At 39.6% G+C, this 101136-nt stretch overlaps 12 protein-coding genes across 19 annotated transcripts; 2 read left to right on the forward strand and 10 right to left on the reverse strand.

The window, feature by feature from the left end:
• Positions 1–8414: 8414 nt before the first annotated feature.
• car15 (carbonic anhydrase 15) lies at positions 8415–11579 on the reverse strand. Its single transcript, XM_056404396.1, has 8 exons — positions 11354–11579; positions 11191–11220; positions 10250–10426; positions 10017–10162; positions 9821–9913; positions 9669–9735; positions 9419–9579; positions 8415–9327 (listed from the first exon to the last, which is right to left on the reverse strand). Exons 1-8 carry the CDS (start codon positions 11475–11477, stop codon positions 9103–9105), a joined length of 1023 nt encoding a protein of 340 aa, XP_056260371.1. The 5' UTR covers positions 11478–11579; the 3' UTR covers positions 8415–9102.
• A 942-nt stretch (positions 11580–12521) lies between these two features.
• dgcr2 (DiGeorge syndrome critical region gene 2) lies at positions 12522–29180 on the reverse strand. 2 transcript variants are annotated; one of them, XM_056404392.1, is made up of 11 exons: positions 28687–29180; positions 22828–22860; positions 20536–20658; positions 17873–17959; positions 17538–17748; positions 16800–16876; positions 16515–16697; positions 16175–16378; positions 15616–15768; positions 15160–15396; positions 12522–15075 (listed from the first exon to the last, which is right to left on the reverse strand). In XM_056404392.1, the coding sequence occupies exons 1-11, from the start codon at positions 28766–28768 to the stop codon at positions 14846–14848; spliced, it is 1620 nt and encodes a 539-aa protein (XP_056260367.1). In that variant the 5' UTR covers positions 28769–29180; the 3' UTR covers positions 12522–14845. The 2 variants fall into 2 exon arrangements, with proteins under 2 accessions (XP_056260367.1, XP_056260368.1); XM_056404393.1 differs by lacking the exon at positions 22828–22860 and having other exon boundaries at positions 28687–29178.
• Positions 29181–30703: 1523 nt separating this feature from the next.
• On the reverse strand, positions 30704–35301 carry ess2 (ess-2 splicing factor homolog). Its single transcript, XM_056404395.1, has 10 exons — positions 34944–35301; positions 34166–34334; positions 33941–34024; positions 33512–33681; positions 33033–33150; positions 32800–32933; positions 32524–32626; positions 32301–32410; positions 32081–32196; positions 30704–31857 (listed from the first exon to the last, which is right to left on the reverse strand). Exons 1-10 carry the CDS (start codon positions 35088–35090, stop codon positions 31578–31580), a joined length of 1431 nt encoding a protein of 476 aa, XP_056260370.1. The 5' UTR covers positions 35091–35301; the 3' UTR covers positions 30704–31577.
• Positions 35302–36749: 1448 nt separating this feature from the next.
• Positions 36750–38887, reverse strand: LOC130186995 (homeobox protein goosecoid-2). The gene is made up of 3 exons (XM_056404401.1): positions 38103–38887; positions 37771–38006; positions 36750–36827 (listed from the first exon to the last, which is right to left on the reverse strand). Exons 1-3 carry the CDS (start codon positions 38332–38334, stop codon positions 36750–36752), a joined length of 546 nt encoding a protein of 181 aa, XP_056260376.1. The 5' UTR covers positions 38335–38887.
• LOC130186993 (uncharacterized) lies at positions 37891–44236 on the forward strand. Of its 3 annotated transcripts, XM_056404397.1 has the most exons (3): positions 37891–38031; positions 41154–41356; positions 42934–44236. In XM_056404397.1, the coding sequence occupies exons 2-3, from the start codon at positions 41215–41217 to the stop codon at positions 43644–43646; spliced, it is 855 nt and encodes a 284-aa protein (XP_056260372.1). In that variant the 5' UTR covers positions 37891–38031; positions 41154–41214; the 3' UTR covers positions 43647–44236. The 3 variants fall into 3 exon arrangements, with proteins under 3 accessions (XP_056260372.1, XP_056260373.1, XP_056260374.1); XM_056404398.1 differs by lacking the exon at positions 37891–38031 and having other exon boundaries at positions 41068–41356; XM_056404399.1 differs by lacking the exon at positions 37891–38031 and having other exon boundaries at positions 41261–41496.
• Positions 43655–47605, reverse strand: rnf185 (ring finger protein 185). Its single transcript, XM_056404400.1, has 6 exons — positions 47024–47605; positions 46017–46035; positions 45805–45917; positions 45568–45622; positions 45033–45150; positions 43655–44941 (listed from the first exon to the last, which is right to left on the reverse strand). Exons 1-6 carry the CDS (start codon positions 47200–47202, stop codon positions 44844–44846), a joined length of 582 nt encoding a protein of 193 aa, XP_056260375.1. The 5' UTR covers positions 47203–47605; the 3' UTR covers positions 43655–44843.
• A 488-nt stretch (positions 47606–48093) lies between these two features.
• On the reverse strand, positions 48094–49922 carry LOC130186562 (chemerin-like receptor 1). Its single transcript, XM_056403763.1, has 2 exons — positions 49854–49922; positions 48094–49742 (listed from the first exon to the last, which is right to left on the reverse strand). The coding sequence occupies exon 2, from the start codon at positions 49726–49728 to the stop codon at positions 48718–48720; it is 1011 nt and encodes a 336-aa protein (XP_056259738.1). The 5' UTR covers positions 49729–49742; positions 49854–49922; the 3' UTR covers positions 48094–48717.
• A 2234-nt stretch (positions 49923–52156) lies between these two features.
• LOC130186611 (iron-sulfur cluster assembly scaffold protein IscU-like) lies at positions 52157–55435 on the forward strand. Its single transcript, XM_056403827.1, has 5 exons — positions 52157–52315; positions 53984–54097; positions 54408–54518; positions 54655–54733; positions 54830–55435. Exons 1-5 carry the CDS (start codon positions 52214–52216, stop codon positions 54919–54921), a joined length of 498 nt encoding a protein of 165 aa, XP_056259802.1. The 5' UTR covers positions 52157–52213; the 3' UTR covers positions 54922–55435.
• A 263-nt stretch (positions 55436–55698) lies between these two features.
• tmem119b (transmembrane protein 119b) lies at positions 55699–59961 on the reverse strand. The gene is made up of 2 exons (XM_056403826.1): positions 58510–59961; positions 55699–56981 (listed from the first exon to the last, which is right to left on the reverse strand). The coding sequence occupies exon 2, from the start codon at positions 56963–56965 to the stop codon at positions 56084–56086; it is 882 nt and encodes a 293-aa protein (XP_056259801.1). The 5' UTR covers positions 56966–56981; positions 58510–59961; the 3' UTR covers positions 55699–56083.
• Positions 59962–60095: 134 nt separating this feature from the next.
• selplg (selectin P ligand) lies at positions 60096–63568 on the reverse strand. Of its 3 annotated transcripts, none has more exons than XM_056403823.1 (3): positions 63130–63568; positions 62758–62832; positions 60096–62226 (listed from the first exon to the last, which is right to left on the reverse strand). In XM_056403823.1, the coding sequence occupies exon 3, from the start codon at positions 62209–62211 to the stop codon at positions 60817–60819; it is 1395 nt and encodes a 464-aa protein (XP_056259798.1). In that variant the 5' UTR covers positions 62212–62226; positions 62758–62832; positions 63130–63568; the 3' UTR covers positions 60096–60816. The 3 variants fall into 3 exon arrangements, with proteins under 3 accessions (XP_056259798.1, XP_056259796.1, XP_056259797.1); XM_056403821.1 differs by having other exon boundaries at positions 62758–62877; XM_056403822.1 differs by having other exon boundaries at positions 62758–62908.
• An 882-nt stretch (positions 63569–64450) lies between these two features.
• On the reverse strand, positions 64451–79071 carry LOC130186854 (coronin-1C-A-like). 2 transcript variants are annotated; one of them, XM_056404158.1, is made up of 11 exons: positions 77354–79071; positions 71658–71857; positions 69444–69566; positions 68982–69111; positions 68581–68762; positions 68333–68452; positions 67751–67855; positions 66802–66947; positions 66364–66421; positions 65970–66221; positions 64451–65429 (listed from the first exon to the last, which is right to left on the reverse strand). In XM_056404158.1, the coding sequence occupies exons 1-11, from the start codon at positions 79068–79070 to the stop codon at positions 65310–65312; spliced, it is 3153 nt and encodes a 1050-aa protein (XP_056260133.1). In that variant the 5' UTR covers position 79071; the 3' UTR covers positions 64451–65309. The 2 variants fall into 2 exon arrangements, with proteins under 2 accessions (XP_056260133.1, XP_056260134.1); XM_056404159.1 differs by lacking the exon at positions 77354–79071 and adding an exon at positions 74682–74970.
• Positions 79072–82815: 3744 nt separating this feature from the next.
• On the reverse strand, positions 82816–100542 carry ssh1b (slingshot protein phosphatase 1b). Of its 2 annotated transcripts, XM_056404000.1 has the most exons (15): positions 100147–100542; positions 98820–98857; positions 94766–94866; positions 93393–93457; positions 93134–93255; positions 92980–93048; positions 92484–92549; positions 91127–91321; positions 90756–90849; positions 90369–90497; positions 90122–90168; positions 89489–89635; positions 88743–88943; positions 87907–88549; positions 82816–87743 (listed from the first exon to the last, which is right to left on the reverse strand). In XM_056404000.1, exons 1-15 carry the CDS (start codon positions 100225–100227, stop codon positions 87099–87101), a joined length of 2643 nt encoding a protein of 880 aa, XP_056259975.1. In that variant the 5' UTR covers positions 100228–100542; the 3' UTR covers positions 82816–87098. The 2 variants fall into 2 exon arrangements, with proteins under 2 accessions (XP_056259975.1, XP_056259974.1); XM_056403999.1 differs by lacking the exons at positions 98820–98857; positions 100147–100542 and adding an exon at positions 96582–97214.
• Between the last annotated feature and the right edge of the window lie 594 nt (positions 100543–101136).

Raw genomic sequence — 101136 nt, forward strand, 5'->3', positions numbered from 1 at the left:
AACAACATAGTATAGTATGGCAAAAAACCATCAGAAAACGTCATAGTATGGTAAGGTATGAAGATGTCATGGTATAATAAAGCTCTAAAAGTGAAAAAAACAACATAGTATAGTATGGCAAAGAACAGGAAAAAACGACAAAATATAATAAAGCACAAAACCATCAGAAAACGTCATAGTATGGTAAGTTATGAAGACGTCAAAGTATAATGAGGCCCTAAAAGCAAAAAACACGATATAGTATAGTATGGCAAAAAAATTGAAAAAAATTACAAAATATAATAAAGTATTAAACCATCAGAAAACGTTATAGTATGACAAGATATGAAGACGTCATGGTATAATAAAGCTCTAAAAGTGAAAAAAACAACATAGTATAGTATGGCAAAAAAATTGAAAAAATGACAAAATATAATAAAGCATAAATCCATCAAAAACGTTATATTATGACAGGATATGAAGATGTCATGGTATAATAAAGCTCTAAAAGTGAAAAAAACAACATAGTATATTATGGCAAAAAATTTGAAAAAAACGACATAGTATAGTATGGCAAAAAATTTTAAAAATGACAAAATATAATAAAGCATTAAACCATTAGAAAACGTCATAGTATGGCAAGGTATGAAGATGTCATGGTATAATAAAGCTCTAAAAGTGAAAAAAACAACATAGTATAGTATGGCAAAAAACGTGAAAAAAACGACATAGTATAGTATGGCAAAAAAATTGAAAAAATGACAAAATATAATAAAGTATTAAACCATCAGAAAACGTTATAGTATGACAAGATATGAAGACGTCATGGTATAATAAAGCTCTAAAAGTGAAAAAAACAACATAGTATAGTATGGCAAAAAACGTGAAAAAAACGACATAGTATAGTATGGCAAAAAAATTGAAAAAATGACAAAATATAATAAAGTATTAAATCATCAGAAAACGTTATATTATGACAGGATATGAAGATGTCATGGTATAATAAAGCTCTAAAAGTGAAAAAAACAACATAGTATATTATGGCAAAAAATTTGAAAAAAACGACATAGTATAGTATGGCAAAAAATTGTAAAAATGACAAAATATAATAAAGCATTAAACCATTAGAAAACGTCATAGTATAGCAAGGTATGAAGACGTCATGGTATAATAAGGCCCTAAAAGCAAAAAACACGACAAAGTATAGTATGGCAAAGAACAGGAAAAAACGACAAAATATAATAAAGCACAAAACCATCAGAAAACGTCATAGTATGGCAAGGTATGAAGATGTCATGGTATAATAAAGCTCTAAAAGTGAAAAAAACAACATAGTATAGTATGGCAAAAAACGTGAAAAAAACGACATAGTATAGTATGGCAAAAAAATTGAAAAAATGACAAAATATAATAAAGTATTAAACCATCAGATAACATTATATTATGACAAGATATGAAGACGTCATGGTATAATAAAGCTCTAAAAGTGAAAAAAACAACATAGTATAGTATGGCAAAAAACTTGAAAAAAACGACATAGTATAGTATGGCAAAAAAATTGAAAAAATGACAAAATATAATAAAGCACAAAACCGTTATAAAAAGTCATAGTATAGCAAGGTATGAAGACGTCATGGTATAATAAGGCTCAAAAAGCAAAAACCACGACATAGTATAGTATGGCAAAAAAATTGAAAAAATGACAAAATATAATAAAGTATTAAATCATCAGAAAACGTATTAGTATGGCAAGGTATGAAGATGTCATGGTATAATAAAGCTCTAAAAGTGAAAAAAACAACATAGTATAGTATGGCAAAAAACGGGGAAAAAACGACATAGTATAGTATGGAAAAAAATTGAAAAAATGACAAAATATAATAAAGTATTAAACCATCAGATAACATTATAGTATGACAAGATATGAAGACGTCATGGTATAATAAAGCTCTAAAAGTGAAATAAACAACATAGTATAGTATGGCAAAAAAATTGAAAAAATGACAAAATATAATAAAGCATTAAACCATTAGAAAACGTCATAGTATGGCAAGGTATGAAGACGTCATAGTATAATGAGGCCCTAAAAACACGACATAGTATAGTATGGCAAAAAAATTGAAAAAATTACAAAATATAATAAAGTATTAAACCATCAGAAAACGTTATAGTATGACAAGATATGAAGACGTCATGGTATAATAAAGCTCTAAAAGTGAAAAAAACAACATAGTATAGTACGGCAAAAAATTTGAAAAAAACGACATAGTATAGTATGGCAAAAAATTGTAAAAATGACAAAATATAATAAAGCATTAAACCATTAGAAAACGTCATAGTATGGCAAGGTATGAAGATGTCATGGTATAATAAAGCTCTAAAAGTGAAAAAAACAACATAGTATAGTATGGCAAAAAACGTGAAAAAAACGACATAGTATAGTATGGCAAAAAAATTGAAAAAATGACAAAATATAATAAAGTATTAAATCATCAGAAAACGTTATATTATGACAAGATATGAAGACGTCATGGTATAATAAAGCTCTAAAAGTGAAAAAAACAACATAGTATAGTATGGCAAAAAATTTGAAAAAAACGACATAGTATAGTATGGCAAAAAATTGTAAAAATGACAAAATATAATAAAGCATTAAACCATTAGAAAACGTCATAGTATAGCAAGGTATGAAGACGTCATGGTATAATAAGGCCCTAAAAGCAAAAAACACGACAAAGTATAGTATGGCAAAGAACAGGAAGAAACGACAAAATATAATAAAGCACAAAACCATCAGAAAACGTCATAGTATGGTAAGTTATGAAGACGTCATAGTATAATGAGGCCCTAAAAGCAAAAAACACGATATAGTATAGTATGGCAAAAAAATTGAAAAAATTACAAAATATAATAAAGTATTAAACCATCAGAAAACGTTATAGTATGACAAGATATGAAGACGTCATGGTATAATAAAGCTCTAAAAGTGAAAAAAACAACATAGTATAGTATGGCAAAAAAATTGAAAAAATGACAAAATATAATAAAGCATAAATCCATCAAAAACGTCATTGTATGGCAAGGTATGAAGATGTCATGGTATAATAAAGCTCTAAAAGTGAAAAAAACAACATAGTATAGTATGGCAAAAAATTGAAAAAATGACAAAATATAATAAAGGATTAAACCATCAGATAACATTATAGTATGACAAGATATGAAGACGTCATGGTATAATAAAGCTCTAAAATTGAAAAAAAACGACATAGTATAGTATGGCAAAAAACGGGAAAAAAATGAAATTGTATAGTATGGCAAAAAATTGTAAAAATGACAAAATATAATAAAGCATTAAACCATTAGAAAACGTCATAGTATGGCAAGGTATGAAGACGTCATAGTATAATGAGGCCCTAAAAACACGACATAGTATAGTATGGCAAAAAAATTGAAAAAATTACAAAATATAATAAAGTATTAAACCATCAGAAAACGTTATAGTATGACAAGATATGAAGACGTCATGGTATAATAAAGCTCTAAAAGTGAAAAAAACAACATAGTATAGTACGGCAAAAAATTGAAAAAAACGACATAGTATAGTATGGCAAAAAAATTGTAAAAATGACAAAATATAATAAAGCATTAAACCATTAGAAAACGTCATAGTATGGCAAGGTATGAAGATGTCATGGTATAATAAAGCTATAAAAGTGAAAAAAACAACATAGTATAGTATGGCAAAAAACGTGAAAAAAACGACATAGTATAGTATGGCAAAAAAATTGAAAAAATGACAAAATATAATAAAGTATTAAATCATCAGAAAACGTTATATTATGACAAGATATGAAGACGTCATGGTATAATAAAGCTCTAAAAGTGAAAAAAACAACATAGTATAGTATGGCAAAAAATTTGAAAAAAACGACATAGTATAATATGGCAAAAAATTGTAAAAATGACAAAATATAATAAAGCATTAAACCATTAGAAAACGTCATAGTATAGCAAGGTATGAAGACGTCATGGTATAATAAGGCCCTAAAAGCAAAAAACACGACAAAGTATAGTATGGCAAAAAACAGGAAAAAACAACATAGTATAGTATGGCAAAAAACCATCAGAAAACGTCATAGTATGGTAAGGTATGAAGATGTCATGGTATAATAAAGCTCTAAAAGTGAAAAAAACAACATAGTATAGTATGGCAAAGAACAGGAAAAAACGACAAAATATAATAAAGCACAAAACCATCAGAAAACGTCATAGTATGGTAAGTTATGAAGACGTCAAAGTATAATGAGGCCCTAAAAGCAAAAAACACGATATAGTATAGTATGGCAAAAAAATTGAAAAAAATTACAAAATATAATAAAGTATTAAACCATCAGAAAACGTTATAGTATGACAAGATATGAAGACGTCATGGTATAATAAAGCTCTAAAAGTGAAAAAAACAACATAGTATAGTATGGCAAAAAAATTGAAAAAATGACAAAATATAATAAAGCATAAATCCATCAAAAACGTCATAGTATGGCAAGGTATGAAGACGTCATAGTATAATGAGGCCCTAAAAGCAAAAAACACGACATAGTATAGTATGGCAAAAAAATTGAAAAAATTACAAAATATAATAAAGTATTAAACCATCAGAAAACGTTATAGTATGACAAGATATGAAGACGTCATGGTATAATAAAGCTCTAAAAGTGAAAAAAACAACATAGTATAGTACGGCAAAAAATTTGAAAAAAACGACATAGTATAGTATGGCAAAAAATTGTAAAAATGACAAAATATAATAAAGCATTAAACCATTAGAAAACGTCATAGTATGGCAAGGTATGAAGATGTCATGGTATAATAAAGCTCTAAAAGTGAAAAAAACAACATAGTATAGTATGGCAAAAAACGTGAAAAAACGACATAGTATAGTATGGCAAAAAATTGAAAAAATGACAAAATATAATAAAGTATTAAATCATCAGAAAACGTTATATTATGACAAGATATGAAGACGTCATGGTATAATAAAGCTCTAAAAGTGAAAAAAACAACATAGTATAGTATGGCAAAAAATTTGAAAAAAACGACATAGTATAGTATGGCAAAAAATTGTAAAAATGACAAAATATAATAAAGCATTAAACCATTAGAAAACGTCATAGTATAGCAAGGTATGAAGACGTCATGGTATAATAAGGCCCTAAAAGCAAAAAACACGACAAAGTATAGTATGGCAAAGAACAGGAAAAAACGACAAAATATAATAAAGCACAAAACCATCAGAAAACGTCATAGTATGGTAAGTTATGAAGACGTCAAAGTATAATGAGGCCCTAAAAGCAAAAAACACGATATAGTATAGTATGGCAAAAAATTGAAAAAAATTACAAAATATAATAAAGTATTAAACCATCAGAAAACGTTATAGTATGACAAGATATGAAGACGTCATGGTATAATAAAGCTCTAAAAGTGAAAAAAACAACATAGTATAGTATGGCAAAAAATTGAAAAAATGACAAAATATAATAAAGCATAAATCCATCAAAAACGTCATTGTATGGCAAGGTATGAAGATGTCATGGTATAATAAAGCTCTAAAAGTGAAAAAAACAACATAGTATAGTATGGCAAAAAATTGAAAAAATGACAAAATATAATAAAGGATTAAACCATCAGATAACATTATAGTATGACAAGATATGAAGACGTCATGGTATAATAAAGCTCTAAAATTGAAAAAAAACGACATAGTATAGTATGGCAAAAAACGGGAAAAAAATGAAATTGTATAGTATGGCAAAAAATTGTAAAAATGACAAAATATAATAAAGCATTAAACCATTAGAAAACGTCATAGTATGGCAAGGTATGAAGACGTCATAGTATAATAAGGCCCTAAAAGCAAAAACACGACATAGTATAGTATGGCAAAGAACGGGAAAAAACAACATAGTATAGTATGGCAAAAAACGTGAAAAAATTACAAAGTACAATAAAGCATAAAACCATCATAAAAATTTCATAGTATTGCAAGGTACGAAGACGTCATGGTGTAATAAGGCCCTAAAAGTAAAAAATACAACATAGTATAGTGTGGCAAAATGAAATGAAAAACAACAAAGTATAATAAGGAATAAAAACATCAATAAAATGTCATGAAAAAACGATGTAATACAATAAGGCATAAAAACATAAAAAAACGTCATAGTATATTAAGCTATAAAGACGTCATAGTACAGAAAGGCCTTAAAAGAGAAAAAAACGACAATATAGTTTGGCAAAAAAAGTGAAAAAACGACATATTATAACAAGGAATAAAAACATCAAAAAACTTCATTTATAGTAAGGTATGTAGAAATCATGTAGAAAGGCCTTAAAAGAGAAAAAAACAGCATTGTTTTCTATGGCAAAAAATTTTTAAAAAACCACATAGTACAATAAGGCATATTATAGTAAGGCATAAATAAGTCATAGCATAGTAAGGCAGAAAATGTCATGAAAACAAAATAGTATAATAAGGTATATAATGTGTTTAAAACATCATACTATAGTAAGGTATATAATGTGTTTAAAACATCATACTATAGTAAGGTATGTCATAAAAACGAAATAGTATAGTAAGGCATAAAAATGTCATATTATAGAAAGGCATAAAATGTCATAAAAACTTCACAGTATAGTAAGGCATAAAATATGACAAAAACGTTATAATATAGTAAGGCATAAAAACGTCATAGTAGTGTGAAAGAGTTCACTCAAATATTGGTAAATATTGGTAGGGACATCTCCCTACCGTCGATCTGAAAACGTACGAACTTGGTGAATTCAGATGCTGTTGTGTTTGGTTGCAATCAAACTCTGCAGCCTGACATCACATTCGCCCAACCCTGGACTCAGATTGACACAGAAAGAGAAAAGGCTTACAGTGTGGTCACTCTCTCTCATTCTGTGTGCGTGTGCGTGTGTGTGTGTGTGTGTGTGTGTGTGTGTGTGTGTGTATGTGTGTGCGTGTTTGTGTGTGTGCTTCCCCGAGGCCGTGACAGGAGGAGGATGGTGTGACCACAAGCAGAGAGGATGGGATGGGAGAGTGTGCTTAGACAGCATGGGTGCCCAATTCACACTCGTCTCCATCTGCTGAGTGATATCGAACGCACCAACAGAAGAGCACACGGCTCCACACCGAGTGATCTGATTGGTCAAACATTATCAGTCCAACTGTGCTCTCTTGTTTTGTTGGTCATCTTTCCAACTCCTTTTGTAATCACAGATCTACTTATTTTTATAGATTTATGTGGTTTTATTTATCATTTTTATTTTATAATTATTATTTTATTCATTATTGTATTATTTCTATTATGGTTATTTATGATTCATGTAGATTCATTCATTAGATTCATGTAGATTTCTTACATGGTACACATTACATCTATGACTCAATATAACTTTGATTTTGATAAAGCGTTCACAGATTTTCCATTCAACACCTTTGTGAGCCGGCAGGGTTGTGTTATTTAAACTTTTCATGTTGGCACACTGTAGCCACAGATTTACAACTCACTCAAGCCTCTTTGCATAATTGCCATTGCCTCACAGAACTGGAAACAAGAGACAAAGCAGAATTCTTATAACTATTCAACAACAAAAAGGAAACAGATTAATGTATGTTTATTGTTTAAATACAGGGAATCTTTCAGATTCAGTTTCAGTAGAAATATTCTGATTCAGCAGAAAGAAAAGTGAAATTGTGGTCACTGACATTTAACTGTGACATTTTATCTTGCAAGTGTCATTCAGTCATTCAGAGTTGTCCATTTGCCTACCTGAAGCCCTTATCTGCATTATTCCTGGCAAATATGCAAAATAAATGCACACAGAAAAGTTTGCATGTTAGGTACCCTTCATTGCAGTACACTTTATTTTAGGTCCAATCTTAATGGACTCTGTGCTCTTCAATAGTGGAGATTTGGCTTGGAAAAGCACAGGTGTTAATAATGATGACTTTGTTCTGTCAGGGAGCCATGTCTATGAGCCAGCATGCAAGGCAATAGGACCCTGGAACAGGTAAAGCTGAATGGATTTTCAACCCTTATTAATATTATTAATATTATTAATTACACCTGTGGTTTTCCTATCAGGACATATCAAAATGTCTACCATGAAAAGGTCTATTGAAGCAGTATAAAAAGACCAGGCTCATGTGCAGGCTTGTTTGGGGTTACAGCTGTACAGATAACATTCAGTAGGTGAGTTGCTGCGCCCACATACTGTTTGTTTTCAAATAAAACTCTGAAATTTGTATTGTGATAATACTTGATGTGAACAAGAACTAAAGCTACTAAAACAGACTGCCTTCCCCTCTGTTTTTAGCCATGCTAGCAGTGTGGCTAAAAACACAAACAACACAAAAAAAACCATTTCATCCAGCGCCATCATCAGGTCAAAATTTTTATTTTGTCCAGTACTTCATTTTATGATAAAATACTTGTAAAATACACAATATTCCAATCAATCTCAACTGTACTTTGTGTTTATTGCTAATTAGCAAATGTTAGCATGCTAATACTCTAAACTAACACAGTGAACAAGTGACAACATAGCATTTAGCCTTCTAGCATGGCTATATCCTCTTTGTCTGTGTTCTCAAGTTTTGACTAAATTTATCTTTTGTCTTTAACTATTATCAAGTTTTAACAATCTAACAATCTCAGACCCAAAGTCTAAAGAATACTAATGAAAACTACCTTATATGTTAGGATTGTACCTTTTCAAAAACAAGCTACTGTACAATGCCTACAGTCATAAATGCACACATGCTACCAGTGCTCCATTCACCACTGTTAGTAATGCACTAATGGAGTTAAATAATCCTGCAGAGACAGCAGGGCACAATCAGGAAAAAATTAGTAACACTTCAACACATTACAGTACTCTTTTTCACAGTTTGTTTTTTTATATGTATTAGTTGCTGGAGCATCTCTACGGATGTGACAACTCTACACTTTAACTCAGATTCAAATCAGAAACCTCTGTGACCACAGAAAAAACATGAATTAATCCTTGTTCGCCGTTGTTGTGTTTCATGTTTCATGATTTGGACTTGACGCAGCACTAGAGTCCAGAGATGAAGCCTCCCAGTAAAATGATTTGAAGCAGCTGCACTGACACAGATAACCTGAAGGGACGACTGGCCGTCCCTGTGAGGAGTTTGGCATCTTTGGATGCAGAGATGATGCGGCTGAAGGTAGGGTGGATGTGCCTGAAGTTGTTCTGCAGAGGTGTCACCTGCTCTGCATCCTCCTCTGTGGAGAAGATCTGTGAGGTAAACTGAGCCAGCTGTGGGGAAAATATAAAAATAATATTGATTTACAGCACCCATGAATTATTTTCATGGAAAGTATCATTTGAAATGACTTTAGAGACATACTTGAGACCATGAGATGTAGATGGGGACTTCATACAGAGTCCATACAACCACTTGGGAACAAGGAGGGGTGGTGAGGCTGCCGTAATAACGGTAATACTGACTCATGTTGTGCTTCGGCAGAAGGCTCATCAGTGGGAATGGCTTGATTTTAGTAGTTTGGCCTTGGGAAGGATACACAGCAGTAATTAGAACATTTACAAACAACACAAACAACATGTAGAAATTATTTTTTTTGTGTGTTTCCACAAACCTTTGTAAGCTACAGAGGACAATTTTTGTGATACATGTCCAAAGTGCACATTGTCTGCATACACAACCTGCAAGGAGGGACAAACTCAGGACTTATTTATATGAAAATAACTACAAATGCTCAAATATATAAAACAAATTTGACAAACTGACATCAATGAAGAATCCAAGGACAGCAAGTCCAGTTGGATCATCCAAGGCGGCTGTCAAATTCGGATAGATGGACTTCATGTTGACTATATGCATCTGGAAATAGACAAAAAAGTACAGAGACATCAAGGGCACTGCCCCAGTCTGCTGCATCGCAGGGTTTGTGACAGTGTAGAGCTGTCTACTGACCATACTGTACCTCCATTGGGTATCTGCGTCTCTCCACTGTGTGCTCTGAGCCGTTGGTGGCTGGGCCTCCCCAGTGGAAGTGCACCTGGATGGTGTGGTACACATCTGGAAGACCTCCACCGCTCACTGACATGCCACTGCCGACCTGCAGCACAACTGTGAGCAACCAGAGAGAAATAATCACCAACACAAATTCACAAAAGAGACAACACACGTTAGGGACAGTATCTGCAGTATATTCACCGGAGTGTCCGTCATTTTTCAGCGTCCATTGGCCTGTTTGGATCACATCGAAGCCCTCCAGATGTACAGACCCCAGAGAGTGATTTCTGGTCATCTGGTGGTCGAGGTTGATGGGAGAGTGGTGCTCTTCAAGTAAGGGGTGACATGATGGGAATGTGTCTCCCCATGAATAAGGATCTGAGGATGGAAAACAAACCACATGAGCACCACATGCAAAACTTAAAAATGAGGTTGACCTTGGAAACAGTAGCTGTTAAAACAGTCTCTCTATGAGGTCCATTTAGTGGCTGTTTCAGAGCTTTTGATCATAACAAGTCATCTTCACATTGCACAGTTGTCATGAAATTGTACACTAGATGTTCAGATGTTCTGTTTTTGTCATTTTCCTTCTTGTTGTGTCAAAACTCAGTCAACAACATCTGCTGAGGAAGATTGTGTGATAGGACCAAAAGTTCAAGCAGCAACTAAATGTAGCAACAAACGGACCTTGTGGTGAGATCTGTTTTTTCAAAGAGAACTGCTCTGCCACTTAAATTAACCTTTTTTTCCTGGCTTTTTACTTTTTTCTTTTTTCTTGTGAAGCACTCAATAGTTTAACCTCATGAAGTCTGTAGCAGATATTCAAATCAATCAAACTGAAAGGTTTAGAGGAGAAAATCACTCTTTTAACCATCTGCTCACAGTTCATGAAACTTCTGTCCATGGGTTGCAAGAAGACACTGATTCATTTATTACAAACCAAAAACAGTTCAGCTTGTTTAAAAACAACAGAAAAAATTCATTGAATAAAATAATTGTTTATTTCAGTTGAATAATGTCTAATGTCTTCTATTAGCCAGTTAATTATTCACCAACAAGTGGGCACATATATATATCTTACAATGACCATACTCTTGAAGTGTTTGTCTGTTTTATTAACAATTAATTCATATGTTACTTACCACATTGTGGCTCATTGTAACAGTAATCTTCTGGAATATAAAAAAAGAGAAAGAGTAAAGAAACATAATTTTTCTTCACTCTAATTTAATTAGCTTGAATTTAATAGAAATTACATATAAAAAGTGTTGTTTTTGTCATATGAGAGAAAAGCAGGAGCCTCACCTGATGCAGCGTATGAAACAACAATCATGAGGAGAGCAGCAGTCCAAATCATCGTAGGATCCCGCAGCCTGATGAAGCAGACAGGTGTCGGTATCTGAGGTAGACTGAAAACCAGTGCAGACATCCCACTTAAGTAGGAACGGAGGTGAAAGCTGAGTTTTATTTTCTCCTGGTCAGATCAGTGAACTGTGTCATTACCAGTCTGGTGGTCTTTTCTGATCAACAGGCTCATTGATGCAAAGACAGCTTCACCCCTCCCCTCCCTCCCCCCTCGCTGCTGCCGGCATTGATGCCCAGTGACTAGTAACAAGACACATTCATCTCATGGGAAAGCCAGAGGATGTGTAGCTCACTGAATTAGAAAGGAACAGATTATATATGGTTTGGCACCAGCGATAACGGTAAAGATGTGGAAAATCCATCCTATCATTTTGTGAGAGATAACGTTTTCATGGGATTTTTTAGGTTTTCCTTTCAGTTCCCATTATTGTCCACCACAGCGATATATTAAAGCACCGTTATTCTAAATGTAGATGTACTGCATCAGTGTAGATTAATTGTTTGGCACATTAAAAATTATGATATTGAACTAATGATGTAGCACATGATATAGTGGTTAAGATGCCAGTTGATGCGCTCAACTTGACATATATATAAAACTCTGATATCTCCTTTTTCAAGTGTGAAACGTTTTAAAATGATTTTAAACTTCTCCACTGTCTCATAAATTCAATCAACGTCTTCAGTGAGCAGCTCAGCTTTAAGTGTTACTTCTCTCCCATCCAGGAATAGATTGTGATTCTGTCACTACTCTGGCCTGTGTGAACAAAGCCTCTTTTCTTCAGCGACAATGCTTTCCAGCAGGGTATCACTATCTCTGCTCCGCCTGCTGCCTTATGAGTCACTGTGAGGTGTGCTATATCCGCTTTCTTTAAATTATCTGAATCTTTGGATTGCTGTGGATTTGATTTATCCAGCAACCTCCATCTCACTGTTTGGAGGGGGGGGGGGTTTCCCTGCATCCCACCTTAATCCTCTTTGACATTTGGTCACTGCTGGCAGAGGAATTTCTTCAGCAAGTCAAAAGGACTCACAGAGCAGCTAAATGTCGTGATTGATCAGGTTCAACATAAAGTTCAGTGTGTGTTCATACCCACTGACGCATGAGTCGTCCTTCATGGTGCAATTTATTTGGCATTTGATTAGATGTACATCTACCTCAGAAAAACACAAGCCCCCCCCTCCCCCTGCAAATGAAGCATTTTGTAAAATTGGCTATGAAATAAAAGACATTTGTTGTATTATACATAAAACATTTCAAATCCATTAAAATTAGTTCTCACACCACCATAGTCTTGAACAGAAACTACAGTGTAAATGCAGCTGGTCGAGTCATGGGCAGGTTTTCGATGCATATGGAGATATTAAACTATATGCAGGAGTCTTTGAGCCGACTGTACAGGACACACTGTAGAGCTAAAACTTTCCATCAAACAAAAACAAACAAAAAAACAAATCTCTCAGCATGCCAGAAGATAAAAACATGCACTGCAGGTCCAAAAAACAGGTTGAAAAATAAAACCAAACAAACTTGATGAAAAAAATAAAATAAAAATAAATCTAAACCAGTAAACCATCTCCTATACACACATGCACATTACTTTTTCTACAATTTATAAGATTTTGTTTGTTGGATAATCCACTGTGGATTGTCAATATGCCAAAAAAAAAGGAGAAAATAAGCTTCAGCACAAAAAAATTATATTTTATACATATAGTACATTCAAACATGAGACGCACACGTGCACAGTCATTCAGACACATTTACAGCTGTTTTTCTAGAGGCAGATCAAAAGCGGTTTGAATGCTGGTGGTTGTGGGTCGACTGACTGACTTCCTCAGGCTTATAAAATTCATCCATGAGTGAAACGATTGTCGTCATAACACGGGTCTTACTCATTCCAAATATACAGTTTAAACTTTTCTTTTATTACAATTTTTTTTTTCTTTTGTGATCCCACTGAGAAACAAGAACAATAACAGACCCATCAACACCATAACAGAAAAGATTCATATCTGAAGTCAGTGACATCATCTTCATCAGTAGCTGAAAACAACCTCAATAACTGGGACAACAGATGTAGTGCATGAAGAATCGCACAAACACACACATCAGGGATGGAGGGGCAGCATCCAAACGTGACAACTGACAAACTTTCCTAAAAAACAAAAAAAAAAAACAAAAAAAAAAAAAACCAAAAACCAAACAAAACCTGATTTAATCGAGGGATGAGCGTGCAAGCTTTGAGTCACTAAACTGGTTCAGTTAGCAAATACACAACTACCCTGTTATAAAGTAACAACACTGGGACCATCTGCATGATTACATGATTTCATGATTCAAGATTTTAAATAAATGTATTTTTTTCAAATTTAATGACGGGATATCGTCCCTAATCTTCACACATACACTTGAAAAGCTTCATTGCTTTCGCTCGCTGATCAGTCGGGCGTTCGGGCTGCATCTATCCCACAATAAAACATTCGAGATTACAGCCTGCAGTCATAAATTATCAACAAAAAAGAACACAATACCAAACTCAGTATTTATCAGTACCACAACATTCGTTGATACATAATGCCTTGTGTCAGCATTATCTAATAAAAACCCTATAGGAGGAAACTAACTGTACCTTCTTGCAAGGTTAAACCTCTTAACTACAAAACATCTTTTGCTGCAAATATGCGCTATAAACCTGGAAGACAGCTTCATGATCAGACTAGTAAGAAAGTGAAGGGACAGAAGGTTTTTATGAGCAAGTACAAATCGAGATCTGGGACATGCCGGGACAGATGAAAACATTATTTGTAGCCTGGAGACCGACAGATCATTACAGATACGTCCATTTAAACGACAGTATGATGCAAACAAAAACGCACAAGGGACAAAAGCTGGCTTCACTGTCCGTCTGTCATTATTTGCCTTGTGCTGGACCAAAACACACAAGTATTACAAATTGGACTGGCACAGACCTGAGGGGGTTATTTACATCAGGGCTTCTCGACCAATCAGGCCAAATCTGAGATGTTTCAAAAACTTTGCTCAGTCAATGCTAAAAGTAAAAGTGCAGCTTCCCCAGCCTGAATGTAGTGTTTTTCTTCTCTGTACAGAAACAGTCCCTCTGCTCCCTCAGATGCCAGTGTCTTAAAACACCAAAAAAAAAAAAAAGCACTCAGGAGTCCAACTGAGCGCTGGACTCAGGAGTCTTCAGAAAGAGGGCATCTATTCGTTACTGCGACACCTCAAAGAAATCAGGCTGCTCCACCTTCTGATATGTCTGTATAAACTTTAACTCTCCTCTCTGCAGTCAGCATTTTAGATAAATGACACAACAGTGTGCTGCGTCTTCTCCCGGTGCAGCAACGCACTCATGACCTTCCTCCACTAGCAGGTAATGTCCTGGTGCAGGTCCCTGCTGTCCATCCACAGTCCTATACCACGGTGCTGAGGGAGGCGCAGTCAGCAGGCATGGAAGCGGGGGTGTGGCCATCTGTCGGAGTGTCAGGCCCCACCAGGAGGGTGCTGCTATCTATGGAGTCCTCCCTCTCCTGAGTGGACGGCGCCGAGCCTGGCATGGGACCAGAAGCGTTGGGAATATCGGCCTGGAGACCGTCTCCCATGGTGTTCATCTGGCTCGGCACCATGGAGACCCCGCTGTGTCCTGAAGGTAACGACAAGAGGAAATGAAAACTCTTTTCTGTACATGATGAGATTCATAAATAACTAGACAAGGATCTGTGCCTACCGAGGTCCACGTAGAGGAGGCTGTCTGGGTTGATGGAGGCCTCATACGGAGGAGGGGGGTCATCTGGGTGCTGGATGTCTGGGTATTTGTAGGCTGCGTATGGCGGAGGAGGCTCTTGGAAATGAAAAGCACCTCCCTCTCCATCATCAGACAGATGCAGGGGAGTGAGGCCGGTGCCAAAGGCATCCGGGCCATAGTCAAAGCCTGGGACTCGTCTTCCAAGGTTAAAGTGGTGCACTGAGCAAATAAAAACAGACAGATACAGAGGCCAATGTGAAATCACTGCAACAATATACAATAATCAGCCACAGCATATGAAGTTAATATAAAATAAAAACTTGCGCTGCAGTTAAATCAACTGAAACTAATTATAATGAGAAAACCTCATTACATAACCAAATTATTATCAACCAGAGAGCTGTGTGTGTGTGAATGTCCAACAGGCTTAGTGCTCACAGTTTCCTCCAATTAGTGTTTCAATGCGTTCACGTCTCCGCTGACGGAGTCTGTGCACCATGAAGAGCAGCAGAGAGAGGATGAGGAAGGATGAGATACAGCTGACGATCAGTCTCATCCCACTGGCCATCGAGTCAAACAGACTGTTTCCATCTGAGGGCGAAGAGGAAAGACAACAAAATAAGAGCATTACTTTCTGCACTCTTCTTCACTGGCACACTCCTCATTATGACAAATTTCTCTCTCTGAGAGAATTCTGCATTGTTTATGTGGGAAGTTATTTTTTAATCATTCAATTTATGCTGTACAGTGTAAAAGATATCCTGTGGCTGAGTGTAAAATTGCCACAAGCTGCAGTATCAAATACTGTGGATATGTGAGGAGCTCCACCTTGTGGGGCTGTGAGCAGTGACTGTTACATCGAAAAATGTTAATGTAAAGCTCCAAGAATGAAGTCTATTTACCCACTACCACAGACGGTGACTGACTGAATGGGAAAATATTCTGCTGGAGTGAAATACCACTGTAATCAGTGAGCTGTATCAGGAGGGGGCAGTACCTGGGTCCAGGCAGGTGAACTTGCAGCACTCTTTGGGATCCTTGCGGAAGTGCTGGCAGCCCTGCGGTCGCTCACACAGTGCGGCCACACACATCTCAGGCTCGCCGTCATGACACGTGCAGCTCAGACACGGATCATCCCCCTTAGGGGTGAAGTAGTAGCCCTCGTTTACGACATTGTCTTTTATATCCACACATGTTTGTCCTGTCAGATAAACATAGAAAGTGAAAATGAAGAAAAAAAACAACAAAAAAACAAACAAAAAACGCTACGACTGAAATAAAGAAAATATTGTTGTTATTTTGACACATCTGGGGGAAAGAAAACAATGGACACATACTCCTCTTGCAGAGAAAGGGGAACTTTTTGTAGCAGTTCTCAGCGTGCCAACTGTGCAGGCCTCGTTCATTCATGCTTTTAATCTGAAAACGCTGCAGCTGGGCACAGAAGACATTGTCCTGGGTGGGAGACGCCTCCCCAAAATTGGTGAGACCCTCAGGTGGCAGAAACACCTGCATTGACCCTGTTGAAAAAACATATCAGCAATTTAATAATAATATAATATCATTAATAATATTATTACATAATATAATATTTGCTTCCTACAAAACCAAATCTTTAATACCTTTGTATGCGACCTCCCAGCGGCCCTCCAGAGAGTGGTTCTGATTGGTGATCACATACTGGTAGCCCACCCAGAACCTTAAAAACAAACAATAAGAGTTTAAACTTACTGTGTCAAATGGTCTATTTCAGGGTTTGTGCGTAGGCCAGTTTAAGATGATTAAACTACCACTATCGGCCACTAGATGGCCTACAACAATAACAGAACGACTTCTGCTTGAACAGGCTGATACATTTGACTATATAGTTTATATCACAGGAAGAAAAAAGTTTAACAAGAGCAAAGCAGTTTAATAAGTTAGAAAAGTAGACTTGCAATTTAAAGGTTTTGATCTCAAGTTGTAGAATTCTCTCTCTTAAGTGAAAGAAAGCGTGACAGTAGAGATTTCAAGCATGCATGTTCAGGCAGCTATTTACTGTGTAAATAAAGGCCGCATGGAAAAAGGCACAGGGAGAGGAGACTGCAGAGGCTGGGCAGAGCTGTGCACATGGGCAGAAATATCTATCTCTATCTAATATACGTGTTTGGCTTTGCAGCAGAGTATAGTATAGTATAATATAGTGACTTAATGTCATCACAAGAAACCAATTATCACATACTATTAACTGGTAAAAGTCTGTAGGAAGTCACAAAAATCTGACTAAACAGTAATAACATCTGAGCTTCAGTCGTTTTTCGTGGCCGAATTTAGACTAATGCCACATTTTTCAGACAATAACACAGTTGGTAAAAACTCACTTGCACTGGTCTCTGCGCTCACAGACTTTATCGTCAAAGTCCACCTCGATCTTCAGTATGAACTGCAGCTCCTCGTTGGTCACAAACGTAGCCAATGAGCCGTTGACTTTCTGACAGGTATCCACAGCCTGCCAGTAGTTCTCGTTCCTCAGGTACACTTTGTAACAGCTGGCCGTCTTCTCGTAGTGGTGCCACCCACTGGGGCACTTCTCTGTGGACGGCGAAGAAACGTAAGCGTTGTGGTTGGTAAAAGCTGTCTACACAATCATAGCGCAGATTCAACAACGATACACTCAACTACAATAAAGTGGGGGAGAGTAAAGTGATATGCTTACTGTTGAAGCGCACAGGCTGAGCCACACCAATGACGTCTTCTACCTGGTCATATCCGTTGCCAAAACGAAACCTCTCCTCCTTTATAGCTGCAAGAAAATTACTGAAGGTCAAAAAATGTGGTTGAGGTTTTTCCTACTATTATAAAAAGTTCTCAGGAACTCAGGAGATTTTTTTAAGAGATTTGTTCATGTTGTGCAACCTGTTAAAAGCTTGTAATATAATGAGCCACTGTCAGACTGCTCCTGTGTTCAAAGGCAACAATAAACCTTTTTCATTTGTCTGAGAGCCTGATACATAAATAGATAAACCCATAACGTGTCAGTGCTGCTTGTTTCTGCACCACCTCTGCCTGGTATTCCCTCATTCAAAATTATGTTGGAGGAAAGGCCCTTTTGTGTTTCATGTATTCATGAATGCCGAAAGACTGTAAGGACATGTCTTTCCCTCGCTTATTCTGCAGTAATATGTGTTTCTGATCAACATTTCCTGTGTTGAGGTTCAATACTTATAAAAAGGAATTTAGAAATATTGAGAAACATGCATAATTCAGAAAAAATCAAGGAAGTAGATATACATTTTGAGGAAGATAAAAGCAGAATCAAAGCCTTGCAGACTGTGCAGATTGTTCATATAATAAGGAGTTTACAGTGGTTTGGATCTGGAGTGAGGGGAGAATCCCAGCATTGTCTACATACAGCACAATATAGACTTGACTGATGTCAAGATTAATCTCCTGCTAATATTCCACTCAAGTACTTTGGATGTTGCTACATTTTATACAGGAAAATGTGTTAAGGAAGTAGATGTGCTGGAAATAATAATAATAATAATAATAATAATAATAATAATAATAATAATGATTAAAAGATACTAATGGCAATCAACAACACTAACAGACAAACTTTAGTTCACCTATAATCCTTCACTAGTTGTTCGTACATTACAGCATTGAAAACAAAAATCTTCCAGAGGCAAAAAGAACAGAAGCAGGATGTTATTAACGATTATTCAGGAGCTGAAAAATAAATTACAGAAACCACTCAAAATAAATTGAACGTTGTGTTCGTCTGTTGCACTTAATTCAATAAAAAATTATAACTGTTGAGAAAGCAGGCAAAAAGCAGGAATTACAGTTTATGAAACTAACAATACTTTATACTGAAGAAGGAGCCTCAGTTCTCAAATTAATACAAACTGAATTGAAACCGAGAATCAATTAAAAAACATAAATTGTGAAATTTACGGCATTCATTTCATCTGTCTGTAGTTTGCAGTGTGACTTACTTTAGTGCAGCCTGCAATGTGTTTTTTTTTTGTTGCCAATTACATATTTTATAATACCATTTCCTCTTTTCAGTTTTCTACCATGTATTGACATTACAAGGTTGAACAGTTTCTTCTGGTATTTGTTTGGCTGGAATTGGTGTGAAAGATTGCTGCACCTTGCCATGTTATTCAACAAAGAGCTAATCCCAAACAAGAACATTGATTTCCATGCGTGCTGTTGATTTAGCAGACAATAGCCCCTCACTGAGGCATGTGTAAACATTGTGTGGGTTTTTCTTGCTTTTCTCTTTGAAACCACAGTCACCCAACACAGGCAAAATATGAGGTTCAGCTGCAAGCTTTTTCAGTGAATAATAATTAACATTTTCTTCTGAACATACAGAATATATTGTATATGGATTTGTGGTATGCAACTGTTTTACTTGTGAATAAACAATGAAAACAAGAGGAAGGTTCTGCTTCCGCATTCAGCGCTGTTGGTGATGCTTTAACAAACAATTTCTGCTTTTATTTCCTGCTCTATAAATGAGTCCAGTGCAAATTCTCACTCAGTATACAGTGTTGTTGGCAGGCTTACAGCTTTAACTCAAAGCAGACACAACTACTGCTGTATGGAGGTCACATGCTGGACTCAATCCATTCAATAATTCCCATTATGCGGTCAGAGATCTGGGGATAAGGTCTCTCTGGATTTAAGAGGGGAAAACAATAGGATTTCGGTCAAAGGCTTAGCACTGCAACATCTATGCCGAGCTCAAGAGATCAACACAACAGTAAACAAAAACAGAGACACAGACACATGTGCAGCCACTCAGAACTCTGCCTTCTTCTGCCATGTGACGCTGTCAGTGCAGAGCGGCTAATCTAGCATTGTGATTCACTGTGGGGGGATTAGGGAGGACTTTTTTCATACCTGCAGACTTAAAAACCAAGTCTGAACCACTTGGTAAAAGCAAATCAACTGGATTGAACTGTGTTTGGAGGTTTTATTGTGCTATTCACACATACAGACACACACACACTTTAAATCTGGCAGTTGAATTGTATTTGCACTCACACTATTGGTTTTAAATGTGATGTGGTATAATGAAATGGACAAGAATGTCTGTACCCACTCACTGCTTTTAACAGCACTATAGGCTTCTGTTCCTATGTGGTCAACATGCATCACTGAACACCTCTGAATACTGCTTGATTAGATCCCAGTGCATCCTTAAGGCACTGTGGGTACATTCACACCTGTATACGGAGCTGTGATCCAATCGTCCAAGTGTGAAAAGCTTCCTGGGTGTTGCTATTCTTTCCAGAAATCAATCATGTTATGGATGTTAGGTAACAGAGTGGGTTTAAAAGGGCTTAAGTGAGCTATACTCACGGGGACAGTCCATCTCGTCACTCTTGTCCTCACATGCTGTCCAGCCGTCACACTGCCAGGACATTGGGATACATTGCATCTTTCCACTGCGGCAGGCAAACTGCCCAGGGCTGCAGCGCTGCTCTGAAATACAACAAGAGAGTTCGCGTGGTCAAACCTGCACGTGACTAAGACCTTTTTTCAAACGAGAGAAAACCATTTTAAGTCAGAGTCCAGCAGAGGACTGAATGGGGGCACTTGAGTTTCCCTGGCAGTTGATAAAATAAAAGAATGTATAAGGGGGATAGAGTGAATAAATTAATAGATTGTTCTTCCTTATAGTGACCAAGTGCAAATTGAGGAAATCACAGTCAAAGAGGAGCAGTACTACCATTGCAGCCAGTGAAACCAACTGAATCTGGACACTTCAGTATATACAGTAAAACACATTCAAGTGAATGGGAACGTGTGTCCAAACTTTTGACTGGTACATTATATAAATGTACACACTCCCTTTCAGTCTGTTAGCTCCCCCAACAATTTAATATCCTGAGACAGCAACGAAAGAAAGAAAATTGTTGGTAGAAATTAGAAAGGGGATCCTGTAAAAAAGAAAATCCACAGCATACACATTACATTCATACAACTTAGAAATGTGAATCCACCAAAAGAACATTGTTCTGTCTTGTCTGCAAGTTTAATCACGCCTCAGTAAATTATATTAAACAAAATCAGACCAGGAAGAATAAAACAACAGAGGTTTTGTAAGCATGTCTTTAAATAACAGTTCAGTTATGACGGCAACTGGAAAGAGTCTTTGACTGAGAGCAGACGCATACTTAACAACATCATAGGCTTTTTGTCTGTTTATATCTGTCAGCAACACAGTTCGTGCCACTTGGGACTCCATGCCATATGTGATTAACATGAGAGATGCCTCTGCATCAGAGCTGCCTGTGTTCAGCCTATATCATGTGATGAGTGACCCAGTCTATAGCAAACAATCTAAGCAATGTTATTGATCATGGAATAGGAAAATGAACTCATTACCATGTTGTAACAGAGATTAATGCAAACACTATGCTTACTTCTAACATAATATTACAGTCTCAATCGATGATGCAACTCACATCAGAAACGTCATTCTCACAACTCTAAATGTAGTTATCAGAACAGTTCATCATTCCCCCACACACATTAGCATTTCTCATTGTATTTCTACAAATTTCCTTTGTATCCACATATACTTCACTACTAAAGATGTTTTCTCATTGTGTTGATGCATTTTTCATTTGACTGACAACTCATGAAAACAGTTCATACACTCATCAGATCTCTCACTCACTTTGATACAGTCCTGCATTAAATTAGTGGTGTTTTCCATCAAATCACTTTTAACTTTCTTCAAATATGTAAGCCATATATATATATATATATATATGGCTACACACACACACACACACACACACACACACACACACACACACACACACACACACACACACACTATGTGGTATCAATTACTGTACTATAATTGGTGCTCAGTTATACCAATTACAGTATAGTATTGGAATTTACGGATAGTGTTTTTACAACTGCTTTCACTCATTTTTTCCTAAACTCTACACAGAAATCTAAAAATTACACACATGAAATGGTAAGTGCCACATATGTGGGCTGTAATATGAAACACTGCATTGAAAATATCATACAGTAGAAACATCTAAAAATGTTTTTTGGTTATAGCATGTTCTAAATCTAAAGCTCTTCTGCCTTCCATAGGGCTTGTACATACATGTCCGTTCTGCTCTAAAGTTACAGTGCAGTAATCCGTGGAGAGGGGTTGAAAGGTAAACAGTACAGTAAACACCACTGCAATGTTGAAACAGAATAGTTCTTTTGTATGTATATAGTTTTTGCAGTTCTCTTCTTCTAAAGTCAGTCAGGTTTATATCAAAATATCACATATATTTTGTGTGTAAATCCTGAAGCAATGTTAGTGTTATGAGAAACGTATGAACTGTTTTAAGAACTGCATTAAGAGTTTATAAGAATGACGTTCCTGATGAGTGGACTGCATCAAAACTGTAAGAGATCATCAGTCGGAGTCTGATCTAAAAACCACAAAGAACTCTTATTCCATTGAAAACTACTTCTAAATGCAAGACAATAAGACGATAAAACAATCACAGGTGTTTTCAGGAGAAGAGCTTTGAGGACAAAAAGAAAAAGTTTTAACTGAAGGAGCTGCTGATATATTCCAACAACAAAGATCAGACAGCCACTACACTAGAAGACATACTGCTTGCTTACCTGACAATAATCTTGCCAGAGCTAGCCGCGGACCTGAAACAAATAGAAACAATAGAGTGACTATCCTGTATGTCAGTGTCTTGACTTAAAGGAATTTTTAAATTGCACTTTACCAAAGCCAGTGTGGTTTAAAAAAAAAAGGACAATGTTCATCCTGTTTGTGCTGCTCATTATGTTTCGTCTATAAGGAAATCTCGTATCTTTTCTCTTAACAATTCTCTGGTATTCGTCAGTGACCAGTGATGTCCCCAGTTGCTTGCCCAGTAGTGGGTACATTAGGCCATCTGTTGTTGGATACAGGTGGTTTTGTGTACCTGGACCACCCACTCACTTAGCAAATATGGCTACACTATTTTTACTTAGAAAAAAGCTCTGAGCTATTTCAAGACTGTGACTGTTGTTTCATCTGTGTACCGACCACCTTAGCTGATGGTGAACAAGAGATTTTCAGCTTTGATGATCCTAAAGAGCAAGGTCACAACCTCCACTGGGCTTTAAAACTGCTCTGTATTTATACTAGAGTTCTGACTACTGCACAAATAAGCCTAAAATTAAAAAAAAAAAGTAAATGCACTAAAAAAAGTGAACCTACCCTTCATGGCCAACCTTAATTCAAATCTTTTTCACTCTGCCACAGCGTGTTTTAAAAGCCCTCCAACACAGCAGACGTCACCCTGTCTTAGTTAAAGCTAAGTCGATTGAGACGCATTAAAGATCGCTCTCTGTCTCCTGGGACTGAATGTGTGTCAGGTTGATGGATAACATTAGAGACCATGAATCCCAAATACATTAGAGAAGATTTGTGAATGATGTTAATAGTTTATGTCTATATTTAGTCAGAAAAAGAATGTATGATATGTGACTAAACTAAGTGAAAAATGATTATGGCTTTCAAAGACTATAAGTCAATCTTCTTTTAAATGCTTCGTGAGATATTGTATTTGTGAGATTATATCACCACCATCACCTTCATCAATTTCCTACAGAGCACCTTAACCAGGGAGAGATGTTAGCATTTTCCTTCCCAGCCAAGAACTTTTAAATGTATCTTTTTTTCTATATATTGTTATAAGACTTGTTGCTTTGCTATGTTAGCCTACTGAGAAACTAACTGGCAAACAGAAGCCAAATCTAGCTGCTAACCGCTTATTTAAAACGTTAAAAAAGATAACCGCTGTTAAGCCCTTTCTCTGTGTGGTCAGGACTAGAAAATACATGCGTCATGATTTCTGATGCATCTGAGCGCCGCTTGAATAAAGACTTGTTGCATGCACACATTTGTATTCATGCTCTTTGTGCTTCTTCTGATAACTGCTGCTGCTGGAAAATCCACAAGAGGAGAATTTATGCAGATACCAGCAGCCTACTGCTTTAGGTTATCAGATATTTATATAGCTGAAGGCACAGCTTGGGCATGTACAATAACCACTATGTTGAAGTGCACTTCCCTTGCCATTATCTGGACATCCTGCTGATTAGGATGGAGTGCCCAACCAGCTTTGATTAATATGGATGCCTGAAAGCTCATATTTCTCTCCAATTTTACACACGTTTGATGGTGGTTAATATTTTGTTTTTGACCAGTGAAAATTAACCACCACAAATCTAATGCAAGGTAAAGGGCATGCTTGATATGCATGCACACATACTGTATCATAGCAAAGATTATTGCTGTATATGCTCTAAAGCATCTGCCTGAGAATCACAGCATTAATGACTGATAAATGAGATGGGTTGGGATAATGAGGAGCAAGCAGGATATACTCCTCTCTTATTGAGGCTATTTCTTTGGCTGTTGTGATGTCAAGTCCACAATTGAGTGAACTGGCTACCCTGGAGAAAAGTGAGCCTCTGCATCTCTTACATAACCAACAGAAAAATACAATAAAGACAATGAGACTGCCCCAACTCAGTCCTACTGATGTATAACGGCACAGTGAACTGGCCTTGTGCACACACTGTATCATCTCCAGCCACTGATGATTCACATCAGCTCTGAGGCTCGCTGTTAAAAGCAGTGAGTGGGTACAGGCATTCAAGTCCATTTCATTATACCAACTCACATTTAAAACCAATATATTCTCTCTGCTCTGTGTGGATAAAGGCAGCGCAGGTCAAATTCCTTTAAAAACCAAGCCGTTTAAATTGCGAAACAAGAAAGATGTTATTGACCAAGAAGTTAACTGCATATTTTTGTTTTTCCTGTGTTAAAACTTTTCATGGTAGAACTGATGTGACACAGTCAATACTTAAAATGGTAAACAGAGCTGCTCTTAAGTACAGAGCTGTACCACTTTTATGGTTCAGCATATTAGAAGAAAAAAAGTTAATACTGGTAATTTACAAATTAATTTAAACATGTAGTGTGTTCCAGGGGCAATAACCATGATCTTCACTGTCCTAGATCATAAAATATCTCAAATCTATCTGCAGGGGGTCGGTGGGATATCAGGTACAAGACTCTAGGCTTTGAAATGCATTGTCACTGGGTGAAATCTGTCTGCCCCATGGCATTGGCAGAGTCCTCTCTTGACATTTTCCTCAACATTTTCACGTCCTCCACATGCACTTTCCACTGCTCGACAATACAGGACAACAGCAGGAGCAAGATGTAGCAGAAACATTTCAGTTGTAAAAGCAGAAGGTCAGGGCTGTGTGACATACTCCGGCAGCAGGAAATAATCTGTGTTCTTGTTACTTCCAATTGCTGATAGAGGTCGATAAAACTAACAAACAAAAAAAACAACTCAAGGTACTGTGCTTGGCAGTATATCAACTTTACAACTTTTAATTAAAACAAGTGTTAAATATTTAGTTTTTGATATTAAGAATACTTATTTTTGTTAACTCACATTTTCTCCTATTTCAAACAATTAAGCCACACAAAGACAAGCGTTATATCAGATAAGGAAGACTTAAAGGCTCTTCAGACAACTGCTCACTAGGTTGTGTTTAGCTAAACTACTGCTTACAATTCAAAAAGAGATACTGTGTCTTTATAAAGACTACATAAGATACATAAGATAGGCATAAATGACCAAGGTTAGACACCATAATCTACCTTTATATTCAGGTCAAATGTATCACTTACCATGACATCAACAATTAACCAGCTAAACATTAACTTAAGTAGTCTTTCAAAAATCACTTTAATCAGCATAAGAATTTGTGGCCGTCTTCTCCATTTGGGTCACTGCAGGTTGTTAACTGTAACTTCAGTCTCGTCAGTGGAGTATCAGGTGAACAAAAACATCTGTTGTTGGCACATGATGCCTGACAAAAGATAAGCTACGGCCAACTTTTTTTGTGCAGAACAAACAGTGATAAACCAGCTGCCAGTGTAACACAGACAGGTTGCTCAGCCCCACTGACCATAAACAAAGTTCAGTTGATTTGTTGCTCAAATTGATGATATGGGAAGATTTCAGTCTTTGTTGATTTTGGGCATGTTCACACTATGTGCTAACTTTGTCTGGATCTGTGATTTTCTTTTTCTTTTTTTTAAAAAAATATGTTTGCCATGGTTGGCTGTGTTGAGTCTCTACAAACTTATTTACAATCTGCATTGATGTAGTTCATTGTAACCCAGGCTGCAAGAGCAGCCTATCCACCTGAATTTTAGGCCAACAATCCCCCTGACATCTGTGTCTTTGTATCATGAGAGTAAACTGAAGCAACCACCGGACATACTCATGCGCTACCCACAAAGACAACTACCCTGTCATGTATATATGATCATATCTGTTTCGGTTTTCACATTTGTCTTATACTTTTTCATATTGTGCAGTTATGCGTATCACACATACATACATACATGGGCAATCTGTGGGTCACAATACTTGCATAACAAGCTGACTTGGTCATTGAAATGGTTCTGATCATATATTAAATTAAAAGCACATTCAGCATTTGTCATTCTCCCTAGGATGTAGAGAACTACAAAAATTTCTATATTTTAATGTTGCCACACTCACAAGCACTGGTTGTATAAGACTGAAGGCTTATTACAAATTTTTAAAAGTCATTTAGAAATTTGACAATTATACACACTGTCGAGCAACTCAAGTATAACTGAATAAAGCTAGCCTGCTTCTAAAACCTGCTGTGGAAACCAGGTAAATCAAGTGCAGACTGGTGGGTCGTGAGTGCCTCCAGACTCAGAGACGGTCTGAAGTCTGATTCTGTAAAAAACTGTAAGATGGCTCAAGCAAACCTGCATGATAGGATCAGTGTTTTAATGCTCACAGCTGCTCAAACATTTTTATTGAATTATGTTTAAAAAAAAAAGCAGGATTATTCTTTTGGTGAATGTCCTACCCATTTGGGCATCAAGATTTGGAAAACCAGCACTTTATGTGCACCAGCATGCTCTACAAACACACACTCTCCCTGAAAAAACATGTGCAAGAAAACAGGTAGTCCGCTGCAGGATCTCCGGCATGAAGGCCACAGCATCACCCAAACAAGCAGTGATTTCAAAACGCACTAAGAAGCCCAGCCAACACAGACAGCACCCTTCACTTTCAGATTAGTCACTCAAGTTCTATAAACAAAAAGGTCTTGTGTTCACTCTTGAACGTTAGCGCAAACACTGAATTTGCCTTTGACAAAAATGAATAATTACAGTTGAAAGCACTCAAATGAACCACAAAGAGCCTCCTAATATGGACTTAATGTACGCCCAGAAACCAAACCCCTACAAAAATAAAAAATAAGGGGCATGCAGTGGTAGTGAGTGTAATGCATTTTCTTGGCAAGCGGTTGCTCCTTTAGATTGAGCCAAACAATACATTTATCCATGAGTTGAACTGATAACAGTTCATCTAATCTACACAGGATCACAAGACTAGACCTAGAGACCACAAGATGCATTTGTCCCCTTGTTGCTTAAATGTATCTGGACGCTATTCAAGTGTCTGCATTCAAAGCAAAACAACTGAGACAAGTGACCTAAAAATCATTTGATTGTAGTAGCAGTATTGTATTCGTAGTTTGATTATTTTAACAGATATGTGCACTATTTGTTTACTTATTAGGGATTTTCTGTTGTTCTAATAAGGCATCTGTCGTGTTTCAAGTATCATTGCACTTGTGACATATTTTTATCCTGAGATACAAAAAAAAAAATAATAATCTCGATTTATCAGTTTAGAAGTTACATAAACATAGTCCAAAAAATCCTCAGACAGTGTCATGACAGTAACATTATTGTGTAGTTTATCAGTTTGATGTGTTTAACTGTGTAGCTACAGGTTGAGTAAAAGACAGCCAGTGTTAGTGATGCAGGAGCCGAGTCTCTGACATGCATTTCAAATTACAGATTCACGGCTGAAGCAGTGACTAACCAAGGGATGTAGTGGAGAGTAAACAGACCTTTTTGGAGAATATACCCCACCTTTTATAAGTCGGAATAAGTATTTCAGCATAATTCCCCAATACAGCTGTATTAAGAAGTGTCCAAGCTATCCAATTATTTAAGAGAAGCAACGGTCTGTATTTGGAAAAACATGAATGGCGTTGAGAGATTTTTCTGAAAATGAAGTGTCTGTGTGGACTGTGCAGTTAAATCGTAAAGTGTTTGTTGAATAAAGATTGCCAACTGGTGGTTTTAGTTGGCCTATTTTTATTACAACGTACTGCTTCAGCGCCGACTAGCAAGGCGGTCGTCCACACTTCCCGGCGCCGGCAGCAGTAGCACAGCAGCGGTTGTAAAACCATCAGAGTACGTGGTTTATAAAGGAGGCCTCACCGCCTGACCCGCTGCTCTGTGCTTCCAGCTGTAATCTCTGTTTCTCCCACTTCCCTGACCAGCCCGCGGTAATGTAAGCAAAGGAAAAAACACAACTTGGATTTATTTACCTGTCCGGGGTGGGTCCGTTAACGTGAGGACGAAGAGAAGAGAGAAGAGGACGAAACTGCTGCTGTCAGCCTTAGGCAACATTTATCCTCCATTCATAGTAACTCCTCTATCCAGAAATTTAAAAAATATACCGAGGATCTGCACCGCCGCCGCCGCCGCCCTCTTTAGACTTATAACGTTAAACGCTTTACACAGTTTACACCCATTTCTTATGCATTCAAAACGGCAGCTAACGGAGAAAAAAAACAAAAGTGAAACATAGTCGCGTCGCACAGGGAAACAGATTGTGGTTAATCTGGCCGAGCAGCTAACGTTAGCTAACTGGCTCTACAGTTAACGTCGTCCGTCCGTCCGTCCTCTCCCCCCGCTGCTCGCTGTGGAGCGGCGCGGATCCAAGATGGCTGCGGCCTTTCATCACAACAATCCCAAACATGCAGCACACAGGCTATCAGCTGGAGGAGCTGCCAGGGGCGGAGTTAGTCAGATTAAACCCCGGGTGACACATGATTACCAATGTGTATGTGTACCCGATGAGATTATTATGTGATAAATCCAACACAAGATATTGTCACTGGTTGTACGTAGCGGATACACGCTGATGGCTGACGCAGTTTATTATTTTCGTGACCCTATGTCATTCATCACTCAAAAACCAAGACAACTTGAAGCAGTCATCAAACTAGATTCAGCCTTTTCCATTTGGGATAATTGAGAAAACTTTTTAATAAAAAGGCATAAATGTGCATTTCTACTAATAGGCCACTATATAATTAGCTCTATATTTATGTCTTTTCTTCCCTTTTTGAGACAGTCTGACCTGTTTGACCTTGTGAGACTGCCCATGGGTCAAACTCTCAGACTGCAATTATCATAATGGGTGAGTCAGTGAGGAAACTTTACAGCCTGCTTTTCTAATCATACTGGAAAAGACATATAAATGTCTTCAACAGCAGATTTTGGGACTAAAAGTACAACAACAATGTGCACATGATTTCTGTGCAGTGTCCCAATTCATACAACCACTGGGCCTCATCCCCCACTTGTATAAATCCAACAAATGCAGTTTATGACTTCTATTACAGTCTAACGCAGCAGCATTTAAACCTTCCTCATTGGCTCACTAATTCACCGCAAATATATTGGCATCATATCCAGGGTGCGTCAGCTGCTGTGACAAGTCCACAGGCTGACAGCTCTTGTGTAAACATATTAATGGAGAAACGTTTCACAATAATGATACACATATTCATCCCCACCATTTGTCAATAATCTGACAGTGCTGTTAAATTTTCATTCTTACACAGCTTTGAAACTGGCTTTGAGTCTTTTAAAAGGATGAGTTTTTTTCTGCCTTAAAACAATTCTCATATGCCAATATGGACAACATCTATAGTCCTTGTGTACAAAAAGTACACTCTAAAGTTCAGCTGAAGTTAATATAAAGCTTTAGCTGTCTGAGTGCAGCTCGGCAAGGAAACACCATCTGGGGAAACACAGAGAGGGAATTTAGTGCTAAAAAGCCTGTACTGTCAGATGATACCCACTTGACTCAGACTGCTGAAGCCTCATATTAGCCTCCGCTGAGGTTTGAAATACATTTTTTCACAGGAGCACTGTACAGTTTATCCGCCAACTCTTACACTGGTGTTGCACGAAGCTTCATTGTCATAATTTGACCAGTAATTCTTTCACTGTACATATGCGCTTAAAAGTTCTGTTTTAAGACTGACTTAACAAGCGATGTGACTTCACCACACAACAGAGAAACCTCATTTGATAAAAAAGATTTGACCTTTTGGAGTTAGGGTACCCTGTAACCTCTAATGTTCCAAAAAACAGATCGAGTACATGTTGGGGTATTTCTGGCTGTATCTCAAACACAGAGCAGTATGACTTTACAGTATGACTTTACATTTGAAGCTTGCGTGAGAAAAAGAAGAGAGGTATAAAGTTATTATTCACAGTTCTGTTCCACCACCAGCAGGAGGTGGAACAGAACTATTGACGAGGATGTCATCAGGTGAAACATTTATTATATTCTTTTGCAGACAATTCTTAGTCAAATGTCCAATTTAATTATAGATATTAACAAAAAGATTGTAAAGTTTTATAATGCTAACCAGGCTTTGCCTGTAAATTTTTCAACTTTAAATTAAAAAGATGTAGGTCATCCCCTCTCTCTCTCTCACTAGCTTTCCTGTCTCTCACTGTGACTATCGCAAATAAAGACAAATATGCCCCAAAAAATAACATGAAGGGGTAAAAAGACACATTCATCATTTACACTGATAATCAGTGAGCTGTCTAACTGAAGCCCTTTCTAACTGTCTAACTTTTTTTTTTTTTTTTTCTTATTTCTAACACCAACACAAAAATTTTACGATGGGGAAACCGGTTTTAATGTAACAAAACATGTACTTCTAAGCAATTTCTATGATGCAGAGACACACTGAAATGTCATGGTTACATGTATGAATTAAAATGTAATTTGTATGTGTAATCCTCTGTGACAATTACTGGGTTATAATCATATTAAAAATCAGTTAAGCATGGGTATGTGGCAAGGATAGCAGGGGTTTAACTGGAAACAACTGTATGTAAATCTATGAAACCTTGCATTAAAACAAAATATAAAAAATAAGAAACAAATAATTACATAGAATTTGGACACTATATTTCACCGGGATCTACATTAACCCATCTGCGCAAAATAGTAACAAACAAACCCTCAAATATTCTTCAGTCCACTGTACATTTCTTTATCCAGTCATCCAGCTGAAAGTTGTGCTCTTTAATCTGAGAAAACAGGGTCTGGAGAATTTATAGTGAAGTTATCCACGTTATGATGAGTCTATTTTGTACAATCCCAGCAGAGCGCAGCTTCTCTTGCTTAGAAAAAGTCTGAGGCTTTCCGTCTCTTGGGAAGTTGCAGCAGATTGTCCGTGAGTGACGTAAGGTCCTGAGAGCTTGGGGTCTTGGCTTTGTTTGGTGTTGGTGTTCCTGACGGAGTGGATGGGCCACCGAAGGGAGACTTGCAGCCGACGACTCTGTGTGAGGGAGATGGGGTGTAACTTGCTCTTAGTGCTTTGTCCGTGTATTTGCTAGATGTCCGATTTACAAGCCTCTGCAGGGCTGGGGTGAGGGCTGGGCTCAGGCCTTTAGGCGTAAGACTGCAAGACAAAGGATGAGGTGCTCAGTTAGTTTGTGACTGTAATAATTTCTTCAAGATTGCACTAACAAATACAGTGGAAGACTAGTGGTGTTAAATACGTTGTTTAAAATTTAAGCTGGACTTTCCCTCTTGATAGAAAGGAGTCTGACAGATGCAGTGAAGCGTTGTTACCTGAAGAAGCAGATAAAATAAAGAGTGTACAAAGTCAAAAATGTGTTTACCTTGCAAGGTTCTCTGTGACCTTTCGCAATGCCTCCTGTTTCTTTGCACGGTTTTTAGCTGCAGCTTCATTGGCCATCTTTAAACCCAGCCTCTCTCGTCGTCCCGGTTCTGGAATCTTTTTGAAACAATATGAAGTGTCAATATTTTACAACTTAGCAAATAATAAAATACAAAAATGCGATTAACAAAGCCTTGCAGCTACCAGTTTATGTTCAGTACCTTAAATGATGGACCGTGATTCCTCTCAACATATGGGGTGTCTGATCCATCCAGACGAAATGGTGTACTCTCGATCTCACCCCAGGTCATCAGAGGTGACTCAGCTACACCTGAGGGAACAAAAACAGCTTTCAGAAATCTACGCCACGTTGAATCAGCCATTCAAGGCAACATTTATTGTCATCTGTCATCTATTTGGAGGAGGATTGTAAAACCAACTTACCAGGTGCAGGGGAAGGTGTTCTTTCAAAACCATATCCATTCACTGTCGGGGATTCATGGGGGATGAGCTCTTTCCCATCGGGGCCGACTTTACCCTGTTTGAACTGGACAAATCAAAAAAAAAAAAAAAAAAAAAGGTTATACATCAGCTGTATCATTCATTCATTTATTCAACTAAAGAACAGACTGCCATGCTGAAACACTTCAATCAAGAGTATGGAGCACATTCAGGCGAAAACAAAATTACCCTAATGCAACATCATGCCTTATTTATTACCTGTGCATTTAGAGCTGCAGCCTGTTGAATCTGGCTTTTGTTTAGAGCTTTGCTGAATGGGTCCCCAACAAAGCGTGTATTCTTGTGAACCACCTCCCTTGGCTTCTTAAAGAGAGCATCATCGTCTTTAACACCTTAATTGGAGAAATGTGAAAAGCACATTACATTCAATTTTTTTTCACAGCTAAATGTGATCAATATTGAGGATTCATGTTTTTAAAAAATTATCTTACCCTCTGGATAATACATCAAGGCATTCTTCGCTTTGTATTCCCATGTCTCCAATCCAGCTTTGACACATTCAAGTGCTGCCTTCTCCATCGATGGTAAAGCTAGGTTCTCCTCATGGCGCTGAAAAATATCAGTGTTTATGAATGTTTTCACTGTAGTCTTGGGGTGTGCAAAATAATCATCTGTCTGACAGTGATCAACTGCGACTGAAAACTAAGCCATGAAATCTTCATACCCGTCAGGGATGCAGTTTTCATGCAGGAACAAGCTACAAACTTTTCAGAGCCACATTTGAGGTTTTTGGGTGGTGATTGTTTGATTAAAGTATTTCAGTAATAAGCTACTCAATAATTTCTGCTAATCAACAATTTGGTCACAGACAATTTACTCAAAATCAGTCTATGATCAGAACACTTGTAATGTAAGTAATCATATTTCATATGCTTTGAATTCAAGTAAAACCTAAACTGCACATGCGTACCTGTTTGAATTCAGCCTCAGCCTCATATAACCAGGCATGCCTCAGTTTCTCCTTGTCTTTTGCCAGATCCATTATCTGTTCAAATGATGCATTATCCTCACTGGTATTTTTAGCAAGGAAACGATCCAGAGAGGGCAGCTCTTTCTCCTCCTTGTCATCATCTTTGCTCTCTATAAATAAAATATCGATAGATACAGGGTTAAATTACTGTTCCTTCTCTAAGTCCATTTGTAACAGTATAACTGCCAAATATGTCCACTGATAGGACCAAATGAAGAAGACAATTATACACAGCATGGGAAATGATTTATGTAAGATGGAAAAAAGGGAGTTTAAAGTGGGATACAGATCTGTGGGTTCATGTAAACACAAAGCTCAGAACAGTCTCTTAAATTATCTGCACTTCAAATTAAAAAATGAAATACTTACCTGTATCTAAACATTTATTGCCATGAGTAGAGGAGGGAGATCCCGTGCGGCCCACTGGTGTCTCAAAGCTAGCTGGAGTAACATCTTACACACGAAGAGGACAAAAGGAAAAAATTGTCATTTTCATGGAGCAGCAAAACAAACAAAAGCTATTCTTTCTCTCTCTAAGAAAGGGAGAAAAACATTGAAATACAGGGTCTAAATTCACTTTCTCATAATACTCACAGGGTGCAGAAGATCGTGGGGTAGATTTTGTCAATGATGATCCATATCGGATGGATATCTCTCTCATTCGCTCCAGGTCTCCAGTTTCCTCTGCTTCCAGGTAATCCTTCTGCGCTTGTAATTTTGTCACATCTGGGAAGAAATCCCTCTGTATGATCTTCTCTAAACTCTGTTGGAAGTACACAGGCAAGTACATTTGACTTTGAAAAACAGAGGATAATGACATACTACACAACAACAACAACAACATTTATAGAACTGACCTGTATTTCTCTCACTTTCACTCTGATATACAGAAATTTCTTATTTCTTACTAGTGCTAAAAACAAAACAGGATGGTAAGGCTGCACTATCATTTCAATAAACAATTCATCTGCTGATTATGATGATTACGATTAATCTTTCAGTCTGTGAAATGTCAGAATAGACATAAAGATGCCCACATCCCAATAAAACGTCATATAATTGCACTTTGTACTGACCAACAGTTCAAAACTTAGAGACAATTAATTAACAATGATATAAAAAGAGAAAAAGCTACACAATTCATCACATATGAAAAGCTGTTACCAGGGTGCTTTGCCTTTTTTGTTTAGCAATTTATCAAACTGAGTATTAGATTATCAATACTCTTGCCTGTTTTTTCTGTAAGCCCACTTGATTATGAATTAAACCAATACCTCCATAACAAACTTCCCAATAATATCAAACCATAAAATACCACAATATCACAGTATTGACACATAAAACGACATATAGTTGTCTATAGCTTAACTACCTCAATGTATTCCTCTTCATCCAGGACCTTTCTGTTCAGTGCCCCGTGCTCTGTCTCCTCGGGTTGCTGCCGGAGAGCCACTGTTGTTACCGTTGAAGGAACGAGGGTCCCGGACAGCGCTTTCCTCACGCTAGCGCTGCCCTCCATTGTGTATCGGCTAACGGCGATCGTTCAACCACAAACGTCGACTGGATGGAAACGCAAGGTGGCTGTTCTACTTGAAGAGCACCATTTAAATAATGTAAATAGTATCGTAGACACCACAGATAGGAATAGCTGCGAACGAGACCAGCTGTAACGCGTTAGCTAAGTTTTGGGTAACACAGCGCTGCAGCGTACGAACGACGTATTTCCGTACAGTCTGAGATGTTACGTCACAGGAAGTTTATGGACGCTCAGGAAACTTCCAGCATTTGTGTTTATAAGCTTCACTTGATACGTAAAAACAGTTTGTTGTCATTTCTCATTTTGAAAATTGGAATATAGTGCTTAATTCAACATACCAAAAGAGTGCCGCAGGAATTAGACCTACACCCCCGAAATTAGTTAGCATTTTAGCACTTCCGGGTGTTTTTTAATGGGCTTTTGGAGTGGTGACTAAAATAAGGTTTGTGGTGAACACGTTATTAGTTTTTTCTTTACGACTGGTGGTTGTATTTAGACTTCAAAAATTATTAAAGTGGTGGTTCATTAGTGAAGATTAGTGAAGAAGGTGATGCTAACTTCCAAGTTGGCCTTCAAATATCTGTCATCCCTGCAGCACACTATTGTAACTCTTGTTATAACTTAAAGATAAGATATTATGTTTTGTGATCAGTGTAATTAATATCTGTTTGTAGAATGTGTATCAGTGTTGTTAGGTAAGATCTACTTGCTTGACAAAAACATGCATCGGAAATTACAGCCCCCCAAAAATGTCTTGTTATATTTAACGTGACAGATATAATGAATTTATAGGCTACCAATTGTACCGTGATTACAATTGCTTGGTAAGACAACAAAAATTACGTCATTGCTGATTAGTCCACTGTCACCATTACTTAACATGCTGAATGTGCAGGAAAGGTTCTTCAGAGGAGAGGAGTCACTCTGACTTCTGTTATCGCCCCACCTACAGAATAAATGCTATATACAATATTGTAATGCCTGAGCCACAGGGGGGTTCCTGATACCCAAACTGCTGGTTAGTGAATTGACTGATTGATATGGAGATCTCAGTTGTTGGACAATTTCCACATATTCTTTCCTGAACACAGACCTGAAGCTGAAAAAACAGAGTAAAATATTTCAATTATAATTTGAAGTGTTCACTGCGTGTCATGTGTTAAATTGGTATGATGCTTTATTGATGAATTGCAATTGCAATGATGGATTGTGTAAAAATGAAGTTCCTCCATCTATGTCAAAAGAACTTTATTTGTTATCAAGGGCACTTTTTCCACAATTGGTGCAAACTAGAACAATCCATTTACAAATTCAAGGTTTACATTTCAGGATTAGTGTTAGTATATGCTGCCAGTACTTCTATCATACTCAACCAACCAGCTTCACAAATAGGTTACAAAACTGTCTACAGTCACATGATTTGACTGACACAAAAAGCTCCATGTCTGTTTATTTTGTGGAAAAACAAAGATTTTGTCTGGCTATTATATTTGATAACAATAGCAAGCAAAATTCCTTGCATGTGACTCTCCCACACACACACACACACACACACACACACACACACACACACAAACACACACACACACACACACACACACTTCCTTTTCAGTGCTGTCTTCCATATATCCAGTACAAAATTTAGTTTTCTGTGTTTCCCACACCAAATGATAGTCTTTTCTGGCGTCTCCACTTTGCTCTTCGGTTTTTAAACCAAACCTAGCAGAAAAGGTAGTTGTAATTTATTTTTTCAGTTTTTCACATACTGTACTTACAATATTTGGCAACTTATTCACCATTATCAAACATAATAACCAACACAGACATTTAATAAAAACAGCAAATTGGCAAAATACAGTGCTATTATATCCTTTTTAAAATACAGTATTTAAAATTTCATACATTTGTTACTCCTCATTCACATTCAGCAGTTTGTAGCTTATTAAACCTTATTTTACTGTGTAAACAGTGCTATTGTTTATTGATTATTGAGTCATTCCGTGTCAATTCAGCACATCAGCACTATCTTAGATTTGGCTCAAAGCCAAAACTAAGGCCTGTAAATGATCCTACTTAGGTACCCCACATACTATCTTGGCCCTATCAAACTAACCAAAATATGCTACCACATCTTGTTTTCATCATAATATCTTCATGTCGATTGTAGATAGAGACCTCAAAAATTGGAACAAAATTAATAAAAGATTGTATTTGCAGAAAAAATAATGATCAATATCATATCGGTGCAAAAATATGGGTTTGTAGTACCCTAAATCTCACTCTCATTGACGAATTTTGCACTTTTTTCTCAATCTAGGGCCTTATAAAGATAAAATGACATGCAGTACATGCTTTCAAATGTTTTGGAATACAAAAACATGTTTGTCTTCCATGCTACAAAGTTTGGTGAGGCTGGGAGCAAAACCTGTCAAGATATTAATGCCCAAACATGGCTTGCCAGAGTTTATACAAAATAATAAAATAATATCAAGGCCTGGAAAAATTTAAAAACATAGAATTTGAACAGAAACATTTTACAGGCCTTGGTTTTGGGACCTATTCATGATATAGAAAAGGTTTGAACAAAATCTGAGACAGTGCCACAACAACCTTATCTTTGACATGGAATGACCTGAAAGGCTGAATGTGACAGAACTCTTACCTCTACTCTTTCTTCTCTTAAGTGAGTGTGCTGTGCCAATTTCTCCCTTGTGTTCACATCTGGATACTGGTTCTGCAGGAACAGCTCCTCCAGTGCGTCCAGCTGCTCCTCTGTGAAGATAGTGCGGTGACGTCTGGTCCGCCTCTGCACCTGACCGGGTGACTGCTCCTCTCTGTGAGCCTCTCCCAGCCTACATGAGTTTGAGAGCATCGCTGGGGGCCATCCATACTGACAGGCTGCAGGGGGGAAGTCTGATTTGAGGTTAGGGAGAATAAGTGATACTGATGACAAAACCAACAGCGCTGCCAACAGAGCTGACTGTTTGGTCTTACCTTCATGAATGAAGTCAGCTCTGAATATGTCTCCACAGTGGGAGCAGTAGCAGCAGCATACACAGGCATGATGAACAGTCTCTGTCTGGTCTCCAACAGGACTCTTCTCTTGTAGTCCAGCACCACTTGTCTCACATGTCCGTCTGTCTCCATTACTGTTTGGATATTTGCTCAATATGTTTTCAATAGTGAAAGGAAACTTTTGTCTCTCCATCCTTATCAGTCCATCCATCTCCAAAGAAATTCCAATAAAACACAAGGAACGATGATCACGGGATATTGACACACAGCACTTTTCGATTGCTCAGGCTCAGCTGCTCTTCTACTTCTCCTCTCTCTACAACAGTGTGTCAGACCCTTATAGTGAAATTGGGAGGCAAAAAAATAGTAAAACTATAATCCCCCCTATGGACCAGACACATAAAACGGTTGAAACTTAATTCCTAGCTAATCTGGGCAGTTTTGTGAAGAGGTTAGGGAGGACGGCAGATTCAGTTAATCTTGCCTCATTCCTTTCTCCAAAAGAAATCAGATTTCACTGCATAAAATGAGAAGTGGAGAGCTCCTAAGATCCTTATTGTTGAGGTTTTAGAGAAAAGGGGATTGCTTGGTATTAGAAACCTGGATTTAAAGATGAACGTTTTTGGTGTGGCCAAAGACTTGTGTATGCTGAACTTGAGGATTAGCTCCTAAATTTATTTCATAATGTCAGTTTCCTATTTAGCTTTATCAGCAAATGATCTTGTGCAAATTTGTAGACATGTTTGGTAAATTACACAAGTTGAGGCTCCACTGACAACAATAACAACGCATACTAATTACACCCAATAATTAGGGAGTTGCAGATGAATGAATGACTCATTTTTCCAGTGGTGTGTGTGGTGACACTAATAGATTTGTATGTACTACTCAATACAGATGCGCACAAACGGCAAGGGTAAATCCAGAAAAGAGAAGGCGTCCCTCCATGTGATTTGTATTCACAATCATGCATCGTGTGTATTATCTGTACGGTGCAGTCTTTTCAGTCAGACTTCTCTGACAATGTGCACAGCTGAGGTAAAGCTATTACAGGTTAAATTCATCCCCCCCCAACAAATCCTGTGATTTCATACAAGGCAATACACGAATTAATGGATTTCTACAATCTGTCTTAAGCTCCTCTTATAAGGGCTTTTGAAAACAGATAACAATAAACACCATCCCATCCTTTTCACCTGGGTTTAATAGCGTCTAGATTGTTGACATATAGTTTGAGGAGCATGTGAGATCATTATCTGCAGTTATTGTGGTTCTCAAAAGAAGGAATTGTGCCACATCCACGTTGGTTCAAACAGTTCAAAATTCATTACTGGGGATTAGAATGATAAAGGTTCATTTTGTTGTTGTAAAAGCAATATTTGGTACAAGAAGTAAAGCAAAGGAAAGCACCGGCGCCCCATGGTTGTTACAGTTTTCTGGATTTTTGAGGAGCTGCTTGGGCTGCTCTCTTCAATTAATTTGGTTTTCACCCGCAAACATTATCAACAGTAGTGGTGCACCAGAAATGGTTCTACTCATCACCACATGATTTTATGATGTCCACGACCATACTTCAAAAACAACACGCTGAAGTGATATAAAAATGAAACTTACAATACTTGGCAACTGATTTAATTTACTCTCTCACAGAAACAAAAGTCGGCCAAACACCAGTTCAGATATACCGACACAAAAGCATGATCCACACCAGGCCGAGGCTGAAAAAGAAATTGCAATTACGTTTCTGTCTCATTGTGTTGTGATGCTGAGTGTTGAAGACAGTCATCTCTGGAGAATATGACATGGTTATCGTGCAGAATTGTTCTGATAGTGCTGCCGTGTGAGATTCTTTTCAGTATAATTATCAGTAACTAACATGCCCAATAGGTTATGTTTTGATATCAGATATATCAGCAACTCAAATAGCAGGTCAGTGGAATATATGAATAATAAAGTACACAAATCAAATCAGCATAATTCAAATAGTAGACACAGGATTATAAAATGTAACCAGACACTGACGATTTGGTAAATGAGCAGAGAACTCTGGCATGAGGCATGAGGCTATTCACATGTAAAAACGCTCAGTGTCTCTGCTTACTGCTGGACCAGAGCCCAAAACCTCCTGGGAAATTGGAGATTGCAGCGGTGTGACCAGGAAATGCAATGAATCAACCTTCCTCTATGGGGTTTTCAGACTTATGCAGGGAAACACAGTAGTAACTGTTGAAGGTTCAGAAAACACTTGTCAGATAGTAAAACCCTGGGGAGTGGAGAGGAATTGACAAAACAATTCTGTGGTTTCAGCAACTACACAAACACAAACATGTTTCTCTTCTTTCCTAATATCTTTTCCATGAAATCTTAAATTGAGCTCTGGATCTGTCTTGCTTCAACATCACCCTGCAGGTTTTCTGAACTGAGGTGGTATGAACTCACTGTAACCATATGTTTTTTTTATTTATATGGGTTTATGTTACTGAAATTGAACTATAGTATTCTCAGGAGTAAGGAGAAAGACAAATCACTCGCATGTGCCAATACATATTGACTCAATCCACTTTTCTACGCCCTGTTTTTTCAACAGCTTTTGTTACAGTTAAATATAATAATCAATCATTTATATTACACTAAAAAATGCTGGGTTGTTTAAAACACATTGTTGGGTTGCTCATGCTGGGTCAATGGTGTTTGGTTCATCCACAGCTGACCAGATGGTTGGGTTTGATCCCGCTGCTATTCATTTTCCCACTCGTTCAATGTAGAACTGTCTTCTTTCATTCTCAGAGTGTATTTGTTCTTGGTTTACATTTTAATTTTTTCTCATTTATAGATTTTGTTTTACACTCAGTTTGTTATTGTTATTGTGTGTTTTAATAACAATGTCAACATTAAGGTAATATTAACAATAATAAAAGTATTAGTCCAAACCACTATTTCAGAATAACTTTTACATTTAGATTACATCTAAATCTAGAATTGAATAATGACAAAATATGAATTGTAATTTCTTTTTTTCTCCCACTGTAGAGCACAGCGGTAATGGAGGCCAGTACACATGTCGTGCGCCCCCCTGTGACAAAAGACTACAATGGTACCGGTGAACGGCAGAGCGACACAGCGCGGCAGACAGCTCGCCACTCGCGATAACTCGCGTTGCGTTGAAGCAGCAGCTGGGCGGAAAAGGCGGGAGAAGACTGCCGCTTCCGCGTCCGCGCAGCACAGACACAACGGTAGGGCAAAATGGACGATAAGTTAATATTGGCCGTATTTAATTTCCCAGAGCTGTACAATGTCACTTTGCCGAATTACCGCTGCACGGAAAGTCGGGCAACTGCCTGGAGAAACATCAGCCTCCTACTGGGTCTCCCATGTGAGTATTGGGTTGTTTTATTTGTTAATCATAACTTTACTGTCAGTTATTATTTGCTCATCTGATATTGGCGTGGACGACCAAACATAAATAAATTAGAAAACACATGTGTAACTAGCAGATAGGGGTGTTTCACGTGTCTCTTCCGGGCAGTTTGTAGTTTTTTTAAATATTTTTTTTTTAATCCGCGCGAGTGCAGCCCGGTGGTGTGACTGCAACCGCGCGTACCGTGCTAGCGGTAGCAGCCGCAGCTCGCACGCCTAGGCCGCGCTGCACCGTACGGCATGGTCCAGCTCTGCTACTCCATACTACTGCGCCGCCAGCCGCGTGTCCAACACGGCACGGCGGAGGAGCAAATATGCTCAGAGCGCCGCGGAATCGCTGTTTACCCAGCCGCGTGCCTTCGTCACGCTCGTTAACACGGCGAAGTCCATACAAACTGAAAGCTTCTCGAAGTCTCGTGGAAGCGGCAGCGACACCACGGCGTGTTGGATAAAATGTGTCAGAGCCAGGACACGGAGGCCGTTAGTCTGAAATGTAATTAGGTGCACGAACCCAGGTCAATGATGGAGCCGCATAAAACACGGCTGAACTAACCGTGACCTTCAGACACGGCGAATCACCACCAATATAAAGAAAAATAAGCAGAATTTCAGCCCACGTTCAGCCTATCTCTGTGTAACTTTATAGTCTCATATTGAAGCCTTTTTTACTTGGAAAAAAAAGTTTTGCTATATTTTAATACCCCCTTATAGTTTACACTGGAAATACATCAGGCTTTTCACTCCCTGCCCATTTTATTAGGTACATGTACTATTTAATGTAACAAAGATTATATTTCAGTTTTTGTTAAAACTTTCCAAGAGGTGTTATTTCAACTGTATAAATTCACCAAGTGTATTGTTTGCAGTCTAAAACCAAATAAACATATAGTGTAATCAACACTAGAGCTGAAATGAGAAGTTGATGAATTTGTGGATAGAAAATTAATTAGCAGTTATTTAGATGAGCAGTTAATCATTTTAAATAAGTCATTTTCAAGACAAAACCTAAAACATTCCTCTGTTCCAATGTCTTAGTTTTGAGGTTTTTCTGTATTTTTTTTCCAACTTATTGTAAAGTAAGTAGAATATAGTTGAGTTTTGGACCATCAAAACAAGCAATCTGAAGATGTCACCTTGGACTTAAGGTGATGTGATTTCATTTGGCTTTTGTTGACAGTTTGATTATATTTTATACAGGAAGCCATTAATCCATTAAGGGAGGGAGAGAAAATAATTGAACCAATAATTAACATAATCGTAAACTGCATCTATGATCGACACTTGAGTTCAGGTTGCTTTGTCTTTGTTAATATAATTTTTCTTCATTCCTTGCTAATAATCAGGAATATCATGTGATTTCTTGCTTCTTACACTCTGATATTTTACTTTCTAGCTGAGGAGTGTAAAAGAAAATGGAAGAACATGAGAGACCGGTACTTGAAGGAAGTCCGAATGGAGATCAAAAGCAAGAAGCAAGGGGAGATCGTACAGAGTAGATGGAAATACAGACAACTTATGAATTTTATCGCACCCTTCACTGGATCAAGAAGTGGGGTGGCAGACATCTGCAGCAACAATGATGAAGACCACGACAATCCTGACAATGAATCTGGCAGTGCGGAGGGAGAAACTGCATCATCTGAGGCAGTCAAAACGCCACAGTCCATCATGAAAGCCCCTGTAAGTCAACCCGACCTCAAACCTCAAGTAGCATTTGTGACACAGCTTCCTTCGATGTCTCAAGACACACAGATGGCGCAGCTGGCTGTTATGGCCAAGCTACCATCAAGCCCACAGATCACCCCTGTCAGCAAAACTGGACGGAAACGGCGCCTGCTGCAAGAGTCACTTTCCCCACCTTCTTCTCAAAGTACAACATCCCCTACAAAATGGCTGGTCAAAGACAATGGCACCTCATTTCCCTCCAGGCCACGGGATGAAGATGAACTGTTTCTGCTGAGCTTTGTCCCCGCTCTGAAACGACTTGCTCCACAGAAAAGGTGCGAGACAAAAATAAAGATCCAGCAGATCATGTATGAAGCAGAGTTCAACGTTGCACAGTCAGAATCCCAAGAGAAACAGACAGAGCCAGAAACACAGGACTAAGCCAAACAGACTTTTTTTGTACTTTATTCTCTTTTCTATAAATCTCTTCCATAAAATGGCCAAAATATCTATTTTTCTTCTTTTTTTTTTTTTTACAGCACAAAGTGGTTGAAGTACATCCTTTTTTCATGTGAAATAATTAAGAATCAAAAACAACAAAACTATTTCTCAACAGATCTCAGTATTGTGCAAGTCATTTAAATTTTTCACACCACTTTGGTTTGGTGTGTCTTTATTTGCATATTAATTGGACAAGTAAGGCCTATGCGAGAATGAAGCCATAATAGATTTACAGCTTTATAGGAAAACAAACAGATGATGATTAACATCTTTACTTACATAACTTTACCATCAATAGAGTGAATTCACATTTAGAGAAATGGTTTCATGTTTATCAACCAATCTCCATTTTAACTCTGTAATACAGTATTTTACATTTAAGTACAGCGACATATGATAAACTGAACAAAATAAGATGTTGCAATTTGAAGAGGAACACTGTTTCATAAATTAATCTTTCAGCTGCTTATACAATATGCATCAATACAGTTCTTTTAAAAATATTTTTAAAATAAAGAGACAATGTCTGACATTGTTTTGATTCCACAAAGCATGTGAACAATTTTGGTGAATTTTGATGAGTTGTGAAATTTGTAAGCTCAGGTAGAGCTAGATAAAAACAAAGAGCAACATTGTCAGTACATTAGTGAACAGAGAGACAACATGCAGGAAGCACATGCTCGTATTCAGTGTGTAACTCAGTAGGATTCTTTGCAACAATTTAAAGATGCCTGTTTCATGGAAGGTATTTGACATGTCACAGTAGGAAAATCACAGGTGTAGATCATAAAATTAACTTAAATAATTGGTTTATACAACAGAGTCAGTAATATTATTAGTCCTGTACTTTTGCTACTAAGACAAGTCAAAATATCTGGTGTGACAAAGACCTAATGACAATGGAAACCAAGATTAAGTGTTAGGTTAAAGCTACTTTTCTTACATTACATCTTTATTTTATATCAAAGCTGCTTCATTCAAATCTCACATGGCTTGGTAAAAATAACAAACAAAAAAAAAACAAGAAACCAAAACATGTATGGAGGCAAAATCACATTGTCACAAACACATTGTGTGTCAGTGTCTCATCTTTGCTGAATCTTTTGGCTTAACCCAAGTTGTTGTCTTTCAATACATTTATGCAATCAGCAGCCAAAACATAATCACCAGAGCGACAAACAGGAAGAGTCGAGACAGAAACTGTTCATCCATGTGCTGTGGCGTCCCAGGGGCGGCTGTTTGGGAAATTGTTTAACAGAGGTTATTTGATATGTTGTTGATAAAAGATACAGAGTGGTCAAGGTGAAATGTGTTAAACATATGTACCTGGTGGAGGTCTTCCATCATTGATGTTAAAAGCTGTAGCAAAAATGCCAAATGGAAAGGCACCAATTCCAAATGACATTTGGAAACCCCCATCTCCAAAGCCAAATCCTTGAAATCCCTGTAAAACATGAACATTTGTGCACTTTCTTTTAATGTTTAACCACATCTTCACAATATCTGAGGTACAGTTTAACATACAGTTAGTCAGACGTGACGCAACAGGCAGTGCAATCTGAGGTGATTCTCAAGAGACACCTCTGCAACTCAGAGCTTAGCATCTAATAGATCCCAGTGGGAAATATCCTTTTGTTAATGAATAAAACACAGGGTTTGCACCACAGCACCTGCATCATTCTATGTAATGTTTCATCATGAATGCATAATGTTACCTAACAGCTGACATTGCACTGAGAAAATACATACAGCTGCCTAACATGTTTGGAATCAAGAAAACTAAACGTACTGATCTGGCACAAAATCATGAAATCATATACTTTGTTATTACCATGGATGTATACTTGTGCATAGTACTTACGCCACGGTTTTCTGGTTCAGGCCTTTGCCCTTGTGGTCGAGGGGGTGTTCTTTCTCTATAAAACAAAGCCACAGTTAGTAAAAGCCAGTATAAACACAGTTTAAAAATGCTGTTAAAGATGTGACTCTAAATTAGGACATATTTACCACTGTAGTATTATGGGGAAGAGGATTGAGATTACATAGTATGTGAAGTTTAGAGTCAGCCTGAAGTTTAATACCAAACAGAACTACCAACCTGGGGTCCTGTTGACCTGTGCTTCCCCGCCCATATAAGGGGATAACTTTGTCTCGACTAATGCCAGCTTTACACACTGGACATACTTGTCTGTTGGGTCTGGTCTCCAACCACTGCATCAAGACAAAGAAATATTAAGATGCTACCTACTCCAGTTATAAAGCATTAATAAAAATACCCTGTTATTAATTGGATTAAAGGGTTCATCTTACCTGATGCAAACAAGGCCAACTGATTAAGAGGAGATGCAAAGGAAGATGAGAGTTGACATGTTGGGACAGAGAAGAGATTTGATTAGTGAAATATTACATATGTCCTAAAATACCTTACTGTGCTAAGAATATAGCATTTACTAAAAATGACATCCACATCTGAAGTGAAAAGATGAGGGTGGGCTCAGCTACTAGAGGCAGGGAAAATGGAAGAAAATGGCATCCAGCTTTGGGATTGCTTTCTCTTTCAAAATGAGTAAACAAACAGTCACCATTGAAACCAGAACAGAAACTCAAGACCTGACCTGAAAGGTTGGCCAGAGTTATATTTAAAGAGGTGGATCTAGCTGCATAGACTGGAAACTTTCCATGAACCAAACCAAGGTGATAACATCAAAACCTGTTTGCGTACACATGGACTATGTTACATTGGTAGCCCTATGATTGTATTTAGACTATTTAAGACATTAATCCCACAATATTACTCTTCCCCAAATAAAATCATAGAAAGCCGGACAAACTGATATAATTCCTGTAATAACAAGTAATGTTTTATTCTAAATAAGTGCTGATATGTTTATGTATTGTATTGTCAACCAAAATTTGGTATTTCTCCACCCAAGTAGTGCAAATATGCATCTCTGTAAATGCCTCAGTCTTAATGTAAGTCTGCTTTTCAGTCAGGTCTCTGAACAGAGCCCAATTTACCTTTACACGTTTGCTGTTAGAATAAAGATAACACGCAAATTTCAAAACTTGGCCTGATATCAGCAGCCAACTCATGATGGTTGTTGGTGTCAAATGTTTTTCACAACTGATACTGGCCAGCACGATGTGTGCCTATAAACTGGTGTACTTCTTGTTTATTAAAATGAACTCACTCATTAACCACAAACAGTCTCACTAAAGCTGGGCATCTGGACTCCCTCTCAGCCGCCGTTGGCCTTAATACCCTGACTGTGGGTTATAATGCATAACTTAGACACGAGTCACAGACATCAACATACCAGAAGAGGTGTCCACACAGGCTGATCACTGCATCCTTGGCGGTGTCCAAACATATGTTACACTCGAAGGTACTGTCCTGGTTGCCGCTATCGGCCGCAGTCGAGCTGCTGGACCCGGGACTGGGGTTTTCAGTGGCCGCAGTAGAGCCAGGGGCTGGAGGGGGGGCAGCGGTGGCCATTTAAAGATGGATCCGAAAACAAGGAGGGACAGGTGGGGGAAACTCCGCCGGCACCCAGAGCTTCAAAAGAGGCACATGGGGAGGCCCAGTGGTTGGGATTTGTTTCTTACGAATGTGAGAAGACGAGAGAGAGAACTTGAAGCGAATAATCCTTCAAAAGAGGAGTGAAATCAGACAAACCCCATCGGCTGCTAGCGCGTTACGGAGATGCTAACTTTAGCAAGCGAAGAAGACTGAAACCAAATACACATCAGCGAAAAGAAAGTCGTTTGTACAAATTGTCGCTCAACACTTGGTTTTCTAGCTGAAGATAGTAACTTGTTTTGAGGAGTTAGGAAAATATCTGTACAGCTCGTTGCATCACACATCCGTAGCACAAACCGGTAGTAGTTCCCGAGGTGAGGGCAGGGGGCGTGGCTAAAGTTATGGGATTTTGTTGCCCTCCGTTTTGCCTGTCAGGAGCACACAGTAAAAAGCTCCACAAATCATTTAGAGATGTGTAAAAATGTAAAAAAAAAAAAAAAAAAATCAATTTTCGTTGATTTTGACTGATACTGCAATTGCGATCTGAGAATATCATTTGTTGATCGGGCATCTCTGTAGAACCACAATGCTTAATTTGTGGTATGTTGTGACACATCTTACCTTCATCAAAAAATGGCAGCTCCTGCGATTTGGATATTGCTCTTGGCCATATCAATAACATTTCAATTAATTATTCTGCCCTATTCACTTTTTAACTGTGTTTTAGCCTGCACTAACTCTGTCTACTGTTTGGTGCAGGGGAGGTAGTACATTGAATCACAGCTGCAGAAAAAAAAAAAAACATGGTGGACAGATGAGAACCAACCAAACAGTAAAACTAAAAGAATTAACTTAAAAACGCTAAGAGCATGTTGAATATTTTTATTTGCCTTTGAATTAATGAATTATTATTAATGAATTAAAATAACAGAAAATACAAAGATACACAACAGTACTGCTTGCTAGTAGGGTTACATTTGTAGTACGTATTTTGTTTACTTTCCTTCATAAATTTTAAGCTAGCATCAATTTCAAATAACAAGATTAATAATTAAGACATTTGTTTTTCCAGAACAATTCATAGACGATGGTCACATGAATGTTTCACTTCAGGTATGTTTTACTTAAAGTTAGGTCAACCAAATTATAATGTTTTGCAAATAATACATTTAATTCAATTTAAAAAACTCAATTTGTTCCACAAGGGGCAATTTGAACCCCTAAACATAACAACACAAAAGGAATTCATTCACAGACATAAAAACAATCTAAAAATACAAAATATCTGAATGTAAAGTTTTTTTTAAGTTGAAAGTAACAAAAATGTATGTCAGTGGCCAATCCACTCTCTAAAAGTGAGTGAGGTTTTATCAGTGATAAATAAATCATCAATCAAGTACATATGATTTTGTTGACATCACCCAGCTCAATAATCATGATCTATACTTTGTAATACTCCATATCATTGATGACAAAGGTTTGAGTTTCATTTTAGATAATTTCCATTGACTTAGACCTTGAGTGATTGAGAGCACCTGTACGAAAGTCCTCCTCCATTGCATCCTCTATCCTTGATGTCAAAGACCGCTTTAGAGTTTGTTTAAAGTCATTACCAATGAAGACATATAGAACTGGGGATATGAAGCTGTTTGCTGCGGCCAGGGTGGCTCCCACCTTCAGCCCAGTTTGAAGTACATCCACACTTTGGTTCTTCAAGTCTAATTCTAGAAGCACAAAGGCATGGTAGGGGACCCAGCAGAAGAAAAATGATAAGATGAGTGCCGCCATGACCTTGTAAGGCTTTGTTGACTTGATGGTCAAACTTCGAAGCTTCACACCGAGCACAGAGCAGCAGTAAAGAATAATTAGGATAGGAATTAGGAACCCGCAGATGAATCGAGTCAGTGCCACTACCTTGTGGCCAGAATGGCCCTTGTAATCTGTGTAGCACTGAGTGACTGAGCCATGGACTATGGTTTGTCTGAAGATCATTGAGGGCAACGTTAAGAGTGCAGAAAGGAGCCACATGAGAACAACAACTCCAAATGCCTTCCGCACGTTCCGGTGGTTATGTGACCAGACAGGAAATGAAATCATTATACAGCGATCGGTGCTGATCAAAACCAATAGGAACACACTGCTGTACATGTTGAGAAACAGGGCGGAGGAGGTCAGTTTGCACAAGACCAGTCCAAAAGGCCAATGTGAGGTTATCATGTAGAAAACTTCCAGGGGCAGAAACGCACAGAACAAAAAGTCTGAAATGGCCAGACTGATATACCAGGTGGTGATGACCGTTCTTTTCATTTTCCATCCACAGATCCAGATCACTAATGAATTTCCTCCAAGGCCAATAACAGTTATAAGGATATTGACTGCCACCAGAACATGGGTCACAGCAGACCGAGAACTGCTGAAATTCAGTAGTTCAGCTGTGGTGGTGTTGCTCTCGGTGTCATTGCCTGGAGTGTAATCTTCATATTCAACATAATCCAAATCCATGCTTGTTTCTTTTCCTATAATGTTACAATAGTACATATGAAAACAGATAATTGTAACAGTTCACAGTTTGATCAGGAAAATATATTTTAGTTTATCATATAAAACACAAGAACTTAAGTACTCACGTTTGTCTAGATGTGGAAGCAATAACTGTAAAGTCCCTTTTTACTGAGGCGCTTGCTGTTGGATGCAACTTCTCATTTCTGTTTCCTGGGCAGTGTTTCTGACGAGAATAATCAGAAGTGATACGTAATGGAACAAGCGAAAGTCTGCTGTCTGTCATCCACTAATGAAAAAATATTTGTTTTTTTTGCTGACAGAACAGAAAACTGTTGTGTGTTTTTCTGATGCTTTTTGATGGGTGTTTCTGGAATTACAACAGCCTGTTGCCGTCTAACAAACCACATTACACAACCACACAGCTCACATCAACCACCCAAGGGTGTGCCTATAGAACATTTTCTGTAGTGAAAAATAAATAAATAAATAATTTCAGATCAAAAACTGCCATCATACATTCGATCACTAATATCACACATCATAACACACACTTTTTCATGTACATATTGTGTGTATTGTGTATATTGTATTTATTAGTGTATATTTGGTATATTTTTGTTGTATATTTCCATAGATGTTTATTCTATAGATGTTTATTTTTCTGCTGTGGTAAATTAATTTCCCAGTTGTGGGATAAATAAAGTTAATCTAATCTAATCTAATCTAATCTAAAACAAGCACACACATAGAAATAACAGTTGAGTCAACATCTCCCATTACCATTTACCAATGTCTTATTACTGCCAATATCTGTCAGGAGACATAAACCACAATTGTTTGTGGTAGAGATCACAAAGTTTACCTCATATCTATACGCAGCCTGCTTTTAAATCCAAATTGCCCATTTGTGAAGAAACATTTGTTGTGGTTTAGTTTTGTGTTCGTTTTGTTTTGCTTCTGTATCTGTGTTCTCTCTTTCCTGCAGTGTTTGTGTGTGTGTGTGTGTGTGTGTGTGTGTGTGTGGCAAGAGGAGTGGCTGGTCAACTCTGTCTCCCTGGTCTCTGACAGATGAGGCACACCTGGGTTCAATCTTCTGCATCGCCTTCACCATGTAAGCCGGGTCATGACTCCTGTGGCAGATAATTCTGTCTCGTTTTTTCTTGTGATTTTTTGCTGCATTCATGTAGCGCTGCTTCAGTGCCAGTTACCATTGTAGCTTTCCTGTTTTTCTTTGTGCTTTTGTAGTGTGTGCCTCACTGCCACCCCAGCTACGTGGTCCAATGTTCACCAGCATTTGTCTCCTGTGCTGTGGTAAAGATAATTGTAACATCCTATATCTCAAATTTGTTCCATGATTTATTAGCATTGGTTAAAGAAGTACTTAGATCACTCTATTGGGTAAAGATACAATGTACAAAATATTAAAGTTGCAACTAAACGTTCTACACATACAGTTTTACTTTAGTAAAAGTACAGAATTAATACCACAAAATTACTTAAGCATCAAAAGTAAAAATACAATTATGCAGATTGGGCCCTTCACTGTCATAATGCATGTAATGGTGTTGTGTTATCATCACTGACACCTTAATGTGACAATCTTAGGTGGAACTAATTTTAAGTGCTTTAAATTATCGTTTGATAGTGTACAGAGGTCGAAGGTATTTGCTCAAGACTGTACTTCACAACTGTACTGCTTAATACTTAGTACTCCACGACCATTCAGAAAGGAATATTGCACCCCACTACATTTATCGGATAGCTGCAGATATTAGTTACTTTGCAGAATAAAGTTTTAGGTAAACCTTTATTCTACATGTCCACAGGTATTTACAAGAAAGAACTATAAACGGCTTGAACTAAAACAAATAAGTATTAATCGATTATTCATTCTTATTGGAAACTTTTAGACACATTTTGCATTTTTGCTGAAACGATAAGCTGATTAGTCGATAAGTTTATTGACAGAAAAATAATTAACAACTTGATTATTGTGATGGGTATTTTTCATTATTTTTCTGACATTTCAAAGACTCAACAATGAGTCGTTTAATTAAAAGGTGTTGTTTGATTAATTGATTATTAAAATGATAATAATAATCTTTATTTGTAGAGCTCTTTTCAAAGCTAAAGTAACAAAGTGCTTCACAAAATGCAGCAAATTAAAAACTAACTCTTAAATAAGAGATAAAACAATTCAGTGATGTAAGATACTGTAAGTGAAATAAAAATACAAATAAAATGGTAAAAAAAACAACTATCTCTATGCTCTCTGATAAAAGTATGTTTTGAGAATCGATTTGGAGACCATGGATATGCCTACTCACTGTATTACAAAAAGATGTTTGTTTATATAAACCGGACATGCGCAGATATTATTACTTTAGCCCCGCCCCATGGCAGTGACGTCTTGCCTGCCGGGGCTAGTTCTACAGCTCGAGCTGCTCTTCTCTTTCAAACTGCGTCAGTTCTGCTGTCTCTCGACATGGCGGGTACCGTTGCGAACAAGTGTCTCAGTCCTCTGGCTTTCATCACCAGGAGGGTCTCTGCTCCGGAGTTCATCACCCAGTGCTGTTACCACAAGAAGGTAAAACATCCAGTTTATTTCAGCTTTACTAAAAGACGACGGACGACAGCGTTTACTCGCTGCTGTTTGGTCTATGTTTACAAATATTACAGTTACAGTTTGATAGTGTCTTCCTGGGTCAGGTAATGAGATGGAGCTGAAAGCTTAAAATAATTCAATTCAGTTCTCTTTAAAAACAAAACAAGGGGCTTCTTTAAGAAGTATTAAATCTAATTTGATCGTAAAAGGTGATAACGTTTATCATTAGTCATTAGTTAATCCATATATCTATATTATGACGTTTATCTGAGTATAGTTTGCAATATATAAATTAATAAAAAATATTGGCATTAATGTTACATACAAGTACTGAAAAGGGGTTATATTGCTGTTAATGATAAATAATTCCAGTACGTAGCCTATCATCTCAACTGGTTTCCCATAACATTTTCATACCTCTATAAATAGGTCTTTTGTGAATCCTGCAAAAAACCCTGTAAACAACTGCCTTTTATAAAATGTCCCAGGTGAGGTTACATCAGCTGCTTCCATATGGGTTACATATACTGAGCTGAGTGTGACAGAAACACATAAATTGTTGTTTATGATACACCTGAAAGCTTACTAAAATGACAAACATTATTTGTTTCATGTCATAGCTAGTTAACAAGTTGAAGACTAGAATAACGTCACTAATCTTCCTCCCAGCTGGCACTGCCAAAGCTTTGATACTTGGATCACATCCGATTAATAAGCTGTAAGGGCTGTCAGTATGTTGAAGGAGCACAGTGTGCCACACAACTTGTACATGTTCTGTAACACCTGCAGAAGTGTAGAACAGTCACATTCAGATTTTTGATTTTCATTGTGCGACATCAGTGTCTGATGCAACAGGGAGACAAAGGGCTGTGGACATCAGAATCACAGAAACATTCAAGTTAAGTTAGTTTATGCTTGTAAACAGAGATGGTTTGTGTTGAAATATAATATAGCTACTATCATATACTATATATTATTATAATTATATATATACACACATAGTTGCTATATACAGTTATTGAAAGGCTTTTTGTAGCTTTGAGGTAATGTAACCATGAGCCATGGCTTTTAAGTCAACATCCCATGTTGACTTAAAAGCCCAAAGAATGATGTGCCCAAAAAAGGTCCTTATAAAGCTCTAACATTATAAGATGTCATTTAACTAGTGTTATTCTACTCCATAAAACATGCTATAAAAAGCTGAAAGATCATAAATATGTGAATAGCTGTAGACAGTTTTGAGAGCAAACAACAACACAAAAATGCAGAAATCTCAAATCACATGAAATTTTGTGTATGAAATGCAGTACTAATCAGGACATGCACTGCAATACAAGCTCAGGCAGTTTGTGTTGGTCAGAATGACTCAGCAGAAACTACTGGAAGAGGGCAGGATGCAGGAGTTTGTATAGAGGACAATGAGATCCGGTCCTAATCTGTTTATTTCAGTGTCCCTTATGTAATGGAGGAAACATGTCATTGTATAACAGTGATACACCAAATTTATAGACATTTATTTTCTGATTGTGGTAGAATTGAAAAAGTATTCCAGGATGCTACTGTCATGTGGGTTATAATTTATTTAAGTTTTATGAAATATTGTCAACAATTATTACCTAACATGGTGTTTCCTTTCTCTGTCGTCTGAAGGTGGTGGATCACTATGAGAACCCAAGAAATGTGGGATCACTGGACAAAAACTCCAAGAGTGTTGGGACTGGCCTGGTGGGAGCTCCAGCCTGTGGAGATGTAATGAAGCTCCAGGTATGTTTGTCACTAAGTATGGATAGATTATAGCCTTTTGTATACACACAGAGAACCATCAGGGCTGAATTGTTATAACACAGCAAAAGTGGAAGAAACACACAGAGAGCACTGATATGTTACATTCTTGTTTTAACAAGTAGATGGCGCTAAGTCTTAAATTATTTAGTTTAGCATTGCTGTGAAGCATTTCCTGTGTTTTTTTTTTTTTTTTTTTTTTTTTTTTTAGTAAACACACAGGAGCGATTATTTTAATCAATGATCACTTGTAGTTTCTTCCCCCCATGTGAGTAAAACTCTCATTTGACAGATTGAGGTGGATGACATGGGGAAGATTGTGGATGCCAGGTTCAAAACCTTCGGCTGTGGCTCTGCTATTGCCTCAAGCTCTCTGGTCACTGAGTGGGTGAAGGGCAAATCTGTAAGTGAACTTGTTACAATCATGAAACTGCTTTCACACTTTCATTCTTCCTCTTTATTCTGCTCTGCTCATGTGTCATCATTGACTGGTAATGGTTTTGTGGTTACTGAAGCTAAAGTGTGTGTTTTCTTTTCAGGTGGATGAAGCTTTGACCATAAAGAATACTGACATTGCCAAAGAGCTCAGTCTTCCACCGGTGAAACTTCACTGCTCCAGTAAGTCTTCAGTGAATCCGTCTCATGAGTTTCTTCTTTTCCAAACTGTCCCACGTATCTATGAATATTCAACCTTTAATTCCTGTTCCTCCCCAGTGCTTGCGGAGGATGCCATCAAGGCTGCTCTGGCTGACTATCGCCTCAAGCAAGACGATGGCCAGCAGGAGGCAGTCAGGGCCAGCAATTAAACGGAGCACTTCCACTCTTGAGCTGGACACCACTGCTTGCTTCCCACTGCCAGGAGGAGAAATAGCAGTACTCCACATTCCTGCAGTATTGATAACGCACACCTAATCTGTTGATGACAAGTACAATCGTCAACCCTCTGTAGCAGTGTTACACCAGGCTTAGTCTGTGGTCCTCTAACCCCGCATACTCTGTCTTTTAGCCTGTCACGTAAACGCACAATGTAAGCACTGTTTGGGTTGTTGGTACAAAGTTGAGCCTTATTTTTGAGATTGTGATATATTTCAAGATTTCGAGCTTGAGGAGTGTACACGTGGAATGGTGCGATGGAGATATTGATAAAGCTAAGAGCTGTTGAAGTATCCTGTCTGCACCCTAAAGCACTGACCTTTTGATATGCAATGAAGCAAAGTGGCTTGAAAAAATGAAAGGGTCCACTGGTTTTTAGTGTAATTTCTAATCATTAGTAATTAGTAATGCTTCCTTGAAAATCTGCAATAAAACTATCCCAAATCATGTCTTGTGTTTGTTTTTGCTTGCAATTTACTACTTTGAACATGAATAAAATATATTTTTCATGTTATGCAGTTTGACACATAAATGGAAAAGCACAGTGTATCTAATTTTGGTAACGATGGACAATGCACAATTTAATGGTTATGGAACTTGATTACCTAAATTACATGCATTTGTTCTAAAAACTTATATACTCCAGTGCTTCTCCTGCTATAACATGTCAAGATGGGGTCTATGATTAAAAAGGTCTGTAATTCAGGAGGTGAACTGAGAATATATGAATTTTATTGTGCTTACATAAAACCAAAACTCATCTGTGAAAGGCTGTCAGTGCTCAATGTTTTTGCACAGAAATACAAGGTAACTGGGACCATACCACTACATGTTTACTGAAGTGGCCGCTATGCAGGAATGCTCAAGGATTAAAGCAGACAACAACAACAACAAAGAAAAATAACCCCATAAAAGGAAATATTTTTGTACCAGACATTAGTGCATGAGACATGTTTATAAAATGTCATAATATCCAGTTAGAGGAAAGCTCTGCTGTACGTGCACTTTCTTGCATAGGGATTATTTGAGGTTTACTGGACAAATCGCCAACGATGGATTCAAGAGAATAAACTCAGGACACAGCGTTCAGAGTGGTTAGAAGGCAGTTTTCTCTCCTGCGATCAGCTGAAGTGTAGCAGAGTCATTGTGAATATGCAGAGAGGAGGGCCGGAGACTCCGGCCAATCAAAGGCTCCTGTGCGTCATCTTTGTCTGGATGAGGCTGCTCTGAATCATCTTCGTCTGGATGAAGCTGCTCCGGAGGACTCAGCTCTGAGCTGCCTCCTGCGGTAGCTGCTTCACTGTGAGGGAGCTCGCCTGGCTCCTTTTCCTCAGGGAGACTTGGTAGTGGCAGCTGCTGATCTAGGATGCTGCCATCTGGTTTAGAGCTGTCCTCAGGACTGTGGTCTGCTGCTTTCTGACTGTGGTCATTTCCCTCCACAGCCTCAACAGATTTATTTGGTGTGCGCAGGCTCTTGGCAGCCCTCATGATGTCGGCCTGGAGCTGCTTGTGAGAGTCCACTGGCTCACTTTCCTGCTCAGGAGCTGGCTTTTCTGGCACTTCATTAAAGGGTTTAGTGCCGCCGGTTTTGTCCCTGTGGTCCACATACATTTTTGAGGGGAAGGAGGAAGGGTAGTAGGCGTTAACCTTTCGCCTGCAGCTCATGAAAATTGCCCCACAGATAATAAGGAAGACAAGAAAAATCAAAGTGGCTGCAACAAGGATGAGGAGCATGTTCTGGTCCAGAAAGTTCACAACCTGACTCAAAAAGTCAGTTTTGACATGGTTGGGGCCAACAGGTGTGGTTTGGTACTCAGAGAATGGGTAGCTGGTGGGCATGGGGGAAGTTAAGTTACTGAGTTCTTCCTCATCTGTACTTCCCTCCAGAGCACTGTAAAAAGGTATAGGTGTGGCCAAACTGCTGCTGATGCAAAACACCACACACACACCAATCTGTTGGAGGGCCATCGGCAGCATCGTTTCCCTTCAGGATCTGTAAATAACAGTAAATGTCAGTAACTGAAATGCCAGTGCCATATGTGAAGATAGTTTAGAGCTAAGCATCTGTTTTTCTGAAAAATAAATGATCTTTGACAAACCTTGTAAGTTGTTTAACAATGTTTATCACTGGTCTGAAGGTATTTCCAAAATCCTCAAAGACTCTTCTGAACATCTGGATGAAAAAATATTCAGTCCACTGAAGGATTAAAAAAAAAAAAAATTCTTTTGTTCATCTTTCAAGTTGTGCCCCTGTTTTCTGCCAGAAGAAGATGGTGGCCGGAAATGACACGTGTGTTCAATTTGTATGTGAAACATAACTATAAATAGATTTTATTATCAGTTATATTTGTCTATCTCTGTGTTTCATTGTATTTTCTATATTTAATGCGGGCACAATATGGGACATGAGTTCAAAGTCATATTTATTTTACAGCGGACTGATTATTTTTTCATCAACATGCTAGGAAGAGTCTGTGAGGATTCTGGAAATACCTTCACAACAGCAGTTAAGTGCTTTTAAATGTTCTGCTTTTGGCAAAAACACACTCTGTAGCTCAAGTTATACATGAGAGGCACAAACCGGGCCTCGCACATAATTATACAGAGAAGCAAGGATCCATTTGTTAAAAACATCCATGTAAACTGAACCAAACCTCCAATATTTTCACATCATAGAAGGGTTCTGCACATTAGATATAATTTTCATGTACAATGAGCAGTCCCTAGATATGATCATTTTGTATGAAGGTGTCATACACTATAAGTTCTCTGGATTGCACCAAAACAACAACTAAACCAGTCGTTAGTCTTTGCTGATCGCCACAAAGTTAAATACACTCCAGCTCGGCCTGAACTTTTTTACTCATTCGGATGAAATCAGATGAGTCTACTGAACATACATGTTGTATATTAGCAGAATTCAAAATGTTAGGTAAAAGGTCAAATAAGACAGAAACGTCTGCATGGCATAAGGGGTATATAGGATGGTACAGTTTTCTGGATCACAGCCAGCTCTCTGCTCAGTCTGTGTGTCAACTGGCAGCAGCTCCCACACTTTCATCCTTATTCTACTGCATCTGTGTACAAGCTGGGCCACATGATACTCTGCTCTCATCTGGAGGATGATTTTTGTTTTTTTCAAAATTAATCACCTCCTCACCCCAGACCAAATATACATGACCACGCAAGCCTGTGCAAGCAGATGCATAAACATATGCACATAAGGCAGGCATATGCACACGGATACACACATGAAATGACTCTTCACTCAGCAGATTTTTGTGCAAGTCTTTTGTCCATTTTAATGTGTAAAACTGACAGAAAATATTGTCTTTAACTTTTCAAAGTCATGTTCTTTCTCCCTGAGGCTGGATTTTGCTCTGAAGGCATCGTGATGCTGTCAAACACTTGAACTAATATCATGCAAAGAAACCCAAATTCTGCTTTACAATGTAACATTCAATGAAAAAAAAAGAGAATTACAGTAAAAACTATATGAAATGACAGAACATTTTACTCACCATCCACAGTAGCAGAAGAAGTGTCTCTGTTGGACTCACCTCTGATGGAGGATGAGTGAAACTAGTCTGGAAAAAGTGAACTGAGACAGAGCACAGCAAAGAGTAGCGAATGCTCAGTGAGCCACGCCACTTCTGCAGTTTCAGATTTCAGGCTGGAGGTTTGTCTGGATAGTGCAAAAAAAAAAAAAAAAAATGTTGTTAACCATGAGGACAAATCCCTCCTTCTGCCTTTCCTCTGTTCACCTCCCCCTTCAGTTTCCCTCAGAGTGTCTGAGCTCTCCGGCCTGCACACAGATTGTTCTTGTTAGGTAGGAGTTTATAATGTGCTGTGGGGGCAGGGTCTTCTCCTGTACTCTCCTGTGCAGCAAACTGGATGTGCCAGGACAACAAAAAATAAATACTTTATAGCTATATAAACCAACCCTCAAACACCATTATCATCAGCAACATCTCAATCTAATATATCTCTCCATGATTGACAGCCTGGCCTTTCCTTTAACCATTTATCTTCTGACACCGATGACTAACAGCAGACCTCTTGGGGGTAAAAAAAGAGTCAGAGAGCAGCTCATATGAGTGACCAGCTAATGCAGGAAGAGGTTAATGTTTCCTGTGTAACAGCCAGGAGAAGGGGGGAGACTGCTAGAAACAATGCTGTGTTTTTTTTCCCTCCAGAGGCAAGCAATTAAACTCACACGGTGTGTGTGACCACTTTAGGGAACGAGTGTGACTTGGTATGAGTGAGCCTGCAAGTGATTGTGTGTGCGTGTGAATGCATTTTTGGCAAGTCTTGTGTGTTTGCGATCAGTCAAGGCAAGACTTAGCTTTATATGGTCAGCAGGAGCATGAGATGAGGTCCGGCATCCTCCAGGTTTACATTTGTCTCAGCTCTGTTGATAGTCACCGGTATCTGTTTCAGCTGCACATTGCTAAATGTAAAAAAAAAAGGGAAGAAGGAGAAAAAAACAAAAAAAAACAAGGCTTCATATCCCTTATAAGCAGTCAGGGCTCTGTTTTCTTTTCAGAGGAAGGGAAGTGAATATGAAATCAAGTCCAGGGTAGAAAGAAAAGCCTTTTATAAAGTCCACAGAGCGCTCAGAGACACATTAGGACATGGAACAAAAACTGTAACTTGTTTTATCCTGTATGGTTTTGTAATTTGAGGTCTTATTTTGGACATTTTCAGCAGAAATTTTGGATTATGAGGAGTGAACAGCTCTCAAAAAAAACAACTTTTGATGGATTATTTTATGGATTTGTAACGTCTAATCATTTTCCAATAATTTCTTTTGAAGGTTCCTGGAAAGAAATATGTAATATGGGATTAATCAGTTAAAATACAGAATGTTTTCAACTGGTACACTGTCAAATAATCACTTCCAATTAAAAGTGTAACCTAGACTGCTTTTGAATGAATCTTTTCTTGGGTTTAAATGGAGAAGTTCTTTCAAAATCAACAAATGCTTTTAAAGTCAACACAACTAACTACACTAAAAGTGTTAAAGTGTTAAAAGAACGTTGTTCTTTCCAGGAAACTTGCAAGAAATAATAAGGCAGAAACAGGCTCAAAAAGTCATCACCAAATGTTAAAAAGACACTCGTTTAATAAATTATCCCAAGACAGAAACTGCAACTCTACACAAGCACTCGCATAAGCAGAGTCACATAAAGTTTATCATCGCTCAAAATACTCAATTACATATACAATACAATTATACAATTAAGCCTCACAGCTGCTAGAATGGCACTTGTAAACTGAACAGTGTCTGTGAAGAACAGTAATCCCTTGACATAATAAGCCTTCCTGTCTCCCGTTGCTAAGTGAAACACCATCAGGGCTCAGTTCAGGATGTTTGAAAAAAAATCTTTGATCACGCTCTGCATCCTGGCTCACGGTCTCCAGAGGAAGGCACGTGTAAAATTATGGAAAACATGTTCATTCTCGCTTAAAATACAAATTTGATGACCCCACTGTATCAAACACCAGATACGGTTCAATCAAACACCAGATACGGTTCAATCAAACACCAGATACGGTTTAATCAAACACCAGATACGGTTCGTGGTACGTCAAAATGAAACAGAAACTGTTTCTGTTTTTTTGTGTATTTTTTTTTTTTTGCGTGTGTGTGTGTGTGTTTGTGGTTTCTATGTCTGCTCCTGCACAAGAGTAGGGTGTGCATTGAAGCTAAACCAACAACATCAAAGAGGAAGCATTGGTTTATTAAAACAGCAACAGTTTCCACATCACTGGCATCAGCCAGATCAGTCCGGCTGATGAAAACATGTCAATACTGATAAATTAATCTAAACAAAACGGTCGTTTTCTGGGAGGAAGCTGCTGAGAGTGAGGTTATCTCCTCCGTCCTCCTCGCTGTCTCCAGCGCTGGGGATCACTAGGACTCCGTTAGTGATCGGATTGCGTTGCCTTGTGTAGGAGTAATTCCTCTCAGGAAGCAGGGCAGAGATGCACATCATCTCAGTTGCCTGCTGAGGTCTCCTGACCCTGTACTTCCTTGCTGACAGCCTGGCGCATAGGATAATGGTAGAAACCATGAAGATGGTGGCCAATCCGGCCAGGGAGGCGACGGCGATGAGGCAGTGCTTCACCACTCCTCGGGTAGAGCAGGGTTGGACCTCAGTGCTGGGTGGGCTCTTTGAGACTTCACGAGTCACTGCTGTAGGTGCTGCAGTTGATCTGGTGGTTGGAATTGGCAACCTCTTGGGAACGTGAGGGATGAAGATTCCTGCCGCACTGGTAGAGGCAGCAGAGGTAGAGGCAGAAGTGGAGAAAGAGGAGTCATTTGAGGCTGTGGTGGCAGGAGACTCGGGGGTAGAGCTCAACCCTGTTGTGTCAGGAAACTGTGATGTGGAGATGTGGGTTCTCGTGCGGGAAACGGGCTGAGATGTAGAAGAAAGCTCAGCGCTGGCGGTGGGTGTCTCAGATGTTGTGACGGGTAAAAACGTGGGGTGAAACACAGGTGTTGCCTCAGAGGCAGGGCTTGTTGTCACTGTAGTTGTAGAGGCTGAGGGACTGCTGATGAAGTGTGAAGCCTTATCAGTGGAATTAGCAGAGGTGGTGCTGGATGATAACTGGGATGTAACATCAGGCGTAGCTGTGGATGTAACATCAGGCGTAGCTGTGGATGTGGGCTGCAGTGGAAACACAGGCACTGTTGCTGAGGATGGCGTAGAAGTTATTGCAGGAGCTGTCATGTGAGTAGAAGTGTTGAACGACTGTTGTTGTAACTGATCTTTAGGTGTAGCTGTTTCTGTCGATGTCGTATCACGGGTGTGTTGTGCATCACCTGCAGCTGGGGTCACTGCTGCGGAGGTATGGCGCGTTCGTGGACCAAAGCTGCCTGCAGCTGTTGTCACACCGGTCACAGCAAACAAACTGAGAGTTGTGCTGCCGTTTGAGATGTCACCTCTGGTACTGACAACTACCTCCTCTGCTTCCCTTGTGGGTGACAAGACGGTGTCTGCTGTTGCAGTAACAGCAACTTCTGCAGGTTTGTGAGTTGGATCCAACATCGCAGACTGCACCTCTGTTTCATTATGAGGTGTGTGTGCAGTGGATAGCGGCCCGTTTGAGTTGCCGCTGCTGGTTTCTGGGATGGAAGCACTCTCCGTCTCAACAGAAAACAAAACAGATATTCCCCACAGGAGCGTCAGACACGCCTTCACGCTGAGGAGAATCATGGTTGAACAAAAGATCTGAAATGAAAGAAAAGATTTTACAGGCTGCAGTGCAAGAGGGAGGTTGTATGTAGTAGTAAACAGTTGTAGTAAAAAGACAAACACATGGGGGAAAATCAATGTGTCATGTGTCTGTTAGTGACACCTTATGATGAAACAGTCATGAGTCTTTCACCACACCCTTTGCTACATTTTCACAGAAAAATACAGAGAACCACAGCATTTGTAGAGTGAATCTAAAACTCACTTAAAAGGAGTCTATACAGAAAAAATAAATTACATTTAATGTTTTTTCTTTTTTAATAAAAATGTTTAAACTGCATGAACAGATGTTCTGTAACTTTTTGTTGCCAAAGTTAAGAATACAACCTGCGTTTAAGGTAGAAGGTAGACAACACAGATACATTTCCTCCGGTAACGCAATGGGACATTTTTGGAGAGCATTTTTTAAAAAAGAAAAGTAACTTTATCCTATTCTACTATACAAGGAAACAGTTGTCCCCAAGAGCAGAAAGATTCAACCAGAACAAAGATGTGTCAGGGTCTTACCTCGCCGCTGGAGAAGCCGATGGAAGGATGTGAGGATAAAAATGAATAAAAGTCGCCTTCAGCTCATTTCAGTCTCTGTGGAAGAATCATTGGAGCACTGTTGTGGTGACTGTCACACCGCTTGATAGAAGAAACAGGAAATGTTCACACTCTTTTTGAAAAAAACAAAAAGCAGCGCTATATAACATTTTCAGATAAGTCAGATACAGACACACTTCCTTTGAACGCACAGCTTTAGTTTGAATCAGTGAGGAAGTAAAATTTTTATCAGAATCTTCTTTTTGTTGTTGAAGACAAAATGAACCTCTACATTGGGTTGGCTACAATATTTAAAGATCTTATATGTATTTATTGGCAGATAAAGAGTCTTACCTTGTAGATGGAGAGGTTCAGGAGCAGTGTTCAGGTGCAGAGCATGTTTGCTCTGTGTCCTGATGTCCTGATTACTACTCTACAAAGTAGCAGGAAGTACTCAGTTCTGTAAACTGCACGTCAACTTCTGATCAGACTTCTGTCTAAGATTTAAAGCTGTAAGTCATGTGGGGGGAAAGAGAGGATCTTCAAGGCTTTCATAGTTACCCACAGTGATAGACGATCAGCTACACAAGGTCAACATTATGTCAACTATAACACATGAAGAAATAAAATAAGCTGAAATGACATGTGATCAATCAATCTGAAGCGTGGTGGTTTGTTACCCTGGTGATTAAAGAGTGGTATTCAACAACAGTCCAAACACTTCAAGTTTTGACATTTGTACCCTGTGACAGAAACGTTCTTTAGTCTGAAACCATAACTGTCACTTCCTGTCCTAATGAGTCATACTGAGATGTAGTCTTCAAAAAAACACTACCAAGATTTGACAAAAAAACCCCACAAAAAACCCCACAAAAGTGACATAAACTTTGTTTTCAATGTTTTGAACATGTTGCCATGCTGTAAAAAAAACTAATTTCCTATGGAAATTCATTTATTGGCAGTTTATTAAGTACGCCTAGCAATAGTAACTTCAGTGCTAAATGAGACCAATATAGGTCAAGTGCACATGTCAAACACATGTTAAATGACTGTCACGTTATGTAAATTCTGAGAGTGTGAAGAGGGAAAATATACTTTACTATCATTCAACATATTATTGACCTCATGGACTGAAGCCTTAGCACCACCATCAGGCAAGAGAAGTAAAAGCTACTCTATTTAAGCTACTAGAGCTTAAATAGAAGAACAATTTTGATAATTGATTCATCTTTTTCTTTTTTTAAGTCATTTGGAAACAATTATCCCACAAATAGTCCAGTGTCCAGCCTCTGGAAAGTGAATATTTGCTGGTTTACTTTGTCTTCTATCAAAGTGAACTGAGTATCTTTTGAGTTCTGGCCCTGACCTTTTATTTGAAGACGTCAATCAAGGCTCTGGAAAACTGGGACGCGCATTTTTCACTATTTATGATGTTTTAATAGACTAACACATTAATGAATAATGAAAATAATGTTTTTTGTTTTGCAGCCATAGATTGAGTGCTTTCTTGTTTGATATTAAGTGCAACCAGTACCCACCTTCTTCTCATAGGATCATAAAATCATGGAAGTATTCTGATCCATAAAAGCAGGAATACCACCCTTCCATATCTGATGGCAGAAGAGAAAGTTGGTAAATCTTAAGCCAAAAAGAGATAGAGAAATAGAGAAAGAGGTTTTCATGTGTAAAATCTTTATTATGTGCACAGAACTGTTTGTCAGGGGTTCAGTGAAACACAAGCTGGGTGAGTGGTCCCTTCCCAACACCAAATATGCATTGGAGAGGGCGACTTTAGTTTGACCCTTAACAGTGACAAGAGGCACCACTACATTTGCACAACATTTACACCAGAGAAATGCACCCCCACCCCCCTCCCCCCCTCCCATTAAAACCCAATGTTAAATTTCAATCCCAGAAGAACAAGAACAAAATGTTTTAGAAGGAATTCTTCCACATTCATAAATCTGATGTTTATCAATGAGCAAAATGGTGGGAGAAAAAAAAAAAGTTTAACAGCTATTGTTTAAAAAAAAAATCCAGCTTGACTAACTTATTCTACCAGGTTGTGACTGGAATGTACAACAGGAGAGAAAATAAGTGTAAAAGCAGTGCATGAAACCGCACACAATTCATATTTGGCAAAACAAACAAAAAAAAAAGAACAATGGAAATACTGGATGCTACATACAGTTTTTGAGTAGTAAGTACAAACTTCACATAAGAATGTTTTACCACAATCAGAAAACAAAAAGTTAAGACTGTTCCTTCAACAAAAATGTCTTTTCTTCAAATGTGTACATGAGCTGCAAGAGTTTTTCCTTTTCTCTGTGTGTGTCAGGGCGAAGTGTGAAACCAGAGGCTTGATGAGGAAAAATAAAGTTCATCTTGGAATGTGGGCCTGGACTCGTCGCAGGGACGATGCCAAGCTGAAGGGATCCGAATCTTGAGAATCTGGGCGTGGCTGACCCCCCCCCCCCCCCCCGTCCATTCGATTCTCTCCAAAGCAACGAACGGTCCTGGGAAGGGGCCGCGTATTACATGGCAACCTTGGCAACCTGCTCTTCCAGTCTGGCGATTCGACGGTCTTGAAGGATGACGCGGTCCCTGAGTGACTTGAACTCTCGGAGTACCTCTTCCAGTTTGTCTTCCATTTTCTGGTCAAAAATGGAAATGCAAGTTAGCTTGACAAAAATACTTTAGATTCTTCATTTGACACTTCAGAGGCTAGAGAACTGCTCAGAGAAGATTTTGAAGGCGATAGCTGTTTACTTTTCTACTTTCAAAACAAATTTTGTTGTTAATCCTGGCAAAATAAACAGAGGCTTCGCAGGCAATGAAGCTCTGGAGCTGTTAACATTTTCCTTTGCTGCTCCACTGAATTGTGACCCAGTTACCAAAGTATGTGCTGATCCATAACTTCTGTGAATTGTTCCAACCATAATAATTACTCTGAATGGGACAATCCAAACGTCAGCGAAAAAAAGTGTTGTGCAATGCAACTTTAAAATATTACACATCAGTTTTACTAAAAGGAAACAGAATCTCTTTTTAAGAGGCTAGCTATAATAACACAAGTAAAAATAAACAAAAAATTAAATCAACAGTTAAAGGAAAAATAATTTTGAGCGAGAACATAAGCAGTATGACATGTTTATACAGTACTGCGCAGGTGTTTTCCATCGCTCAACACTCACTACTGAGGGCTGTGAGGCATGCTGAGAGGCAAGCTTCTGGACAGTCGAGATGTTCTCTGCTTTTGTGGCCGGCTTGGTCTCCAGGACGTTCGTCTTGACCACTTTGAGATCGCGGTTCTTTGTGGAGACGTAGCCGTCTTTGAGGGAAATAAGGATGGGGCCTCCGTTCTTGCCGGCAAACCACTCCTCTGCCTCCAGGGCGGGATCGGGGCCGGCTGTGTCCGGATACAGGTCGTCCTGGAACAGATCCGACTGGACAGGTGGAGAGAGGAAAGGTCACGCAGGAAATGTCATAAGGAAAATGCTGAAAAGGTATGGATGGAAGAAAACGACATGGTCTATAAAACAGCAATGAAGGAACAGCATATTTATTACAAGATACAAATGGACTTACCTTACGTGGGACTGTCATGATGATTGGTTCACATTTTCTCTCATGCAATTTGTAAAACCTATAGAGACAACAGGATATTACTTAAATGGAAATATTAGCAGGATTCATCATTATTATTATCATTGTTATTTTTAAGTATTCAGAGAATTTATGTTTATTTAAAGGACCCGATTTAAACAACTCTGTAGTTTAACCATTTGATTTTTTTTTTTTAAAAAACCTAATAATAATAAACCTAATTCCCCCTTGCAGCAACTTCTGGCTGTGTGAATATATGAAATCTAGGCAGAAACTGTTTAAACTGATCTGCTCGTCTAGAAAATGGGGCATTTTTCAACAAATTTAGTAATGACCCCCGATACTGTATATTACCTGCAGGATCCACAGGATCACATGCTAACTGAACAGCATTAAAATAAAATAGAATTGGTGTGCTACCTCGCGATTTCACATTTGTTGACGTCCAGGCCTCTTTTGGGCATGTATCCCATTCCCCTCTGGGGCTCCTTGGTGGAAAAGGTGCTGAGGTAGTGAACAAACGGTGCCTCATCTGTGATCTCAAAGTACCGAATGCTGCTGTCACCCTGAGGACACACAGTCGCAGCTGTAAGTGAGTTTGTGAATGTAACCTAACTATAAATGGAGGAATCTCTACCTGTCTATGTGTTTGTATTTCGATTTTCTCGACATCCCATTGACATTAAACTTCGTGGGCGTATTGCTGAGGACACAAGGAAGTGCAATGTTGACTGTGAAGTTTTTTGGTTGAGCAGTTCTTGAGAAAGTTTCAAACATCATTTTTCTAAATGTTACTTGAATTGAAGAAAAAGGCGGAATGACACAACGAGGGCAGTGGAGCACCCGGACAGTATACAGGGTGCACATGCCAGAAACTCAACTGCACACTATATTCTGTTGTGCATTGGACATTTCACCCGTGCAACTTTGTATTTACTGTGGTTTCCACATTTACACCACGTCATGTGGTAGCGCAAGATTTCCAGGTAGATTTTATGCTGTATTGTGCTGTGCATTGGACGTTTCACAGCTTTCAATGTTGTATTTATTGTGCTTCTCACTTGCAAACCAAGTTGTTTGCATCGTTGGATCCGAGGACACTGTGGGCACCGACTATGAATCTGAAAGCACGGCTCAAGTGTGCAAACAGATTCCTAAACCCAGAGCCTACACATTTACACATGGATCTTTTTTTTACGTACCTCTAAATTCGGTAGGTTTCTGTAACGGGTAATTTTGCATGCTGAGACTTGACTGACACAGGCCAAGCAGGAAACTCCTTCCAACAGGCACATTTTGAACGAGCACTGCACTAATTATTAAAAACTGGGAAACAAAACAGGAATATCGCTATGATAAGGCTTCTCACCTTTCCACACAGGTAGACTACATTGGTGTCAGGGTCATAGAAGGGCAGCAGAACTCCATTACTGGTGTCCATCTCTTGAACACATATTGGCTCATCCATGTTGTCCTGGTAACACAAAATTCAGCATTTTAAGTAATGGTACAGTTTGGGGGAACCTTGATCATTTACTGCCCATGGTTAATGCTTAAAATCAAATTATGCCGACTGACTGGATGAGTTGCCGCTGTGTTTAATACGTGGCAAACTCTCACATTTTGACAACAATGAACGGGAATAAAATTACATTCTCACAATATTTTAAATTTTCTCTTTTCTCTTTGTATTCACCGCCCCCTGCTGGAGCTCAGAAGTTACAGACACAAACAGTTCAGAGAAAGAAGCAAAAAGTGAGAGCATGTTCACCACACACGAGCCACTGATGAAGACAACATTTTGACATATATCATGGGCAGGAAACTGTACAACCAAAGCTCTATAAAAGTTCACCATGACTGTAAAAGCTGCAGGTGTCCTATAAAGAGCAGCGTTTCTGTGATGTGTCAGAGTGTGGAGGACTGAATGACATTTTCTATGGTGACGTACACTTTTCCACAGGGCTAGCTGGCGCTCGCTCATGCGGCTGAATCCAGTGGTGAAAATGTTTCCATCTGCTAAAAAGATCGCTCTCATTGGTCGAGCTCCCTCATGGGCCTTGTCCTTCTCCTGAAAAGAGACAAAAATACCTGTCAGATTGGACAGCCATGTTTGTAGGCTTGGTCAGTGATTCTGGAAAACATTATTCCACACTTCAAGCATCCCATCCTTCACATCCCCTCAGCGTTTCCACTTACCGCAACGATCTTTTTCTTACGGGGGTCGATGACGCGGACCTTCTTGTCCTTGCAGGCGGTGCAGAGTAGGCTGCCATTGCGGCTCCAGCTGACACTAAAGATAACATCAGGGTGCATGTCCTCCAGGTTGATCATGGCCTCTCCTGTGCCCACATTCCAGATGATGATCTGGTTGTCGCACCCTAAAATGGACACACACACACACAGCACAGCCTGACTGCACACACCTCTGTGTCAAAGTCTATTTTCGGCACTTTACATCACACAAAGCAGCGCAATAGAGGGGCAGCCCCCTGAGATAATTGGTCAGATTTGGAGTTCAGCTGTGGACAAATGGCAGACCGGTTACACGTTTCAGGTTGAGGCCAGAGGCCGTACCAGAGGCTTCAGTCAAAGGTTACCTGCGCTGAGGAGAACGTTGCGAGCGGTGGGATGCCAAGACACGATGCCAACCCTCTTAGAGTGGCCCTCTAACACGACCACAGGGTCTGAGAGGGGAGTCTCCAGCCCGTTCTCAGGGATCTGCCAGACCTAAACCAGAAAAATACAAAACAGACGCAGAAAATGAGAAGCTGCAGAGAGAAAATCTGTCAAGTCAATTATTTTTTCATGGTACTAATACTGAAATGGAGAAATAGAGTAGACCAGTCAGACCAAACACAAATGTTTTATATGCCCAGGGAAACTGGTCGTAACTGCTGCTGATAATATAAATAAATAAATACAGAGAAACACCACTGGCAAAAAACATTTAATAATATAATATTTTTAATTTCACTTAACACAGCACATCATGTCCAAGAAATCACAAGCTGTGGGGTTAATTGTTCATGTGATGCTTCGGAGATTAACCGTGTCTTTACCATGACCGTGCAGTCCTCCGAGCCGCTCGCAATGACATGGTCATTATGAGGACACCAGTCGATGTCCAACACTGGGCCCGTGTGACCGCATACTGTCGGGTACACCTTGTCTATGCGGCCAGTCTACAAGACAAGAAGACAACTGTGTTACAAAGAGGTTAAAGACTGTGACCTGGCGTAGAGCAATAAAGTTCGGTAAGCTGTAAGAGAGATATGAAAATGAGCAACATACAGGGATAACACAAGTATTCTTTATATAATCCTGCATGACTACACAAGTTTTATTGAACAACTGACATTGTGAGCTAAAACAATCATTTTACACTTTCAGAACTTTCACTCAGACGTCAACTCAAGTTTATTTATTCTCATATGAAACAACATCTAGTTCTGTAAAACCAGTAAAAAAGAGGACCTGACATGCCAATCAATATTTCACAAAAAGTCAATAAACTGTGGTGGTCGACCCTGAGAGAGGAGGGAGGTTTCAATTCGCACTGAACTTTAATTTTAAGCTGCAAAACCTGAAACCTGAATTCACAGGGGACAGGAGACCAGAAGGTTAGTACCATGAAGACATTCGATCCTCTGGCGAATAATTCTCATGTGAGCACACAGTAAACACGTTTTTACTGCAGTGACCTCATCCATTCTCATCGTGGACGGACATCTGTGATTTCTACCTGAATGTCCTGAAGTTACGGCAGCTTCTCCACAGGCAGGACATTATCCTGTGACTATAAATGAATTAACCCAGTGGCATAAAATAATGACAAAGCACCCAATCCCCTCTGTGAGTATCATGTGCTCAATGAGGCAACTGTAACAGTATACATATCAAATGCCTTTACTATCGGGCAGATTTAAACATTGATTATCTACGTTTTTTAGTACAGATATGGGCCTCAGGGAACAGCAGGACATGGTCACAGCAAACGGCCTATAGAATTGATTCACCACATGGTCTGAGGGCTATAACATGACAGCGCACTGCACTACAACCTCTGGATAAGCCTTAAACCCTATGTATCCAATTTTGGTCCTGAAGGACCAGAGTCACACAGATATTTTTATCCCTACCTGTTAGTTAAAGCCTCTGTGTGTAGGATTAGAGAATTTCTGACTCTGGTGTTCAGATGAAAAACATGCCATCAGAATAATTACAAAAAAGCTTCAATCGCATAACAGGACACAGAGTTCTCATGACAATCCCTGCAAAAGTTAAAGAAACATTCCACTCAAAATCACAAATGTCAACCTCACGGTGGTGCCAGAGGAAAAGCCAGCGGGTCGTTAAAGTTATTAGGATTCACTGTTTGTGGAACATGAATGTCTGCACAATTTCATAACAATCCTTCCAATAACTGTTGAGATATGTCGGTGAGGATCAAAGAGGCGGACAGACACTCCCATGCTGCTAACATGGCTAAAATTACATACAACATGGAAGGTAGAAATGGGACAGAATCCCAGTGTTATGACTTTCTCTCATTAGCATTACTAGATTGCTCAATACGGAAACTGCCAGTGTTAAATTAATAACACAGTAATGTAATTTGCACAGTGACTTAACACTCTCTCTGGCGTTATCTTGTGGTAAGTGCTGGATGTATTCTGAGGCGCACTGACAAGCACAGCGCAGCCAAGGACCACATTAAGTGGATCAGCCCGTGCTTGGCTACCAAACAGTCATTCATGCTGCTGCTGCTGTGGGTAGTAAACTATTATATATAGAGACTACATGAATGTCTATTCATAAAGTAAGTGCCATAGATTTTGCACTGAAGTTCAATATCCTGTACTGGAGATTTATGAAAAATGCTAATTCAGAGGAGTAATTTCCACTAGGATAGTGAACTGTATTTATAAGTTGGAGAAAGTGAACTTCAATATGATGAACTCTGGCTGAGCCATAGACGGAGCAGTTGTGGCTCGTTACCCACCAGAACAGAAAAAAACAAAACATCAACCTTTACAGGACCAGAATTGAAGAGCACTGCTTTAAACCATGCTACGCTACTCCGTGTAGGATATGGCAACATCACAGGTATAAGAAAGACGCTGTACTTGGACCTTCAGAAACTCCTTCCTATTTAAATTCTATATTTTTGGATACTTCATGCAAATTTGGACCTCACAGCTCTTCTGTAATGGACCTAAAAATATATATTTTTTTCATCTCTTTTTGCAAACAAGAGTAGCAGAGCATCTCACCTTTTGTAGAGGAAGGACAAGAAAAGCTCCTCCCCCACTGGCCTCTATGATGATGGCAACAAACTTGGGGTTGACGGCACAGAAGGAGCTGTCCCACGTGACCCTGGAGACACGGATGTCATCGTAGCACTGGTCGTTCCTCACGGCCTGACCAAAGACGTGACGGAACTTGCTCTGTCGCACAACTCGCCGCAACATATCTGCAGAGAGGAATAAGAGAGCGGTAAGCCAAGAGCTCCTGAGTGGCTCTCCCCACAAATAATCTTGTTGAGGACATTTTTGTATTACATGTATAAGTACTGTCGAAAGTGGCCATTTCTTCCACAGAAACTGATGTTATAAAATCTAAAAATGAGCATCCTTCTGTCACCACTGAGCACGCTGAGGGTTAAGTTTGGCTTACTGCCAGCACAGTTTGTCTGATCTGAGATTACCTTTATTAACTGTGACTTAGTTTGTTCCTTTGCATGCAAACTAAATAAAATCAGCTCTACCTACGGTAAAACATGAGACAATTTTTTTCTTCAGCTGTGTTTACCTCCTTATTTCAGTGCAATTTCTCAGACTTCTGAGAGGAAAAAGTTCAAGTTCTGGAAAGGCTGTCAACTAATAGGTAGACCTAAGTGGGTTTTAGTGAATTTTGGCCTACTGTGTTAATATATGATTCATATCAAGCAATATTTTGCTTTTCTTCCTGCCCGAACATGGGGCCAACTTCTGTAGCTCGGGGTTTACAAACTGGGTGAGACTAAGAACAGAAGTCACTCATCAAGTGCAGACAAACGTTCCCAGAGCAGATTCCATCGTTTGGCATCTTGAGATGGTTAGATCTGCAGCCAGAATATGAAAACAAAACAAAGTGGAAATTCTGCAGAAACTTGACTCGTCTTAGCATTGTCTATTATGACTCTAAAAAAACTCTCTTTTTGATACCCGAGGGAGATTTTTCATAATTCTAGTGACATGCTTCGCTATGTAATTAAGTGGAAAATATAGCGCCTCAGGTCGGTAATTAAGCTGCCAGTCTGAAGCAACATACTGAGCTGTTGTACATGATGCTGCAGGATTTTTCTCCAGTTATCCACAGGTCTGTCATCACACCAAACCACCTGCTTCTTCACATTCAACCACAGATTTTGAAAATGGAAAAGATGAATCACAGCCTTCTGTATCTTATATAGAAACTTGGATTTTTCCAAAATGGCATTCAGCAACAGAAGAGCATATTTTACAGTTTTGCAAAGTACTGAACTAAACTTGCATCTTTGATTTAAAAAGCTGTCATTTTTAAAATAGCTTTGTTGCTCAGACTAAGTTTATTTTTATTATATCCACATAAAGGTATTTATATACTGTATACACACAGCATAAGGCTGCCTGTAGCCTTAAAACACTTCCATCTGTTACTATTATTATCAGCCGAGACAGAGACAGGAGAGAAAAAAAACAGTTTCAAGGTGGATTACTGGACATGACTCTTTTTATGAATCAAACACTATTCCTGGAAAGGCCTTGATTCACGGAGTAATGTCCAACAGAGCCATGCACATTGATCATGTTCTTGCAGGGCTGCATAATGCCTGGACAGCACAGGACAACAGTTTACACTGACCAGAACAGCGTGTTCCCTCAACTAATATTAGTGCTCCATTCAGGAGAAGCCCCCCTCAATTTAAATATGCATTTGACAAGATGAACCGCTTCAGCCCCTGCCGGGTTTTAGTTGATGCCATCATGCCATACATTACAACATGCTGCTCTCTACAACATATCACCACATCACCACCCAGCACACAGCAGGGCATTACTGAGCATCATGATGGTGGCCTGGCTGATAGTACACTCAATGAAAGGCCTTGTTACAGCAGTTACACACTCGTGCTGAGATATTAAAGTCCGAGAGGATAAGCTGAATGAGAATTTAATGGCTTCTCTGATATTAATAAAATATAGTCAGCAGCCCCCCTCCCCCGTCTGTTATTTCACTGTCTGGACAATGCGACTAAATGGGTGTGCACAACACAACTAAAGATCCAATCACTATCACTTGAAGTCACTCTAAGCTTATCACAATACCGTCCTGTTACGTTTTTAAATGCATGTGCTGAATACACCGACTGATCTTATTCACCGGAGGTGCAAACAGCTGCACGGTTAAACAATGGTTGGCTAACGTTAGCTGATGTTACCACAAAGCTCGGTGTGCCCCCTCCTCCCTATTGAAACAAGTAGCTACAAACTAGAATATCAAGGTGATAATGACATATTTTTAAGCTATCTTTTTCAGTTATTTCAAACCCGTTAATGTTGTGCGGAAGCTTTGGTTAGAGATTACTTAGCTATTCTTGCTAACGTAACATTACCGTTGCCGAAACAAGGGGGTGGACAGAGTATGCAGATTTATATTTTGAAGAGCACGCCCCAGATGTGACTCTCACTTGAAAACGCCAAAGTATGGTGTTTAATTTAAGTTTTTTGATTCACGAACGTGCAGAATCTTTATTAGCGTAAGGTATAACGTTATAGGAGGCGTATAATAGTCGTAGACTGGGTTCCGCCGCACTGCCCCGGCCGGCAGCTCGGCAGCTGTGCCGGGGCTGGTCCCGTCTCAACAGCCGCCGACACATAGCAACACCGCGAACGAGGACGAAGCAAGCCGAGTGGGGTGTTTTTTTTTAATTAACATTTTCTTTAAAATATTACACCGGCAGCCGTACGACTTGTGTGTTATGTCCTTGCATAGCTGTCCACTCGGACTACAACGTTTATTTTTTCCTCCTCTAGCCTGCCAGTGTGTTTTGCATCCACGCTTCAGTTAAGCTAGGATAGCGACCTAGCCTAGCTGCTAACTGTTAGCTGCGGTGGACCGCTGCCAGCTGACGCAAGTGCAGATATTTCCACCCAAGGTTTTTGGCTGCTCCCGTTCTCAAACCCATCTAGCGATCTAAGTGGATGCTGCACAGCCCCGACCGATAGATCACATGGAAAATGCACAATGCTAAGAGACTTTTCAGCGTTTCTTACCTCCTAAATCTATGCAAGATTTTCGTAAGCACGGGGGTAATCAATCACAACACATGAATCTGGTAGTTTAGGCGCGCCCTTATCCTGCAGGACGTTGCTCTAGTATCCCTTGTCTCCACAAAAAAAGCCAGGCGCTTTGCTCTTATTCCCCCTCCTGTCTGCAAATGTGTGGCCAGGAGTCAGTGTTTTAAATCTACTGGTATTTCAGGATGCCAGTTGACGAATAGAGCATCTCCTGCCCGCTCCTCACCTGCGGAAGACTAGCAATCGTCTATTCTCATCGTTATTAAATTCAATAGGACACGGTGACGACCGACTACGGCACATGCGCAAACGAAAAGCCAGATTTCATTTCCCAAGGCTGTGATTTGGGATGGGGCTGCAGGAAAACTATGTTTCTCCCCATGTCATCCGCATGTCTTTTGATGTCGACCAACTAAATCAGTTCATTTTGTTCAGCTGTGTAAAACTGTGATAATCATAGCCAGCAGCATCTTTTGTGTCAGGGTCCCTCCCCTCCCCCCTGTCCCATCCCATCCCATCCCACCCCAGCCTGTCCTGTCCAAACACAATAACTCCCCAATACATCACAAGTATTCAGGAGAATCAGCTGTCAGTCATTCCCTCTATTTGCGTTTTCAAACTGGCCTTGAGTGTACAAGCAACAGTTCCTCAATTCATAGTTCAATTATTCACTTAAATTCATCATCATCCACTATCCATGTAAATCTGAGAACATGCCCACTCATACACAACATAAAAACGCTGCAGTTAAGGCGCCTCTTTAACCACCAGCACAAAGGACATGTCATGGCTTTGAGAACAGCATTTCTTTTTGTATATTTTTAAGAAATAAACTTAATTGTAATGCTAAGAAGAGTTCCCTGTCTTTGGCAACTGATATTGTGACTAGAAATTAAACAAAGAAAACAAAAAACAATGTTGTGAGTGAAGGCCAACCTTTCTTAAACAAAAGGGCTTAGCACATAGTAAGTGAGGGAGATGGTGCTCCCTAACAATTATGATGAATGTCTGCAGAATCTGAGAGTGACTGGAAAACCAAGCATGCATGGAAACAGTATCATGACAAGACAATCTGAACTCAAAGTCCAATTACTAGCTTTTTCCAATGCTGCCAACCATATAGTCTTCATCAAGTCCAAGAGGTAACTTTCATTCATAACTTTTAATTAGCTACTGAGCTCACATGTCAACAGATCCATCTCCATGACAGCTGAGAAGACATTTTGGTGTGGTTAAAAACACTGCAAAGCTAGTAAGTGGACCTTGAGTTACAATTTTTTTAATGAATTGGTCTGCACCTTGATGATGTATAATTTAAACAGGTAAGAGTTCCTGAGTAATTAAGTATTGTAATTTAATGTATACTAATTGTAAGAGAATGTTGTTTGAATTGTAAATGAATGGATGGGAGATGTAGACGAAAGAAAGAGGATTAATTTGCTTCTTTCATAACCTGCTTACTTCTTTAAGGGCAAGGGCCTTGGAGCCTATCCCAGTATGAATCTGCAGGAGGTGGGGAAACACCATGGCCAGTTTCCCTAGGGATTATTAAGGTAGATAAACATTAATACTCACATTTATACCTAGCGGTGAATTAGAGTCTACAGTTCGCCCCCGAGCTGCATGTGTTTGGAGTGAGGGAGAAATCAGATGTGAACAGGGGCTGAGATTAAAAAGAGGAGGTCCTTGGTGACAGGATTAACTCGCCACTGATTGACTTATAGGAATATGAACATGAATATGAAACTTGGACAAGCATGTAAATACTAAGTCAGTTCAGCCACTTGAAAAGCTATCTGGGGAAACTTAATTTTTTTATTAAATTATTCACCCAACTAGATGTGAAAAAGAAGACTGGTAAAAGAATTAGGTATAAAAGTTTAGATGTTGGATATTACATAACTGTTATGCCATTACTGGCAGAGTTGTTGACTTTGTTCACTGAGCATGAATGCATCAGCTGCTTTGAATTAAATGTGTGTTTTAAGGAAAACAAAAAACCAAACATGACGACTATGTTAGCAAACAGTTGCCATATTACACATCCAGCAGATATCAAGCTGCTAGGTGTTCACCATCTAGTTGATAATTTTGTCTCTCTGTTGTTCAGTGCTGGACAGGAAGCAAACTGTGGGTTTATCCAAACTTTTTAGCTGAGAGCAGCTGTAAAACCAAAATGATAAACTTAAAGCGGCCAAAATCCCCCTCAGAGCCGAGGGAGAACTGGAGTTTTGGGTGAAAAAAGTTTTTTTTACAACAAGCAAAACCTTTCACATTACACATCATCATCATCGTCATATACTTTGATCCTATGATAAAACAAAATTTGAATATTTTTTTAATTTCAATAACTGCCAGTCAGCCAGTTTCAGAGGGTCACAATCTTACACAAAGTCAAAACATCGACTTTGTATCTTCAAAATATGGACATGTCACTATAAAAGTCACTTCTTGACTTGGCCGTGTTTAGAGTTCATCAAATTAGTTTTGTAACTGGTTTCATAAACCAATGGAGAATTGTTTTAACCACAAGTAAAGAAGGAGTTTTTCACATGACAGTGAATGGTATACAGTTTGGAAAGCGCTCTCTCGTCCTAACATAGCACTCATGCTTATTTAAGTATAAATGCTTTAATAAACCACCTTACCTTTCTTTGGAGATGGTTGGACTTCTGGTGGTCTCTCTTTGGATTTCTTTGGGACGTCGAAGGCGTTCTTCATTTGGGAGACTTTCACACTTGGACTCTGCTCTGCCACTCGAACCTGAGCTTTGGCCCCCTCAGGTTTTACCCGACCCTGGTGTCTCTGCATTTGATTTGTTTCCTTGATAATTTCTGCCACAGGTCTGTAGGAACCCACCTCACTGCCATTTCCTGCGTCCCTGTCACTACTGTAATCAGTCACATCTTTACGGTAACCGTAGGTAGCATAGTCATTGCCGACCTGTGTGCTGACTCTCTCAGATAGGAGCTCAGGGTAGATTTCTCTTTTCCCAAAACATGCAGGTTCTTGTCTTTGGATTTCTAGGTCCGACATGACCTCTGGTATGTGTAGAGTCTCTGTGGATGGAAAAGGATCATGGGGCTTTTTCGCAGGAGGAGGAGGTGAGCTTTTATATCTGGACTGTCTCTCTAGGAATACCCGTCTCTGCAACATGTCCAGGTTGTTTGGCTCTTCATCATCTGGAGACAGTTTTGCTATGCGCACACAGTAGTCATAGTCGATCATATCTCCGTACCGTTCATCCATGTCTCCGAGTGAAAGGTGTTGCCAAGGGCCGAGGTCAACTGACAGCCGTCGTATGTTGGCTGGCACGGTGTAAGTGCCTTTTTCATCCCACAGCAAGCACATGTCCTGATTAGTCGGAGCGTTGCGTGGAAGATCTTTGTTAAAATGAAAAGTGTGTCTCCTCTTGACCTTCTCCTCAGAACGCAGATGATCTTTGTTTCTTCTTTGCACATCGGTAGACATTAATTGCGCAGTTTTAAGCTTTATAAATGGGTTTTTAGGTTTTTTGGGGACAGGTGGAGGTGGACCTTTAACTTTGGGCTTTTCGTTTGGCACAGACTCATCTTTAGAATCGCATGAGGTGGACATGCCGTCTGGCGCCATCTGTGAATTAGCCATACTTGTATCGAGTTGTCTTGCCATTGTCGTGCCTTTCTCAGGCAACAGATGAGTTAAAGGTGGAGGTGTGATGATGGCAGAGAAGCAAACAAACTCACTCTCATTCTTTAAGCTTGCTACCTGTAGCTTTCCATCTAAGCCTTCATTCCCCGGCGGAGGAGGAGAAGGGATCAAATCGCATTGTTCCAATGAAAATGAGAAATTGTCTTGCAGTTGTGGTGTTTCAGAGCGAGGCGACTTGGCCTTTTGGGGGTGAGAGTCTGCTGCTCTATCTAATGCTTGGCTGTCCTCTTTCTTGGTGCATGAACTGAGAGTACCTGCTTTAGCTCTCTTAGAGACAGCACCAGCAAACCTGTTCTGATTCGCCTGATCAACTTGTGTTTTTTGTGCAATAAATCCTGAATTGTAGCTTTCCTTATCTTGATTTTGTGATTGTCTCAAAGAAAGATTTACTTTCTTCAAGCATGGTTCCAAGTCTGTCTTAACAGCTCTCTCCGCACCCCCCTCCTCCTGCGTAATCAAACGGCCTGCCTCATCAAACACGTTTTCCAAATCATTACTGCTGTTGCTTTGTGTTGACAGGTGCTCCTTTTTGATGTGAGTAGAAACTTGCCCCTTGCGGTGGTCATTTGAGTTTTGCTTTCCTCTCCCAGTTGTCTCAGTGTGGGCAGCTCCAACATGACTGACTCCTTTTAGCTGACACCTGCTGCCTGTCACTTCAGCCAAATGTTGACCCATTTCGCCCTCAAGACAGGCAGCGGGTGAACTCTTAGCACATGCTTTCACACTGTCAGCCGTGACTGAAAGTGTATCAGATGGTCTTCTGCTTTTATTCTCATATAGTTTTTCTTGCGGGGTGTTCCTGGAAGGTTGTGGACGGTTATTATCACGGCGAGACAAGTCTTCCTCAACTCTTCTTTTGATACATGATTGACGATTCTCTGTTTTTATCCTGTTGCCGAACGGATTATTTTCTCCATCAGGAGACATCCAAGTTTCATCCTTCTCGAGCACCACAAAGTCCTCGTCATTAGTGGGATCACACGCGGCTGTTAGACCCAACTTGCCACAGCCAGCTTCAGATTTCTTCCTATTTTCCTGCTCCTCCATAGCTGTAGTCCAAGTAAAGGCCACAGCCTTACTCTCAGAGCCTTGCCTTTTGTTTAAAGTTTGTCTGGTGTCCGTAGGGCTCAGGACAGTTTTTGACTTCTCTACAGTTTGAGTGACACGCCGGCTTTCCCTGTCTCCACCCACCCACTCTCTCCTGGTGTTCAGAGGCTGACATAGAGGTCTGATTGGCTGCCCAGTTTGGGGGTCTGTACGTGCAGAAGTGACTGTGTGCTCCTCTGCACGCCCAGCCGCCGGGCCACTGACACTGATCCCACTAATCCCACCAATATTCTGTGGGGTCACAAAGCTGCCATCGTCCTGATCTCTGCTCTCAACTTGTTCCGATGTCTCCGACTGTTGTGTCTCCGCAGTTTGCTCAGACCAATCTGAATTGTCAAGTGACTCTTCGTCTTTTTCCGACAGCTTCTCCAGCTTCTGGCCCATGGCTGTTGTTCTGTCTTAGCATGAGGAAAAGAGATAGACAAATGTCAAGACACAGCAGCGGATTTATAAGCAAATCACAATGGCGCAATGAGGATGGCTTGCCTCTTCATCCCAATGAAATGAAATCACACAACAGACACTGCTGTCTATCTTTGACCATCGTGAATCTTTCTCTATTTTTGTATATTCTTCTATACGGCTCACATTTGCCCTCCCAAGGCCTCTCTGTCTATCTCTCCCTATTCTGTTGGAAAGGAATGCTGTGGTGGCTATAATTAAAGTTGGTCCGACTGCTGCCAGTGAGTCAGGAGGCCAAAAAGGAAACAAGACAAGTGAGATAAGAGGTCAGCTGCCAGGTGCCAAGGTCAAATAAAATGTCCAGAGAAATTGTGATCTATTAAATACCACCAAATGATCTATAAATCATTTCAATCACATCAAAGCCTCTTTTAGTGTGATTTTCTAGGTTTAATAACTCATTTTGGGCAAACATGTCCTTTTAGAGCCAGCACAGTGTGAGACATCATGCACAGTCAATTACTGGTTTGGAGACAAGGCGTGTTTGTGCCGCGTGTGCCTCCCGTCCAACTATCTGAATGTTTATGATTGTTTTGGTTACGGGGTCTATAGAAAGGTCACCTGGAATACGTGATGCAAGTCACAAGTGCTTTGACTTCTGAACTGAATTGTTTGTCTGGAGCTTGATGAGAGTTTAACCACTGACATGATGGATGGTGGAATAGAGATTATAACAAAGGGAAAACAGCTCAGCCGGCTTTGAAGCGGCATCTGGAGTATTTTTAGGTGGCAAATAAGCAGCTAATGTACAGGACGCGTCCACAGCTGTTGTTACATTAAGTTGTGTTGCACAAACGCACACTTAAGTTTATCTTGCTCGAGCACTTAACTGAAGTATATATGTTAAATTCTAAGATGCCATACAGACACTTTTCTTCCTAAATATTCTTTGATTTTGTCAGCTGAGAGGTCAGTGAGAGAAGAGAGGTGACTGAACCTCTTCACCCTGCGTCTGCAATCATGCGCTCTGCTGCTTAAGCTATTTCAAGCCTGAGAGGTGCTGAGTGACACCTCATTTTTTCATGCCTGTCTATTTAACGAACATGCTTGTCCACGGCACGTAAATAAAACTATTCCCCTTGAAGCATATTGGATTCTTTTTTTTTTAAATCTATAAATGATGTCTCTTGTTCTTCACACCTCTACTGACGGTTAGCTAAACATGATGGATAAATGGTTGAAATACATAACTGTAAGCAATTAATCACAGCTCAAATTGTTACATAAAAGTGATAGATAAATGGTTAAATGTATAGCTAGCAATGGGTAAATACTTTGAATAGTTGCTAAAAGTCATGGATGAACAGTTGAAGATAGCTAAAATGAAAAGAAATGGTTCAAATATACAGCTTAAATAACTGGTAACATGTTCATAGGTAGCTAAAAATAATGGATAAATGGTTGAAATAAATGGATTTGTCAATACTTGAGTTAATCTGACAGTACAGTTATTGTACTTCTGCTTTACATACACACGAATGGAATTAGCAGAAATTGTATTTTGCATGGCCTGCCTTTGACTGAATTATCATGATGTGCAGCCAGATCGTCTGATTTTTCACATAAGTACTGTTTGGTTTGTCATGGCACATACACTCTCCTGCACCTGGTTCCTTTACTTGTAATAGAGCTTTCATCCTTTAACCAGCTGACATTGTTTAACCACAGCTCTGGTTTTCTGGTGTGATGTGGCTCCCAATAATCCATTGCTTGACAGATGCATGCACTTGCAGCTTTAGTGTATCTAAAGTGTTATTTTGGGATGGATGCAATTCAATGGCAGCAGTGGGAGGTATCTGTGACACTGGCTTGTGAAACCCCCCGCCCTCATTCTCCCTCTATCTCTTTCCATTTCCTATTCTTGTGTATCTCATGATTCCAATACTAAGCACACAGTTTATAAGAGACTTGTGACTCAGAGTACACAAATTATTAGCCCGGTCTTAGGATAGACTTTGTTTTTTCCAACAAAAACACTCTGCCGGGCCTTCAGAGCAGTAAGTGTATGACATAATATAGCTCAAATTCAAATGGTCAGCACAACAGGATGATATTCAGACACATAATCTAGTCTGACAGTAAAATTTTCATAGCTTTCTGTAAGGCAGGTCATAAAAAAAGATAGAAGATAGATGTGCTTGCTTTAAAATGGGTCGATGGATTTATGCAATACGAGTCATAATAAGAAATTTCTGTGGCTTGTTTAACGTAGTTCGATTTACTTAACCACAGATGTAAACAGTATTACTATATACAATACAGGCATGGCTGTGTTTAAAAATTCATCTGTCATTGACGTTAAAATATGAACGTTTTACTCACTTTTAACATTTAAGTTCTCCTCCTGACCTGTTGTTACTGCAGCATTTACCATGACAATCAATACCGACTATTCTTATTAATACTTCCCTTCAAAAACTTGGCTGTTTGCAGTTTTAGAAGTTATCTGATAAACAGTATAGTCACACTGATATAAAATCTGAGGGGTAATGCATTAGAATAGGTAGATACTTACTGAGGTTGATGTGTAAAAATGATGCCCTGTCTGCCTGTCGTCCTGTTAGACTTTGGTGTTTCTGGGAGATCTTATCCTTCGGCCGTCACCTGCCCCATGATGTCAGACAGACTTCATTTGCCTAACTCAATAAAATCGCTCCCTGCCCTGTCCGTTTCATTAAAGAGCAAGTCAAAGCCAGAGACAGACGGAGACGCTTCAAGTCATCAAAGATGTACAGGGCTACAGATCCGGGGTTTCTCTTGTGATATTTTTTCACTTATAGAGTCTCTAGTCTCATCACACATCGATCATTATCAGCTGTCCATGTTTTGATGCACGCACAACAATTAAACAGATTATGCAGAGGAAATGGTTTATTTCCATGATAAACATTAGACTGGACATCATTTTAACAAAATGTAAAAAAAAGTGCATTACACATGAACATTGGCAATGTACAGTACATTACACAAAAGTTAACAAAAAACAATCAACGTAATAAAATCTTACTCCCAGGTAGGTTTATCATGTTCTATAGTTTTCACTCATCTCATACTCACATGCTTTGGGGCAGACTTGTGCTCTTTGAATACACTCTATAAATGCCTGCCCCTCCCCCTTGAAATTACAATATGTCTTAATGTCCTCTCTCACACAAAGTCCTCATCTTCTGGCCCTTAAGTAGGATTGTCAGTTTGATGTCTGCTGCCTGGGAATAATGCAATAAAAAAAACAATCATTGCCATTTTTAATAGAGCCTGAAGACATCTGCCTAAATTAGAGATGGCCCAAAATACTTTTTTTGCTGTGGTGCAAACACGAGAACTTAATTAGAAGTATTTCTCAATACACAGTAGCATTATCAGTGCTTTTCTTAATATTGACCACATCTGCAAGCTAATGTACTCAATAGCAAATTGTAGAGAAAACTATATACAGACTGGTAAATTTCAGAGACTTAAATCCTTCTTATCTAATGTTTTAATGTAAATGATAGTTCTCATTCCAGCAAGTAAGGTTCTTCAGCCAGCTATTGAACCAATACAGTGTACCACAAGTTTCAACAATATCAAACAAATACAATATTATTATAGGCTATTAATAAATGGAAGTCCATCAAGTATGTGTGTATTGAGGGAGAGGAGGCTGCTGTGCATGAGCTTATGTGTGTTTGCATACATTATATTATGTGCCAAGTTATACATTGCAAGGAGCATGGTTATTATTGGGAGTGAGGGTAAGTAATGTACAAAAAAACCAGACCATCAACACACTCACAGAAACTTTGCAAAGCCTGTGATGCTTTATGACAGAGCTAAGGCCGAGGTTAAGGCACTTAAATGCAAAAACAAATTCAACACATGAAGCAAACAACCAAACATAGTGCTGTGGTCTGGGAACACAAACACAAGGATTTAGTGCGCATAACATCACACGAATGTCAAGCGCCCTCATCAGGCCCACCTGTCAAGAGCGTTAACATACTGAGAACAACTGGCTTAAGTTAGAGTCAATTTAAGAATATATTAAAGGAATTGCTTGAGATTTTGGGAAGTAGGCGTATTTACTTTCTTGCCAAGAGTAAGATGAGAAAACCATTATCACCCTCTCGTTTGTATGGTAGATATGAAGCTGTAGTTATTTAGCTTAGCATAAGGACTAGAAATGGAGAAATAACTTGCCTCGGTTTGTCCAAAAGCAAAACAAAATCTGCGTAACAGCACCGCTTCATCTCACAGTTAGAAGTGCAAAAATGACTAGATGTTGTTTTACACTTGTTTTTGTGCGAATTAAACAAATGAGATATAATGTGTTAAACACCTCACGTCAGTTGTGCTAGTCGGTGGATGTCTTTATGTTACGCTCAGCTAACTGGCAGCTAGCAGTAGCCACGTATTTACCATACAGACAGGACAGTCGTATCAATCTTGACATTTATCTTTTGGCAAGAAAGCAGATCAGCATATTTCCCAAAATGCCAAACTATTTCTTTAATTCTTCTTTCACAGCCTTTAGCGCGCTCTCCACTTTGTAACATTTGTTTAAGCCGAAATATTCATGAACTACCTTTTGGTAACTGCAACTTTTTTTCCGTTTGTTTTTTCCGTTTGAAATGGATCTATTTCAGATGTTTGTGGCATCAGATGCTGTCAACAACTTTCTGTAAGTGCCTTATGTTACATCATGCTCAAATGGCCACGTGAGGGAAAGAACAGGTTAAAGGCAAAACCTAATTACTTAAATCTAACTAGCGGAGCAAACCTGCAGCTCCCTGGGATCCAGTTAAGGAACAGAGGATGCATTATTGTTGTTTGTCTAAGTTTCTACTGATCTAATGAAAGAAAAGCAAAATCTACAAAAAGATACAATTAAACCCCATGATTAAAGATGATTAAATAATTTGCATTCATTCTTTGCACAGTTTTCGTTTTCTTCTGAAGCACCCAGGTCATTAAACACAGTCATAACACTTGCATGTGCTTTTCCTGCAAACAAACAGGCATCATTCAGTACCATTCTAGCACACCCAGCGTGCCAAAAACAGTAGGAACACAACATCAACCAAACAGAGGAATTTGCAGAGTAACACCCTGTGGCACAGCAACTTTGGATTGAACTTTAACGAAACAGTTTAAAAAATTTGCCTCAAGCTTTTCTGAGCATGTACAAAATGAAAAGTTTAAATAACAAATGAGGAAAAGACTTGAATTAAACCGACAGTAGGGATAGAAGAGTTGAGCTGTAAAGCTAGGCTCTGTGGTTTTCTTGATAGGTTACTTGTTCTGTATTTAAAATAAAGGAAATCTAGTCTCGCCAATTGATTTCACTTTCACAGTGTCAATGGAAGTTTTTCATTTGGCAATTTCAAAGTCAGAATAACAACTGGATTTTTATTTTATTTCCCCAAAAACAATAAATTATCAACAAGACTTGCTGCTATTGACTTTAACTGTCTGATGATTATTAGATCAAATGATATTATTCTAACAGCGATGAACTTGCAGATTTTTCATTTCTGAGTTCTCTATTTCTGCTTTAGTGTTCTTAAATGGATTCTGACTGAATGTAGCTATAGATCTGACATATGTCTGTGCACTGTGTGAATGGATATTAGAGTTGTGCTCAAGTGCTATATCTATACATGATTGGTGTGCCTTTGCAAATATTTGTGGGTTTAGGGAAAGGTAGTCTAAGGTTTTTCAACAAATTTCAACAAAAGTTAACGCCTAGATAAATGACCACCCACATTCAGACTGGCTACGAAGGTAAGAAAAGTATGTTGGTCAAAGGAAACTGAGCCGAGCTTCTTTGTCGACTATAATGATGAAGGTGATAAACTGGACCTGGCAACATGATATGGCTTTGGTTACATCATAAATCATCTGACTGAGAGTGATGTTTAAGTTTATGAATGTTTCTTGACGCCTGAATGTTTTAATGTCTCCCAACAAAAGAAAAATATTCCTTCTGTCATTCATTTCAGGCATAAGAAAAAGAGTGAGGATCAATTCAGTCAATTTGCTGATGCCATTTGTTCTTAAACTGAATCACGACTCATTTGAATCCTTTCAGTATTTCAAAAACTCTTGACTCTGACTTTAATATGTTTTCTGCCTAAGCATGTTGAGGATATGTTTCGTGATACTGCAGAGTCATGCATGGCTGAACCAAACACTTAAAGGACATGATTACTTCGGGGTGGGGTGGGGGTGGGGGTGGGGGGGGGGTCAGGGTGAACCAACCACTGAGCAGAGACAAAAGTCTTTGACCAAAACAGTCTGAGATGCTTGTGGTCCGAGGTACGACGCTTTTCAAAGAGGCATAAAAAGGCTCACATATGCTCACATCCTTTTTAAAAAATGATTATGCTTTCACATGAAATGCCCTCTAGTGATGCAAAAGCAGCTGCAGCAGGGAAAATATAAGTGATGTTAAATGAGGATTCAGTTATCAGTGGTAACATGAGGGATGCAATCAAACAGGCTCAACGGCAAACATTCATTGAGCTCCTTTTGATACTATTGATGAGTTGGATTGAAAAACATACAGTACACTGACAGAAGCATGTTGCTCCAGGTATTTTTCTTTCCATCAACATCAAAGTGTTAACTGTAGCTCTCTCAGGAGTCAGAAAGGGACAACAACTAGATCTTATAAACCTCCATCGTCTCCTGTTTTGGGAATACACCAAACCTGTCTGTTGAGGGTAAAATGGCAGCATAACGCTAATCTCCACTGAGGAAGATGTGGGGAAGTGTGAAGATCCTGTATGTGTGGTGGGGCGGGCAGGTTCGGAAGAGACCGGACAGGTCTGAGGGAAAACAAGAGGGACAGAAGAAAGTCCTAAGTCCCAATTCAGCCAGAAGCATTTAAGCCTTTAGCATATGTTGAAAACAACCAGCCTCATCTGGATCTTGGTGCCAGCAGACAATGTCAAGACACTCTGTAAATGCACAGAGGGCTGTTGCAGCTTGTTACAGTGGAGCTTGAGGCCAGGACATGACAGTACAGGTCAGAACAGAGCTTTGTTTCTGGTACGACACCACAGCGACAGTCATCTAAAGGCCCACAGCCATCATAGTGTACCTGGTGGAGGCAGTGGTAACCCTCCTCCTCTTGCTCCTCTGTCTCTTCCATTAAGGCAGGGGCCCCACTGGGAGCTGGCCCTCCATGGCCAAGCTTGGCAGCTTTTCAAGCTGCTCCGCTCTCTGGCGCATCAGTTCCAGACCAAATTCTATCCCCAGTCCTGGCATTTGCAGCTGGGCCAGAGCCTGCTGCTGGAGCTCCACTGCACCACCAGGTTGTAATTTTAAACCTTCAGCAGTAGTCGCATTGATGGCCCCTGTGTCCTCCCTTGATATTTGTACTTCCACGTTGTCACCTTGCGGTTCATCCATGTCCTCCGTCTCCACTGAGCTGCGGTCAGGAGGCGTCTCCTCGCAGCTCATGGGTGAGACCAGTTTCTGGCGGGTGGCTAGTGGGACAGTTGGGACACCTGGGGCGCAGGTGGCACAGCGGTAGAGGTGAGTACAGGGCTGGACCAAGTTAGGCGGGACAACTGCAGGGGATGGCAAAGACTGCAGAATTGGGGTGGAAGCAAAATTTGTCCCGGGCGGATCTATGCATATGGAAGGGACAGTGCAGTGGCGGGAAGGGTTAAGGCGGTGGGAACGACCTCCTGCTGGACGGTCACAGCGCCGACCTTGTGGCAGACGCAGGCAGTCTTTACAGGACTGATAGGAGGGCTTCACTTTTAAAGGGTTTCCTGTGCTAGCACTGTCCTAAATGGAGTAAAGATTGGAAAAGAACACAGTATATGGTCAGTGGCATGCAGAATATTTTAAATGTTAATAACATTGCAGATATAATACATTTTTAAGATGAAAGCCATTTGTAAATAATAATAACTTTGCCATAGTTAAAATCTATTTTTTCTCAACTCACGTCAAAAGCTGCAGGACAGCTGCGCTTTGCAGCTAGGCGGTTGCTGTTGTTAGTGTTCAGGTTGGCGAGGCCTAACCGGCTTTCCTCCGTCCTCTCAGCCTCCTCCCCCGCTCTCTTCCCATCTGAATTTCCAGGCGTTTGAGCCAAGGCCGCCATCTCAGCTTCTTCTTTCTTTGCCTCTTCCTCATCCTCTTCCTCCAAAGTACTGAACTCAAGTCTCAGTCTCATGTCCTCCAGGGGGTCAAGACGTCCACACGTCTGGGCTGCCGTGCCCTCGCCAGGCAGGGCTAAATGGGCCATGGGGAAACCCTCGTCCTCCAGGAGGGCATCTCTCTCCACGTCTTCAATCTCAATGAAGACTCTTTCCATGCCCAGCAGAGGGGGGCCCCGCACTGGGGTGGAGGGCTCACTGTCTAGTGCAGAGTCTGACAAACGCCTGAAGTAGTAATTATAGTTAAGAGAGTCAAGGGGCTCCATCTCCAGACCCATACCCCTGCAGGGAGACGCCCCGCAGCCTCCCCAGGCTTCTTCCTCTCTGAGCACTGGTGTCTCCTCCCCACCAGTACAGTGGCCAGAGGCTTGCAAATCATCAGATCCCTCCTCATCTGTTTCAGGCCTCCATAGCTTGTTGTGACGATGTTTGCTGTGAAAGGAAAGTATACTTTTGTTTACATGTGAGGACAACTGGCAAACACATAGAAAGCTTAATGAAGAAGTGTTACAATGTTTAATGCCAACAGCATTTGCGTAATATCTACTAATTTTATAAAATCCTCCAGGTGACTGCTGGTAGCTGAGCGAAGCGCAAACCTGAGTGAAACTGCAGCCCTTCTTACCTGGCGTCCAGGATTCCCTCATACTCTGCCAGCTGCCTCATGAAGCCAGGGTTCGGCTGAGCTATACTCCGTTTCTGCTTCACAAAGTTGTAGGCTTTCTCCAGAGACCAGCCGTACTCTTTCATTGCATAGGCAATAACTGAAGAGGCAGACCGGCTCACCCCCATCTTACAGTGCACCAGGCACTTGGAATTGTTCTTCCTATTGGACAAGAAGGAAATTCTTTAATATCCCATTTGATGATGAGTCAGGACTAACGATTACATGATTAGGGATTATTAAATAAACTGGATGTGGTGATTGTCAGGGTTGTGCTGTATTAGTGCTCCACATTTAGCATGTCTCAACTTTAGCTCCTCCATTTTTATTTGTACAAACATCCTTTTTTTACCTCAGGTTAGCATGGTTAGACAGTTGCATAGCAACCAGAGTGACTGCACCATTTCAGCTCTGTCTCTGTTACTGGCACAACCCACAGCTGTGTCTTTCATTTGGGGAGGAGAGAAATGTTTCCTGTTTGATCACGGCCCCAGTACTCGAAGAGAATGCATGATGTGAGACGGTTAAACTGCGATGACTTAAAAATGATGACTAACAACTCCATCTATTAACACCAAAGCGCTGCTGGTGCACAGTTATGTGGTACAGTCTCTGCAGTTTATAATCTCTAACATTTGTCCCTCACATCTGTCAAATGCACCTAAAAAGCACTGGTTCTTTTTTTTTTTTTATGTGTAAGGTCTCACTTTGCTTTGACAATAAAGTTGTAGGTGTCGTTCCAGTGGGCCAGCAGGTCGGTGGCATCCTCATCGTACACACGGACGTTGTGATAAGAGAACATCCCTGGGAAGAAGTTGTCGATCTCTCTGGTAACATTCAGGATGTAACCCACTCTGCAACCAAAGGAACAATGCATTCGTTTTTCCTTCCCCGTTTATTGCTTTAACTGTTGCTCTGTGCACGGAGTAGAATTGAATAATCAGTGCTGCGCCGATTAAATTACCGACTAAAAGCCATGCAGAGACATGTCTGTGTTTTCAACAGGTTAACTTGATATCATTTTATTCTTTGCCTGCCAAAGCCTAATATGGCATGTTGTTTTACTGGCTACATTTACTCGGTACCATCAATACACTGTCTAGATAACAAAGATTTGTCTAACACTGTCTTTAACACACTGCACATCTCACCTGTCGACACAGTAAACTCATAAATAAATGCATTTTGCTTTTTGAGCTAAAATTTGTATCAAGACCTTATTTACAAACAATAGTAACTTTCAGATAAAAATATACATGTATAGAATATATTTAATCCTGTATAAGAATACACCTTTTAGTATTAAATCAGGAAAACGTGATATCTGTGTATCAGCTCACCCGCAGTCACGTAGTTCTTCCAGGTTCGAAGCGTTCCACTCAGAGCCCTACGGGGGAAAAGACACAGAAACATTTCAGTCAGAATGATTCCTGGGGTTTACTATTAAAGGCTGATTCCACTATATTGAGAAAAGAATAAACCACAGTGTGACAGTATTTGAGTAACAGCATGTAGGAAAAGTGAAGAAAATAATGTAAACGCATGATATAATACCATGCATAGGTAGCATAAAGTAAAAACTCTTACCAAGTACACATGGTCAAAGATAAGTGTGGCCTTGTCCATCTGACCCAGGATCAAAAGCATCTCGTTGTCTATGAACTCCTTGTACTCTTTGAGGTTACAGCTCATATGCTGCTCCAGCTCGTTACGGATCTGAGGATCAAAAGCATAAAAAAAAAAATCTATCTCCTAAACAAAGTTTTACAGCGTATTTCCCACAGTGACTCATACACTAATACTTCTGTTTTGAACTTATTTTTGTTTTCTGCACTTCTTGAATTATCTATGCACAATGTCAGGGTGAATGACTTCTAAGCCAAACTATATATTTGACAGGGTGTATCTTTATCCTACTGTATTATAGACAGATCTCAAATTGACACATTGCTGATATGTTAATTTGGCACATACCTCCTTGGACGTGATGTTCTCCAGGTCTTGAAACGTCATGATGTTGCGTAGCTTGGCTTTAATGAGACACTCTGTTCTCTCTCGCTCGGTTGGCCTGCATATAATGAGTCAATACATCAGTGGTGCCTTCTGAAGGAAAATTAGCATAACAGTGTAACAGCTGGTGTCTAAAGCGTTGTAATCTACTCCATGACTAAGGACATGCACATGACAGGGACTGTTTGCTCAGGTAAGACCAAAACTTTGTCTCAGTCCTCTTCCAGCACAAGCAATAATTAAATCAGGTGTGTGTACTGTAGGTGAATGCCTAAAAAAAACTACAGCCTGGTTCTCCTACATGTCATGTTACACTTGCTGCTCCAGGGTCTCACCGGTCAACAAACATGGTGGGCGAATCGGGCCGCGTGGTCTCCAGGTCGGTCATAGCATTCCACTCATTAATGCAGCTCTGCTCTGAGGTGATGCAGCTCTCATAGAAGGCCATCCATGTGAGGGCAATGCCCCCTGGGAAATAGTTGAACCGGCGTGACACCTCGCATGCTTTGTGGAGGACCTGCAAGGCAGACCTGTGGCAACACAGGGCAAAAAAAAAAAAAAAAAGGCTTGACCACCAGAAAAGATCAGAAGCAAGATGGACGTAAAGTGACAGGAGCAGAGCCAATAAGAAACCTGCTCCCAGGAAAGAAAACAAAGCAGACTTGTTTTTTTTAGTGGTAACTCTGATAAGTGACCAGCAGGTGGCATGTGGATACAAGAGGATGTCTTTGAACAGTGGTGATGGAGAACTGTGGCACAAATAGTAAACACTGGACCAGGAGTGTCATCACACTGAGGAACATGGTGGTAAATTAATATCAGATGTCCCAGAGTTGAACCAAACCAAGAAAACATTTTAAACATTTTAACTAGATTTCAATGTGGTGGATGGGTGAGGCTGAATGCTCCTAATAAGTTAAAAGGGACAATTCAGTTTTAATGAGACGGTACTTTCCTCCTGACTTTCAGCGACAAACTTATGGATATCTTTTTGTTATGCCTGTGTGCAGTGAAATGAACCTGGTTTCCATTAAATTATGGGTAGGGAGGCCTCTCCAATGATGGACGGCTAGTCTAACAATTTACATGTTGTAAGATATTTACAAATCTAACCATTAAAGAATCCTCATTAATGTCCATCCCTCTTATTCACATGTATCCACAGGGATGACAGAAACATTAATTAATAATTTGTTTTGTTAAGAAAATTGTTCACACTAGTCTAACAAATACAAAGCCTCAGTATTGGAGTAAGTCTTCACAGTCGTTTCTCAACCTTTCTGTGGAGCTGCTGCTTGATCCCATTATTGAGCTAACCTCGGCTAATCTCAGTGTTTAGCATACTGCTCCTTCACCCTGTACACATCTAGAAAAAGGATCTCCATGCACCTATGTAATTAAAAATTGTACAAAGTGTGATTTATATTCCCACTAACTGAGGCAATAAATGGAGCCGGACATGAAAAAAAAAAACAAAAAAAAAAAACAAAACACAGAAAACCCTAATTAACTTAAACAACATGTCCTGAGGGTGGTACACATGCTCTACAAACCGTTTTGATCTCGTTAATGTGAGAGTCTAAGACAACATTTCTACACTGCGGACGATGTATAACCCCTCTGTCCTGACACTAGCTCACACACCACAAACACACAACGCCAATCCCAGGTAAACATGAAGAATTTCCTCACCACATGGCCTGAACAGATACAGGCTTGAAGACATGTGACCGCCCTGCTGTGTTCACGCTGAAGCCTCTGGTGAGGAAGAAGAGAAGAAGAGAAGGAGAAGGAGGAGGAAGAGGAGGAGGAGGAGGAGGAGAAGGAGGATCAGTTTGAGTCTGGATGGAGATGAAGAGTGATGAGCGGGGATGTAAACACAGACTGGACGGGGCTGGTTCATGGTACTATTCAGGCCACAAACCAGTGGAACATTCCTCTAGCGAACAGACACAGAGACAATGTTAACAGGTCAGCAAGAACTGTTCTCACGGGGAGAGAGAAATGACTGTAATTCACTGCTCTGCCACTGGTGAGCAGTAAAAACCTACAAGGCAGAAAACAACCAAAACCCCATGTTCTGACTTGTGCAAGGAAGCAGCTTCAGACCTGGCTGAAGTTGAGCAGAAAGTTTTGCCAGCTGATTCAAGCGTGAATTATTTCCAGCTTTTACGAAACTGACACTTACCCGTCTCCATCTAAATGTATGTTGGTATCACTCCACAGTGGCAGCACCATCCCAATGGAGCAATTTTTACTGAGGGTCAGAAAGATTAAAGAGTTTAATAAATGGAATAAACAGATTAAACCGTGCTAAATGTAAGGCTGTAGAGATGAATTACCTGTCCTTGTCCGTGAAGTCCATTCCCAGGACGATATTTTCCTCTGTATCTTGATGGCCATTGGTGTAGATAACAACCATGTAGCGCACCCGGTCCGACCATCCACTCTCTAACCGCACAGCCTGAGGAACAAACAGAGACGCTGTAAGAAACTTGGATTTCTGACCCTCAGTAAATGACTCTTTTCTAAAAACGGTTTTAACTTGAAAATGAGCACGAGAATCAACACGTGTACAGTCGAGTCAAGTATTATACAAACCAGTTTAATGCGATCTTCAGACCGGAGGATCTTAAACATGACCTGCAGGTGCTGAGGTAAATCACCTGAAAGTCAGAAAGATTGATTATAAAACAGAATGACTTACAGTTCAGCGCAGTCGTTTTCTGACGCGTTGTTTGATTAGACCAATTAGAAGGCTTTAATCAGCCAAACCACTTTATGGTTATTATCACAGTCTGGACATGGAGACAGGAAATAGAAGATCCTGACAAAGAATATGTACAGTAACTAAAACTGCCATTATTGATCTGAAAAATACTACTAAGATCCCACCCAACAATATAGAGAATATAACTCTACTCAGTAACAGGCTTCACTACAGAGACGCTCTTTATGGGCTTTGTCACAAAAAAAAACAAAAAACTTAAAGGTCAGCTACAAACTGATCATTCATCATCTCTTATTGTGCATTCATCGTTTTTATTTTCTTTTCCAGTGGGAGGAAAAATGTTTGCAGATTTCTCTCAATGAAGACAAATCTGAACCCTGCAACCTGCTAACGCTGCTAAGCTACGGTGTCGGTGAGTAACACCTGAGTCATGTGCGGACTGACTTCTGACTTTGTCCTGCATTTGTTCCCGAATGACTTCAGACTCAACAGAGACGTCAGACACTTGAACAACAGCGAGGAGCAAAAAAAAAAAAGAAGAAAAGCTAAACTGATGGACTGTACTGAGCATTTAGTTTATTTTTAGATTGTGCAGGACTTTGACAAATGTCAACGTCACTTTGATGTGCAGACAAAAAGCCGCAGTGTGATTGTGTAATAACACTTGGCTAAATCTGTTGGAGCCAATAAAAAAAAACAACAAAAAAACAAAAAAAAAAACAAAAGTTTGGATCACACAAAAAAAAATATCTGCAGCAATTTAGACAACATAGTTGTCGTCATCCAGCTCTCAGCGGCTGACAGCACTGATCAGCACTGTCCTAGTTAGGAAGCTGAAAGAAAAGAGTGATAAAAGTCCAAAGTACAAACATGTAAGTCCTCTGATCATCTTATATCTTCATTATTCTCATATTAAGATATATAAGACCAAACGCCAATTTTTAAATACATTCAAAGAGCTTATACACAGAAACCAATACATTCCTTTCAAATAGCTTTAAGCAAACTGTTTCTCGTTTGAAATGATTTGTGGGCGTCTCTGGTGCTGAGCTGCGGGTCAGTTCAGGTCAGACCCAGCGAGGTAACAGTTCAGAATAAACACAGACAAACCCACAGAGGGAAAAGCCACCTCAGCTAAGCTACAATTCTCCTTTTGTCTGGAGCTCATTTGTGCAGAGAACATGGGCAAAAAGAACAAGACACAAAGCTTCTTGTCTGAGTGTGGTTGCGTGTTTGTTCCTACCTGCATGTTTGTGGTGGGTCGGGGTCTTTGGTCCTTGTGCGCTGCCGCCCTGCTGGAGGAAGAGGGCGGCTCCTTTGACCATGAAGAAGCTCTCACTGAGGCTGGGGGGGGGGGGGGGGGGCAAGTGGAGTGGAAAATAAGTTGAAGGCAACTGAAGTCTTCACAAGAGTATAAACTTTGGAAAATGATTCCCCTTCAATTTCCTAACAGTATAAACAGGATACGTCCAGATTCCAGTCATAAATATAATCTAGAAGGCAAGAAGTTTGAAACCCACATGATCAGTGATCGTCCCAAAAAAACTTGTATCTGAACTCTCACACACACATACTGTGCTTTCCTTCATGCGTACATGCCTTATGCCACTGACCACTTCCATATCCCATATCTCTTTTTTCTGCTTCAGTGACCTTTTCGAGACGCTTCCTCTCATGACATACAAGAGGACGGGTCTTCAACACATTAAAATCAAACAACATCCTTTACCTGGATTCACAATGCAAACCAACCTCCACTACTCCAAAATAAAACTATCCGGGCGTTTCTTCCATGTGTGACAGTGCTGATGCCATTCCCCCTTGTCCTGTATTCTCAAATTCAACTGTTTTACCTCAGCATTTTAGACATTATTTTCTACAGTCATTACCTCTAATCTAGAACCAGATTCTCAGCCCCTTGTAAAGTACCTCACGGCTTGAAATGAGAAGACAATCTAAATTTGTAATATTTCACAGAATGATAAAAACACGAGTGAACGATGTGCAGGGAACCAATTTATGATGAGATTATCTAGGCTGAGCTACTGTAATAATAACTGAATCATTATTATTTGTATGTGAAAATAAATTGCTAAATAAAGGCATGTAGGGTAATAACACTTTTCGTCCACAGAATACAAAACAATTAGCCTGCAAATAATAATTATTTTCAATAGCGATTAATCTGAACATTACTTTCTTGACTGACTGATTAAATGTTCGGCTTCATCAGTGACCGAAAGTCAGCAGAGACCTGATCCAGCGACTTTTACAGCCCTGTGTTTTTACAGCATGATGAACAGGCTCCACTCGAGTGGGTTTGCTGACTGCCGATGAATCGGGCGTTACATCACCACTGTCCTTCAGCTCTCAGGCTGTAAAAACCTGCTCTCCTGTCCTGCCCGTGTTGGATGCAGCACCCCTGGGTCATGACCTTGCAGTGAGCAGGAGGAGAGCTGTAGCGTCTTTTCTCACATAGGACAGGGTGCAGCTTTGTTTAACCACAGTGTCATTCTCCTCTCAACACACACACACACACACACACACACACACACACACACACACACACACACACACACACACACACACACACACACACACACACACACACACACACACACACACACACACACACACACACACACACACACACACACACACACACACACACAGAAAGCCTGGTATGACTGAGTGGGACCATCACAAGGCCTTTTGTTCCAGCTCCTCTTCTACGTGCCAGCATTGTTTCTTTTCAAACTGATGCAGAAGACTGATGATTTTAAATTAACTTCAAAGCTTGGTGTGCAGTGGTAACGTGAAACTGGCAAAAATAACTTTTTCTTGAACAAACTGACGCTGCACTTGAGAAAAGGCTCGAACATTATGCTCTCATTTGTTACCAGGATTAAAGCTTTAAAATGTAGCCTGCGTATTTAGAAGATGATCTCCCTTCCTAACAATGTAATGTTTCATGCTGTTATATCACATGAATCACTCATACGAGACGTCCCATACATCTACTGTAAAGTCTTACTGCTTGTGTCGCTGTGAAAACTTACATGCGACAGATCTCCCTCCGAGTCAGAGCAGCTTTGTCCACAAAGTGAGGCAGCACGGTTAACATGGCTTTATGAGAGGGTTTCATGACCAGATGCATCCTGACGGTTCTTCTGCTGTTCACGCTCTCCTTAGATAAAATTCTCTCTCCTCCAAAAAGCCCTTCTTTCTTATGAACACCTTTCCATTCATCCTCTAAACCTGCATACTGACTGCCGCCTCCCCTAGCAGCGCATTCTGGTTTAACGTCTCTCATCGCTCTCTCGGTCTTGGCATGTTCCTTCCTCTCCTCCCTCCCACAGCTTTCTCTCCAGCTCGCTCCTCAAATTCTCCTCGTCTGCGCTGCTTGCGCCTCGCTCCGTCTCTCTGCTCCTCTTCACAGCGCGTGCTTCAGCAACCAGCACTCCCTCTGCAACGCTCGGCCACAATGCCATCATTCATGCGAGCGCTGGGAGGCGGTGGAAGCGCTACTTGGCGTCAGCCTCAAGTTTGACATGCAGAATCCTAAATTAAGACTCCACGCTGATGAATCACCGAGCCACAGAAACATGTTACTCATTGAGTCGGACAAAGCATGACATGACTGTTTCAACTGTGAGTGACCCACACACACACACACACACACACACACACTGTGAGCACAATGACTGAGTCTGTGCCAGAGCTTTGGTGACACAAATCATAGCTTCTGTGACGTCGTGTTGATGAAAGAAAAGCTATGTGACCGAGCAGGATCAGGTGTTTATGTATTCTCTCTTATGTAACTGAGGAGAGGAAGCATTTAAAAAAATAAATCTGTCACATTAATCAGCAGTACCTCCAAGCAGGTTTTTCTCCTTGACAACAGTGAGAAACTAAGGGCCATTAGAGAAAATAGACTGATGCTCTATGGCCCTTGAGAGAGCCGGATTCGCTGACATCACTAAATCTCCAGGACTGAGGACGAGACAAGCAGCTCATCACAGGCCAAAAGAGTTTTTAATCATCAAGGAGGCACGGGTCTTCGACAGTGAAATAGACTGCATAAATATGAGAACGACTGCGAAATGCACTAAAAAAGGTCAACGCTGTGACAATGTTAAATCAATCCTCAGTAGGTTGTTTGCTGTTAAAACCTTATTTCCATTAGAGAACCATTACATTCGCTGCAGAGTCAGCCGCCAGGTGTTTGGCACAATCACAAGCAAATCATACAAAATATATCAGCAGCAGCCTTTGAGATGAAACTCTAATGTAAAACTTCAGAGTACTGTATTTCATGATGTCATCCTTTAGCAATGATTTTGTTCTGTGCTGTTTAAGCCTCTGGAGTCGGCCTATTGATCGGTGATTACACTGACTTCATTTGGACATCATGTAGAGACAAGATGAACAAACTGGTTCAAATTGCTGAAGGGGAGCTTCCACATACTATCACATTTTTCTGTGACATGGAAAAAGGTTTTTAAAAGTTATATTTTCAGAAATATTTGCAGTGCTTTACACAGATTTGCAATGAAAAAAGACAAAAAAAACCCCAGCCAGGACAGAATCACTTTAGATGTAAATACACATTTTCCTGCTGTATTTCTGTTTAGCAACAGTAAAAAATATATTTTTCACAATGTTGAACTGATCTTAAATAATATTTTGGGTAATTGTCACTAAAAACTTGTCCTTTTTTATGGCCACCTGTGTCTTTTTTTTTGTATTTTAGGTTGCTGGCAGCTTTACGTTTTGTTAAATTGACTAAAAAAGAAGTCAGACTTATAGCTGAGTTTGTGCTGAAAATAAATGCATGTGGAGTAAAGACAGTTTAAAACAAATCAACCTGGAGGGTTGATTCCAGCTTTCCTGTGCAATAAAATTGTATTTTATTTAACGCTTTTTAACTTAGCTTTTTCACCAAATGTTAAAAGCCAGATTAATATAAAATAAATATACTTAAACGTAAATGTTTCAGCCTGAACTGTTCACTAAGATAATTGACTGTGTTGTTGTTAAGATTACAATCTCTCTTTGAGACCTTAAAATGTAAGACACTACCTTCTCAAATACAATCAGAGACTGAAAATTTCAGCTTGCGGCATCACTACCTGTTGGGATTGCTACTACAGACTGATCCAGGGTCAGAGGGCCCGCTGACCACAGAGACAGAGCAAAAACACACTCCACAATAAGAAAGGCAATGAATTTGTGTTTCCGTGTCTTTGCCGCTGCAGAACTTCAAATGCACAACTTTTTAAACAGACAGATCTTACCTCTGATTATTTTTCCGGTCATCGTCGCTTCCGAAGTCCTGAAAGACAAAAACAAGGCAGACAATTTAACGACTGACACGGTATTACGCTTTGTGAGGAAACCATGTGAGGATTTTACATTTTTGCAACTGCTGTTTAAGCTTAAGAGATCATAGTACAGTGGTGCCAGGACTAGTCAATCGGAATAAAGTGTGCCGGCGCCATCTGCTGGTCCTCTGCGGTGCCTGCTCTGAACGTCCCATAGAGCTGTCAGCTGAATCATTAGGACACCTTCAAACACTAATAGTTCAGCAAAAAACACATCCAAACATCACACCCATCCACTTTTTCTTCCTGCAGCGCCAGCTGACTCTGGCGGAATAGTGAGAGGAAAGTGATATTAAAAACCCACTTATCACCAAAGGAGGAATGTCACTGCTTATTTTTGTGCCTCAGCTGAGTCAGGCCTTCTTATGAGCACATAATCCACTTCCCTAAAACTAGAAACACTGAAGCGCTAACCCTGATGTTATGATTTCACTGGGATATCAAATCTGGCACTGCTCCATATTTGAATGTTGTCTGTGTGCCGCTAAGATGGGGTTTAATTTCTGCTTCCCATAATTTCTGTTGTCAGGAGCTGAACCTGACTGCAGCTTCCTTGAGCTAAAAAACTTGTTACCTATTTTTTCGTCTAATGATGTAAAACATAGGCTGTCGATGAATGCTCACACATAAGATTGTTTCGTGTGGTGCTGCATACAAATAGGGTTTAAATTCCCCATAAACATGTGACACCTCAGCATCTCACATCCCTTGATCGTGCACCTCAGTGGCATCACTCATTAGGTGTTTTCTGCAAGTTCATAAACATTTGACCTTCTTGTCCTGGGGCTGCACACAGTTCTGAAAATTGGTGGCATTTCCCTTTAAAGTCTCCTTCCCAACCTTCAGGCTGCATTACAGCCAATAAAAGCCCAATAACAAGGAGGGAGGACAACCTGAGTGCAACGCAGCAAATGTTTGTGCAGCAGCAAAATGAGCACTTTGTTCTGACAGCTAAACCCAGCAGCACCCCCCCCCCCTTCTCCCCCGCCCCCTCCCCCTGCTGCAGGATTTTGTTTACAAATCCGCTGCCACAGTAGCCACAAACAAGTCTCCGTTGGTAACAGTGCGACAATAGATCAAGTTTATAACACACGCAGCAGTGGCGGAAGTAAGGTTAACCATTCCCGCAGGATTTTTTAAAACACCACCCAGGCTGTATTGATACGGACTCATTCAGGCGCATTCTCGGCGTTTCCTCATACCGCGCACACAAAGACCGAGCCCCGGCTTTTCCACTCACCTCCCCCGCACTGCTGTTGGTCGTGCTGGCCGAAGATGCTGCACTGGGGGTGGGAGAGCGCTGCAGAGTCACCAGGGCCATGGTCGGTGGGCTGCAGCCGTGGAGGGCAGCAGCAGAAGAGGAGGAGAGGAGGAGAAGGGAGGGGAGGAGGATCTGGGAAGATGCGCCGCTGAGATTGTCTCTGTCACCGGGGAGAAAATGCCTAGTCAGACTCTCATCCAGCAGCACCTGACTCCTGAGCCCCGGCGGTGCTCCCTTTCGGTCCTGCTCCGTGCGTCCTCTGCAGTCACCGGAGTCCTCATGAGCGGGAAGTCGTGAGAGACTCCCTCCGTTTGTACCGAGCCAGCGACGGACCCCGAGATTTCATCGCTGGTGCGCAGACAGACAAACAAAACACGGTGCAGGTTGCAAGCGGGGCAGAAATGACATGCAGCTCTGTCGGCTGCCTGTGATTGGCTGGCCTAGTTCGCGTGTGCGCTGTCATTGGGCCAATGTTGTCAAGGTGACTGGCCAGACTGAAGAACTCCCAAATACAAATGTGGATCAAATCATATTCTGTTCATGTTATGAAACGCAGCGAGGGTCACAATTATTTCCACAATCGATCGATTTGCTTATTATTACGTATATTCATTGTTTGGTCTCTGCAACCTGACACCAGAAAACGGTGAAAAATAACGTCATAATTTCCTACAGTCCAGGGTGATGTCATGTTTTGTACAACCAAATGTTCAGCCCCCCCAAATAATCAATTTACTATAATGTTAACATGAAGACACACAGCAAATCCCAGAAGCTTAAACAGGAGTATTGGGCTTCATATAAAGTTATATAATAATAGTCAATTAACTTTCTGTCAGTCTAGTGTTGCAGCTAATGATTATTTTATTGACTGATTCATCTTCAGATTAATAATTAACTAACAGTCCAAAACCAAAACATGTTCAGTTTACTATCATGTGCGACAAATAAAAACATCAAATCCTCTCA

Source organism: Seriola aureovittata, chromosome 18 (assembly GCF_021018895.1).
Source record: "Seriola aureovittata isolate HTS-2021-v1 ecotype China chromosome 18, ASM2101889v1, whole genome shotgun sequence".
In the NCBI taxonomy this organism is placed as follows: Eukaryota; Metazoa; Chordata; class Actinopteri; order Carangiformes; family Carangidae; genus Seriola; species Seriola aureovittata.

Excerpts from the sequence above, each read along its gene's own strand:
- ess2 (XM_056404395.1), bottom strand. The coding sequence starts at position 35,090 with ATGGAGGGCAGCGCTAGCGTGAGGAAAGCGCTGTCCGGGACCCTCGTT. Across the intron at positions 34,025-34,165 it reads CCCACGATCTTCTGCACCCT|ATGTTACTCCAGCTAGCTTT; the intron begins GTGAGTATTATG and ends TTCGTGTGTAAG. Across the intron at positions 32,627-32,799 it reads CTGCAGCTCTAAATGCACAG|TTCAAACAGGGTAAAGTCGG; the intron begins GTAATAAATAAG and ends TGATTTGTCCAG.
- tmem119b (XM_056403826.1), bottom strand. The coding sequence starts at position 56,965 with ATGCTGCCGATGGCCCTCCAACAGATTGGTGTGTGTGTGGTGTTTTGC.
- dgcr2 (XM_056404392.1), bottom strand. The coding sequence starts at position 28,768 with ATGTTGCCTAAGGCTGACAGCAGCAGTTTCGTCCTCTTCTCTCTTCTC. Across the intron at positions 16,698-16,799 it reads CTGGGAGGTCGCATACAAAG|GGTCAATGCAGGTGTTTCTG; the intron begins GTATTAAAGATT and ends TTTTTTCAACAG. Across the intron at positions 16,379-16,514 it reads CCCCTTTCTCTGCAAGAGGA|GACAAACATGTGTGGATATA; the intron begins GTATGTGTCCAT and ends TTTATCTGACAG.
- rnf185 (XM_056404400.1), bottom strand. The coding sequence starts at position 47,202 with ATGGCCACCGCTGCCCCCCCTCCAGCCCCTGGCTCTACTGCGGCCACT. Across the intron at positions 45,623-45,804 it reads ACAGGTCAACAGGACCCCAG|AGAAAGAACACCCCCTCGAC; the intron begins GTTGGTAGTTCT and ends TTTGTTTTATAG. Across the intron at positions 45,151-45,567 it reads CTGAACCAGAAAACCGTGGC|GGATTTCAAGGATTTGGCTT; the intron begins GTAAGTACTATG and ends CATGTTTTACAG.
- LOC130186995 (XM_056404401.1), bottom strand. The coding sequence starts at position 38,334 with ATGGATGGACTGATAAGGATGGAGAGACAAAAGTTTCCTTTCACTATT. Across the intron at positions 38,007-38,102 it reads AGCTGACTTCATTCATGAAG|CCTGTCAGTATGGATGGCCC; the intron begins GTAAGACCAAAC and ends TCCCCCCTGCAG. Across the intron at positions 36,828-37,770 it reads TAAGAGAAGAAAGAGTAGAG|GTTTGGTTTAAAAACCGAAG; the intron begins GTAAGAGTTCTG and ends CTTTTCTGCTAG.
- car15 (XM_056404396.1), bottom strand. The coding sequence starts at position 11,477 with ATGTCTGCACTGGTTTTCAGTCTACCTCAGATACCGACACCTGTCTGC. Across the intron at positions 11,221-11,353 it reads TGTTTCATACGCTGCATCAG|AAGATTACTGTTACAATGAG; the intron begins GTGAGGCTCCTG and ends TTTATATTCCAG. Across the intron at positions 9,736-9,820 it reads TCCTTGGATTCTTCATTGAT|GTTGTGTATGCAGACAATGT; the intron begins GTCAGTTTGTCA and ends CCCTCCTTGCAG.
- LOC130186611 (XM_056403827.1), top strand. The coding sequence starts at position 52,214 with ATGGCGGGTACCGTTGCGAACAAGTGTCTCAGTCCTCTGGCTTTCATC. Across the intron at positions 54,519-54,654 it reads AGTGGGTGAAGGGCAAATCT|GTGGATGAAGCTTTGACCAT; the intron begins GTAAGTGAACTT and ends TTTTCTTTTCAG. Across the intron at positions 54,734-54,829 it reads GGTGAAACTTCACTGCTCCA|TGCTTGCGGAGGATGCCATC; the intron begins GTAAGTCTTCAG and ends GTTCCTCCCCAG.
- LOC130186993 (XM_056404397.1), top strand. The coding sequence starts at position 41,215 with ATGGTACCGGTGAACGGCAGAGCGACACAGCGCGGCAGACAGCTCGCC. Across the intron at positions 41,357-42,933 it reads CGCGCAGCACAGACACAACG|CTGAGGAGTGTAAAAGAAAA; the intron begins GTAGGGCAAAAT and ends TTTACTTTCTAG.
- LOC130186562 (XM_056403763.1), bottom strand. The coding sequence starts at position 49,728 with ATGGATTTGGATTATGTTGAATATGAAGATTACACTCCAGGCAATGAC.
- ssh1b (XM_056403999.1), bottom strand. The coding sequence starts at position 96,835 with ATGAGAGACGTTAAACCAGAATGCGCTGCTAGGGGAGGCGGCAGTCAG. Across the intron at positions 91,322-92,483 it reads GTATCTGTTCAGGCCATGTG|GTCTGCCTTGCAGGTCCTCC; the intron begins GTGAGGAAATTC and ends GTGTTGCCACAG. Across the intron at positions 87,744-87,906 it reads GCTGTCCTGCAGCTTTTGAC|GACAGTGCTAGCACAGGAAA; the intron begins GTGAGTTGAGAA and ends TACTCCATTTAG.
- LOC130186854 (XM_056404158.1), bottom strand. The coding sequence starts at position 79,070 with ATGGGTCAACATTTGGCTGAAGTGACAGGCAGCAGGTGTCAGCTAAAA. Across the intron at positions 68,763-68,981 it reads CAACGTTCTCCTCAGCGCAG|GGTGCGACAACCAGATCATC; the intron begins GTAACCTTTGAC and ends TGTCCATTTTAG. Across the intron at positions 66,222-66,363 it reads TCATGACAGTCCCACGTAAG|TCGGATCTGTTCCAGGACGA; the intron begins GTAAGTCCATTT and ends CCACCTGTCCAG.
- selplg (XM_056403823.1), bottom strand. The coding sequence starts at position 62,211 with ATGATTCTCCTCAGCGTGAAGGCGTGTCTGACGCTCCTGTGGGGAATA.